General features: G+C 40.2%; 2 protein-coding genes and 3 long non-coding RNA genes across 9 annotated transcripts; 2 read left to right on the top strand and 3 right to left on the bottom strand.

Annotated features, from left to right (window-relative positions):
* Window positions 1-37649: 37649 nt before the first annotated feature.
* Window positions 37650-40129, bottom strand: LOC128793536 (uncharacterized). The gene is made up of 3 exons (XR_008432828.1): window positions 40048-40129; window positions 38006-38105; window positions 37650-37691 (listed from the first exon to the last, which is right to left on the bottom strand). It is a non-coding gene; the product is annotated as an uncharacterized LOC128793536 (long non-coding RNA).
* Window positions 38531-70716, top strand: SIAH1 (siah E3 ubiquitin protein ligase 1). 5 transcript variants are annotated; one of them, XM_053952807.1, is made up of 2 exons: window positions 38531-38954; window positions 67334-70716. In XM_053952807.1, the coding sequence occupies exon 2, from the start codon at window positions 67336-67338 to the stop codon at window positions 68182-68184; it is 849 nt and encodes a 282-aa protein (XP_053808782.1). In that variant the 5' UTR covers window positions 38531-38954; window positions 67334-67335; the 3' UTR covers window positions 68185-70716. The 5 variants fall into 5 exon arrangements, with proteins under 5 accessions (XP_053808782.1, XP_053808781.1, XP_053808779.1 ...); XM_053952806.1 differs by lacking the exon at window positions 38531-38954 and adding an exon at window positions 49843-49925; XM_053952804.1 differs by lacking the exon at window positions 38531-38954 and adding an exon at window positions 50130-50308.
* A 1217-nt stretch (window positions 70717-71933) lies between these two features.
* On the bottom strand, window positions 71934-109624 carry LONP2 (lon peptidase 2, peroxisomal). The gene is made up of 15 exons (XM_053952644.1): window positions 109354-109624; window positions 108250-108484; window positions 107430-107561; window positions 106202-106324; window positions 105244-105404; window positions 104946-105040; window positions 103447-103705; window positions 97718-97859; window positions 91780-91930; window positions 91122-91248; window positions 89964-90097; window positions 81426-81559; window positions 76389-76596; window positions 75129-75319; window positions 71934-73415 (listed from the first exon to the last, which is right to left on the bottom strand). The coding sequence occupies exons 1-15, from the start codon at window positions 109584-109586 to the stop codon at window positions 73194-73196; spliced, it is 2547 nt and encodes an 848-aa protein (XP_053808619.1). The 5' UTR covers window positions 109587-109624; the 3' UTR covers window positions 71934-73193.
* A 427-nt stretch (window positions 109625-110051) lies between these two features.
* On the top strand, window positions 110052-116678 carry LOC128793837 (uncharacterized). Its single transcript, XR_008432901.1, has 2 exons — window positions 110052-110234; window positions 115930-116678. It is a non-coding gene; the product is annotated as an uncharacterized LOC128793837 (long non-coding RNA).
* On the bottom strand, window positions 111263-117808 carry LOC128793836 (uncharacterized). The gene is made up of 3 exons (XR_008432900.1): window positions 117622-117808; window positions 115755-115790; window positions 111263-111427 (listed from the first exon to the last, which is right to left on the bottom strand). It is a non-coding gene; the product is annotated as an uncharacterized LOC128793836 (long non-coding RNA).
* Window positions 117809-123852: the final 6044 nt, after the last annotated feature.

The following is a 123852-nucleotide window of genomic DNA, read 5'->3' as shown; positions in this document are numbered from 1 at the left end:
CTACAATGGTTTTTAAATCGGGAATTATCTTGACTATCAGTATTCTCTCAGAATAATTTTAATATCTTTAACAGTTGCACTGATGCCTTGTCTGTTCTAAGTGTGAATGGTGTGACATTAACAGAATGCGACACTGTCTGTATAGAAATGGCTTTTTTGTGCAGAGCTACAGCTGTAGTCAGCTCCACCCCTTTAGATCTGTTCTGGGATCTATCCCAGAAGTAAGGGGGGAAAAAGGAAAATAATTTATTGAAGCTGACCAATAGGACCACTTTCTAAAGCAGAGCAAAGTTAAGATTGTCTGTATCTCTGTACACACTTAAGGCTGTTACTCCTTCCTTTTAACCAGTCTCTGGTGCCAAATGTTCACATGAGTAAATTCAAATTAGACTGTAAAGAAAAGTAGGCTCCAGAGCCTACATTCAACTTCTGATGTACTGAGCCTTACTCTAAAGCATTAGTGGCTTTCTCTCCAGTTCCATGGGGTCTGAAATCACTCTTTGTTAATATGCAAAAGAGCTGAAATATGCTTGAGGAACTGGGGGTTTTGAAAGACTTCTTTGCATGGCCCTTTCACATTTTGTGAAGTCAGAAACAGAAGGCAGTCTTGCTCTTCCCTGAACACAAGCAACCTGAAAGAGAATTGCAGCAAGAACAAAAAAAGTTTTAGGAACAGTAGTTACAGCTTTTCAAAACTACAGGTGATGATGAAGGGAGGCCTTTAATGTTTCTACATCCAAACAGACAAATCTAAATTATTCTTTATTCTGTATGAGTGGGAGATTTGCTATTCAGGTGGGCAGAGTCCTTCTGACCAGCACGTGTTTGCCAAGAACTAGTTCTTACCTGTGAAGTGTTACATAATCTCTGAGTTCTAACCCCATAAAAACTTAATGCCGATTCTTAAAGCCTCTTTCACTGACTACAGTTGGTATAATTTTAATAAATAGTAAGAGAATAAATCACCAGCTCCCTCACGCTGCCTGGGGGGCCTGTCTACGTGTGTGAACGTGCTCCTTGAAGAACTTGTCTTCTTTTCATTAGGTGTATCCCTGATTGCATATGTTGTTTCCACTTTTTAGGTGCTAGTATGGGGATATAAATATATTGTAATCTTTATTTCATAGAGAATTGCTTCATGGAGTTGGAAGGGAACCACAAGGATCATCCAGTCCAACTCCTGGCCTCCCACACTTCAGCAATCCCACCCCATGCCTGAGAGCCTTGTCCAAACACTTCTCGAGTTCTGTCAGGCTTGGGGCTGTGCCCACTTCCCTGGGGAGGCTGTTCAGTGCCCAACCACCCTCTGCGTGAAGAGCTTTTCCTGATCTAACCTAAATCCCCCCACTCAGCTTCAAGCCTCAAGTCCTGTCACGAGAGCAAAGAGATTGGTACTCTTTCTCCTTTCTCTATTTCTTTCTCCAAAGTCTGTTTCTGAAACATGTCTTGTGCTAATCAACCTTTGGTTGTAGCAAAAACACAACTAGAAGCAGTGTTTGGAGTGGAAAATACCAGGGACTTTCCCTTACGTGTGAGTGACCTGGCATTTCCCTCTCCCTCCCTTTAAAGGGGTAAAGTCCTGAGACTGATTCCTGGTGTGAGGCCAAGTGCAGGATTTCTATGACAAATGCAACAGTTTACTGTCAAAAGGAGTGTTTTCTCTGACGTCTTAAGAGCATGTAATGTAAACAATTTCATTGCGGTTGTCAACAAGCAAAGTTCAGATGAGTCCCAGTAGTCGGTGCTAGTGCTGCTGTTTTCCTTCCTGTTTTAGTGCCTTATTGGGGTAGCTCGTGTTTTGGATGAGCATTCTGAACCAGAGAGAGAGTGCCTGTGAAAGTTCCATGACAAACAGTGACTCACAGTGTCTTTCTAATACTGGCAGTGTTTCCTTCTGTTTAGCAAGCATGCAGGCTGGGTTTGATATGAATGCCTTTCCTGCTCGAATTTTGTGTAGCCGCATTAAATGCTATTTTTAGATCTGGGGCTGGTTTATGTTCTGAATGGCTCTGTTTTATTGGAAAGGAGTAGCTCTGCTATAATTCAGGTATAAGACCTGTTATTTTCACAAATACAGTTTAGAATAATGATGACTTTGCAGATTCCAAGACCCAGTCTGCTGTCTGGTATTTGGAGGAGTCTGGTTATATAAGCAGGTGTTTTCTCTGATGTGTTCAGTTTCTCTTTTTTATCAGAGAATGGAAATCCAAATGCCTTACAAGAGTGTAACTCATGGTGTTCAGACTATTCCTAGCCTTCCTGACTGCTACTGTTTGTGTTCAATTTTGTACACAAATCTACCAGTTCTGTATATGTTGGTATACAACTCTGTGCATACAGTGGAAATACTGCAGTGCTCAAGTAGATGGTGTAGACGATGACTTTTAAAAAACATGGATTTTAGATTTGTACTTTTTTTACCTGTGTATTGTATGCATTTGTGTTTAGAATGTGGTTCCATTGTACTGTTCAAACTCTGCTGAGCTGCATATGACAATCCCAAGTTATTGCTGTCTGCCTTGTGGCTCACTAAGTTCTGTCAGATTGCATTATATCATTTTAAATGGCTAATTCGAAGGAAGAACTTTTTAAGAACATACTGAGTTTGAATGCACTGGGTCCCCTTTTCAGTCTCCACTTGAGTATTTTTAACTGTTTCAGGAATGATATTTTAAGAGAATACCTCTATATACCTAAGAGAAATAAAATATTACATATTTTTAATTAAACATAAATAACAGTCCAAAGACATCAGAATTCTGAAATATATCAATTGAGTTTTATTTTATTATCATTTTTCACTAACTACAGGAATAATTGTGATTGAAATTCAAGGTCAAGTATAATTTTTCTCCCTGGTGGTGATATTCAAAGTATTGAGTCTTAGTATTGATAATTTTAAGATAAAGCTTTGCTGAGCAAAATATTAAGTCTATTCATCAAAAATAAAAGGCTGGCTTGCGTGTGTTTTATACAGAAGCACACGCACCCTCGCCCTCCTCAGTGAGCAGGCGGCCGCGGCGCTCGCTGCCGGGCTCTGGCTGTCCGGCCGGGGACAGGAGGTGGCGCCGCCGGCAGAGCCGGACCCTGCCCCGCGGCGCCGCCGCGCTCGGATTTTGGGGTCCCGCTGTGCTCTTGGTGTCCTTGCTGCTGCGGGTAGGCTCCGTTTGCCTCTCGGCTCAGGGACCGTGCTCTGCTTTGCTGATAGGTCGTGTTTGTTAGGCACATGAAATTGGTGGTAATATGTTTACCTTTGATATGAGTTCCTTGAATTCAGAAGTGCGGCCAGAAGTCTGCTGTTTGAACAATTCTGATTGCCAGGAGTTTAAGATATCGGCGCGTGAGAAATTATATTCTTAAATTTAAATATGTATAAAAATTTCGAGATTCAGAAGTATTACATAAAAAATCAGAGACGGCATCGTGAGGGCAGAGCTGGCTGCCGAGCCCTTGGTGAGGGCAAAGCAGGATCCAGAGGCAGGAGCCGCCCTTGCACTGGGGCAGTGACCTGGAGCACGCAGCACTGAGGCACACTGAAACCCCTGGCAGCGTGACTCCTGTCTGCGAGGAGCATCCCTGCAACCTGAACCCAAACAGACCCAGCTCAACGGGCTCTTTGGCAGACAAGGAAATTTGGAATATCTAAAACGCAGAGTGTGAATGTCTGGGATTATTTTGTGTGAGGAGAAGGAGGAGGGACATTGTGGTTTATAAATACTTTGTGTGGGAGATCTTCACAGCAGAGGGCCTTGAATTAAAAGAGGCACACCAGAGTCTTTTGCCAGATTTACTGGCAGAACACCAAGACTATGGATAAGGGCATTCTTGACATTCTGAAGTGAAGGGGCATTAAAATAGTAATATTTGGCATTCATTGGGAATAAATTAATGTTTTCTGCCACAGTTGTAGCTATCCACTGATTCTCTATATTAGGAAAACAGAACTTGCCATATTTTAACTTTAAACCAAATTTTTATTCTTTTGGCGTGTGTGCCTATCAGCTGCTCACACCTAATCTAAAGAGAAATTTCCTGGGCTGAATATAACTTATTGTGAAACAGCTTCCCAATGTCCAAATTTGTTTCCCTTCCAGACTTGAGCCAGAAACAGACTTTTGAGTAAATGAATAAGAAGATAGCACTAGAAATGAAACAGTTTAAGACAATGCTAGGGTGATAATTAAATTAATTTGCAGAGTCTCTATCAACTCAGTGTGTGCCCATGATTATTTTTTTGTATAAAACCCTTCAATGCATTGATTTTGACTAAAAAATTATTTAGGGCTCTGATTCATAAGCAGTAGATGTAGTGGCCTAAAATGGTGTTGGGGTGATTGCAGGAGATTGACTGCAGCTGCCCTTGCTGGATGCTGTGGGCTGGCTTCTCTGTTGTCACAGCTGGCACAGTGGTTTCAACTCTTGTCAGTCATGAGTCTGAGCCCTCTGTTCTCTGCTGTTAACAAAAATGCAGAGAAGATAAAGATATAGTAGCTAGATTGTTATCCTTTGTTTTACAGCATCCATCAAAGCCCTACTTTGTAAATGGAAATCAAATTAAGCTTTCCAATATTACAGCAGCTATGAGTCTTCCAAATGATGATGGATTGAAATAATTCATGCAAAAGCCCAGGATATCTCATCTATCCCATCTGGTGGATTTAGTCTCAGGGCCTTTCAGGGACATTATTCAAATGCTTCTGGTAGGAGGTGAATGTAATTGCTGCATGAGAAGCTATTGGGGAAGGGAGGTTATGTTTTCTTTTAATATAATATTTAATTATATACAAATAATAAAGCAGCTTAAATAAGTTTGTCATGTTTCTGTAAAAATATCATAACCCTTTCTTTCTTTCCTCACTGATGGGCTCTTGCTTGTCTTTTATTTGTCTCATAATGCACCAATGGTGAGTGATGCATTGTGAAAAGGATTTAATGGGACTGTGCCTTAAATGGAAGTATCTGATCAGTGTTTAGTCAGTGCTGGAGGGGCAGAGACAGAAATAGTCTGCTTCTTTTTTCCCCCAACTAAGGTATATGTGACACCTTCTTAGGACTGCTGTTCAGCTGTGGTGGTTATGGATTAAATACTAGTGCTACATGCATATATTCTCTTTCTCCTATAAAATAAGGGGTAGGTGTACATGGAAAAAGTTTCATTAGCATATCTCCTACTGCTGTAAACATACAGAAACACCGGCAAGAGGAACTCAGCTAAATTAAAGAAGGCAGGCCAGCGGGCAAGGAGGAGCCTTGTTTAGTTTCAAACAGAGGCTGTTTGCTGTTGTGACACAATAAAGTCAATAGTCCTACACCCTGATATGAAAGTGGAGCTTTTTCTAAGTATGAAAAATTGAAGTTATGAACATTGGTTTCCAGTTTCTTGCTGGGTGAAACAAGCACAAAATCTGTCCATTAGAATCTTGTTTCAGGCTATCTCATGGTCAGTGAATGCAGGAGGGCTGATCAGATATCAATGTGCAGAAGGGTGGGGAATATGATGAGAAACATTCAGAGCCTCTGAAACACACTGGGTGGGTGTAGGGAGTAAGTTCTATACCATGAGTAAAAATCTGACAGTCTATTTGAAAACTGTGTTTATATTTCAGAAAAGACTCTCTTTGTGAGTTATAACAACTTATTAAAGTGCCACAGGCAGTGTTACTGTCTCACTCTGCACAGACTGCAGTTGTGGAAAGGGCTGGGTATTGAGTCATATCCTACTGTAAAGTAAAAGTTCAACAGGCATAAAATTTTACACTTTCTAACTTTTGATCTGAATTAAGAGCCTGTCTGAGATTTCTGTGTTCTACTAAGTGATTTGACACTCTAGGCTACTGAACAGTCTTGGAAACAGGTGTACATATTCTGTTATGTGTATCTTGGAAGAAATAAGGTATTATGAATATATATGTGTGTGTGTGTGTATAGGGCACACTCTGTGGTGGCTGCAGCCTTCTCTGTGTTCCCTTTCAACCAGGTTGCCCCCTGAAGCTCTCAGCAAACACCATATTGAAGACATCTGTGACAGCCCACTCCCCCTGGACTCCCAAAGCAAGGCTCTGCAGACAAGGTAATTTAGCTCCCAGATGAAGAGAATAGATACTGGAATGATGGGTAACTGATATTATGGAAACACCTGACAGAGCCATGTGAATTAAGGGTCTTCTATGCCACATGACCTGCAAATCCACAGCAAAAGAGAGTCATGTTCTGGGGGTTTTTCTTGTTTTAACAGGGCAGGTTTCGTTCAAGAAGGTACTCAGAACTCATGGCACTTAGGGGCCTAAGGATACAGAAAAGAATTCTGTGGCATTTTCAGAAATGCATAGGTACATAAATACTTCTGAAGGACCACAGCACTTAGGTGAAGTGTGACTTTAGCACTTAAGCACTTTTATTTTTGAAAAGCCCATATTTTGTCTTCATAGAGTATCACTAAAATGTGATATCCCCAGAAAGGAAATCAGATGTAGATTTGCAGTGGGAGGTAAATGTATTTTAGATCCCATGCCATTAGCACCATCTGGAGCACTGTGTCATATGCCACAAGAAATGCACAACTGCAGCCACGTGGCTGTGCAGCATTTCCATGTAACCTGCCCCAAAAGTGGCTACAGTTTGTTGCAAGATCCATGGAACTCTGAGGCGGGGGGAAAACACCAGTGTAAATGTGGACTTGCTGAGCTGGATGCAGCTCCAGTTCTGATCATTGCTTCCACAAAGCTGGAAAGAGTCTCAGGAGAGAGGCTCAAAGCTAGAGGTATAAACATGAAGCAGCTGCATGGGAATGAGCAGTTGGAATTTTGGAGTATGTGGGAAAGGCTGCACTGGTTTCATCACAATTTTTGGTGCAGGCAGAGATTGTGTTTACAGGGTCCATCCTGTGTTTGGTGCTTAAACAAATGAGCACCTGAGAAAGTTGTGAGTCCTGAGATACTGAGCATCAGGACCAGTAGTTGTCACTTGCTGGCATTAAAGGCAGTGAGTTCAGGATCTTGGTGTAGAGACCAACCTTGAAATGCTTTCACAGGAACTTCAGTGTGCATCAAAGTGTCTGGTTTTGTCCAAAACCTGGCACAGGATGTTACTTTTTTAAAGCAGAAAGAGCATTTTCATCTGAAGTATGCCAGAGCCATTCTGAATGTCTTTGGCACGTTAATATATAGATGCTTTGATCTCACATTAATGTGAAGTTAGAATCCTCTTGGCCTGAAAGGAAGCTTGTCAAGAAGCTCCATCTCTCTCTTCCTCAAGAGTTTTTCTTTTGCTAGTTCATAGTTCATCCTCCACCATAACTCATGCACGTGCTGTTCAATACAAAATTTAGCATAAATGTAATAATAATAATAATAATAATAAATGTAAATGTTGCTTCCTTGAAGCATTGGTACACAAGCATATTTTTTGGGAGATTTTTTGAATTTCTGGTTTTGTTTTTTATTTATTTTTAATATGTCATAGAATGGTTAGGGTTGGAAGGGCCACAAAGATGATCCATTCCCAACCCCTTGCCATGGATGGGAACCCCTTCCATTAGAATAAGCTGTTGTGGGTTTAGAATACAAAACCAGCAAGCAACAGAAAGCTTGCATAAAAGTGAGGGAATGTGGGAATACAGCTTGAGAGGAGGACTGAGAGCACTGCTCAGCTCGTGACAGAAGTGGATGTGTTAGCCACAGTAGCCATAAGCCTTGGCAAAGGAAAGCAGGGCCCTGAAGGAGGCATGCAGAAGTTAACAGTGTGCTTGGTACGATGTGCTTAGCGTGCAGAAACTAAGCAGGACCCTCCATGCCTGCACGGTTCTGTAGGAGGCTTTGATTAAGCAGTGTAACTTAGTTACATAAATGTTATGGTTGTGCTATTTTTAGCTACAGCTGAAAAGGTACATAAACTGAGCTGTGTGTATCAATAAATGGCTTCATGCATGCAAAAATCACGGAGACCCGGCCACAGGGGAACAGCCATGGTGACTCGGTGTGACTGACAGTGCTGCTAATCTGCCTGGCCTGGCAGTGGGAGGTAAGCTTCTTACAAGTGTTTGTCTCCTCAGGAATTCCCCTCTGCTTAACCAGTGATAAAGAGATGATGGTCCATTTAACCATAAAGGCTTCTCTACCAGCTGCCTCTGTATTTATTGGCACAGATTCTATAACACGAGAATAATTTATAGTACAATGCCATATCTGATTACAGAAGTGTTTTGTGATATTTTCTGTTTCTTGTGAATTGTTTAATATGAGGCAGCCATGCAGAAATGCTTGGATGTGTGAAGTTAGTGAGGCATTTAATTAAGTTGCAAGAGCCAATGCACTCACAAATGGAATATTGAAACATACCACTTATTTCATTCATGGAACAAAATTGCTTGTGGATCTGAAGATGAAAAGACTTGTAGGCAGGCATGTTTCTCTGAATTCTAGAGGTATCATAACTGGTCTACAGCTTGGATTTAATTTGTAAATGTCCTAATGTAGGGGTTTGTGTTTTAACTAGTTTAATAAAGCAAATCTTTCTAGCAAATCCACTCTTGACTTTGCTTCACCTAGACCAAAAAAAGATGTAAATCTCTTCCTTTCTCTTTGCAATGAAAGTATGTTATACTTAAAAAAAAAAAAAAAAAGTTTTGTGTGAGCTTACTTTTTGGGTGGGCACATCTTATTTTTTGGTGCCAGGTGCATTTTGGAGGGGGTAGGTTTGGGGTTTTTTTTGGAGGGGGGTGTTATCATAGTGGAGGGTTTCTTTGAGAGAGAAGAGGACTCTCAGTTATTCCTATTGCCTACAAAAGTGGCATGTGTGGGGTTTGAGTTCACCCAAACTGGGTTAATCTGGGACTCTCATAAAGGGCATATGGTCTTGCAGGGAGCATATGGTCTGGAAGAAGTCATTCATTGTAGTGCCCCAGAACCTTCCCAGCTGGCTTCTCCATGGGGTAAACTGAAGTGTTCACTGGGGAAAACTGCACATTACCTGGGGATCAGATTTCATTATTTGAGCAGGATGCACGGTTCCCATTGAAATCTATTTACTGGAACGGTTTTCCCTCAAAAAATAGCTCAGGAATTAAAGAAAAATCTTGGCACAGAGAATATCTTTGGAAATAATCCATATAACAGTGAAATTGCTACTTAGGAAGCTTATAGCCTCATGAATTTCATTAACAATGTCTATTAAATACTCTAAAATTATGCTTGAGTATCATAGACCATCTTTCCAGTTCCACAGATGTTATTCAGCTGACCTTAACAGGATTACATGCTTGTTTGGTTTTCTAAAATTTGGAGAACATTGTCTCCATGGCTGAACTTTTTCCACTAAATGTATTATTGAAGAGGCTGATGATGTTTGCTGTGATTCTGTACATTAGTTCTGTTTGGCCCATTGTTTGCCTACTCAATGGCAAACATAAGGTTTTGAATTAGAAAATAGAATAGAAATTCATTTATAGAATCAAAGCAATCTAAAAATCCATGTTTTTTCAGAGCTTGTAAAGTTCTGAGCATAAAAACAAATTATTTTGAAATTTTTTTGTCCCCATCTACAGTAACTTACATCTCTTAACTTCCAATGCTTATGCAGAGTCTCTGAATAGTGATGTACCTTTGTAAACAAAATGCAGTGTGGCCTTAGAGATCCTTCTGTATTGGTAGTTTTTTTAGCTGAATATATGCAAATTAGGATTCAAGATTCCTCATAAACGCAGTAACTGTGAAAATCTGCTGTTATTGAATCAAAAATAAGGCTCCAAGCTTGTGTGGCAGACCCCAAGATAATTTTCCAGAACACCCTTTCAATAAGAGGTGTAGAAGAAAAGGAATTCCTCATGTGTAGATATGAGAATTTTTATATGGAAATTCTTGCTTCCATGAATATGAATATTAGCATGGGGCTTTTTCATTTTCTTTGGCTTTTTCAGTACTCATGTTCCTTATATGCTTTGCAGTGAATGCTTTTGTGAATTCTAAGCATGTTTAATAAAAGATTTTAAATTTCTTTTATTGTCCCTGCTGTTACATTTGGTTAACAACTAGTGCAAGATAGGGCCCAGTTTTGCTTACTAAGGCAATATAATCTCAGATCAATTAGAGTCAGAAAGGACCTCAGGACATTACCTAGTCCAGGCTCTTACTGAAAGCAGGGTCAGCTACAAGATCAGCTTGCTCAGAGCCTTACTCTGCTGGGTCTTTAAAATCTCCAAGAACTGAGACGAGGCCCCTTGTTCCACTGCCTAGCTGTGCTCATGACCCAAAGATGTCTGTCCTCAAATCAATCTGCCTCTCTCTTGATTCAATTTGTCTTTTATCTTTCATCCCTGCACCACATGTTGCTGTGAGGAGCCTGCTCCTGTCTCCTTGACCAGCTCCCTGTAGGTGCTGGGGAACTGCTGCCCAGTCTCCCCAAAAGCCTTGCTGCTCCCAGCTGTCAGGGCTCTTTGCTCTGACTTTAACAAGTGCCAGGTCCAGGGAGGACAATCCCTTCCCTGGATCTGCAGCCTGGTCCTGCCAGCACAGCTGGGGGTGCTGGAGGACAGTCCCTTCCCTGGATCTGCACAGCTCAGGAGGACAATCCCTTCCCTGGATCTGCACAGCTCAGGAGGACAATCCCTTCCCTGGATCTGCACAGCTCGGGGTGCTGGAGGACAATCCCTTCCCTGGATCTGCACAGCTCGGGGTGCTGGGGCCATCCTGGCTGCTGGAGCACACTGTGGGTTTCTGTTCAGCTTGTTGGGAATCAGGATCCAGCTCCTTCCCAGCACAGCTGCTCACAGCCAGACACTCCACATTTTGTGTTCTTCCACAGAGTTGTTCCATCTCAAATGTAGGATCCTGCTCTTGCCCTTGTTGAATTAGGACCCTGTACTTGTTGTTGAATTTCAGAAGCTTTGTGCTGACTCAAGCCACCAGCCTGTCTTAAGTTCCTCTGGATGCATCCAAGTCTCTTAACTGGTTTCACTCAGTTTAAGCACAGCAACCAAGCTGCAAATTTGCCAAGGGGGAAGTCAAGCTGAATTTTTTTAAGCTAAGCTTATAATAAATTTGAAAACACTGAAGAGCATTCTCGTTATGATTTTGGTCTATGGAAGTGCATGTTTGGATATGATTGTGGAAATGCTTTCTAAACTCTTTAAGGAAGTTAAAGTTAGTGCAGCAAAACTTGGGTTGAGAAGTGTGACGTGTTTCTGGGCAGGAATAATTAAACCACAGCGGGTTTTGGTAGGATCATCTTTGCATGTTGCTTTAATGGGTGTACATTAGTTGGTACACAGAATTGCAGACACAAAACATCTCTCATATATTTTGTGGAAAGGAAATAATCTTCCTCTGCAGCATTTCAATTTCATTTGGCATTTTCAGAACAGCCAGGACGTGTAAAATGGGGAGATCACACACATAGAAAACCTGCATGTCAGTGTAAGAGCCTCAACATTCCAGTCTTTTGGCAACAGAAAATCCTGCCAAGGAAAACTAGCTAGATACCTAAGCAGAGCAAGTCAACAGGAAATAGCCCATGAAAAGGTTTCCAGCAGAAAGCCATTGGGGTTTCTCAGCAGAGTGAGTATAAATTTCACAGATTATATGCTTGTTTAGTCATCAAGGTAAACCTGGGGAAGACAAGATCTCTTAGCACTAACGCAATTAGCAAATGGTATGGAATTGATCAATGTTCTGTGTATTACCATTTTCCTTTTAACTCTGACTTTTTTAGATGTTCTTTGCCTGTTGAAGTGCACTACATTTGTTAATTAACTCCATCTGCTGAAAGTCTGGTCTGGCAGTTTAATACTATAATGAGTTGCTTTATTAAAATTTGTGCTTGAATGTGCTACTGTTTGTCAAAACAAAGAGAATTTAAGGTGAATATATCTTGGAAATATCCTTATTGTGCAGGTGATGTCAACAAATTTTAACCTATTTTATCTATAGTTCTCCACATTTTAGATTTATAGGAAATGGTATGCCATGCATTCATTATGCAAAACATTAAATTTAACAGAATAATCTTGATCACACCAGCCCTTCTGTGTAGATCATGTTAAGAAATTTAAATAATCCCACTAAAAGCGTGAATGGGCTTGAATTTTGCAGCTTTGAAATTGAATTGTTAATATTGAATCCCAAGCAAATTTCTGACTTATTTTTAACTCTGGCTTCTTCATTACATGTACTTAATTGTAAATCAGAAATACATTTTTAAATACTAAATGTTTACTATTCAAGGAATTCCCGTGCCTGCTCCTGCAGAAGCCATGAGCATTCTACCATGTTCATAATTAGTCTCATGCTGTTGTGTAGTTAATAAATAGAATTATATTGCACTTCAATACAATTTATAGCCAAGCAAGATTGTATAGCCTGACATGTGGATGACAGGCAATTGTAGTTCACCTAATAATCTGAATGGTTGTCCTAGGGTTCAGCTTTTTGCATCCTGGGAGATTAAATGCTGCAGATAGAGAATTAGGAGAGAGGATGCCAGGATGACCCATCTAATGATTAGTAAGTGGCTGGGTGAGGGATCCTTCTGTCACCCATGCTGATAAAAAAATGTGTATCAAAACCAGTGGAACCTCACTGGTAGGAAATACTGACTTTTCTTGCATCCATTTCTGGTTTTCAGCAGAACTGAAAAGCACTTTTTCTAATGTGTAGATATCTGTGCTTAGAATTTGTCACCTATCAAAATTTTATTTGACAAAAGTGAGGTTTGTTAACCTTCGTCCTGCTGTGTCACTGTTCTGCCATAAGCTTTCCAAAATATTTTTATAGCTGAAGAGAAGCTGTCTTTCCAAACATTTTCAGATGTTGAGTGTTGTTTCTACTTGATATTCTTGTGTAGAAATATGCAGAAATCCATTGTAAAGACCTGCTGAAGTAATCCAATTATTAATGTGGCTATTGCAGACCCTTTGTATTGCAAAGCTGCACAAAGAGCTGGGCTGTGCTAGTTGCAATGACCCTCAGGTCTTCCTGTGATTTGCTGCTTTTCAGGATGGCTTCTGTCTTAACCATACATTTTTGTGTCCTTCCTTCTTCCTTCCTACATCTCTTGTAATGCAGTCAGTGTTATGAATATTCAATATGACCACCAAACCACGTATTTAACATCATTATTGGAACTTGCTATCCTATGAAGTTATTGGCAGTAAAGATTTTGCACAACTCTTTAGATTGCCTACATGAGTATAAAAGGCATGATCCAAGAATGGATCACCTGGTAACCTGCAGGTGTTGGGATTTATGTTTAAAATCTATTGTCAGCCTGCTTTTAGTCCTTTTATTAGTATTTAATAGTATTGTCCCTATTCCAAACAGAATATGTTATATACATGTATCTCACATATATATGTAACATATATTTGTATATACAATAAATGAAATGCTCTTCTACACACAGGGTAAAATACAGTTGCCTTAACCACTAGTATTGTCCCCTATGAATTACACAAATTTATTTGTCATGGTGTAATCTTTATAACTGAATAGAAATCTGACACTGTCAGGGTGTGAAGACTAGCAGCACTGGCAACAAAATAAGTAGTAGTTGGTGACAAGCACACAATGTTCTCTCACAAATCTACATGCTATCTGCTCTTAGGAGTTTATAACTATGATTAATCTACCTAATTCAAATTGCTCCTTAATCACTGACAGAGTTCATTAAAAACATACTTAAGCTTAAAAAAAAACTGTATCTGCAATAATTTATTAATCCCTATTTAATAATAAATAACTAAACCTTGGGGGGTTGACCTGGACTGTAACCATTAAGAAAATCCTGCCTGTAAGTAGATGCATTTGTAACTTCTTTTGTTTCACTGGAAGTGCCTGAATGGAAAATAAACTCAGCCTATGTGGTTGAGCTTGTGGAGATAATTACGTTCAAAGTCATACTGCAGATTAAAAATAAGATCCACAGGTTCCTTATGTCTGATGTAGCCTGACTGTATCTGTATGCACCTGCCCTAATGTGCTTTTGTTTCCTGGGAATACAATCCTTTTTATCAAAAACATGAGTAATTTATATGTTACACTAGGACAATCTCTATTGGCTTCTTTAAGGTCATGCAGAGAATACATCTGTGTATCCTTTGCTTCAGAAGATGTGTGTCTCTTCTCAAAAGTATAATCCACAGCATTAGCTACCACAATGGATTGTAAATATGCAATTTATCCAGACCACTCTAGCTCATTGAAAATTCTGGCTATAAATATATTTCTGGTAACTGAATATTCAGATACCTACCTAATGGAATTTTCAGAAGTGCCTAACTGGCTCCTTCTTATTGATGTCAAAGGAAAACAAATGCTTTTGGAGCACTACCCTTCTGCCAGAAGTTTTTATTATTAATTGAAAACAGCTCAGGTTATATATTATGAGCACATTTCAGTTTGGTTTCCTGAAGTGTCTCCATAATGTCCAGGCAATATTTATTTGGCTTGACAGAGTTAAAAGGGATTGCACAACCTGAGTCTTTTACTGTTTTAACGGATGCTTAGCAAAGGGTGTGTTGTTTGGCACAAGTTCAAACAGGCAATAATTAGAAAACAATGTGAGGGCCAAGGTGATGGCTGAAAAGGCCTTACTTTGGTAAGCTCCATCATGCATTACTTAATTTTGTCATTGTTTAATGGGACTTTTAGAACACTATGGGAACACATATGGTCAAAACGCTCTTTTAGGGGGATTTTAACATCTCAGAACAAAGCAGCTGGATTTTAAGCAACTGGGAAGAAATTAGAGTAGTCAACTTAATAAAATTGCAAAGTAAAGGGAATTCTTTGTGTGCCCAAGGTAAGATCACAATGCTCTGACTAATGATAATTAATTTAATAGGAAAATTAATTGTGAAGGGGAAAAAGTTACTTACCCAGAGCTGGTTTGCATTGTAGATAGTCAGAAATGACAGTTCCTACAGTTGGCTTGTGCCTTGTATATAACATGTAATATTGCTCCTTCTAATTCATCATTAATCTCATCATTTTTATATTTGCATTTGGTTATCTAGTTGTTTATAATAAAAACCATATTGAGCTATGACCAGGATAATTGAAGGAATCTTTAAGATATCTATGATGGGCTGCTCAATCATTTTTGTTGTGCAATCTGATTGAAGGGAGAAGGGGGGATTTGTGCTAATTGTGGACTTAATCAGTTTTAATGTTATACATCTAAGGAAGCCTAGAAACCAAAAACATAAAGGTTTTTTTTTTAGTTTTTCCTGTTAGTGCACAGGTCTTTGATTGCTGAGTTCTATATTACAAACTGCAACATTGCTTTGCTTTTTACAGTTACAGAGACTTAGAAGTACTTGGGTAGGGTCTTTTGGATGGTGGCTGATTTTGTCATGTCAAATGTGACATGTAATTGTGTCAGAATGCTGAGTAAATTTTTCTTTTGGATTACTGCAGCTGCTTTCTTTAGATATGGGTATGATTTTTTGCTTTAGGCTTTTTATAAAAGAATTGTAGCTCAGGTCTTTTCTGAGTTGTTTTAGCTCTGCTGAATGATTTGAAGGAAGATTATTGACAAAACTGTGTTTCTTAAGAATAGCCTCAACCTGAAGTCTGAGTGAAACCTCCAATCCTTTCCAAGCTGAATCATACTGAAAGGACAAACAAAAAAGAAATAAGGAAGAGGGGGAAGTGCTCAGAAACTACGATATTCATATGTGTCCTTTGCATGGTTTTGGCTATGGAAAATGTAATCCCCTGACCAGACTTGCCCAATGGGCTCTCAAGACTTAGACTTTGGATCTTTCCTTCTCCTTTTACCTTTTACTATAAGGAAAAGCAACAGTGCAGCATCCTGCATGTTAAATCAGTGCACAGACCAGTAAAGATGAGAGCAATACATGTGCAGAAGGCTCTGGGAGTGCAGCCCTGACAAATGAGGAAGAAAAATATTAATACTCAAGGCAAAGCAGGTTTACATGGGAAATGAAAGTTGTGCTGTTTTTTCAGCTCTATTACTCTGTGTAGACCTGGCAAAAGTTTGGCATGCCCTGTAACAGGACTGAGCTACAATCTAGAGAGAATACAATAGTACAGCAGAAACATCGTAAATAAATGTGTAAGGTGTCTCTTGATCTCTAGGGGAGCATGACACTTTTTCATGTCTGTATAGATCAGCCCTATTTTTTTTTTTTTTCTAGTGGCTTCAGTTGTTAAGAGTGAGATCAGTAGGTTTTGTCCCACATTTGAGGAATTTAAATATTGGTTGAAATATTTGGTTTTCTTTTGTGCATTCCATTGTGGAGCATCTTGTTTTGCTTTTGCCTCTCCCACTTCCTTTCAGAATTGTACCAGCAGCCTACAGGCTTGTTCAGCATTTCAAAGGGGCAATATGATTCCCAGACCAGAATGGTGTCAACAGGAGACAGTCTGCCCAGTGTCAGGTTTTTTGTAAGTTGTTCCTTTGTTTACGCTGAGAAATGAGAAGGGGGAAAAAAATCAAATTGTGCACAATTGGCTCCAGTAAATGCCAAGAGACAGTAAATGCCTTGTTTATTGCCTGGGGAAGGCTGGTAACTTGCTGACTTTCCATCGAGGCTCCTCCGTAAAGATCTCCCTTGGAGCTGGTTATGCAATTGATGGGGCAGGGTTTTGGCTTCTGGAGCAGCAGGCTTGCATAACATGGCTTACAATCCAGCACTCCCTTCCCAGCCTGAAAGGATCTTTTTCATAAGACATTTTCTACAACAAAAAAAAACTTCTTCCACATTTCTACACAATTACTGAAATAATGGTACTCTGACTCTTAAAAAAAAAATTCTACAAGAGATTTTTTGTCTTGATCTCTTTGTATATAGGCACTTTTAAAAAAATAATGAATCATTTATAAGTTCTTTTTTTTTTCATACCATGAAGGCTACTTTGTATTTTATTAGCAGAATTCTTGTTGATACAACACTGAAGAAATTGAATTATGCCAACTAAGCACTTCTTGGAGCCCTTCACACAAATAGGCTGGTTTCTGAGAGCTTAATGTTGCTTACATGACCTATATTTGAAATCATAGGTGACCAAACCTGCAACTAAAAGGCTTTGTCTGTATAGCTGGGAGAAGGAGGCCTGCATAGCATGACATTAATGCCACAGAGATGCTGTCTGTGGAGATGGCTGCAGTGGTTACTTAAGGACAATGGGAATTGGGATGTCTTGTTCTTTATTGCAGCCTAGGGGCACGCATTCTTCTTCCTCTAACAAGAAACTTCCATCTATTATTCTTCTTCTTCCTTCATAACATACACTGCCCATCTCCAGATGCTTGATTGCTTGTGTGCATGTTTCTGTCCTCACAGAAATGTATGGATCTCCCTGTCAGCCTGGTGAGAATTCCAGGGCAGCTGATGGGTGGTTGTGTTTTGCAGCCTAGGTCCTCCCTGCTTCATGGCCTGTCTGGGCAACTTTATATGTCAGTATGAGGACCCATGCAGCATAAACTGACCTAAATATTTATATTACTACTTTGCCTTGCAGTTTCTAGGACTAAAAGCAGAAATGTAGGAAAAAATGTGTAAAGGAAGTCTTTGGGAATTGGAAGTGGGAAATCTAATGTTCTTTCCCTCCTGTCACTGAACTGCCCCACTGAATCCTCATGCCCAGCAAGAGAAATGTTCTCAGCTTGTTACAAACATGGAAGTTCTCAGGGTACTCCAGTTATGAACCGGTGACTTGGAAAGAGCTGAAGTTACATATGCTTCTCACATCATTGTCAGCTGTAATTGCAGATGACTGGTCTTTCTGAAAATAACTTTGGGGATGAAGATGTGGTACTGCTATTTCAGACAACAGCAATCAGAATGACTTATGTGACATCCCATGAAATCTGTTATTAAGATGTCTGTAGCAGTCATTACTTGCTTTCCTTCCATGAAAGCAGATATGAAAGATGAAACTAAGAAAGGTGTTTATTTAAATATTACTAGTTTAAATTTTTGGACGAAACTACTAAGGATTCTAAATCTGGTTGCTGAAGTCCTTATTCACCAAAGGAGCAGTATGGACAGCAGAACTGAAAGCTCTTTGTAACTGTTGCACAAATATGAGTTGTCGTATGTTTATGCATTTTTAACCCACTGTCCTCAGGAGCTGGACTCTGCCAGCAATATTAACAGGGAAGGGTTTTTACTGAAAAGTGTTCACTACAGGAAAATTGTTTCTCAACTCTCCATTGTTCCTCTGCTGCTACTACCATTGTCACCATTATTCTGCTGTTTCATCACACAAATGAATTTCTTTCCCAATATCTGGATTGTCCCCAATGAGGTGGTAATCAGAGGGGCTGCTGGTTTTGTCTAGTGGATTCTCTGACACCCAAGGAGATGATTATTGGATCAATCACAGTACCAGAATATTTTCATTTACATCTCTTGGATTCACTAAGCCTGGTCAGCTTAGAAGTGCATGGCAGGAAAACTATCTTTCAGTGTCCACTTCTTTCAGCTCCCTAAGGGGCTGACAAAAATAACACTAAACCTCCAGCAGGAATTGTTCAGATTCATATTTTGAAAAGTCAGTTTAGTTGTAGCAAAAAACCTCTGAGATGTGGCATGGGCAAATTGAAGTAAATTCTCAGATTATTTTGAATTTTATTATTGAAATGCATTTGTAATATCAGCTGCATATAAATCAGGAAGTATGTTTATAGGTTATTCATGACAGTTTAATCTTTTATGAGGGACTGCACATTTATAATTTGGGGCTACCTAAAAGGCAAAATATGAGTCCTTGCTCACAATCTGGCTGCTGTCCACTAAGCAGCCCTAGAGTTTCATCTGTGAGAAACTGGAACCAATCAAACATTTTGTTTATGCAATCTATGTTGTTTAATGAGCTACTAACTCTGGAGTTATTTGATCTTTGACAGTTTAGGGGTGGGGATGGGAGGTAAAGTTGCATTCTCACTGGCAAAATACACATTAATTTTAGAGGTTTTACCTGAGAGAAATGTGAGGTCAAGACTATTGCATAGCAACACATTCACTAAATTGTGTATGATTGCTAGTTTAGTTCTTACGGTAAAAACAAGTAAAGTTACATGAATTCAATTTTAAATTCAGCCTTTCATGTTCTGAAAGAGTCTAGAAAAGCTAATCATGACACCAAAACCTATATCTGAAACTGTGAAATATCAAGCAAGTTTCCATGGACAAGACTTACTGAACAAGAGAACTTTCAGTTTTATTCCTTTAAAAGCCTTCAGCTCTGTTTGTCTGGCTCTTTAGGCACAAAATGAAAAAAATTCCACTCATCTCTCCTTGAAACTGTTCCACTGAGCTCAGGAGCAAGGCCAGAGAGGAACAGAATGTATGCAGCTCTAGAATTACAGTTATGAATTACTCTTACAGTTGTGAATTAAACTAGAAACATGTTATTGATATTACAATATTTATCTGCTATACTAGCAACTTTTATGGGCACCAATATTAATGACTGCAAAACAGGATTTTTTTTTCCTTAGCTATGGGGTAAAACTCTTTCTGTAGACTCAGTAAATATATCTGTGAGAGTAATATTAATCTAGAACAGCTACAGCCATGCAATGAGCTGCTCACATCATGTCCCTGAGTGTTTACTGCCCAGCTGTCAGCGTGCCCTGTCTGTAGATTTGTGCTAGTGCAGCCCCCTGAGCATACACACCTCCTCCTTTGCTACCTAAGATGTATTACTGCTCTATAAATCAGTCAAAAGCATAAACTATGTTTATTAAAAAATCACTTTACATTTGTCATGGTATGTAGTGGATGCTTTGAATGAAGGTTATATGAAACAAACAAAATTTGTCTTATCGGGTTATCTAATTATGTAGCAATCTGGGATAATTCATTGCAAGCAGAAAAGCAACATAATGGGGAAAGTTTTCTGTTTATTGGAAAAAAATCAAATTAGCAGCTTCAGAAATAGCCCTGAGTCAGACAGCTAGCTCTATTATTATGTTACTTAGAAGCTAATGTATTATGAACAAGTGCCAAATATTTCTGTGTAATGCAGAAGAGATTAAATGGAAGCTTCTATTTTTGAGATCTGCTTTGTAGCATACATGTAATCAACAGAAAGTCCTAGATAACAAGTAGTACACAGATAGCCCTGCTAATTATGAATAATTATGTAAATGGCTATAATCTCAGAATAGTACTTATCTGAGAGATTAATACATACCAATCAACAGAAAAGTTTTGAAAATTAGTTTACCAAAAGTCAGCTATAAGTTTATTTTTAAATGGTGATGTGGGAGCGTAACTCAGCTATGTAGTTTTGTTTAAAGTCACATTCCTAGCCCGAGGAAGGAGAAAACTCCCTGAGAGGGCTGCACTGCACAAGTACATCAGGTTTTGAATCTGCTCAGCTAAATTGCACAGTACTTGGTTGTCAGAGATGACAAAAGTTGTGTTTCTGAATACACTTCTGTGCAACTCTTGGCCAGCTCAGTCTGGTTTTATACTTTCTGTATTATTTCTTTGCTGGAAAGGTCACTGTGAAAGGTTGCAGAGTCGGATATGGTAAGAGTAGTTTCTCCAGTTAATACATTGCAGAGGCAGCTCCAAAACAATTGTTCATGCAAATATTCTAATTTCTGAGACAAATGCCAAAAGTGATTTCAAAGATCTCTCTGTTCTAGGAAAGTTCAGATGGCACTGTGCACAGCATTGTCAGTACAGGGGTTCAAACTGATCTACTTTATTTTGAAACAGGATTTAGGATGCAGTTCTTAGTGTTTAGAAATGTTTAGGACTCAACAAAAGTGTCTAGAGTGAGTTGCAGAGGAATGGGCTTATTTTAAAAATTCTCATCCAGAACAAGTAGATGGCCTAGTTTTGAGTGAGAAAAAGCTGCAGCCAGTGTTGACTCACTCAAAACTGACCTCCTGTCTTTCTAATTCTGTCCTTTTGGAGCCAGGGCAGAGAAGACATCAGGGAAGTTACACTTTTAGCACGGATTTACAGGCTCTGAATATATTTGTGCTCTCTGAATAGTTAGTCATTGTTTAGCTTTGAGTGTGTAAAAACGCTGCTGAATTTGCAGGTGATGGTTTAAGCTTTCATGGGCAGCAGTTGTCACTAACTTGCACAGTTTCAAGTGCCCAGTGAAGGCTCCAAAGACCTCTCCCAACACAGTGTGGCACTTCAGCTGCACGTGGCTCTGTGTGAGGAACAGGATCCTGCCCTGCAAGGCTCTCTAATAAAAGTCAGAAGGGGCTGTGGCCACCAGAGGAAGCAATAATTAAGGCCCTGGGAGAAGCAGGGATGCACTTCACAGCTCCCCAGCAGAGCAGCAAGCGTGGTAGCATATTGCTGATTTGAAGAGAGCCCCAAAGGCAATTACTGCTGCCTCATTAAAAGGATTAAAAACACCTTCTCTTAAGACTTAGAACCTTTTCTATGTTGGCTCTGCAAGCTTTCTAAAAGTGTTTGGACAAAGAATCAAGTAGTGTTTTGGTTTAGCTTTTGTAAGAGTACTATTTTAAAAGGCCCTACTTCTAAATCAGAAAAAACCTTGTCTTTTCAATAGGTATTGTTGTCAATTCTGAAGTAAAATATGCAGAGACACCTTGTTCCTATTGGCTTTAAATGTTTGCATACTATTAAAAAAAATACTTGTAAGCTGAAGCAAGTTCAATTAGAAAGTCTTTGAAAGAATCTTTTTGCAAGATGTATTAAATTTACTTGGAATTTTTCCCCTTATGCTACCAAACAAGTTGTTCTTCACGGGTTAAATTCTACAACTTTCACTTGGGCAAACTCAGTTTTGGTTTTAATGATGAAGTAGCTTCAGTTTAGCTCCAGTTTTGAAATTCAAAATACAACATATTAAATAATGTGGTAGTATCAAATACAAGATGATAATTATGCTATTGTTAAACATTTTGATTTTGATAGCTTAAAGTTCTGGAGTTTTTTCTTCTACCACATAATCTTGTGTTAGGTATTAGTTTTCCCTCAATATGCATTTACACCATTTCCTCATTTGAGTAATCACTACCTTATTTGAATGAAGCTTTAAAATTGCATAATTCTGTCTCTATGAAATTTTGTAAAAGCCAATATTCATTTTAATTTGACTCTCAAATTCTTACCAGGTGGTTGGATAAAGTTTATATTTATGAACAGTCTGTTCATGAGTAGGAAATCCTCATGTGATCACTATGGGGATGAGTTTTTTGGGGTGTTTCAGGAGCGTGCCAGCATTTATCCACAGCAGCCTCCTGGGAGCTAAATAGTGTGTGATAGGGACAGACCATGCCTTCAAGGAGCCTAGCACAAAATTAATGCTGTGAGAAGTGGTAACAGGCAGAAGAGGAGGTTCTGAGGAAAGTCTGAAGTCTTTCCTCACTAAAAAAATGATGCTCAGAAATTGTTATAGCCATTTCAAGTGCTTAGTTTAGGGTGTTATTTAGTGGCCCAAGTTTAGGGGGATTTTTTTGTTTCCTCTCTGAAAGGAGAGGATGTAGAGTGTATGTTTTACTTGATCTATTCTCACACTGATTGAGTCTGTTTTTGTTCTTAAGGCTTTATATAAAAGACCAAAAATAAGGATGCACATTCTGAAAATAATGCTTTTTCTGTACCTACCTGCTTCTCCTTTGTTTGGGGCACCAGGTTCCATCTCCTGTGTCTCCCAGGAAGGCCCTGTGCCTATCCCCCAGCACATCTGCAAGAGGGTGTGCTGGTCCTTTTTGCACACTGATAGTATCTGACATGGAACTGGCTCAGGGAAATCCTCCAGGGGATTCCCAACGGGTGACATGCTCCCTTTGCTGCCCAGTTATCTTCACACAGTGGCTGAGCCTTATCACTGCTGTCACTGAGCAGCCACTGCCTGCCAGGCCAGGAAGGACCTCTGGGAGAGCTCTGCAGATACCTTCCAGTGGTTTGATTAGAGACGTGCTCTTTGTTCAGCACTCACTCTGTAGGGGTATTTGCATCTCAACTTGTTTCCTCCTCTTTTTAACACACTTTGTTATTTTAAGTTCAAACTGGCTGTGACATTGCTTCCTCCCTGGTGGCAGCTCTGCTCTTTACCAACAGGAAGTTTGCCTCTTGTGTGGTTGTTATTCACCAGCATGATTTCCTTCTCAAGAGGACTGTGCACACTAAACATGTTCTCTAGATGTGTCTTCTGTCATCAGTCCTGTGCCTGAATTGTTCTTTATCATGTTTTATGTAACTGATGGGGCTTTTCAGATTGTTTCTGAGCCAAGTTCAGAACTCCACATATTGTGGAAGCCACGCTTAGTGAAATACGCCTTTCTCCACTGGTAATGCTTGGCTAAATAGTGTTGCTGTTACATGGATTAAATTTACATAACATCTTGTCTTCCAAGGTTTTTTCATTCATTTGGTGACAAGGCACAGTAGTTAATAGATCAAACCACAGCTACACTGAGGATGGAATTTCAATCTCTGAAATGCTAAGACAACAGCTGGCCTCCCACGGGACAATGTAGATCACAAAGTCCTGGATAAAGTTTTTTTCATTTAAGTGGTTCTGGCTTAGAAACATGCTTCCAGGGCTGATTAAACCCAGGCACTGAACATCTTTGGGAACTTCTGCAAATTATCTTAATGGAAAAACTCTTCTTACTGTTGGAATTACATCTGGATACCAGCTTCAGCCCGAGGAAACCCAGACAGCATCAAATAACTATTTTAAGGGGAAAAAAATTACATTTTTGAAGTGAAGGTGTCTCAAACACTTGATTTGTCAAGACAGACACGTAGCAAAGATTTTTATGGAATATGCTTTGGACTTTTCTAATTCTGACATAGAAAATATTCAGACATTGTCATGGTAGATGAAAGCAAAGCAAATATGCTCAGAGGGCCTAAGATAATTACAGCTGGTTGGTTGTTTCAGGATCTGACCCAGCAAAGATTGCAAACCATTCAGGAAATCAGAACTTTGGGGTTTACAGCCAAATCAATCTGATCTTCTTAATTTTTATCTGAGCCTAAAGATCTTGGTGGTAAAGCTGATTTTCTGGCGGTATCAGCATTTTCATATTTAATTTGCCTGCAAGTGTGTGCCCAAATCTGGCATCTTTTTTTTTTAACATAAATTCTTTGCTTTTCCCCCCTAGTTTCTGTGTGCTAATGAAAACACTGCTAGATGGTCTAACCTCCAGATATTTTTCCTTAGTGACAGCTGGAAAATATGCTCTCCAAGAAGTACTAGGCATAACAATAACCCAAAAGAGCTCCAGCTAAAAGGAATGTAGAAGTTTACAGCTACAAGCATGTTTTCAAGTACAATCTAAGTAGGAGGCTACCAACTGTTGCTTTTTTTGTGAAGTAAATTTCCATGGCAGGAGGAAGATGTCTGAGTGGACTGAAAATGTCCTAAAATATGTAAAAGAAAATACAGGCGACAGGGGGAAACAAAATAGACTGGTTTTTGGTCTGTCCAAACAAACTAAGGCAAACCAGGCCACAGATTCAGGGGCTGGCCCTTGGTCATTCTTGCTGGTTAATTGTTGTGGCCTGAGCCCAGAGTGAAGGGATGGCTGGAAATTCCTTTTTTCCTACTTGGACAAATCAAGAACCTCTGAAGTGGTCAGGATTTTTGTTTAATGTCTGTTCCTTAAAGATTAATTTAAAATTACTGGGTCATTTACTGTTCTTGTTTTCTTTACAGGCTGCAAATTTCTTATCTAGACTGAAAAGCTAACATAAGCTCTCTTCTCTTGCCTCCCTCAGCATTAAAGGTACCAAGAATTAATGGTCAGGATAAGATATTTTGGTCTAAAAAGATTAAGCTCTTTTTCCTACTAAAGCACCTGCATAAATTCAGACAAATCCAGAATCAACAGATGATATAAATGTTATATGATGTGCCTCAGCAAAAGCACAGATGTCAGATCATAGGTGAATACTTTAATTATAATTACTTTTTGTCTGTCATATAGATGAGTGCCATTACCAGCAAAGTCAGAAATTGTCTGCTTTGCCCTTTTTTACTATTTATTACATATTTTCAGCTCAGTTGTGAGTAGCTGTAAAAAATTTTCGTGTGAAAATGCAGAAATGTGTGTGCTACAGTCCTGTTACTTTTATTTTGTAGCACTTGCAGACCTTAAGTATAGTCAGTACCCTATTTCTTTGCAATTCTCAGTCTATTATCTAAGTTCCAAAGTGAAACGTTTCAAAGATGCTATAAATTATTCTCTGGAACTAAATATGAATGAAAATTATCTAAACACCAAGGTTTGGCATGGCTGCCTCGTGCTTTGAGCATCCTTTCTTTAATTGCTTTACAATGTGAAGCTATTGGGGAAAAAATGATAGGACAGATCCTGTTACTTTATTTAAAAGATATGGCATTTGAAACCAGATTTGATAATTTGGAAGCAAGCAATAGCTGCAATTTTAAAGGAGTGGTATTATCTGTCCCTGACTACAGTTTTGCAACAGGTCTAAAATCACTAGAAGCTTCCATGGAAGTACACTGGGGACTTGAGTGCATAACCCCCTTAAACTAATGGGCTAGGGTCCTCAAGGGAGGAGAGGGGCCTGGAGGGAGGGAACTGTAATCCAGTTTTTATAGATTTGTCACTGCAGTTCTCTCTGTAGTGTCATAATACCCTCCTGGAAGCCACTGCTTTGCTGTCAGTCAGTGAGTGGCACAAATCTGCCTTCAAAATAAAACGTGTGTGCTTACTACAACAAACGTGGGCCTAAATCTTGTTCTCCAAATGGAATAAAGGTGGAATATTTTGAGCTACACCATCCATCAGTGTAGAGCAGGGAAGAATCCTCTCTGTGACATTTCCATATGTTAGTACAACTCTGGACATTTTTGTACTGACATGCTCCGTATCTCGTTTCAGTAACTGATATGAAATTCAAGTAGAAGGGAAGGGAGCAGCCATATGTGTGTCTATGGGCCAGCAGGTTTGTCAGCCTCTTACCCTGGGGAGTTCTGAGGGAAGTCCCTGGTAGCAAACCCAAAAGCAAGACTAGAAACTCTCCCTCTTTCATCATTGCCTGTTTTAGTGTGCTCAAGTGCTGTTGCAAAGGAGATCGAGGAATTTGGATTCCTCACGTACTTTTAGGTTGCAAAATTAATTTGATACCTTCTCCTGCCTTTGACACCAGATAGGGTCTGAAAAGGGCTTCACCATCTGTGTTTGTGTTGGCTTGGTCTTTGCATGTCTGGTGGGTTAGTCTCACAAGTATTTCTCTGTGGATTGAACTTAGGAGCCTTAGCTGATGCATTTTTGCATCTTCTATTGTCTCTTCACATGGCAAATACACTGAAAGCCTTTACAATATCCCAGATATTTCCATCTCTTGTTTTGGGGAAGTCTAAAAGAGGATGGTAAAACTCTCCAGTCTATCTGATGTTGCTGAGCATTCTTTGAACTTAGTAGTAACTCCACACAGCATTTATGGATAGACAAAAATGCTCCAGAACCATCTGTGCCTTACGTAGAATTTCAGCTTTTCTATCTATATATGCATTTTGACAGATATGTAACATAAACTGTTTTACTGGTTACAAAACTACTTTCTCTTGAAGTCTCTGCGACATGCTTCTATTCTATTCTATGATAAAGCCAGATTTAACCACTTTTATTTGGTAAATATGCCTGGTAAATCAGGAGGCAGGAAATTCATTGCATACAAAATGGTTGCAACAGCTGAGACAGAGAAGGGAGATGAGTTTTGTCAGAGAGAAGTTTTGAGGAAGAAAGAAATTTGTGCTTGGAATCTTAGTAATGAAGTAGTTTTCCTCACTAAACACCCAGTGGCACTTCAGGATAAGACTTCTGCCTAGGGGAGGAATGGGCATTCTCATCCTTTAAGGATAGGAACCAGGCCTGTGTTTGGACCAGGGCAGATACAAGTTGGTAAGTGCATTTAAGAAATGGAAATAAAAAATAATAACTATTTAATATACATTTTTAATCACCAAAATACTTTCTAGTACTAGAATGGACAATAAGTTTACTTTGTGCATGTTGCAAGTTCCTAATAAAGTAAATCAAGAAGGAAGCTGAAACCTGGGTGGGAATCTCACACTACCTTGCTGTATGCTTGAATTTCTTGAAAATTAATAGAGTTTCTTGACCTGCTGCTGAGTTCTCACAGGTCAACTTCACACCAATTTCTGTGAAATCTAGAATTTAGATTTGGATGTGTACAAGCTGCAGACACAAGTAAACTCTGTTTAGACAACATCTAGTAATTTTCCCAAGAAATGTCAAGATGAAATGTCTTTCCAGGAATTTCCTGGTAAATAGTAGCCTCTCTATGAATTTAAGCTTCAAGAGCTGGTACCCTGTTGAATAGGGCTATATTGTTACGGGGACAAAATGGTGGGCAACTGAAGCAGCTTTAAAATGTAAATGTAGCTTTTCTTTTATGTCTTGATCTCTCAAAGATATCAGATTTATGTGTTGCAAAACTAAAACTACAACAACTGAGTTACATTTATGGGGGGGGAAAGGAAAAACAAAATTGGAACCATATGTTCTGAACTAAGTTATTACTGCTTTCACAAATGATTTGTTGTACAGCTTTTTCAGAATTATCCCAGATAAGTATTCTGTTGATGACAAGTTGGAATTAAATTAGGATAATACACCCTGCATTATTAAAAAAAAAAAGTAAAATAAACAAAAGTATCTTTCTGGCTAAAGGTTAGTTGTCACCTTAAAGAATTTTTGGTTTAGGTTATTAAAGCACTCAATAATGATTGGCTGCCCTTGGGAGACATTTGTAATATTTTATTCCATGTAAACATATGGATTCAATTTAGTCAAAGGACATTGTGAGTGAAAGCTGGCCTCTCTCCAATGCACTGCAATAGGTGTCTGGAGGTTTGAATACTTCGTTTGCATTACTCTTATGAGATAAAAATTACCATCAATCCAACTAATTGAGATTCAGTAAGTGCCCCTTAATACTAAGAATCATAAGAAAAATTGAAAATTAAATTCAAGTTCACGTGCAGAATGCTGCTGCAGTATAATAATCATAGAATTTGCAAGAATTTTGCTGTACAAAACCTTTTTAGGAATCACTTTGCACAGATATGGCAGTAAAATAATTTCTAATTCGCATAAGTGGAAGTTTTCACTCTAAATTGATTTTTGGGTTTTGTCATTTGATATCATAACAGAAATATGTTAAGCTGCTTTGCTATCCTTTCACAAACGTCTGATTAATTTTCTTCGAGAGTAAATGAATTTGGACCTTTATGACCAAGCCAAGGAAGTACCAAGCATCTCCTTTTGAGGTACCAAATACCACACCAAATGTCAACACTGCCATGAATCCATGAAGAAAAACATCCCTTGATAACCATAATATTTATGGTTTGGCTATGAGCATCAGTAACCATGAAAGACATCAATATTGTTGATTAGTTAGTGAACAAATTTAATTCCTGAGATATAGCTGTAACTTCAAAGTGATGGGCCTTCTTGATTGAATTTAAGTTTCATGGTCAAGTCATATTTATTTTGCAATTTAGAACACCCTGGGAGGCTGTTCCCATGTCCAAAAAAGCCTTTGGGCTAGCAAGGAGCTGGGTGGGGAGAGCTTGAACTGAGCACATGCACTCCAGCCTGCATTCACCTTCTCTGGCTTTCAGCATACATTTTCTATCCTGATTCCTTGCAATTTTGCAGTACTTGGTGTTAAGGAAATCAAATAATTGCATTCCAATTTGTAAAATTACCACATGCCAATATCTTACAGGTTATAAAGATTAACTCAGTAAATTTTCCACTTGTGGAAGGCATTACCTCAGGTTTGATTAAGCAATGTTACATCTTTGTAAGGTGTGCAGTGCCTACTGGGCAGCTGCTTCGGCTTGGGACACCAATCCTGCATGCTCTCACCTACTTCCCCTGGGTTTTGGAACTGCATTTTTGGCATGCATCAGTTGTCAGAACATAAATATCCATTATCATTGTGATGATTCAAGATATTTCACTTCTGCTCTGGCTTCCCATTCATAAGGCACAGATATTCTATATGTTCTCTGTTAGATCGAAATAAATTTTTAAAATAATTCGAAGCAGTATATGTTTCACAATCTTTCTAAATAAATAAATGCTATAGGTGTGGTCCTAAGACCCTGTCTCAGAGGGCCAGAGGGATCCTTCAGAGCCAGCTGGTGGATCAGGCCAGCCTCTGACATACTGGCTCAGATGTGCTCTCTGACTTTCACTGCTAAATCCCAACATTAGGGGGAATTGTAGAATATTTGCTAACTGGAAGAAAGAGAAAATATAAAAATACTCAGAAATCAAGCAGTAAGTATTAATTCAAAGGGCTCCATATTGGGGTTTTTACAATATCTTTAAAAAGTTTATGGTATAGCAATATGGATGTGCAGAAGATAGATACAGTACCCACTCCACGTACATCAGCTGTCTGAATATCCCTTGCCATGGATCTTACGAGGAGTTTTCCTTGAGATTTTGTTTACAAAAATGATCAGTCCAGATTTTTGAAGCATAGAAATACATTCACTTCTTGACTGTCCCTCTGCAATTTTCCATGGCTTGATAGAAAACACAGCCATCAAAGCAAGTGGAAAGGTTGTTCTTGGCCTCCTTCCCAGTTTGCAGTAGGTGAAGGCCCATGAAACTTTGGTATCCAGATCCTTGGGGGGGGATGTGGGTGCATACATGGACTATATAAACCATAATAAATCACTTATTTTAAACATAGTTGGTCCTTTTTCTTGGCATCTAAATGAGTGAGATTGTGCTGTATTTATTTTGTCTCTTCCTAAATGTTGTATTGAAAAGGAACAGATTCTTCCCTGCCCATTTCCTCCTATGAATTCATTTCAGTATTTTTATTTCTAAGCCTTTTTCAGGTTATTCAGAGGTATAATGGGCTAAGTTTCCAAAGTAGTGAAACCATTTTTTCACTGATTTTCCAATTATATGGTATAGAAGCTCCATCTATCATATTGATCAGCATCCATAGCAAAAGCCTGGAGTATTACATGTGCCACTAACATTTATTCCCCAAAGTTAAGGGTAGAAAATAAGAATGCAAACAAGGACTAAATATAAGCTAAAGGAAACAACACCAACTGCTATAATAGTGAAATTTGAATGTGACAGCTGCCTGGCAATACCATGGCAGAAAACTCTACAACATAATTGGTGACAAAGAAAATCAGGAGTGCTGGTTCTACTTGAACCACTGCACAAAATGGTGGAAATTACAGCCTTTCTGATGTTTCCTTAAGTACAAATGGAAAAAGAACAAACACTCAGAGATTTTTTGCAAGTCAAGTCATTTCCAGCTATAGTCTTGCTTCCCTGTATTTTGTAAAGGTACTTGAATTCCTCAGTTCAGGGGATTGCCCGAGTCATGCAAGTATTGTTATGGAAAGACAACACTTCTGTTTACACTGCTTTGACTTTCAACAAAGGTCAGTTGCTTCCACCAAGCTGTAACTTTTCATACAAGGAGTTTGCAGGAGTTCTGTGAGTCTTGTCACTGTAAACCTATAGCCTTGGTGCTCTGCCAGGGGCTGGGAATCTTGTGTGAGCTTAACTCTGTGCAGAACCTTGCAAAAATCAAATATAAAGAATTTTGTTGCCTGCAGACAGACCGAGGAGCTCACTGGATTAGTTCTCACTTCCTTCTCACTACACAAGCCACTGTCATTTTCAGGTCTTATGGAACTTCCTGATTGCAGCACTCCCTCCCTGACAGTGAATAAAACAGTATTTAGCACACGATGTCTGAATAGCTCAGTGTCTAATTTTAAATATGTTTTTCACTGCCATTTTTGTGTCTCTGTTTTTTCAGTAGCTTAAATGGGGTCAAAGTCTTTGTGGCTTTTGTACAAAGAAGGCTAATATATCTGAGTAATCTAGTCATCAATTTGATACGGGATTTAGGAGACATCTTCAGTCCCCATTTTGTTGCCAGGTGTCCACTGGTTAAAAAAAAAAAGAACAACAAAACAAAGAAAGCAAAAAAAACCTGTTTGAAAGCTCTATTTCTGGCTGAGTGCACATTTTAGCAGGCTCCTGATTTATTTATTGTGTTTGACCTGGCTGGCTGCTGGAGCTATGGAGATACTCCGAGTGCTGTAGGAAATCAACTGGAGAAAATGTCAGGCATTCTGCTTGTCTCAGACAGATGCAGGTGCAGGATTACAGAGGGATCTGTGCAGTGTTTTCTTGGGATGGAGCTGTGTTTGCTCCAGCCACTTGCTCACGTGAGGCTGGTGCAGCCTCTCCCCTCTGTTGGCACCTGCCTCTTTGGAGCTGTGCTTTTCCTGGTTTGCCGGGAGCAGGAGAAAGTTTGGTTCATTTGTCTTTTGTCAATATTAACCCAGAGAAGGCTGATCTTTGCACCAACTTTCTTTTTGAAGCACAGAATCCTCGATTATCTTCTATCCTCTTATGTATTTTTGAGGTGATGTAATCCCTATGCTGTTATTTTTCTATAAATGAGTAGCACTTTGAAAGAATCATTGTTTCTAAAAGTGGGTTAAGGTATCACTTTAAGATCTTTGCAAGATCTCTCCGTTTGGAGGTTTAAATTTAGAACCCTGTGCTGTCATTGAAAAAAAAAAGAAGTTGCTTTTCATCTGCTTTCCCTCTGGCTCCCAGGAGTCAGTCTCGATGTAGCAGACACTTCATTGCTATTTCCTTTTCAAATCTAGGACAGCGAAGCTGTGACACTTTTCAAAGTCCCAATGTCCTTGTTAATATTTCTTTGTGCTGCGAGTGAAGGTAAAGCTTATGCAGGAAGTGTCCTATTTTCCAGTTCCTAATTCCAGCAGAAAAACTTTAGAAAACAGAAGTTTGACAGCTTCTGGTATTGCTATATATTAAATCATGTATATTGTAGTGTGTAAAAACTTTGAGCAATATGGAGCAGATGAAATGCAAAAGTATGACAGTTTATGATCCACTTGTAAAATATTTTATGGCTACTTTTGAAAGAGTTTCAACCTTCACAATCTTTTAACTGAGATGCAACTGTCTGGTACTTCTGAATGGCTCTCGAGCACCAGAGAGATATTTTCACATTGGAATTAATTCAGCAAAAGACTACTAAGATAACCAAGGAATTTACACAAAGGGAGGCTGAGAAAATTTGGTTATTTGAGCCTGAAGGAGAGAAAGTGAAGGGGAAACCTTATTGTTCTCGTCTTCTGTTTAATAGGAAAGTGCAGAGGGTGACTCTTCCCAGGGGTGCAGAGCTGTAGGATGAGAGACAAAGCATGTAAACTTGATCACAGTAAATTTCAGTTACACAGGAAATGTTCTCATTGTGAGGGTGCTCAAACACTGGAACAGATGACCAGAGAAGTCATGGGATCTTCGTCCTTGGAAAACTGGACAGGATAAAGCCCAGTTCCTCCAGATCTAATTGCACCTGCTTTGAAAAGGGGATTGGACCCAAGTTGTTTTCTTTCTATGACTGAGCAAACATTTGGTGCTGGTTTTGTCACAAGGCAGCATGTCTTTTATATAAAAGCTTAAATATTTTTAGAGTTGCTGTGAAAATGGGGAGCTCTAGATGCACCAGCTCTGGTCACAGTTTCTTGTCCTCTCCCTTCTCTGTACTCACGCAGCATTAACAGAAATTGGACAAATAACACAGGAACAACCAACAGGCTAATACCATAATGCCTTTGCAAAGGGTTTGACCTGGCCAGCAGAGCATGTAAAAACCCTATTTGTGTGTGACTTTTGGTCCATGGTGAGGAACAGTAGGGTCATCAGTGACAGTGTTTTGAATTCAGCAGAGGAAAGCTCCAATGAGGTTTGAGTTTTTAACCACCAATTATAGGAATGTGTGCCTCACACAGAAATTCCTACTTTCAGCTGTTTTGTATTACCCCATAAAAATTGCTCAGAAATATAAATATGCACATACACACTTATTTTGCTAAATTTAATCTCAACAATGTTTTAAATTGTTGCTGCAGCAGAGGCTTAATTAAAAAAATGAAAGTGAATACAAAGGAAATGAAATTCAACATTCTGATCCCTGTGCTCCTAGTTTTATCCACTCACCAGTCAAAATCAGTTATTTCCTCTACTGCTGTGAGAAGCAAAGCTGGGATGCCGATGGTCCTTCCCCACTGACTGCATTATGTTTTCAACTCATGCTAGAGGGGAAAAAATTCTGCAAGAGTCTAAACCATTATAGCTTTTGCTTTCTGAAATGAAAGATTAATGGCTCCTACTTTCTTCCTATAAAGCACTCCTTTTAAATCTTCCATGGTATAGGAATTTTCTTCACTTTTTCTACCACTTGGCAGTAGGCAAAGTTTTGTACAGTATCTGTAAGACTTCTGGACAATCAGCAAATCCTATTAAAGTTTATTTGAAGAAAACTGAGTGGCTCTTGTAAGAATGATTGATTATGCATAGTGGGGACATTTCTGCTATGGGACAAATACTGTTTTCCTATGTGTTCATTGACCTTGGTGGGACTGCCAGTGTGCTACTGAGTTCCTCAGGAGAAGATATGACTGAGTATTGTGTTATCCATAAGTGCTTTATATATATAAGGCTATATTCTAACACCTGTACTGTGATCATTCTCTTTCCTTATCTATGTAACTTAGGAAGTCAGTATGGGATAGAAACAGAAGGAGGAGGAAAGGGTCATCATTTCCAAGTAAAGCAGGTATTTGGGAGATAGCAGTAGTATTAAAAATGAGAGTACAAGAAACATAGCCCTTTGAAGGGGTAGCATCTACATGGCTGCAGGTTTTTGGTTTTAAAACTAACATCTCTGAGTACTGGCAGTGGGGAAAAAGGGAACTAATCAGGCAGTCTTGGGAGGTTTGTCTTTCTTCAGTAGAATTTCAAAATAGAGATGAACACATCACTGAGTTCCAAATAAACCAAATACCCCTCTATGCAATCCCGGTAAATCAGCAGAATTGCACCATGATCTAGTTACCTCTGCAATTTGGACTACGTGACATTGAGTTCAAGGTGCTCATATATCAGGGGAATAGATATGTCACCCTTGGAAGATATTGGCATGTCAACTAGTTTGCTTCAGGGTCATAAGTTGACGTGGAACTCTATTTGGAAGGCCTTCCTTTGGGAAACTCCCTCCTGAATATGTGAGTTCAAAAGGAAATATTAATATATGTGTATACGAGAGAGGGGAGGACATATTCTGCAGTTCTGCAAAATGAGAAATAAAGGGAGATCTATCAGTTCCTGAGAAAGAACGTATTGGGAAGAACTCTAATGTTATATGCCATTTATTAGGCACCATGTAAATACCCCTTCTTTGAAGCAAACTGCACTGATATTCCCTGGAACAAATGCTGAGGAGAAGGAATGTGGCTGAAATAAAGCATTTTAAAGTTCTGAAGGTAAAATGTACAGAGTAGGATGTGCTCAGACAAGATGGTAAGTGGGATGGACAGAGCTTTTGTTGTGGTTTGGGACAATTTAGCTTAAAGCAGGATGCAGCTTGGGAGTGTGGCCATGCTGACACACAAGTAATCCCGTTGCCCAGGTTCTCTCTGTTCCTACACTGTGTTGCTCCTGAAAGCAAAGTGGAGGAGGAAAGCAGGTGTGGTTCCACCATCATTAAGCAGCCCACTCCTTAGGGTCAACCAAACCGATGGGAGGGACTTCTGCTGTGTGTGACCTTTCCCTGATACATAAACTGGAATTGCAACTTCCTGTGCACACTTACCTCCATCCCTGTGCACACTTCCATCCCTGTGCATCTCTACATTTCTGTCTGTGTCAGTGGGCTTTGACCCACCCATACTCTGCATACTGACCTTTGCACAAGCTGGGTATAAAGAAATTAAAGTATTCAGCTTTTCTGGCCCCTGGCATGGATCAAGATCAGTTTAATGGCTGCAGCAGGCTAAGCTTAGGTTCTCTGAGGGGAATGCAAGGCCAGCAGGGGAGGAATGCTGGAAAATTGAAGCACACTTGGCATATATATTTCAAGAGAAATTAAAGGTGCTCTGGCAACATCTGGAAGTCCTAACATCTCTGAAAAGTAAATTTAAGTAAACTCTAGGCTTTAAGCTTCCTCTGCAGTGGCCTGTAGAAGCACAGTGTGTTAAAGATAGCAGGCATTCTCATCGTTCTCATTTTTATCCTGTGTGTATCACATTATACAGCTGTCTGCAGTTGGTGATACGAGCAGAATATATTGAATACATTTATTTATGAAGCACTTTATGTTAACATGTTTAATCTCATCACTAACTTTTAGCTTATATTGTCTTCATACTTGCTAGAAAGCATTTAATATCCAGATTGATAAATATTGCTCTTCTTAAATCCTGATTCACAATACAATATCTTGATGGCATAATGACTTACATTAGCACCTGATATTTATTCTGCTTCTCTTTACAGTTAAAGGGGTTTGATGAGATCCTGCCCTCTTTCACCTGCTGCTCAAATTGTCACCTTTCTCACCACTGTCCAGTTTCTAGCAAAGTGGTGAGGGTAGGATGTTTTCTTATTGTATTTGTGACAGTAAGTGATCAGATGGCACAAGTGCTTAAATTCCAATCCAGTCCAGAGGCTGGACTTGATTGGTTTCACTGCACATAGAGTGCATGTTTGTTGGTAATTATGTTTTCTTGTCATACCACTGAAATATCCAATCTTACTTTTATTAAGCATAGAAGTATAGCTAATAAAACTTGCAAATTACTATATGGTGTTACAACTCAGCCTTTCTTTCTTTATGGACCTAGCCTTGCCAGGGCTAAATCTTCACTAATGATGTAATCTTTGCTAATGAGGTTTCAAAAATACCTAGCCAAATAGTGCAAGATCTTATATAAATAATAGTGAATAATCTGAGGTAGCTAGCAGTTCATTATGGCATGGCAGGAGCTTGATGGAGTGCTGACAAATGGGTTGCAAAAATGACAGGCAATGTTTCCAGAAAATGTGAAGTGGTGACATTGTTTTCCATTGTGACTTTGACTCAGAAGATTGGAACTTGACTTCTGGCCTTCATATCCAACACTTGCTGGCAGCATATCACTTTGTAAATAAACCTGTTTAGTTCTTTTATTATGGTTAGTTTCCCAGATCATGTCAAAGTACATGGAATACATTTTAAAATTAAATTACCTTTTATCTTGTTTAGTTCTTTTATTATGGTTAGTTTCCCAGATCATGTCAAAGTACATGAAATACATTTTAAAATTAAATTACCTTTTATCTTGAACATTTTAATTGTTTTTATTTCTATATTCTGCATCCTGACATGTAAAATGTAGAAATATGCTTTTGATATTGTTATATTTGGGTTAAACAAGCCCTTGTACTTTCTGTGGGAAACAATGGGAAAGGTTGTCTGTATCATAACACAGCTGAGTATTTCTGCTTTGTATGATGCTGTGAGATTAGGTGTTCCTGCATGGCAGACTTGAATCTATCCAGGCTTACAGTCTGAATCCTTGACACCCCCTGCCCCATTAGGAAAAAAGGCTGGAAAAATACAGGAGACGTACAAGTTGTATTCTGGGGGAAAATCAGAACTATGAGAAGTGATTCAGAGATTTTGATGAGAGATGGGCAGAGCAAGTTCACTTGTAGGCATTTTTTGTACTCTGGGTTGTAATGTAAGCATTGGCAATCTTATGATTTTCTACTACAGAGCAATATATTAATTACAGAATATGAGATGTTCACATATCACTTGACTACTGAAAGAGAAGGATGTTGATTATAACAAATCAATATAGGCAGATAAAGAGGATATATAGGATGTTGATTATAACAAATCAATACAGTCAGATAAATAAAGAGGACAGCAAGGAATACAATGCTCACAAAGTCTTTGTCAGGATAGATGTTACCCCCGTGTTCCTTGAAGGCTTAAGTGAGATGCCTTTTGTTCCTGTACAGGAAAACTCTGACTTATATTTAAAGATTTATGTTATGGTCATCGTGTGTGGGATGAATTTGTTGGTATGACAGACATGTTCTTTTAAACATCACTGAGCTGCTACCCAAGAAGTTACTCATCTGTATCGTGAGCTGTTCCATTGTTCCACAATGGAATCAGAAAGCTCTGGATCTGTTAAAATGGAGAATCTATTCACTAGAGTGGGAAGTTATTACATTTACCATAATCTCATCTTCCTATGTGAGCTATATAAAAACATTCCCTCCATCCCCTATGATTAATTTGCAGATGTGCAGCATATTTTATGTCTCTAATAATGAAATTATTTCAGATTTTACTGTGGATGAAATTAGATTGTGGTCACTAGAAAGGAGACCACATTCAGGTTATATGAAGTCCAAAACCTTATTATTTAATCATCTGTAAGTTCTTCAATTGTGTTTTTAAGGGTATTACTTTCCCATTTAAGTTATCTTCTAGGCAAGAGGTGCAGATGCTTTCACTGCTCTCTGTTCCTCAAGAGATGAACCTAATGCAGATTTGCATCACCTCGAACACAGGTCTTAGACCAGGCACTCCCTCTATTCTGTTCTGTATCATGTCTTGCTTCAGCTTAGAAAGTCCCTTTTGACTGTGTAGATTCTCATACACATTTCTACAAACTGGAACTTGTCATATTAAAGTTTGTCAGGTAAAATGAATACCTGAATGTTGATGATGAATTTCAATTCCTACTGTGATATCCAGATATATGTGTTATTGCTCCTTTCTATTTCTTCACACGTTCTCTTTGTTTCCCTTTTATTTAGTCAGGCTCTTCAGTAAAATGCTGAGGGAAAGAGAAGAAAAATATGATGGATTATGCAGTAATTGAGTGAGTTAATTCATAGCCACTTAAATGCATAGCTTTAAATTATATTATTCCCTTTCTTATCCTTTACTTCATTCCTGTAGAGAATTAGGAGTATGTGCACAGTTAATCAATTAAATTACAGGTAGCAATCTCTTTCCAGCTGAGAAATTTGAAGGCTTGAGCAATTAGTCTGCCTGTTAGGCTCAAATCACTAAAGCTAGGGAGACACTAACACAGGCTTTGTTAGAATTTCTTCTGAAAATTGAAAAGGTTGGAAGTAGTCACCTCACCCATGTTTCTGAAGGAATATAATACAATTCAATTTTTCCTGAGGACTGTCAACAAGTACCAGGGGAGTTCCTTGAAGATCTGAGGCCTGGCAAATTGCACCTGTGTGGAGGTGCAATGGAGGACAAACAGGGTCAGTGTCCAAAAGTACTGAGGAAAATTGTAAAATAGCTTCACACTTTCAGCCCTCCTCTAGCAACAATTGAAACCTATGGGAGATTTTTCATGAATTATAGCTCAGAATGCTGGCAGATATGTACAAAAGAATTACGGCAGCAGTTTCCACTCCCTCCATGAAATTGTAAATAGGATGCAGAATATCCATGCCATTTTTTCTCTACCAATGCTCTACCATGAGAGGGACAAAACTATTAATTTTAAAGGCATTGTATGAATTAGCCTGGGAGATCCAGCTGGCTATAGCTCAGGTCTTCATGCTCAGTCCCCAAATCTTTCTGCTCATCTGGTGTGTAGACAGTAAAGGGCTGTGCTCCCACAGCACAAACAGGGCACAAATCTTTCCTGCCATTCACATAATTCTGATAGCACAGGGATTTGGGGCCTGTAATAAGTTTTATAAGCTTTTATAAGTTGCATACATTCTTCATGCATTTAACTCTGTTTATAGAGAAGCATGAGGCATATGAAGGTCTGCTTCTTCGGAAGAGGGAACTCGGCCTAAGACACTCAGGGAATGGGCAAGGCCTCACAGTTCCTTCATGAGGCCAGAGATGTATCAGAAGAAATATCCTAATCTTTTCCCAAACCAGACAGAGATCTTCCTGATAAAACAGGCCTTGCTTAAGGAAGGTCTTTCAGACATCAAGCATGACAATTACTCCTTTTCAGCAGAGGAATACAACAAAGGCAGCAGATATTCTTCTGTGCCTCTGGATAGAAAGTAACGAAGAGGAAATGGTAGAACCCAGAGGAAACAGAAGCCTTCTCTTGGTAAGAAACAGTGAAGAAGATCCAGTAGTGTTTCTCTGTAAGAGATGTTATATGGCTGATGTGGGCACCTCATGAAAAATGGAGAGTGTGTAAGTGAATCTGTGTGTAAGCCAGTGGTGATGCCAGGGGATTCTTCTATTTGAACTTGTAGCTGTCAAATATGAAATGTTTTCCAAAGCCACACTGACGATTGATTCTGAGCACTGTAATTAATACTGACTTCTCAACGAATACAGAAAGGAAGAAAAAGGAAAAAAAAATTTAAAAAGGCTGTATTTCTAAGATTCTATATCTTGAGCTTGATAGTAAATGAACATGTATGCCCAGAGTAAATGTTCATATATAAACATTCTGATACTTCCCTCTGTTGATGCCTGTCTTGCTGAAATTGGGATTTTCTCCCTAGACAGTGACTTGGAGAACATGATCTCTTTCTGAGATCATCAGCTTCTGCTCTGCATATTGCACCAAGCAAACAAACCATGCTCCTTCTCAGATCCATTCACAGCCCCTCTGTCAATGTGTCAACTCTCAATGGTCCTGAATGGTTAAATCCTTTTTCCAATAACCTCAGCAGAGTAGGATCAATGCCCTTTTAGTTACTTAATTCAAATGTTCATGTTTTTCTTATACCTCTCCTCATGCTTCAAATGAGAGTTTTTGCAAATCTGCAAATCAATTGTTTTCTTTCCAAATACCTGCAAACATTTTGTCCCTCTTATTTTTTTTGTCATACCTACAAATAAAATATGAGTATCAGGATGTCACATACTGTGCTACTTCTTATATTGCTTGCTTTTGTGGTCCTGCCACTTTCTTTTGTCTGTATTCTCTTTTCACTCTCCCATTTTATACAAAAGTATGTGTGGGACAGGAGTGTCCTCCTAACTTTATATTCATAGAACAACTGGCACACTGAAGCCCTGGCTTGTGATTAGGATTCATAGGCATGGTGCATGTAAAAGAAAAAAGTAAAAAAATAAACGAATTACCTATATAATTAGGCTGGTGCAAAACTGGAATTGATACTATTAAGGCTATGTAAAGAGATCCATGATTAAAGACATCAGAAAATCCAATTGCATATTTTTACCTAATACATTTTTGTGTCTTGTAATTTGAAGAAGTGCCCAGTTGCAGTCTGTATAGTAGAAAGAATTAAATTCAGTCTTCCATCACAAAAACAGGGTGATGTGGGCTTAGCATGTACATCTCAGTCAGGGGGTTTGCTTGTAAGTAACTTCTGTGACATCAGAAGGGTGTGTCCATCAGCATTCTAATGTCCTGGTTGTTCAAAAGGGTTACTCCATGAATTGTGGTCATGAGGACTTGGATTTTTCATAGTCCTTTTGTAGGTACTGCAAGGAGTGAAAATCAAACATACCAGTCTTTTTTTTTTTTTTTAATGCACACATGAAGACAAAAATTGCAATTGGGAAGTGCAGTGGTTATTCCAACATCCCCCAGGCCAACACAGAATCTGCTGATGGAAATAGAGACATAGGATATCATGTCCTATTTTGCTTTTCTTGCTAATTGTCTGAATTTGGGCTATCCTGGAATATGGAAGATTGGTAATGTTTTATTAAATATGTGTAAAAGGAGATGTATCAGAGCATTCCCAGGTTATGCTTGTCTAGATGAAACTTGGTTTTTCGACTGCTAAAATAGTGTAATGCATACATTACTCATAGTTTATGTTGTAGATGACATAATCCTTTTGATGTAGGAAATAACATCTGTCAGATCTCCAAAACAGCAAATGATATTTTCTTTAGATTAGCCTCATAACTTGTCTGTATGAGTAATAATGTGTATTACAGCACTTGGTCTAAGCTAGTCTCTGCTGGTGAACCAAAAAAACCCCACCACACAGGAACTAATTTAAAAGGCAGAGAAACAGCATTTCTTTGCCTACTTGCTGAAATTAGTTCGTTGTTTAGTGTTTTAACTGTGTTAAGCCAGATCACATCTTTACATCTTGATGTCACTGCAATGGCAGAGTTCAAAACTCAAGGCAAAAACATGAAAAAATGGGAATGGCTTAGAAAAGGGTCCCAGACCAAGAACTGGTTGCTTTTCCCTCCATCAACACAAGAGATGCAATTGATGACCTCCATGCTTAATTTGTATTGATAATGTGCAGAGATTTACCTCCTTCCTAGGATGCAGTTCTGCCACCATCCTCTTTGGGGTAAGTGGCTTTTGGGGACAGTATTTTAAATATGGTTATGGGCTTGACACACACAAGCTTAGGCTGCTGGGACCAAGTATTTAGTGCTACTGACATAAACAGATACCTCCGCACCACGCTGTTCCTATTTGTGTTGGTTTTTTAGTTTATACTGTATAAAATCATGTTGGAAAAGGTTTTGCATAGTAAGAAGGGTTTTGTCATGGTTTCATTAAGCACCATGTTATAGCAAGGTTACAGAACTAGAAAGCTACAAAGACAAATGAAATTTAAAATGGTTTGTGAGGATTTATGTAAGCATGTACACAGTTCAGAAGGCCTCTGGCACTAATAAACCCCAGTGTCTATCCTCTAACTAGATTAAATTCATTTCCATTAGAATTCAGCAGATGCAGCAGCCAGGGGTTGTTTTTCTTCTCCTTGATGGAAACTCCAGATACCCTTTTGCTTTTCAGTGTCTAATTGGTAGACAGCAATCAGAAAGGTGACAATAAAATTGAGCTTATGGTAAACACCAGGTAAAAAAGGAGGAAAAAGTTGAAGTGGACATGGCTTAAAGTAGTTTCTTAATGGACTTCACAACTAAAAAGAAAAAGGAAGATTTGCAACTGTGAAAAACACTATGCCAAATTCAAAAATTTGAACCTGGATAGTGGAATAAAACAATTTCAAAGAGAGCAGCCATTATAAAAGATACTAAATTGTCACAATGAAATTAGAAAGGAGGTGAGGTGGAAGATTAAGTAGTTGGAATCGAGAACTTAATTCCTGTTTTCAAGAAATATGCTGAAATTTATCTCTGCCTCAAAAAAAACCTCCACAACAAAACTCCAAAACTTTGAATGCAGCCATGTAGGAACTCTACAGTCAACAATGATAAGAAATTTGATAGGGTAAAATAGTTGGATTTTCTGAATGAACTCTAATTCCTTGCTAAAAGCACTTTTACAGCTGCTTTGATGTGCAGCTGCAGAAGATTCTGCTGTGGTTAGTTACCAGGATAGGTCACATTCCAGACTTTCCCATTGTAATACTCTTCTAAGGCCCATTTATTGGAAGCCCATGGATGAAATTTATTGATTGTGAAAATTGTTGTCTGTAATGTGATGACTGAAGGGACATGCTTGTTGAAACTATTGGAGTCACTTTGCTTGAGATTTGTCCCGGAATAGTGTAGTTTAGAATACATACAGAGAGAATTGATTTTATTGCCATTTATTTTATGGCAGTAGATTTCCCTACCACCCATCCAAACTTTCTGAATGTGTAGGATGGCTAACAGTAAGAACAGCTCTGCAGCAAGAAACTCCCATGTCCTGGAGCTTAAGGTCTTCTAAACAAACCAAGGATTTTTTCATTAGCACTCTTTTCAGAATTTTTAAGGAAGCATATGTTACAATAATAAATTAAGAAATAGGAAGATTGAGACTGTGCAGATCTCTGATTAATATGATACAGCTTCAGTGGTATGTTATTCAAAATAAGAAGATGGTGTTTCTGCAGGTTTCCCAGGTACTGTATAGAAGGCTAAGCAGGCAGACAGGGCTGTGGTATTTTATCATGTCTTCAAGTGCCTCCCTGGGGTGGGCCTGCTGCAATCCAATCCTGTCTGCAGGATCCCTGTGGTAACAAATGCACTGTGCAGTGCTTCTCCTTATCCCCACTGGGCCAGCCAGGACAGGGTTTGCTCCATAATTATGAAAAAGGATGTGTGTTTCACTGTGCAGATGTTCAAATGATGTACTTGCTTTCTTCCATTTAGAGAGAAATAAACTTTTTAGCAGTATCACAGTGAACACAGGCACAGCTTGCAAAGGATTTCTGTTTAATATCTTATTGAATGTTGTTACCATGTCACCCAAAAATACTTTGGAAGATGATATCTTTCTGCAGCTGACAAGCTATAAATTTTCTCTGAGGCAGCTCTGCAAATGTGTGATCTTCCCAAGAGCTTTTCATTTTAAGCAAATGTGCAAAATAATCAAAAGATGTATGGATTTATTTATAACTACCTAAGAGATTTTACATTCAATTTTAGGCTTACTTTGGTGTAAAGGCCTAATCTTTAATGAATCAAGTCTAATAATTTTACAAAAGCTTTTCACCTTAGCCAGGGAGCTGTCCTCTCCATACAACTAAGAGGAAAAAACCCACCCCCAAACCCCAAACCAGCAAGCAGTAACAGGAATTAAAACCCCAACATTTTCAGTAGGGAAGACTACAGTGACATTATTGATAGTTAGTGTCACCATTCTAATTAGGATGGTGAACCTTTTCTTGTCATATGACATTTTTTTAATTGTTCTGTTGCAAACCAGACTGTTTTATTTTTTCCCTTTTTCTTACAACAATGTTAAAACAGCCCTGTTGAATAAAAAGAAGCCTGTGCCTCAAAATCTTTCATGTGCAGCACCAGCAATCTATAGGGAGGCTGGAAACAGAGGTGCCACAATGGTAAATGATATGACAGTAGGAAGGAAAAAAGATGTGTGCAGTATGAATTAGGCATTTATATCAAAGAACATAATAATGCCTCGAGCTTCCTCTGTACTCAGGTGTGAAAAACAGAATGTTATCTCTTGTAATTTTCCCCCTTCTCTGGTAAATCAGAAGTGTCAGGGATAATGCATGTAATCAGATTTCTTTGAGGCTGACAGCTTCTTCAGTGCTTCGCCCACTCTGATTTTATAATCCTCATTACACTCTGTGGTGTCTGCTTGGACTATCTCCCAGTAAAATTAATAGGAATGTTGAATGACAAAGGATACCTGGCAATAAATATCCTTACTTTGCACTGTTCCCAAAACACCTAATGTAAGGTGTTATATTTATACAATGCATGATTTGATGAGGTATTTCTGGTGATAAGTCTTCATTGACATTGATAATGTTTTTAAAACCTATTTTAAACAGAAATAGGAATGGGAATAAAGTTGACCCTTACTGTACTGTATGATCTTGCTGCATTTGCACCTTGGTGACCATGAGAACTCTGCTGAAAAATTACTAACAACAGGAAAATTCAGAACTCTCCAGTCACCCATCAAGGAAAGCTGAAAGCAAACCTTTCTTCTTTGTCCAGGCTTCCCTACGGTAGTGCTCCCATTCTTACTGATTCATGCAGAAAATGAAAACCAGGAGGCTTTTTGTCCCTGTTTGTATGGATAGAGGAAGAAAAGAGGGGAAAAGAGTGGAAGCATGACCATTTTCTTTGGAGGTGTTCTCAAAATGTTCCTTTTCTGGCAAATGTTTGTGCCTGTGCTCAGTCACGGGCCTGAGTACAGTCAATAAGTAAAGGCTGAACAGGAGAACAATGAAACATTTATGTGTACTGAGAGAGCTGGAACCAGTAGGAGCTGGTAGACGTGGCAGGATCTGAGCAAGGTGTTAATCATGTGCCTTGGGAGACTGGTTGCAAGAACAGAAATGGGGATTAGTGCGTGTTTTCTCATCGGAAAACTTGAAGAGAAGCCTTCAGCCTCTGTCAGAGGCATTTCACAAAAGCAAAAATGGGATTTGCAAGCAAGGAAAGTGATGCCACTTTCTTTTTCTGTCTAATATGTTCAATGCATATTTCATAAATGGGCTTATGACAAAGACATACCTAAATCCTATACAGGTCTCTCATTTTAGGAAGGCTCAAAATGTTGGCTCTTTGCCCGAAGAATGACCAACAATATAATGAAACAATCTTTATGAATTTAGAGAAAAACTACCTTTAATGTGCTTGGTATGGGACTATATCTCAGCAAATTAACTTATTTGTGCCAGCTACAGCTGTTTCCATACATTGTTTGCTGTTTGCTTCTGTATTAAATTAAAGATGTATTGAGTCTGATGGAGGACTTTTTTTTTAAATAATGTTTAGGCTTAACTGGCACCTGATTATTTGCATATAGAGATCATCTGTTGAAGTAATTCACATCTGGTAATAGCCTGAGATTTAAAACAAAACAACAAAAAATATCCTCCAAAAAAAACAACCTGTTTAATGGATGACTTCTTACTTTCTATTGTTCCTAATTACATACGACTAGCCAGTATTGTTGTTCTTCATGTCGTGGTGCAAGACTAATTTCTTCCATCCAGCCATAACCTCCTAAGAAGCTTACCAAAAGAAAATCCTCAAAAAACCTTTGTTCAGTCTTACAGACATGGAGATTTCAAAAGTAGAAAAGTTATGATATATGTTTTTCTCTATTTTAAAATATTTTTTATCCTATAGTTGTTTTTATGAATTGACATGTAGTTATGAACCAATTTCTACACAGTATCATGTGACCACAGAATTTCTCCAATGCTATTTAGTGCTATATGATATACATCTCATTTTTCACTCAGAAGAATTTAAATGAAGCCTGCATATTTACATAGTAAGACCTGGATGATTCAGGAGAATTTTATTGGTTTTAAAAGCTTTTAAATTTAGTCATCTGGAATCTAAAATAGGTCAGGGCTGATCAGAATTTTATTTTTTTTCTAATGACTAGTTATACATATTTGCAAAATAACTTGATGGTCCTCAGCCTCTCCTTGGATTCATACTGATCCTCAGCAGGGCTGGCTCTTTCTGTGGCTAAGAGTGTACTCCTGCTGCCTTGAAAATCAGAGCTTGTTTTAAAACATGATTTAGATTAATTATGTCAGCCATACTGGCACACAGTCACTTCCCTCCTAAAACTGGAAGGTAATAATTGCCTAGAAATAAGCTGATCACAAATGTTTCTGTGGAGCTTGATGACCTCAGCTGCTACATCAGGACCAACAAATCCAACAAGTCTAACATAACATGAGCTTCCAAATGAAACATTTATTATTTAAAATACTAAGATTGGGATTCTATTTACCTTCTGAAACTTTAGGTCTCCTCAAAGTTTTGTTTGCTCCCTTACTTTAAGGGAAACCAAATTTGAGGGAATTGCTTGAATACTGCAGATATTAGAGGCAGCCTTGCAGGAAAAAATCCCTTCCATTACATGAGTATTTATCAATAAAATTAATGGTGACAACAATCCTGTGCAGGCCCAAATCTGTGCAGGTCAAGAGTGGGATATCACAGGTGTTTCAGAAATGTTCATTACCTTCTTACCAACTAGGTTTAGTTCAACAGTTTATACCAGATAGTATTCAAGGTATTCAAAGTTGCTTTTTTGTGGAGTTCTTCTTAGCTCAGAATTTTAGTGCTATGCAAAATGTGCAGTTCAAGCACACATATGAAACAGCTATCAATGTTTCTCTGTAAAAATAAGTTTCTTTTTTAATTAACTGCTTTAAGTAGTCATGCTATTCTTTCACTTTCTTGTTGCCAGAAGGTCCCTAAATAAACTGGGAATACTGATGTTTAGCAGGCAGGGCAGTGAAGAATATAAATTAACACTTCCAAACTCATCCCACTGCAGAATTAAGAGATCAGTAGAGATCTTAGATGTCCTTTTGTAATATGTGTAATCACTAATTTTTAATTAGTGTACTGTTACCTTCGGGTACTTCAATTAGACAAGCCTCAAAAATAAGTGTGTTTTGCTGGACACTCTGTACTCAGTTTTCTTAATGGCTCCAATGTTCTTATTTTGATATATAATAAAAAAGTAGTTAGAATAGGACACTGGGTAAAAATGAATTCATTACTTTTAGAGACTTTGAAAAGCTGTAAGTAGAAAATCACTTAAGCATGTGTATTTTTCGTCGCTTCAGTGTTGTTACAGACAAGCTTAGAAATGAGTTTTTGTTTGGGTGCTTTGCTTAGGGTGAAGGCATTTAGCTCCCAGGACTGCTACTCTGACTGATCAGAAACAGTGTTTCTGCCTAAGAAATCAAATCCAGACAAACATTTGAGTAGCCAATTTATCCTCTGATAATCATGTTTCATCTCAAGAGAAAGCTGCTATGTGTTGCTCTTACTTTCTTCATTCATGAAGCAAAAATGGGTTTTACAGAAACATAAAGTAATCAGCAATGACTTTTCACATAAAAATTCATGTATCCTATAATACTGTGTGAACTTAGGAAAATGCTACAGTAACTCATATAAGTAGTGTGAACAAGTTTATCCCTTTTACTAAATGGATGTCAAATAATAGGGCTTTTAAGAATGAGGTCACCGTCTAAAATTTAAAGGAGAGAAATGGTATTTTATTACATAAAATGAAATAAAGACTTACAGACATTATTGTCAAATAAGAAAACACAGTAAGGCCATTCAACTGTGGAACATATCCCTATAACTTCAAGGGCAGTGGTATTATACACTTCCACACTGACAGTAGGTACATTTCTAGTAAACAATGCACACAAAAGTAATGTCAATAAATTAGTAAAACTTGATGTTAAAACTACTGACTTCAGTTTGAAATTACTATATTAACAGATACTGCTAATTTAATGGCTCCCCCATAGAGTCAGCCTTTATTACTCAGCATTTAGAAGGGCCTCAGATGGAGTGCTGTGCCCAGTTGCCAGAACTATGGTCAAAAATAATGAAAGAAGTAGTTACAGCGTATGCAGAGAGCAAAACCAAGAGTGATCAGAGGCCTTGCAGTGGTCATCTATGGATGTAAAGGAATTGATGTAATGTACTGAAAAGGAACGTATTCTAAAACAGGAAAGTGAAAAAAAAAAGTTTCAGTGTTCACAGAAGTGTTTCAAGAACGAGCTGAAATTATAATGGGAGATTTAGATTATATATCACAGGGAGAACCAAGTAATGGTAAGGGCAGGCAAACATCAGGAGAGGTTTAAACATTTCTGCTGTGGGAGGACTTTTATGAGCTGCTTAAACAAACACCTGGTAGGAACAACAAAGGCATGGCTGATCCTACCTTGCAGCAGGAGCATGGAGTAGATGGTGCATCTTTGAGCCCTTTTAGCCCTCGTTTCCTACAGTGATGAAGGCTGTGCCACCTTGCCATGGGGTCTGTTCCAGCCTTCCCTCACTGCTAACTCTGACCCTGTGCTAATGACGGCCCGGTTCCAGGGAGGAATGAGTCTCAAAGACTCTGAAGCTCCTGTAGCTTCCTTGCAAAATGTGGGGGGAAAACTGAGATAAGTGGTGGTGCAGCTGATGACTCTGGTGTGCTGGAAGGGCTGGAAGCTGTGGGCTGGGTGAGGGAGCAGTGCTACGAGCACTGCAGCTGCCTTGGGTGTTCCCTCTGGAGCACCTGCAGCCACAGGCACGCGTGAGCTCTGGTGCCACGGGGGTTGAGGCAGGTGGGCAAGCTGGAGGCATTGCAGGAACATGGGAATCAATTGGGATGTTCCTGTGGCAAGCTCAGAGAAGAAAATCCCATTAGAAATGGGGTTTAATTGCTTTCACTGCTCAAGAAACTAGTTTCACTCAGGGAAAAGCAAGTGTTTGTATGCTGTCGTTTCATAGTGAACAACCAGAAATGCATCGATCTGATACAGGACTTGTCTTTTTTTAGCAAAAGTGTGTCTTTCCAGGATCAAAGTGTTAACCACAGAGATATTTTGTACAAAACCATACAGATTACCGGAACTGATAAGCATTGTGGTTCTCATCTCTAAAAATACAAACTGCTATTATTCTATCTGCTTTTTTCCTTGTTCTCTATAGGATGGTACCTTTTTTTTGAAGCTTCCACTGGTGAATAGACCTCCATATGTTTAAAAATACATCAGATGATTCGCCGTACTCTGTACGAAAATTGAAGGTGGGGAAAAATCTTTAATATTGAAAATATGTTGCTTCAGGATTGTATCCTTTCTGTCCAGGACAAAAATAATATTTTACTTAATCATATCTCTTTAAGTATTCAATAAGTCAGCCCAACTCTGAGTTGGCAGTCATTGCTATGTGTATCACCCCTCATGAATACTTAAAGCAAAAGGCTTAATAACCACTGCATAGCTACAAGGTGTGCAGGGAGAAATTATGTGCAAAGAACTTAAAATTCTTGTAGTTGGCCATCCTTTGACAATAAATAATTTATATTGTCTATACTTGGGAGGATTCTTAAAGAGTGCATTTGGTACATATTGCACTGCGTCACTACAGTGATGTATTTCTGAGAATCTGCCTTAAAATTAATCACAAAATTCTCTGAATAGGAGCAGACTTGGCAGATTCAGCATAGGAAATGTTATACAAAAAGAAGTGCTTTACTGGTCATCAAAAGGAATGAGGACGATATTGAGAACCATCTGGATAATCAGTTAAACTGGCCAAGAAAATGCTTCAGTCATTCAGAAAATGGAAATAGGATAGCAAATACATATTTTAAAATATTTTACTGAAAATAAAATAAACAGTGTCTCTCCTCTGGCAAACCTCTGAATAGCTTCAGTAAATGGGCATGGTCCTAATCCAACAAAGCATATGTAAGCACAATGGTAAATACATTTATTTCATCCAGCTTTCGTGTTGAAAGTTACATTTGTATTTAGGGCATTGCTGGATGGGGACCTAACCTGAATTATGCAAAGTCTTTGAACAGAGACTGGAGGAGGGGTTTCTTTTTAGCGTTAAAACCACCAGAATGCCCCCGTGCCGGACGTTCCCGGCCTCTCTGCGAGAGGCCACTTTGCGGGCTCTTTCCTTTTTTAAAACACAATCCCGAGCCCGTGTGACAGTGCCCGCGTGGCCCCGGCGGCGCGGAGCCTGCGCATGCCGCGGTGCCCGACCCTCGCTGCCAGCGCAGGGGCGCTCCCGCCGCCCGGGCACCGCGGGGCCGCCACGACCGCGGGGCCGCGGCGGCGCCCGGGGCTGGCGGGCTGAGAGGGGCCCGTGCGGGCTGAGAGGGGCCCGTGCGGCGGCGCAGGTGAGAGGCGCCTGTGCCGGGCCGGGGCGCGGGAGCGGGGCCGGGGGCGCGGAGGGCAGCGCGGCCTTTGTTCCCGGCCGGGCGCGGGGCAGAGCGCGGCCCGCGGGTGCGCGTGCGCGGGAGGTGGGGGGGCGCTGGCGGGAGCGCGCCCGTGGAGCGCGCGCGCGCGCGGAGGCGGCGGCAGGATCGCTCGGGCGCAGCCGGCGCGTGCCCGCGGCGCAGGGAGCGAGCGAGCGAGCGAGGGAGGCAGGGAGCGCGCGGTGGGCTCGGGCCGCGCACGGAGCGTCTCGGCCGGAGCGGCGCAGCGCAGTCGGCCCGCACGGAGCCGCCATCGGGGGAGCCAAGGCCGCCTCAGCGGGTCCCGCCCTGCCCGGCGCCCACAGGTGAGCGCCGTGGGGAGAGCGAGGGGCAGCGGGAGCGGCTGGCCCCGCGCGGCCCTCGGCCCCCAGCCCGGGCCCCGCCGCCGCCGCCCGCGAGAGGCCCCGGCGCGGCCGCGGGGCGGCCTCGGGACGAGGCCCCGGCGCGGCCTAAGCGCGGCCCGGGCGGGCGGTGTTGTGTGGCGGCCGCGGCTCGGGGGAGCGGGGCGCGGCGGGGCCTGCGGGGAACGGCGGCCCCCAGCCCTTCCGCCGGGCCATTGTGTGCAGGCGGAGGCGGCGGCCCGGGTCGGGCCTGCGCCGCCCGGCCCGGGGCTGCCCCTTTGTGGGCTCGGCCTCAGCCCAGCCGCGCTTTGTGCTCGGGGAGCGCCGCGGGCTCGGCGCGGCCCGGGGAGGCGGCCTGGCCCCTGCGAGCTCCCGGCGGGCCCGGCCGCCGCAGGAACGGGCTGCCGGGGTAAATGTGCCGCTGGGTGCCCCTCGCTGACATTACCGCGAGGGCTGCTAGCTCTTACTTAATCCGGTGAGAGCAAAGAGGGAGGGAGATTTTTGCCCATCCTACGGTTTCCTCCTTAAAGATTAAAAGACTGGGGACCTTCGTGCATTCCCCTTCCCCACGGTTTTAAAAGGACGGGAGACAACGGCGTTTGTAGTGAAAGGCAAAGCATCTCAAGTGTTTCTTCAGGAGAAGAACCGAGTTTCTTTTCCCGTGGTGAGCTGGTGGCACTTTTATTTTATGCTTATATTAATAGAGTATTTCTCCAGTATTCTCCTTGCGCCCTCCTTTTCAACCACTCTGGGTGAATATCGCCTTGTCTCTGTAATGAGCAGTCTACTCATGGTCTAAATAAATAGATAAAGTGATTTAATTTGTTTAACGTGGCACATGGGTGTCTGTTAGGAAGCTCATAGCTAATTGGACTTGGTCATGAAGGACATGGGATATTCCACGCTCGGGACATAGTTTCAGTTGTCTGTTTATCTCCCTTCTAAACTGAGACTAGCACGGTGCATTCCAGAGGGGGAGGGAAAATGGAAGGGACACTTCTTAACCCTGATTTAATCAAGCTTGTCTGCAAAAAGATTTGAGTTATTGGAATACAGGTACAGTAAGATAGAGGTTTTTAGGATAAAGCTTGGGTCTCTGGACTATTAATTCGTTGCAGAAAATTACTTTGAGGAATATACCTGAAGTAAAAATCGAGTGCTAGAAATGAAGTTCATTTGGATGGAAACTAATGTTCTTAAATAGCCCTTGCCCTTTTCACAGCAGTGAAAAATCATAGAGGAAAGCACAAGACCTATCCCTCAGTGATACAATTTTACAAATCTGTTGTGACCCAAAAATTCTGAACCTGATGAAATGACGGGCATTTTTGACCTGAAAGTGCATGTCTAGATGAAGAAGCCTATCTGTTACTGTGCCATATCTGTTGATAAGGTTTTAATGCCATAGACCAATCAGACTGTAGTAGAGGAGTTAGCTCAGAAATTCAGTGGCTCCAGCTAAGTAGGTGTGAACTAAGGAAAGTGAATACTTTAAATAACAAGAGTACTTGTCATAGTTAGGTTTGAGTAGAATTGCTGCTCTTTGCTTAGTGTGAATTGAGAAAGAAATCCTACTCAAATGTCAGACATTTGCCTCTAATGTGGAAAAGGGGAGCACGAGCATGTTCATGTGAGAAGCAACCCTTTGGTCTGAAAATTCAAAGAAATAAAGTAGGACAGTTTTATGAACTATGGTCTTCAGATAAAACATTCTGGAAGACTGCATGCAACTGCTGTTAGAAATACAGTGTTCTTAATTTTGAGTTAGAATCACTTTGCTTAATTTTTCTTCTGTAGTAGTGCTTTTAGTCTTGTAACTGTCAGCTTTAAAAGCTAGACTGAGTTTTGCCAAATGAATTATTAGTGTCTTTTTTGAAACTTTAATGATTGTCTTATTTTCAGGAGCTAAACTGAAGCAGAATAGTCAAGGTAAATGAGTGATATTTGAAATTCTTGACACATATAAAGAACTTGGTTCTGCAGTTGTAGTGCATGTAGGCAGTCTGCAGAAGGCCAGAGTGTGCACTGTGTTTGCAGCTGCTGGCCGTGGTTACCTGGATTCCTGCTCGGTGCTGTTGGTGCTACCTGCTGCGGAAAGCAGCCGCACTGAAGTGAGGATGCTGGCAGGCTCTAGTTCATCTCAGCCATCACGTGGTGCCTGAAGCTCAGGATCTCAGCTCCAGAGTTTACAGTCTTAAATGTCATGAACATTGGAGATGCAGATTTTTTTACTGGATTTTTTGCTTTTCTGTTGTTTTGCTTTTTGAAGGGAAACCAGCATTAAAGAAAAATGAAAACTAGATGTAATTAAAAAAATAGTAAGAGGTTTTTGGGGTTTTTTGTGTTTTTTTTTTTACTTTGACAAAATACGCAACAGAGATAAACTGTTGCCTTAATAAAATGTTTTCATTAATAAGAATGTTTCATTAGTAAAAAAAAAAAAATATTGTAAACGGGGTTACTCTTTTTGAAAGTGTACGTACTGTTCCTTTCCTGAATGTTCAGTGGCATGATAAAAATGTAATGTGTGTTTTCTGTGTACAGTATCACACTGTGGGCTAGAAATTCGGAGATATGCATAAATACTGTGTTGTTACCATGAGCTGTTACTTCAGGTTTACCTGAGGTTTTGCTGTTAGCACTTAAATGCATGTAAGCAAAAATCTTCCTAATTCAGTGACCTGGGGTTGTTTGATATGCCAGGGTACGTTCAGCTGTTAACTTTACAATGGAGTAAAGGAAGACAAAAGCCAGCATTAATGCCCCATTTCATAGTCTTTAAGTTTTGTGCCACTAGAGACAGACATTCTAGTTCTGACCCAAACTGCATACCATGTTTCTGTAATGGCCAGGACAACTGTTATAAATATATGCCTGTTCGAGTGAGTGTATAAAACAATGATTCTTTGTGTTATCATAGGAATAATGAGAGATTTGGTTACTAATTCCACAATACTTTAATCAGATAAAGTGCTAGATAATTACAGCTAACCAAATGGTCCACTTCTGAATTTAACTTGTTTTTCTTTATAGTAGCTGACTATGAAAAGTGAGGTCTGTGTTTTTGGAAAGGAAGTAAAATGTTACTTAAATGATAAAATCTGTATTTTTCCTCTTGCACCTGGAAAAATTAATTATAAAATTATAATTGATGTATTCCAGGGCAATTGATATAAGAAGAGCAGTAAATTGCTCTATAGACAGTTGCTGACCTTTTCCCTTTCTTGGTCTGCCTTATCCAGAAACACATTTTTATCTCTTCTTATAGCAATTGATGACCTTGCTGGACATGAAGAAAAACAAGGAGAGTGTAGTGATAACTTGGCTGCTTAAAAAATTACTCATCCACTCCTTAAAAGTGAAAGAGAAGTTCTTTGAAGTGTGGTTTGTGTGGCTGGGGTGGTTTAACCCCAGCTGGCAGATCAGTACCACACAGCCTCTGTCTCTCACTTCCCTACCTGCGGGATCAAGGAGAGAATTGCAAGAGTAAAAGAAAAAAAAAAACTCTTGGATTGAGATAAAGACAGTGTAATAGGTAAAGGAAGAGCTGCACACACAAGCAAAGCAAATCAAGGAATTCTTTCACCACTTCCCATGAGCAAGGCAGGTGTTCAGCCATTCCCAGCAGAGCAGGGCTCCATCATGCTCGGTGATTACTTTTACTTGGGGAGACAAATGCCATTGCTCCAGACATCCCCCCCTTCCTTTTCTTCCCCCCAGCTTTATATTCTGAGCATGATGCCAGATGGTCTGGAGCATCCCTCTGGTCAGCTGGGGTCACCTGTCCTGGCTGTGTCCCCTCCCAAGGTGGTGTGCAGCCCCAACCTCCCCACTGCTGGGGTGGTGTGAGAAGCAGGAAAGGCCTTGACTGTGTGCAAGCTCTGCTCAGCAATAGCAAAACCATCTGTATTTATCAGCACTGCTTCCAGCACAAACCCAAAACACAGCCCTGTCCCAGCCACTGCAAAGAAAATGAATTCTACTCAAAGCAAAATCAGCACAAAGTGGCATGAAGTCTTTAAATATTCTAAGGTTCTTTTCTAGAATTCTTGCATATAGTACTGAACAGAGCAAAAAGTAAATTAGTCTTTGAAGAAAGACCACAGTCACTTTTCAAGGGTTTTATTTTTTTTTTTAATGCTGTCAAGGAGGAGCATTTAAAATGCCACACTTGTAAGAGTTACTTTCAAATCCATGTTCAGATGAAGTATGTTGAAGGAAAATTATTCTTAAAATTTTGCTAATGTATGGATTTTGCAAAGGTTTTAACTGGAGTAGGAGTATTTTAAAGCAATTTGGTGTTAAACTGAAGGAAAGAAAGCTTGAAAATAAATTGCATAAAAATTTCTAGAATTGGTGTCTAGCTTAGAAATGTGCATGTGTTAAAAGGCTTATCTTTGTTGTTTCTGTTTGTTCCGTGTTACAGATCTTTCATGAGGGAAAGTTATATGTCTTATATATTTTACAAGGGGAAGACAACTGCAATACAAGGCATCTGCTTTGTAAATCCTGGCACAAGTTGCTTCATGCTGAAGTGTGATGTAGGTATTAGTTTGAAGTGGGTTTAAAAGGGTTTTTTATCCTATGATTTTTTCGAAAGTCAGCGTTATTCCTAAAAAATGTGATTATTTGTTGTTAACACCTCAGTGTTAGGAAGGAGAATTAACAGAAGATGTAGCACTGCACAGGCTGTGGCACGTGCAGGGTACAGTTCCTGTGGGGCTGCCAGCATTAACTTGCAGTGTTGCTTCTCCCATGGGAATGTGAAACGGAGCAGTTGCAGTCCCAAGTTCAGTTGAGAAGTGAACCTGTGAGGAGAGGGTAACTCTTCCCTGGTGCCCTTCCCAGGGCAGCTGGCATCATGGGACCATGAATTCAGCCCTGCTTCAGGAGGTGCCACCCTCTGTCACTGCGGGTGCGCTCGGGTCCCTGTCAGGGCAGGCTTAGAGCTAAGAAAGGATGGCTGGGCCCTCCATTGCCACTTGCGTTTGGTGCTTCCTGGGGTGCCAGGGGAGGTGCTCAGGAAGTGCTCAGGTGCTTGTGCAAGACTGGTCTTGTTGAATACATCACCTGAAAGAGAAAGAAAAGCAGTGGGTAAAAAGAAGGCAGCACAACCACTCCGTTTGGTGGCAGCCTGCTTTTTTTTGTTTGTTGTGGAAATGGTGGAATTACACTCCAGCATCCTCTGTGTGTGTGCCTGGTGTCATGGAGCCTGTATCTGGTGGGTCATTCTTTGTGCTATAGATAAAACATTTTCTTGTAGTGCTGTGTGAAAGCTCTTAAGAAATACTGTAACTGAGCAGTTTTCTTAGAAGTGCTATTAAAATATTTAAGAACCTTTAAAACATGGCGTGTTGCTAGTTTAAAAGGCAGTGATTGTAACTCCCTTCTGTAAAAAATGGACTCTTGGTATTTTTTTTCTTTTGAAAACGCATTATCTTTTTTTTTTTTTTTTTTTTTACCAACAGGGGTCTGCTACAGTTTTATATTTTAATCTTCTTAGATTACCTAATGTTGTTTTGGAAATCATGTGGTTAAACATGGTTTGATCTGCACTTTTGTGTTGATACTTGTATGATCCCACTTTAAGGTGTAAAAGAGAAACTTCTTATGTTTAAAGCTGATCACTTTTGCCTATATTTGAGCAGTAAGTCTTGCTCCTTTGTCTCACAAGGTGCATGTGCAATTGTCTTCTTGTAAAAGTTGTAAAAATGCTCTGCTCAACGAATATTTTGGTTTCTAAATGACTGTTTATTTTGAAATATATATGCACTTGTATTTATATAAAAGTCTTTAGAGTCACAAAACTGCTTTCATTCACAGGAATTTCCCCCCTTTTTGTGCACAAAGGCATCAGCACAGTTGGGAGTTAATTTGTACAGGGTTCATCTCTCCATGGTCGATATCTGTGTGATTGCACAAGTGCCCTAAGGATGTAATTTGGAGACTGGTTGCACAGGTGTGACTAGGGAATCATTTGGCTGGCAGATGTTGATGGTGTACTATGAAATTTTAGTGTGGCTTTGTGCTGGGTCAAGTCTAATTATTTAGAAAGGAAATTTTACAGATAAAAAATAGGCATTCCATAATAGAAGCTAAGATGGACATTCTTCTAAAACAGCACCTGTAAACCAGTAATTTCACAAGCACTTTTGCACATATTAAAAACAGCAGCTAACCTAAACAGTTTTGTTTAAAAATCATGTGTTCTGCTTAAACAAAAGTTGTTGTTCCTTGTACAGACATAATTCTTCCATGGATGTAAAGGTGCTCATCTACTTACGGAGTTGAGTGTAGGGAAAAAGAGGATTTCATTGAAAGCTGTTCTATAATGTGCATATGGGGAAGTAGATGTAAGGTTGCCTATGAAACTTTAAATTTTTTATTTCCCATTTTTTGAATGCTTGATCCTCCAACCTATTCTGTTTTTGTAATACTCGTGTAAAAGAAAAAGGCTAAAAAGTACTGAATTTTACAGCTGTGCTTTAGACAGCGATTCATGGCTAAGAGTTGATGTTAGAGATTCAGCACTGCAACAGACTCAAGTTTTGATTTTGAATATATAACAGAAGAAAGGACAGTTTTTTGCAGAGAAAGACAGTGATAGGTCTTGAATTTAGGAAGTGTAGATAAAGAGAACACGAAGTAGTAGAAAAATATGTCTACTCCTGTCATTTCCAAACAATTTTTAATATTTTGTGTTTTAGCTTCTGGTGCAGACTCAGGCCTGACTTCAGAGTGATTATGACAGAATTTTAATTTTGTATGCCATGAAGCAATTCCCAAGCAATACAAATAAGTGAAATAGTGCATACATTTTACTTGGCATTTGAGATGTACCTGATCAGAATTTAATGGCAATAAAAGAACATGTAATTCTCTTGCCCAAGAGGTTTTTTTTTCTTCTGAATTTAAATAACTTGCTTGACAATCTGGGTACTTGGAGCTTCACAAAAGAGGCTGAGGCAATTTTTTTTTGATAATTCAAGGATCCCTCTAAAGAAAGGTTACTTTTCATAAAATCAGGAGGGCCTTCAGATTAGATACAATAGAGGTAGTGAGAAGGGTGTTGCCAATGTTTCCATAATTTGCGTCTTTGATGTACAAAATAGTGGAATGAGTAGAGGGCAGTTATCCATATGTGAGCAGGAGTTTGAAAGTAAACAGTGATTGAAGTCTGAAGATTGCAGGCTACAAAAACTGAGATGTTAAATAATTTAACAGTGTCTTTTAGTGTGTAATGATATTCAGTTATTACTAACCTGAAGTAAATTTGAATAGGGTCTAACAGGGTTAACTTGGTGTCCTTACCAAGTAATTTCATTCCTTTTTGCATTAATGGGTCAGACTCACAGCTACTTGTGGTAGTTTAAAACCTGTAAAAGGCAGGGAAGTACTTGCCTCTGGTGACTCAGAAGCTCGTGACAAAACAGGAACTAACCCCGGTCTCCCTTGCCACAGACTTGTGCTCTGCACCACTAATCTCGGGTTTGGTTGGCTTTTTTTTTAAAGGTTTCAAGGAATGCTCAGTCTTTGCATGCAACATGGTGGGCTGTGACGTCAGCAGCCCCACCCATCTCTGGTCTGTGCTCAGGTTGGACACTTTCTGGGAGGCTGCTCTTACTTGGGAGTTAAAGCTGCATTTTAAACCTGAGGGTTTGATGACAAGCTGTAGAACTGTTGCTCTCCGCAGCAGTGTAACCAGGCTTGGCTGCAGAGTTGTCAGTAGCAGAGTTTGAGAATTTGATTAACATTTTAATAATGATTTTTAAAATACTAATTATTGTGGCAATTGACTTTTCATGCAACAATATTGCAAGAAACAGTTGATTCAGAATTGATGAGTGGGGAAAAGCTAACTCAGTGAAATAAAACAGAATTGGTTCTAATGGAGGCACATGGGCTTCAAAGATTATGTTCCAGAAACACAAGGTCTGCAGAAAATGGGAGTTTAAAGAAATGGAGTACTGAAAAGTGTGGAACCATCAGAAATGCAAAAGTCCCACTGTAGTTTTGTACTTCTTTTACAAAGGTCTTGCATAGTCTAAGTTCAGTGCTTTCTGTTTTCTGCCTGCAGTATATCAGCAAAATACAAAAACCTGTGGCCCACCTTAGGTAGGCACAGCTTTCCTTTTGAATTAGTATGCATAGTAGGAAAATTATAGTTCCAGAATTTGGAAATGTCCGTTTTAAAAATAGATTTGATCCTTTACTTTTAAATGTTGTGTGTTCTCCACAAGGAGAATTCCTTGTGGTGTGTGTCTGTGATAAAATAAATGCATTATCTTTATTGGACATTTTTCTGAAAGTTCTTGCTTTTGCAGATTAATTTTAAAAAATCCGGATTTGTAAAAACTGTCAGTCAGATAAACTAGAGATTCTGTAGTTTAGTACCTGAGGTTCTAAAAAATTAATAATTTCTGAGGTGTTAAAAGTTAGGCCACTAGAGTATGTTCTGTGATGCTGGATGTATTTATGTAGGATCCATACCTTACATACCTTGTGGCACCAAGGTCTGTACTGTGCAATAAGTATCTTGATTATCCAAGCCCTCTCCTACATATTTGCCTTCTGAGTCTAGATTGCCATACTTTACACAAGCTCCACTGTCATCAGGGCTGCATACAGGAATACAGAACAAGTGAAGGATCCCAAGAAGAAGTGATGAAATGGAAGTATGTACAAACCTAAGGAATTAACAAGACGGAGGCATCTTTATAAAAGTAGTCAATGTATGTCATCCTGTCCTGACTTCCTCTGGAGGGGCTTTCTGTGTCACGGGTCAGTCTCCTGTAGGGCAGTCTTTATTTGTAGATCTCTTTGATTAGGTCTAGTTATTTTGATGGTCTGCTCCCTACTACTGTTAAGTTATGCAGGAAGAATATTGAGCATAAAATAGGTCTTGAATTTGAATTGGAATAGTTATCACAGAAAGACTTGTTAAGTGAAGACACATCAAAGTACAGGTACTTCTTTTAGCTGAGCCTTACTGAATTAAGGTAGGTGCTTCCATGCCACACCCTCCTCCTTGTGTCTGCCACAGACACAGGAATGGTGATGCAATATTGCATGGCAATTACAGCATGCACTGAAGAGTACAGGGTTTGCAAAATCAGACTGAGGAAAGAAACAGCCCCCAAATTGTCACACGTGGTAGGATTTGCTGTTCATGTTTATAGAGGGGGTTGTTTTTTTTTTTATCTTCTTTCCTTTTTAAAAAAATTCTTAATAGAGTATAATTGTATACAGAGCCCATCTATGATGCCTTGTAAAACAATTGAGTGCTTCCTGTTTAGAGACTTCTGAATGGCAGTATGTGTTAGAGCATGAAAAATACCTTGTTTTCCTCTTTTCTGCTGCTCTTACTAGTTCACTCTGTAGCTGATCCTTCTGTGTGCCTGACTTACTTTTTATTGCAGCATTGTATGTCCAGAACTTTTAAAAAGGTAGCTGTCTCCCTGTGTTTATAGGTATTGCTGGGCTGAACTGTTGAAGGATGATTCTGATACAGCTCAATTCAGTGTGTTCTGTGCACAGTGAACAGAAACTAGATACTACTAAAAATAAAATAAAAATCTTTCCCCTGTTACTTAGTTTGCATAGAGTTATGTGTATTTTCATATGATATTTTCTTAGATTCTATGGTTTCTGCCACCTTAATTTCGAGACCGCTGCGCAGAGCACAGCAGGCTGCAAACAGGCATGCTCCGTTGGGATTCTCAGAGGGCTCCTGGGACACAGGTGTGCCAGGTTGGGTCCATCCCATGGTTTATGGTGCTGTAGGGTCTGTGTGGGGACAGCTCTGGGTGTCCTGTGGCAAGGAGGGCTGTGGCCATTGGCTGCCTGCTGATCCTGGCACTGGGGATACAGAGCTGGGGAAGGAAGGAACAGAAGGCTCTTGTCAGCCAGCACCACCAGGTGCAGTGCAGGAGTGTGCAGAATACAGCCCGGAGCAGTGTTTTTCTGCTAGGTGGGATTTGGCAGTGTCACAGCAAGGCAAGTTATTTGCTTGTTTTTAAAAAGGAAGAGTATGGTCAAGTCCAATGTGGAAGTGGTCCATGATCTTTTCAATGCAAGTGTTTGGTTTTGAATTGTATTTCAAGAGTGGTTTTTCCCTGTATTTTTGTTTAGCTCTATATAGTTTCACTAGCTAGTTTGTTGCTTAACTCCCTTTTATTACATTAGATTACCAAATATCAATAATTTTTATTTTGTTGCTTATACCAATTTATTTAATGTATTACTACATTTTTCTTTTTTTCACGGTGGCATTGGATTAGTTGTTTTTAATATAGCTTAAATTTTCAGGAATTTCTTTGATATTTCTTGTAGCTTTTGCTTTCTGTCCTCCTTCCTCTCCTTCCAAGCTCAAAAAAGAGAAGAGATAAACATCCTGTTTTGCTTTATGATTTGTAGGCGGTCTGAATTTACAAGGAAACATACTTTTTAATTTAATTCTGTATGTAAGGTGTGAAAGCTGGCATGCTCTCCACCTGTAGACTACAGAGTGAGTGGTCCAAACTCAGGTTTTGGCTATTGATCAGACACTTTTAGTTTTCCTTCGGAATTAAATTTGGGGCTTTATCAGTTTTTTTGCAGAGCTTTGTTCTTCAGCTTGTCTTCCTTCCCAAGGTTGGAGTACCATAGCAGTGTGGGCTGCAGTATTCTGTGCAAAGGTGGATGTTGAAGCTCTGTTTGACTGGAGAACAGGTGATTCACTTGTTGTTACTGATGAAGTTCTTTGTTGCATTTAAAATGGAACACTTCAGTCATAGTAGTTGGTTACTAATGTGATTTTGATATGGTCATTGTATGTCTTTTACAGGATACTGTTCCTTCCTAATCTTAACTTTATAAAGTTGTTGGAAAGAAAATCTTTAGCAGCTAGGGAAAAACCTCTCCTGGGCTGATGCTGAATATTCCAGCATATCTCCACAGGAGAAACAGTGAGTGACAGTGATGAGACAGAAGTCAAACAGCGCTGACCAAAGTCAGGTTTTTGCGTTGAGTTAGAAATAGGTCGCTCTGATTTGGTGGGTGTAACAATGCTGTTGGTGTTTCCATGGCCGTGTTTGTGTCTGCGTCTACCACGTGGGGTGTGCTGACCTTGGAGAAGGTCTGCACGGGCACTGCCGTGGCTCCATTGGGGATTGTGAGGGTGTCAGGGGCTGGGGGCTCACTGCAGTGCTGGCCACGAAGACAATTCCATGGTTGTATAAATCTGTTGGGATTTCCCTTCCTGGTGGTTGGAAAATGGATTTGGTAGGGAATGTCTTGAGGTGCAAGAAAAAAGCTGCCTGCAGTTTCAGGCAAACTGGGTCACTGAAGGTAGTGAGAAATGGTCTAATTGTGTATGAAAAAGAGATGAACTGGACAGATGGCATTTTGGCAAAGGAAATCATCAAGAGTCTTGACTCAGTTTTGTGTGTTTATTTTGGTCTCATTTTATAATATTCTGTTATGTTGGATTGATCTAGCTTTTGCTTGTTATGCAGGAAAAGAGAAGCCCTGAGCTGTCTTGAAATAACAAATAGCATAGTTAAGGGCACCAAAGAAAAGAGTGTCTGGAAGGGTTGAAAAAAATCCTAATTCATTAGTCAAAACCAGACTGGATAGAGACTAAATTGTATTATATAGTTGATTAATAATTTATGTCATGAACTGTCTTCTAAAAATTCTGAAGTAGGCCAGCAGGTCCAGAGGCTGTGTCTGAGCAGGGGTGCACATGTCTGTCCAGGCCTGCATTTGATCCTAACCACGCCAGCCCCTTGGGATCCAACATCTCCCGAGAGCTGGGAAGGAGAAACTGACAGACTGCAAAAGGCAAAACCTTGGGCCCTAAAATAGCTTTGAAATTAAATAAAATTAAAAATACTAGTTTCTTAAAAAATATTGGCAAGCTTTTCTCTGATATGTTTTATGTTTAATGACTTTCATTTAGCTTTTGGGTCTTAATACTTTGGCTTGTGTCACATCTTGAAAAAAGTAAGTTGTCAGTGTTTTTCACAACTTCATTCTATTCTCTCTTAATAATACTGTGTGTAAAAAAGTCTTATTCTCAAATATGATTATACTGTTGAAAAAGATGAAAGATTTTCTATTACTTTGTTGGTGGCTGTAATGCATTAAGATGGAAGTTAAGATGCATTTTAAATGGAAGTTCCTGAACTCAGTTTTGAAATGTTATGGAAAAAAAATACATTGTTGCATCACATACAGGCAATTGTGATAAATAAATTTTTTTCTGTCCTCTTATTACTCTTATATGAGACTTTTTCCCTTCCAACCATTAAGCACAAAATGTGATTTTTAGAATGTGTCTGGAGCAAACACCTTGGTAAGGTGAGAAGCTGGAAGAGTATCAGTGTAGTCCTATGTACCATTGATAATTCCCTGGCACATGAGGCACACGATCTTTTTCAACTTCTTCAAACTCCTTTCTGTGTGTCTGCGCGTCAGCAGAGCTTTTTAAGCAGTGTTTTGGTTGTGCCTTCCCTTTCCTACAGGATTTTGGTTCTGTGTCCGGGTCCCAAAGGCTTTGTCCCCGGGGCACTGTGCAGCCAGCAAAGCAGGCGGGCAGCAGCAGCTGTATCGTGGCCAGGGGCCGGTGGGTGTGCTCTGGGGACACTGCCACACGAGGCGGAGCCTGGGGCGTGTTTCACACACCTCACAACACGCTATTAGTTTCTCAAAAGCGGTTTCTAAGCAGTTTTTCTTCAGCTTTTCTGTTCTGCTTGTAACTTTTTGACTCTCACCTGGTGGGATGCTATTACAGGTTTGCGGGTGAGACTGAAGGAAGCCTTGTATTGAGTGGCTAGTGTTTTTTTACAGCAGTTGGGCATTATTTTCAGGTATTACAGTGCTGATACAAGTCTTCTTGGAAAGTACTTGGATTTCAAATAGTAGGAAAGCATTTTTAAAGATAATTATCTTTACTCAGATTTCATAGCCTTACTTTTTATGTGACCACAACAGTTTATCTCAGTGTGTTTGTTCTGTTGCCTCCACTGAAACTTGTACTTCCATGATCTTACCATCATTACATCAGCATTCCATAATGTCTAAGCTTTTCTGAGCAAAGTGTGTGCATCACGAAAGCACATTGACTTGGCTTCCAAGTGCTTTACTCTTTTACCTGTTCTAATTTTTTTAATAGTCCAAGTAGATAATCAAATACGCCACATTGTTTTAATTCTGTTGGTCATCTCTTTTCCTTGAGCTTATGCTTTTGCTTAATTGAACAATATTTATACAAATGGAGAAAATTCCTGTTGAATAGGACTTTACAGATCCACAGTGAAAAATGCTCATCTGAGGAATATCCTTGAAATAGGAGGAAGTGATTTTCATGTCTTAGAAGAGTTTTGAATGGAAGCTATAGCTTTTTCAAAGCAGTTATTTCGGGGAAGCAGAGGGCTTTCTCCGTGCGCACGTGTGAGGCACGCCCGGGCCGCGGGCGCGCGGGGGGAGCTGCGTGTGCGGAGCGGGCGGGCGGCCCTGGGGACGCGTGGGGCGGCTGGGCCGGGCGGGAGGGGCCGGCTCCCGGTCCCGTGGTGGGGCGGGACAGGCTCCGGTCCCGTGGTGGGGCGGGGCCGGCTCCCGGTTCCGCGGGAAGGGCGGGGCCGAGCCGCGTCCTCCCCCGGAGGCGGAGGGCGGGGCGGGGCCGTCCCGCGCCGGCAGTGCCGGGGGAAGCTGGGGAACCATTTTGGGGCGCGGGGCCGGAGCGCGGCCGCACATGGGGGCGGTGGGCCCCGCCCGGGGCGGTGACATCCGGGCGTCGCGGGGGCTTTCGCCGCGGTCAGTGCCCGGCCCGCGGCCCGAGCCCGCCTGTGCTGCGCGGACACGCCATGAGCTCCTCCGCGCCCCATGACGGGCAGATCTGCCTCCAGCGGGCCGTATTCCTGGAAGGGCGTCTGGTCTGCGTGCTTGCCGGGGAGTAAAACCTGCAAGGGGAAAGGTAGCGCCGTTTAAATTGCCTTATGCGCAGTATTTAAAGCTGGGCTTGTAGGAGCTGTTAAATTGTGTCCCGCGGGAGGCCTCGGTAGCCTGTGCATGTCACCTTTCCCAGAACAGTGTCGAGAATCCTTTTAGCAACAGGTCGGTGCGTTCTAGATGTTATCAAGAGCAGCTTTCCTTGATTTAGAGCTAGGAAATCTTAAGATGCATTCTCCCCTTTTCACTCTTACTGTTGGGTAATTTTTTTTTTTTTGTAATATGTACAGTGTTTTTGATAATTGGAGTTAAAGGACCTAATACTCTTGAAAATGACACCTTAGTGTTCCTTAGTTTGTCGCTGTTGCTTAGAGACTTGTTCCTAATGTGTGCAAATAAAGATAATGAAATAGCAAATATTGCACCTAAGTGTTTTTACCTGTAGTAAGGAGTTTGTAACTAAAAATACCTTTAAACTTTAACTCCAGTTCTGTAGTTGTTTTTCCTTGGTTTGTAATTGTATGGTTTTCATAGTTTGGTGGGTTAAATGTATTCCACTGTTAAAACTTTTGCTTGTGATTAACTTGTAACTTTTGAGATAGCCATAAAAGATGTATTATTCATCTTTGTGTTAACAAGAGTGATGAAAATGTAGGCTTTGGGCAGGTTTAGGCTTGGTAAATTACAGTTTGTAGCCTTATCCAGTGTCTTTCTTGCATGCTAATCTCAGTGGTCTGGTTCAGAGATTCCTCCTCGTTTCCAGTCGCTGCTCCTTTCCACTCCCTGCTCCTGTGAGTGTTGTGGAAGGTGTGTGTGAAGGCTGCTCACACAGGAGCACTGGTAACACAGTTCTGTTCTCTTCCGCACCTTAGAAAGCTCAAGTGGGAAGTGCATCTGTGCCCAAGCTCTTTTGCAAAGTTTGTAGGTTGCTTCATTTAACTGTTGCATGGGCTCAGCGAGGTGTAATTAAAAACAGCAGAGCTCACCCAGCTTGTCAGGCTGCCCAGGGAACTGGTCTGACGCAGTGGTTTTCACCAGCGTTATCGGCAGGTTATGGAGGATCCCTGGATCAGGACGTACAGGGTCAGGCAAGAGGAAGCACACACAGACTTTTCTGAAATGTTTGTGTTTGCAGTATTTGAAGGGAAACACTTCCAGAATTTTACATATGAACATGCTTGTTATTTCTAGGCTAATCCCGGGCGAACAGGTGTGATCAGCATTGGTTCTCCTGTGTCCAGTGGTTTGTTCTGGAGCACGGAACTGCAGGGTGCCCCCCACCTGCAGCTGCTGGGACACAGAGCAGTGCAGCTGGCAGAGGCCTTGCTGCTCCAGTCCCCTCGCTGGTGCAGCATCGCTTCCCCAGGACACATGCTTGATTTGTCACAGACATCCTGAACTTCTCATCTAAGCTGGAATGCCTCATAGTGGGAAGATACAGCCAAAAGACACAAACATTCTTGTCATAGCTCTACAGGATCACTTATGGCCCAGCGCTGAAAACTGCAGCATGGGTGTTTATCCCAAGGTATTTCTAGACCACCAAGACTGAGATGGAGGAAGAGAGTTTGATGGATTAGGAAGATACTGTCAGTGGGACTCATGAGACTCATAAAATCAGTGTCTGAGAATTGTATCTTAGACACTTGTACTTTTCTAGCTCTGGGGAGAGGTACTTCTGTAGAGGAATTTGAACTTGTCTGTCTCTCGTTACTTTTTAAATGTCAAGGACTAAGTAATTTTGCAAGTAGGAATCTCTTAGTTCCTCTGCTTTGTGCCCTGAACAGTGCATGTCTTGCAAAAGCATGCACAGTATGTTGCTCTGAGCTGTCTGGTCCAAGTATGAGTAAGTTTGTGGGTGAAATGATGCTAAATATGGGAAGCTTGCCTATTGCCTAATATTCCCATGTCAAATAGCAAGGAGATTAAAGATGAGGTTTATTTTGAGAGCTTTATACGTACGTGACAGATCCAGAGCTGGTTGTACTCGCAGAGAGGCACTTAGGGTGGCTGAGAATTGTACTGTGTAACAGAAGCCAATTTTGGATAGCATTTTATTTAACTGCCCTTTACCTACAAAGGGTATGGTTTATTTTTTCAAAACTGTGTTTATTTTTTTCAGATAGTGCTAGTAATGTCTTTTCTACAAGAAGGAGGAGAGTTAGGAGTGCAGGAAAACATAATATGTTAAGAAATATAGTTGGTACTTGTTCCACATCTGTGGAATGCTCGAGCAAGCTGTTTGGTCAGACATCTGTCACCTTTGTCTGGGGACATTAGAGAGGACAGAAGTTCAGTGGCAGCTCCACTGAACATAGAACTTCATCAAGAGGGACTGAAAATGTCTGAGTATTTACATGGTACAATGAATACTCAGATTTAACAAGTGAAGTTTGAATTTTTAGTCTTAGGAAATTAAATAAAGTAATTGCTCACAAATAGTTTTGTTAAAGAATGTGAAGCAGTGGCTGTGCTTTACAAGCCGTGGACCTCAGTAGCAGAGTAGTGAAAATGAAGAGTCACTGTCCTATCCTGTGAAAAAAGCAGGGTAGTAATTGTCTGAGCTGTGTTTTTCAGCTTCTTTTTAAAAAATTACACTGTAAGCATGATTACTGAGAAGGTCACATCCAGAAGATAGTACTTTTCATTAAAAATGCCTTGTTTATCATACACAGCAGCTTAGAATTGTTCCATACACAGAGTTGGTACACACAAGTGATCTGGGTGAAGCATTTCATAAATGTAATATTAAAACAAACCAACAATAATAAACATCTTTATTTTTAGCATGTTTTTACTCCCCTCCCTTGCAGCTTCCAGTAGGTAAATGCCTCTTTAGAACAATGAGCTGAACTTTTTCACTTGTTCAGTTTCCATGTCATGGGCACATCTGTACCAATCTACACATACCACATATGCCGTTTGTATTACACTGGGGGGTTGTTGCTTTCGTTTGTATCTTACTGTCTCTTGAAGCTTTGTGAGTCAAGAAGTGCTGTATGCAGCGGCAGTGAAGTGTGGTTAGATCTGAATTGTCTGTTCTCTGTTCTGTTGCAGAAATGAGCCGTCAGACCGCTACAGCACTACCCACAGGTACCTCCAAGTGCACGCCATCGCAGAGGGTGCCCGCGCTGACGGGCACCACAGCTTCCAACAATGACTTGGCCAGTCTCTTTGAGTGTCCCGTGTGCTTTGACTATGTGCTGCCACCCATCCTGCAGTGTCAGAGTGGCCATCTGGTCTGTAGCAACTGTCGCCCCAAACTCACGTGCTGCCCCACTTGCCGAGGCCCGCTGGGCTCCATCCGTAACCTGGCTATGGAGAAAGTTGCCAATTCCGTACTATTCCCGTGTAAATACGCCTCTTCCGGCTGCGAGATAACTTTGCCACACACAGAAAAAGCAGACCATGAGGAGCTGTGTGAGTTTAGGCCTTACTCTTGTCCCTGTCCCGGTGCTTCATGTAAATGGCAAGGCTCTCTGGATGCTGTCATGCCGCACCTGATGCATCAGCATAAGTCAATTACAACGCTGCAGGGAGAAGATATAGTGTTCCTGGCCACGGACATTAATCTTCCTGGTGCTGTTGACTGGGTTATGATGCAGTCTTGTTTTGGCTTTCATTTCATGCTAGTGTTGGAGAAACAGGAAAAGTATGATGGTCACCAGCAGTTCTTTGCAATTGTACAGCTGATAGGAACACGCAAGCAAGCAGAAAACTTTGCTTATCGACTCGAGCTAAACGGGCATAGGCGGCGATTGACTTGGGAAGCAACTCCTCGATCCATTCATGAGGGAATTGCAACAGCCATTATGAATAGTGACTGCCTAGTCTTTGACACCAGCATTGCACAGCTCTTTGCAGAAAATGGCAATTTAGGCATCAACGTAACTATATCCATGTGTTGAAATGGCAATCAAACCTCTTCAGGCCAGTGTTTAAAACCGTTGCATTTAATTTAGCAGAAATAGGGTAACCATCTTTGACTGTCAGACAAATTATTTGGTAGATGGAGGGTAGACATAAATGAAGGTAAATAAAAGGAAAGGCTGTTAAATTACAGGAAGCAGTTGCATGTAGTAACTAATATATTTAAAATAAGTCAACAGTAAACCACTGAAAATATATATACACCCAAAATGGGCATCTTTTGTATTAAGAATTGATTCTACAGGAAACGTTGTAAAATAATTCTAAAAACTTGTTTGTAGATTGATTGTACTGTTGAAAAGGATACTGTTTCGTGTTTTTGTTTGTGTTTTTTTCCTCCCCCTTTGACTGACAAGCCATGTTGAGCGGTCTGGTCTCTGGCCGCTGCTTCCCCTCCTCCTCCCCACCCCCCCTTTGTAAGTCACTACATAGTATTGCTGCTGTTTGTGTATATTTTTTGTGTATTTGCTAATTTTTATTAACTTCTAGTTTTTCATTAAATAAATATGACTTTCTTTTCTGTAATTCAGGTTTTTCTCTTTTTTGTATCTTTTTAAGATTAATTACAGGTGTCATCTTTTGATATGCATAATTGCTATGGTAAAACTTATATTTCTGTATGTTTGGTAAATTTTGTCTCTTTCCAGTAGTCAATTCATTGGTGATACTGTTCTTAATTGAGCTATTTGTGAATGTACTGAACTCGAAAGGAGTGCTTATGTTCAAAGATGTGTCAGGAAAGACAGCTCCTTTAAAAACAGGTCTAGATGTTGTTGTACTTTGAGTTATCTTCTAACAATAATGAAACAATTATTAAGAACTTTCCAAATTTAAAAAAAATAGTAATTCACATTTCAAATTTAGAGATGCTTAGAAAAATTGATTGCATCCTTGTATTTGTTGGTTTGCAGTACAAAGAAAGTGTTGTATTACACAATATTTGTAATTATAAAAGCAGACCATTTGTCTCAAAAAAAAAGGCAGTCAGAGTGAGATGTTTTCAGTCTTTTTATATTTGTCATTAAAAGATTACCTGGCAAATGAAAAAAAAAAACACAGCCAACTTCTGCTTTTTGCTTTAGCTCAAAGTTTGACACATTGATGCTCTTGCTCAGTTTCTTGTCTTCATGTCTTTTGGTTGTTACTAAAGCAACTGTCTGGAGCTGACTTTTGTATCTCATTTTGGTGACATGATCCACATGACAATGCAGATAAATCTCTTCCAGGTGTGACTGACCAGCCCTAAAGGCTTTGGAAGGATACTGGGCTTTATGCAGACTGCCTGTATGTGCAAACCTGAACCACGAATGTAAATGGGATTTGTGTTACAAAACAGACACAGACAAGAGCAGGGAAAAGCTGCTCCACCTCGAGCAGGAAGGAAATCTTTGTCAAACCGAGTGGTAGCAGATGTGTCGGGGAGCTGGTCTGGCTGTTGACTACTTTTGTAACACATTAAAATACAGTTTATTTACTGTGCACTGTCTTAACTTTCTTATCACAAGTTGATCTGTTAAGACAAGTCTTGTTCTTACTATTTTTGATGCATGATGAGGTAAGTAGTTCTACAGGTAAGGAACATAAAATCCACTGGGTTGGATTAATAAAATACTGCAGAAATAGTTGGCTTCATGTAGTAAAGTTTCACTCTGAAAATTTGATACTTAAGACTGTTTGAACTGTGCACAGATGTAATTTAAAAGATGTACTGGTACCTTGTGACAGTAGATAAATGCTTCCAAAACTCCTGCAATCTAGCATTTTTTCTTTTTGAATATACAGCTAACTGTTTGCAGTTTTCTAAATTCAGTAATTATTCTCACCTAATTAAGCTTGTCTGCATTTACCTCCAGTTTGTCTTTAACAGAGAGTTGGCTAAATACTCTTTTTAGAGGAGCCCACATCTCCCTTGCCTCCCTGGTGCCTGCCTGGCTGAGCTGAGCCATTCCAGCTCTGGCTGTGCTAAGGGAATGTGGTGGAGAACGTGTGTGGCCCCTCTGGCCCTGCCCTGAGAGGCCGGGGCTGTGCAGGGCTGGTCACTGCTGCTGTGTTTGGGAGGGTTCACCTGGGGCTGTGTCCCCTGAGCCCGTGTGCTGAGCTGCAGTGATTTCATTGAGGTACAGTGGGCTGAAGGTCAGGGCTGTGCTCTGGAAGGGGCCTTCAGGAATGGCCTTTGCAGTGAGCTTTAGAAGCTGCCTGCTGTACTCAGACAGGTTTGTTCATGTTTCACAGAGGACAAGAGCTATAGCATAACTACTGTATGCTGACTTACTGTAATGTAAATTAGTATTGCTCCATTTGGTGTTAAATAATTGTATAAAACCTTTAATATCCATCATCAGATGGAATTACGAAATTACCCTTAGGCCCAGATCCTCAACAGTATTAAAAGCCTAAAGAGTGGGAGGATCTGGTAAGTCAACTACACTGTTAAATATGAAAAAAGAAACCATACTAGAAGTCTGTACAGTTTACTACCTTATCTAAAATAAATGGTGTATTAAAGCCTGGCATTGTCTTAACATTACCTGTTTATTTTAGAAAGTGCTGTTTTACTTTGCTGTATTGGGAGGAGTATTGAAATTTGTCTCTAAAAGATGAAATGCAGTAGATCATGCATTTGTCTGCTAGCACTACCTCCATGGTTTTTCATTGCCCTTTAAAAAAAAAAGCCTTAAAATGTTTGACAAACATGGATGTAAATATTTTGATTCTGTTGTGACAGTTCCTGCTAGTTCTTGTTTGCAGTAGTGGTTTAAAATTAAAGCAGGTGAATGGTTTTGTATTTCTGCCTGTCCTGTTGTTTTATCCAGAATCTTTTCCAAGCTGCTGTGACTAAAGCAGGAATTGTTCTAGTGGGGTAGTTACTCTCTGTAGCAGTTTATAGTGTGGATAAGAGGAAAGGAATTACCACTGCTTTTACTTTTCATAAGCTTCAGCTATTTTGGGGTATTTTTCTGAGGGACACAAGTTGAATCTCTGCTCCATCTAACAGTTCCTAAGCAGATACTCCAGGGGTGTTGCCATCCCTTCAGAAGTTCTGCACTGCCCTGGCTCACTGCTGCAGGGGATAATTGTGCTCAGTGGAAGCAAAACAAAAGGCACCAAAGTGTGGCTGTAGTGTCTGCTCTAATGGGTAATGCTTATGTTTGTTCAGAAAAAATCTCAACTCAGTAACAGAACCTCCTCAGCTCTGGCAGCAGGGACAGGAAAAGCTGGCATTAAATGCCTGGCATTATCTTCAGAGTGCCATTAAACCCCTCACCTTCAGGTGGACTCCATGGGGACAAGACTTAGGAATTGGAGTGATGTGTCAGACAGAAAGTCATCCTTTAACTTTTCTGGGGAGCAGCTCCCTGGTTTGCCAGGCTGGAAATTTTTTCTTAGTAGTCCTTAATTCTCTTCTAAAAAAAAAATGCAGATTTGTTTTGTCCATGTGTAAACAGACTGTGCTGGAATTCTAAGCATGTCAGTGCTCTCATAGTGCAGAGCAGTGCAGGATTGTTTCTCCATCTGTTTGGTAAAGGATTTTTCCCTCCTGGTTTGATCAAAAGCAAAGCAGCAGCACAGAGTTACCAGGCCGGGGTTTTACACAGGGGGAAGTTTCTTTGCACTTCTTCCCTGCACATTTCTCACGAGGCAGAACACGTTCTGAGACTGGGGCTGTTGTCTGTAGTCTTGGAACATAGCTGTGAATGACTAAGTACAGCTCTTAATGACACAGAAGCAGGTTTTATTTTTATCATTTTATTAGATTATGTCTTGTCCAAGTTGTAAAATCTTTTGTAAAATAGGTGTTGAAATTCCCACTGAATTGATTACAATCAGTGCTGTTATATTCCAGGTAAATCAGCTCTGTTATCTACAAAAATGAAAGCAAAGCAAACTCTTCTGATTTTTAGGCAGCTTCTAGAACAGGCTGTTGTGACTGGTACAGTTTGTTTTTCATAAGCACTTTGGGGTTTGTTTCAGAACCAGTGAACAAGAGAAGGATGTAACAACACCCAGGATTTGCCTGTGGGGCTGACCCTGGAGTGTAAACAATGCCGAGGGCCCAGATGACACACGGAAGTGCAGTTCTCACTGAGGTTCAAGGGGAGAGAAGAGACAAAGCTGTCAAAGGATAGGGAGGCTGCCAGACTTCTTGAACCTTACATTATTCACACTGAATAAAGATTCAGAAGTTTCTTGGCATTGTTCAAATTTCCATAGATGAACCTCCAAGCATCAGCATCCCAGAACCCAGTGGGTTTATAGTGGGTAGGAATGAAGGACATGTACTCTGCCCCTCCAAAATATTACTGTTTTTTTCATGTACACTCCACCCCCCCCCCCAGCTGCTGTAGGGACAGCTGTGCAGATGGGAACTGATGTGTTCTCTCCCTTCCTACACAACAATTCCTACATTTCAGTTCTGGCATTGCTTCCTGCATTTGAAAAATAGAGCAAACTAGAACCAAGTGCTGAAAGAACTTCCTAACTTCATTTTTTAGGCCATAGTGCTTCTCTTAGATGCCTTAAGCATATTTTTTTTAGATTTCAAAAACCTTATTTTCCCCAGATACTGCTACTCCACAGCATATGATCATTCATTATTATTACAGATATTTTGTAAATAAGTAGATTTGCACTAAATCAGTTTGCTTTTTGTAACAACCCCACCTATGAGCCTCTCCTGTGCACTTTATTCCCTCTTTAAGGATGTGACCAGCTGCTGCCATGTACATACCTAGGTGCCAGACAGGCTAAGGAATTCTCATACTCAAATCCATCAGGAAATGAGATTCAAGATTCTTTGCTGATAAAAAGCAGCAAATGTCCCTAAAGTGCAGTTTCAGGTTGGTAACTGCAGCAGCATCTTCCTTTTGATGGCACTGACACCCCCATTCAAACCCATTTAGCTCATAGTTGTACCTGATACCTAAATGTAGCTGAAAGAGATCAAGAACTATGGAACTGGAGAGAGAAGTAACCTCAGCCTGTCTGCCTAAAGTTTGCTATTCAAGTGCTCCAGCCTGGCCTTGACTGCAAAGCCGCCGTCGAAGGCTGCGTTCAGCACCTCGTCCAGGCAGGCGGCCAGCACGAAGGTCAGGTCCTGCCGCACGTGCGCCGCAATCTCCTCCAGATCCTTCTCATTCCTCTGAGGAATGATAATTCTCTTCAGTCCAGCTCGGTGTGCTGCCAGCACTTTGTCTTTAATTCCCCCAACCTAAGAAGGAGAAGAAATACAAGCGTAAAAAAAATGAACTAATCTAATAAAATAATCATTGTAACATCACATCAGGAGTTAAATTTTGATGAAAGGTTCTGCCTCCCTCAGTAATTAAGGAAAGCAATTAAAAGTGCAGTCAGAGTTGTAGCTCATAATGTGCTTAATGAGGGAAATAGTTAATATGCTACAGGTATTCTTTCTGTAACAGCAAATAACAAGAGAAAAATAAATTTAGGAGTGCAGGTACAAGAGAATCAATAGTGGAAAAGTCATTGCTTTTCAGGAATTTAACCAAAGTGGCCTTTGCTCTGTTTTTTTTATATCATGTGCTGAAATCCTGCACCTGCATTAGAACAGAAGATTTTTTTTAGATAAAGGCAGTGTTAGATTTAGGAGGAAAAGAGTCCTAAGGAAGCAGTGTCCCATGAAAAATAACTTGAGCTGTACAATAGAATATGCACAGCAAAGCAAACCTGTGGTCCAGGAGTGGAGAGGCACTGCTCCACTGAGCCTCCTCGTTGAGTTGCTAATGAGATGTAAATGGGGGTTATATTAGCTTTTCTTACAGCTGTAGCTTTTTCCCCCAAACTCCTTTCTATTCCTAAAGACCATCTTAGAGCACAAACTTGTAATTTTACAATGCTTTAGAGGAGAGGAAGGGCCTGTATTACAGTACAAAGGGCAAACCCCAGGGCTGCTGTGACACGGGGCAGGAGCGAACTGTGATCCTCACATGACCCACGGGTCTGGGCAGTGCTGCACACTCAGCAGCAAGGGCAGCCCCTGGCACAGCCCTGGCAATTCAGTCACTGATAACAGCAAGATTACAGACTACCTTGGGGAAGGAGGAAAATGTGGTTTAATATTTACAGGTACCTTATCTGTGCACACAGATTTAGCAGCAGGCAGAGTCAAGACAGGCTGGCTGCAGGGCTAAGCTGGCTCCCACCAGAGTCACTGCAGGGTGCTCCAGAACCCTGGACAATGGCCTGTCCTGTCAGTCTCTGCCCCCCAGAGCCTCCCAGGCCACTGCCTGCCATGGCACCTCTGGTTCTGTCTCCCCTGCAGGAAACAAAATCCTGTCCCTGATTTCCAGCTTCATCCTCCTCCTGTCCATCATTTGGTATGAGATGATAACTCCCATATTGGCTTCAGCACCGACACTTTAATCTAAACTCTGTTCGTTTGAAGGCCTTCTTTGCCTTCATGCTTTGACAAAGCTTTATGGAAACCCCATTTGGCTGAGCTACATACAAGGACCAACATTTAAGAGAAACCTAAAAGTAGATCCATGGATTCAGGAGTAACCTGTATGCAGTTACTGTGAGAGCTTTAGGACACAACTTTTCAAAAACAGCAGAAGTAGTTCTGTACCAACAGTCTGAGGAAGCACATTTAGAAACTGCAGTACAGACTCAAAGCCATCTTGCATTTTAAGACTTTGAGGTTTCCTTTCTAAGTAGACATTTTAATGTATTTTCCCAAAAAGCCACATCAAAGCTGGCTTTAGTTTGAAAGGCAAAGCAGAGGAGTGGAGCAGTCCTGCAGCAGACTGGGCTCTTCCAACTGTACCAGCAGAGACTGCATTGCTGCTAAGGAATGATCCAGCAATGCTCTGGATCCACTCTTTTCTAAGTGGCTATAAACAGATTTTATATCCAAAATAGGGAGACTTAATACAACTTAGCTCTTTTCTCCAGTGATGCTTACTGGAAGAACAAGGCCTCTTAGTGTAATTTCTCCTGTCATGGCTACATCTGAGCACACCAGCCGCCCACTGAAGAGTGAAGCAAGGCACGTTACTATGGTAACACCAGCAGATGGTCCATCTTTTGTGACAGCTCCAGCTGGGAAGTGCAGATGGATGTCAGTGTTGTCAAGGAGATCAAAACTTCCAGAAGCTTAAGGAAAAAAAGAATGGTTTGAATGTTAAAAATCTAAACCCATTTTGTTCCTGGTCTTTATTCTAAAAGCCCACCAAGAACTAAAAACCTTGGCACTATTTACTAACAGTAGGCTGAAAAAAACAACACAATATTGCAGAGGCCCTAGGACAAAACAACAAAGAGAAATCCCAATGAGCTTTCCTACATCCAGATTCCTAGAAAAAACTGTAACATGATAACCAATAAGCTTGGTATTTGCATGCATTGGGAAATGGAGAGTAGGGATTAATGTGGAAATCAAGGAATTTCCACATAGAATTTTTATGTCCCAAACCATTAACGTCAATGTTAGAGAACACTCCACAGAAACTCACAATTAAAATAAAGTGGAACTCTTATTTATGTCCTTTCACCTGTAATGGAGTACATGCAGTGTAAACCACAGACGTAAACATGTACACAGGTAATGCCTGCAGCATTTCACACATTAATTACATTTTGGTTTTTACCCTATCTAAACTTCCACAAATAGTGACAGGTACTGGTCAATTATTTGCCTAAACAGCAGATGATCAATCTAGAAAGCACATTTCTACAAGTCCTGGGAGGTTCAGACAAGAAAACAGTTACAACATTCTTGTCCAGAGCCCTATTGCACTGCAGTTCCACAGCTGCCATACAAACCCAACATTCTCACAATACTAAAACTACAAAAACCTTTTAACAGAACCTGTCTGAGAAAAGCTATGGACTTCCATATCTGTCTCCATCATGAAAATACTGCTGGAAAGCTTGAGTGTAAAAATGAGTCAGAGGCAGTGTCTGCCACAACCAAGGAGAAGCACCTTGGCACTGAGGCTGCCCACAACCTTCCAGACTAGGGCAGGGAGACACAACTCATGTTCTGCCAGGCCACAACCACCTTGGCTTGGCAGCAACTGGGAAAGAACTAAACAAAGGCACTCTGGAGCTGATCACATCTTCAGGGTAGCACTGATGGCCGAAACCCTTTCTCTGTTACATGTCCACAGTGAGGAACTGCCAGGGTTCCTCAGCAGTTCCCTGCAATTCCCTGCTGCCCCACCGTTGGTGAGCTGGTATCTCTTGGCGTTGCTGCGCAGCCAGCTGATGGCCAGGTGAGCCGACTCCTTCATGACGTCCCCCAGCTGCCCGGTCAGCGTGAGCTGGCCCTCCCCATCCATCCTGCTGGCTTCCACAAACATGATCTCCCCTCCCAGCGGTGTCCAGGCCAGGCCTATGGCCACCCCGGGCTGGTTGAGGCGCTCAGACACCTGAAGGGAAACACAGGAAGTGGATTAGGAAACGGCCATTAAAAAATTGCAAAAACAATTCAATAGTTGGCTTTGAAACAACTGTACCCATCAAAACACTAAAGTTAAGCCAAGTGTCTGATCTCTTATATTTTAATTTATTATTTAATGCAGCAGTAGTTCTGGATATGTGTAAACACTAATTACACAACAGGAGCTGTATGTGGCAGCTTAGCTTAAGGCCATGGCAAACATCTAGGCGTGTCATTCCTGAAACCTTCCCCGCCCCCAAAAACACCATAAGAATCTTTCTCCTCAAAGGACTTCAAGTATTCAGTCTATCCTGACTGAACTTTTATGTGACTTAACCCAACTGCTGGAGTGTGTTTGCCCTGACTGTTACTCCTGTGACAAAGCCAGTTTTGCTCCCCAGTGTTCCCTCAAAGCCTTTTTAAAGGTGGTGGCACTACCTGAGCTGTGGCCAGCCAAGCCCTTGATGTTCTTCCCTGCAGACATTTACAAACACTTTGGAACAGCAGAACCATGAATGTGTTCCCAGGCCAAGCAGAGGGGACACCAGACAGAGTCCCTTTAGGAGTTACAAGCAGCCAAGCAATCAGCAGCTGCACTGTCAGCCAAAGCCAAGGAAGCCACACAGCCCCTCCTGGCTCTCCTGGGGCTCTCCCTTACCTGTGTACTGGCATCAGCATCCTGCCATTTGCTTTCATTAGCATGATTTAGCTAAGAAGGCTCTTTCATTTTCTAGCATTTAAGAGAATTGTACAGAACTGTGTGTTTCATTTTTATGGTATCAAAATACCTCATCCTTGCTAACATCAGTTTCTATATCTGTTCCCTGTGTGTAATTAGTTACAGTGATTTACTCTGATTATTTTAGTAACTGCTTAGTAGCTCAGGTTAACAAAGTCAGTTCATCCTGGTCACACTGAAGTCCAACAATGCTGGAACTTTGCACTGGAGACAATGCTATTTTGGCAAACCATCCTGGTTTCAAACATTACAGGTAAGATGAACAAAATTAACTGTCCGCACCCTCTCCCAGCCCAAAGCAGCCATCAACAAGGCTTGTGATTGATTTGGGGGTTTTCTTTCAGTTTTTTAGACTGTACTCTGGATCAACTGAAAACAGTTTAGAGACTGAGAGCTCAGGGACAGAACACAGCAAATGGGACAACAAATCAAAACCCAAATGGTTCTACAGACTCAGCACAGGCTCCCTCTATCCTCAGACTAGGCACGTACCTCCTCCCACCTTCACAAGTCAGTTCAGATTTGGTAAGAGAAACTGGCTGTGTAGTAGGTGTTGTCACCTTTGGACCACTGTTCCTGTCATTACGTGGTGCCTCCAAAGCCAAGCAACCTCTCCTGCTGTCCTGGAGAGAGACTGGGCCAATGTGCTGCAACCTCCTCAGCTGAGCCTTCACTGAGCCTGCTGACAGGCACACGTGGCAAATGCCCTGGCAGCTCTGAGATCTGAAGAAAAGCCCCTTGGAAATCCCCAAACAGCCAGAGCCACAGAGCCCCCAACACTCAGAGGAAAGCACACTGGGCTACATGAGACACCCACAAAGTGTTACAGAGAGCCCCACAAGACTGAATCGCTCCTGGCACCTCTGAATAATTTCTTCTCACCAAAAGTCAGATAAATTTAAATTTGAATAAATCCTAACACTTTCTAACAACCTCAATTAAAAATAACCATTCAAATCAGCTGATGGCAGGTGATGTCTGTCAGATGATGAAGATGCTACTGACCAATGGAGTCTTGGGGTTTGAAAACTTTTGTAGATGGGACCAAAACAGCTGTGATTTAGCTGTACCCTGAGTAAATGAACATACTGTCAGATGCATTTTAGCTGCCTGGATACTGCAAAATTTAACACTTAACATTCATCACAGTCATTTATTTTTGAGTATTTCAGGTTATCATCTGCAGTTTTGGAGCTACACCAAGTCGGTGTAATGGACAAGAAGCTGGTAAGTCCCTGATTCACAATGGGAAGATGAGAATCAGTTCAGTCACTTGCTCGCCCTTAGCACGTTTGTTTTCCTTCTACAGGTTCTCCCAGCCTGACTGTACCAACTTTTTTTCTTCTCTTCTGATTCATTCCTTGGCAAATCACTGCTGGCAAAGCACATTAACAGAGGCTTCCCTCTGAGGGAGGAGGATTTCCCAGAAATATCACCACAAGACTGATAGTTCTTAGATAAAAATGCCAATCTAAACCTGTACTTTGGACAGGTTTTGCTTCTGAAAGACACCCTGATTTTTTTCACTGAATAGAATTGCGCATGTCCCATGAAACAGAGCTGTTCTTTTATGGGATCTGCACTTTCATTTCCTAGAACAGGCCATTTCCCTGACCTGCAGCTTCTGTCCCTTCAGCTTCACTTAAGTTATGAGGATATAAACCAATCCTGATGGCCCTTCCCGTGGTGCCAACAACTTTTGTTACTCGAATAGAATTAGGGGTTGAAAGAAAAAAAAAGCTAAAAAATCCCCGAAACACCAACTGAAATCCAAGCCAAAAATACAAATAGTTTGTTACAAACCCACTGGATATGTTAGAAACCCCTTCCCCCCAAAAGTGTGCTGTGCTGAAACATTTCATTAAATCTTCTGCACTTTAAACTGTTGAGATTATTCTTTCAAAGCATCACTATGTCATTTATTCCAACATTTGTTCTGTAGGGAGACACGTAAGATTATTTATTAGTGATAAATGAATTAATCCAGCAAGTAGGAGCTGAATATTCTGTCACGTCTTCCTGCTGGAAGAGCTGTGCAGACAGTAACCAAGCAGTACCCTGGAAAGGTAAAAGATGAATCCCTGGGTCAGCAATTCCCTGAAGGACAACAGATCAATTAAGTCATGTCAGGTTTCAGTTCCATTTGCTCTGCCTCATGCAGGTACTGACACAGTGGCTGCCTCCATCGTGCCTTTGTTTCAGCTGCTGATAAATGACAAAATGCAGGCCCAGGGGGAAGCTCTCAAGCCAGACCCAGAGAGGAGACTCAGCCTGTGACTACAGAGCAGAACCCACAGCAGCCAAGCTCAGAGCAGAAACTCTGCTCCTCCAAAGAACCCTGGGGGGACTTGAGAAAATTCTAAGGAATAACACATTAGTTGGGAAAATCCCTTAAAATAGGAGTTATGTTGTTATCTGAGCATTTTACGTGGAAAAAAACCAAAGTGTGTACTGAAAAATATTCACTCCATCAACACAGCAAATAGTACATGAAAAGAAATCCTGGGCTGCTTGAGGAACTGAACTGTGTGGATTCATCTCTACTTCTATTTATGCAGTAAATTTGCCTTCTAAATATGGAAATGTTAAAAAAACCTTTTGAAACTGAAGTCACGAGCGTCAATCAGTCTTATTTCAGTTTAGAGGCCAGCAGATCCATTAAATGCTTATCTGCAAATTTATGGCATCTGTTGTAGACCCCTCAACAAATAAACAAAAAACCCACAAAAGATAAACCCCAGCTAGCACTCCTGTATTTGTACACTTCAAATTAAGAACCACACTTTAATTACTTAATCCTACAGAAAAAAGACAAAATAGCAGAAATTACTTTCCAACACAGCCACACTACCAAATTTAAATGAATAATCAACTCCAGAAATAAAACTGACACCAGATAGAACACCTAAGAAAAGTCCCATATTAGCACTGAATTCTTACATTTGTGTGATCTTCCTGTTGGGTACAGAGGCTTCTGAGAGTTGGAAAGAACAAATGTAAGTTGCTGACAATTCAGTCATTTGGCTAAAGAGTAAATTCTCCTAATTTCTGAAAGTAAAAAAATAGATCACCAAAGAACCCATGTGAATGCCCTCAGCCCAGAGTCCCCAGGCACTGGCCTGCTGGTCATTTATCTTCCTTGCCTCTCATTCTCCCCCTGTTCCCATCACCATCCTCTGTCATAATCAATGGCACTGTGTCCTTTCAGTTTGTTTCCTCATTTCTTCTGTCTCTCCCTTAAGAATCTCTTCCATGATAAAATCTTCATATCCAAAAGCCTCAGTTCAGGTCTAAAAACTGATTCATTCCTTAACAATCATTCATTTTCTCCTGCTATCCCAATCACCCTGCCCTCTTTTTGCTCTTCAAGTCCCACTGGAAGTGTAGTCCTCTGATTTAGGAGAAAATAATTGTAAGAGGAAAGTTCTCAGCAACAGAGAACAACTGCACTATCACGGGTGAAATGACAATCCCAAACTAACAAACTACTTTAAGTGATGGCATTTCCATAGAACAGAGCAAAATACAGATGGGGGAAAGCAAAAAAATCTGAAATATGCCTATTAAGGAGAGCTGGAGGTGCCTGACTGATCATAAAACATTTTAATAGCTAAGAGTCACATTAACCTAAAGAATGTCTGAGAACTTCTGGTGCAAACTGAAGTGGTTTTAATACCCAAAAATGCTGCCTGGCTTTAAGGAGGTATGAGGAACAGTCCTTAGCACAGCTGCTGCAGAGACAGGATTCCTGGGTTCTACTTTTGGCTTCTTTCCCAAGACCACCAAACATCCCCCAAACAAAAGCAAAATTGTTTCAAACTGAAAAAAACACCACCACATTCTTCAGCACTGCTGCAGGAACCTTTGCTAACAGAAAAGTCAGGGCATTATGTCATTTATGTACCTTGAATTAAAAGAAAAGAAAAACTTCTTTAGGTGAAAACACACATTGTGGAACATAAAGAAACCCAGTGCTGCTATTAATATATTTTGAAGCTGTGAACATTGTATAGACTCAGGCAATAGCAATAATCATATCAGCCAGAAACAGCATCAAACAGAAACAAATGAGATGTTACCTCCATGTCATACATGGGGGGTCCCAGGATATCTTTCAGAGCATGGAAATCAATTAAAATTGGCATTTCAGGTGGCAGAGCCAGGTCAGCTGCGTCATTGATGGATTCTGGTTTGGCATCTTCTGTGACGTGTTCTTTGCAATCAAAGGGAAGAAAATCTAATTTAGGATTTGTAATGGTCTTTCCTAGACAGAGGAATTTTTTAAACATCATGACAGAGAAAAATAAAACATGCAACAAAATGCTCAGTAAGTTCAGGAAAATCTGCTAAAACCAACTCACAAAAATCTTGTCAAATTAAAGATAATATGGCATGAAATGTAAATGTAATTATTAAGCCTCAATATGTTCTAACTGTTCATCAAAAATAAAATTAAATCTAGAGCACTGACAGAGATGTAACTCATCAGCTTAAGTGCATTTCAAACGAATTCAAGTAGCAAAACACATTAGGCTCATTTAAGACTTCACATTTTTCACCAGATTTGTGCAAAAAAACAGTGTTTCACAGAATCAGAATAGTTTGGGCTATAAAGGACCTTAAAGCTGATCTTGCTTTAAGGTCTTGCAGGGACACCTTCCACCATCCCAGGTTGCTCCAGGTCACGTCCAACCTGGCCTTGGACACTTTCAAGGGATGGGGCAGCCACAGCTTCTCTGGGAGCCTGTGCCAGGGCCTGCCCACCCTCCCAGGGAAGGATTTATTCCTGCAGGAGGAATCATGGGCAGTGTGGTGTAATAGAGAATGTGCAGCTGAACAGGGCAATCCTGACAGTGCAGCAACTCCTGTTCTTTTCCTGAGTGTTTACAACTATGCCCCAGCACAGAGCACCTCCAGGGCAGCTCTTGCAGCACAGGCTCTGATGTGACACTTCTCATGTTGATCTTTGTCTTCTATGACTTTTATGGCTTTGCTCAATCATAGAAGGGCTTGGGTTGGAAGGGACCCTCAAAGATCACCAGCCCAACTCCCCACCACACACAGGAACACATTCCACCTACTCAGGCTGCTTAACTCACAAAACTGACATCTCCTGTCTGTTCAACAGGCAGCTCAGAACACAACACCTACAGGCCTTGTTCAGTGGAAAAATCTCAATTTCAGTGTAACAACCTGTGGCTTTTGTCTTGAAATACTACACACAAAAAGGGCTCTGTTCCTTTCTTTGTTGAAGGAGATATTGCTAAGGTGCCATGCTCAGTAACTAGTAGCAGCAAAAAATTCCACCAAGGTCCAATTACCAGACATTTTCAGAAACACCTACAGGCATGATATACTGTTCAGGAGGGGCTATAAACCCCCAGCAGCCTGACACTTTTGAATGCAATATACTCAAGTGTCACCTAGGAGGGACCACACAATTAAAGCAACAGTTATGGGTTCAGAAGGGGGCTCTTCCCTTCCTTCACTCACAGCATGAGTGGATTTCTTACCTGTACAGTGGCTTCTTTAGCAGAATTGCCTTCAAATTTCTGTTTTCTCTTTTTATACAGAAGTGAACTGTAATGGGAACCATGTCAATGTCAAAGTCTCACACCCAGCCGGCAGAGGAGCTGTTTGCATGACTGAGCTCAAGAACTGGCAGTCCCTGGCAGGGACTGACACTGCACGGGTACCCAGGGACAATGCAAGCAGGGAATCATTTCCCCACAGAATCTGATCCAGGTGCAAGAGGCTCATCAGCATTTCTCAAGAGCCCAAAGCAGTGTTTTAGTGAAACATCTATCAGAGAAATGAAGAATGCTTTGACAATCCAGCTGTTCCTCAGGCTCTGTGGCTCTCTCAGGGCAGTGCCTCCCTGCCCTGGGGCTGTCCTCCTGCGCACACAGAGTGAAGACTTTTCTTCCCACCCCAAACCCCAGCCTAACACACATCTGAGGTCGGCATTACACAGCAATGTACACTGAGTTTCAGGACTGCACCATCTTTTGGATCCAAATATGGGTTGTTTACTTTGAATTCTTTCTAATTTTAGTTTGAAAAGGAGCTTTCTGGTTCTTCCTCTGCACATCAATGCATGCAAAGTAGCTGAAGATCCAAGAGTTCAAACGAGTACAGAAAAACACAAATCACTGATCTAATCTATTTACCATAATGTGAAGAGGTGGTCAGTGGTGCAAAAGCAATTCTCAGAATGGGTGATTGAGGATGTCTCCTTTCACAAGATACAAACTATCCTGTTATTAATCCTGATACATAAAGACCTTTTTACAGATAATTTTGTGACTGTGCAATTCTTACTAATGCCTTGACAGAGCATCAAGGAAAACATTCCACATCACTATTAACACGACAGCAGCAACTCAGCTTTCATTCAGGACTCCAATCTAATAGTTCTTATCCAACAGCCACTAATCTTTCCATTGTACAACTCACTGCTCCATGGCTAAATCCCATTCCTTTACTGCAAACACTGCCTTAGTCAGATGCCTCCTTTTGTTCCAGCATGTCTCTCTGCTTTTGTTCAATTACTATTTTTGTACAAAATTCAAAGACATAAATACTGGCAAGTCTAGGAAACATGACCCTGCATGCTATTCTTGCAATTCAGACTGCAATTTCAACACTATTTGATAATCTGAGATGCAATCCAGATTTCAAAACAAAATTGAGTTTAAAACCAGCTGCTTTTGTTCTATACCAAGATTTCACTGCCTAACAAACACAAATGTATTTATTTCACCTAGCTCTGTATACAGTAGAAAAGACAAACTCCTCAAACAAATCAGGGAATTTGATGCCACCTGCCCCATTAAAAAGAATCAGAAACTCTTTTCTTTGAGTTTATCTGATCTAATGAGTAAATCCCATTTTAGGATCCATAACAATAACAAACTCCAGACTTTTTCTAAAAATGTTAAACTAAATTCTGGCATTATCTCATTTTCTGTAAAAGCATACAGTGATGTCCTAAAATGTAATTACAAACTCTAACTTTTTCTTTGAAAGAAAAAACCATCTTCGTTTATCATCTTTAAACGGGTGCTGACTATGAGGAATCTATACAGACACAAGTAATTAAGATTTCCACTAACAATGACAAATGCATGTTCCCTACCTACCCCAGACTAACAGCCATAAACCACAGTACAAGCTAAATGGCATATTTATCTAAAACAAGACACTTAAATTCAGGTTTCCAGGAACAGAACGTCTCATTAGGACAGCAGCTTAATCATCTTACAGTTTGAGACAAGTTGGCAAAATAAACTAAAAGGTCAAAAAGTGCCCTCAGCAGAGCTCCAAACTGCACTAGAGGAACCACCTGCTGCTCTGCTATTACATGTCTGCTTACACAAAAGCAGCATGGTATTCAGTTGTTTTAACGCTTAAAAACTGAAATACTAAAAATAAACAACACATAGCCCTCCCCAAGTAACCAAAAATAAGTTCAAAAAACAACCAACCAAAAAAAGATTGTTTGTAAAATTTTCCAAGCAGAATCTGCAGCTACTCAAAGATCACAATGTTCTTCAGGAATCTGTCTTTGCAAGTTTCCAAAATAAAGCAAAGTCTCACATGTAAATAATGGATTTGTAAGTAAATGGACGCCTGAGAAAACATACTGACAACGAACTATTACATGTAATTAAAGGTTTAATCTTATAGACATTTCATGGCACAAAGATTTAAAAAAATAAGACTGCTACATTCTACAAATGTAATGAAAATGAGAGAATACAAAAGTCTAAAACTTCCTCAACATGTAGCAATTTCTCATCTCCTCATAGAACAGATTTAAATTAAGCACTAGGAACACAAGTCTTAAACCCAAAGATTTCCAGCCATACTTACCGACCAAGATAGAAAAATAGAAGCCTACCATTTTAAAGTAGTTTTTAACATGACACATACTGATTTACTGAATTCCTACAAAGACATACAAAAAAGAGCATCAGCATGATGGACAAGGTTTCAAGTCTATAGGCAATTAAAGGGATAATAACATTCTTTCCTTCTCATCTGACTGAGCAGCAGATGCTTCAGCACACAACAGACAGACTCAGAATTCTTTTAGCCCCTCCAAACTAAAACTCCCCCAAAACTGCATTTAGGTAGAGAAGGATGGGATTGCTTTTGCTGACAACAGTTCACATTCAAAGCCAGCCAAAACATGAAACTGCACCCTAAAAGCAACATTCCACTGTCAAATCTTATGCACCAAACTTTTAGTTAGTGTTTCTTTAGGAAGGGAACAATTTCCTGGGACCCTAATCCTGTTTGGATGCACTTACATGTTTAAATTTAATGCTATGCGCATTTCTCCCCACAGCATCAGAAAAGTTCTCTTTCCACAAAATAATTACATTCCATCATTTGTGACCTCAACAACAATGTGTACTTGAAGCACTTGAATGTGAGGTGTACATGCAGGAATATTTAGATAAATTAACATGGAAAAAATAACGCTTTAAAAATTAATTTGTATTCGAGCCAAACTTCTCAGAACATTTATGCCTTTTTGACCTCCTACAGAGAAGTCATTGCAAGTAATTTTCAGAAATTTCAGAAAAAGGCCCACACTGCAGCCTGCAGAGCTGGGAACCTCTCTAACATCAGCAGAGCTCAGACCTGAGTACCTGCAGTCACACCACCCTGGGGCTGATGCTCAGCAGATTTCATGTGTCAGTTCACATTGACCACTTTGGTCAAACTTGCATTTAATTTAAAACCAAGTGTTTCATCCACAAGGAGCGTAACAAGCTGATCTGTATTGCTGGGTTATGGAAATATTTAAGTATGTTCAAAGCCTTGGTTTCAACATAAATACAATCCTCATTTCATCACTTTCAGTTATGAAATATTACCTGTCCTAAATCTCCCTTCAGGTCTGAATTAGATTAACTGTTTTTTGCTCTGGGTTCCAACTGCTGTATCATGATATGATGCCTTAGTGCTCAGTTGCTGCATTGTATTCTCAAGGCAGTTGTACTAGAACAGGAAGGAGAGTTTCACATATTTTTGTGACTCCTAGAATTTCTAGTAGTGTCAGAAGACTCGAGGAGTGTCTCATAAATCTTAGATAGTGTTTCAGTGAAATATCAGATAGCATTGCTGTACACAGGGACTACTCTCCAGAGAGCTCTGAAAAATGCTGAAGTTCCCTCTGCAAACTCAACAACTGACACAAACCAACATTCCTGCACTCACCAAATTCTCCAGAAAGCTCAGGAATCAGAGAGCAAGGAAGGCACTACAAGCTGCCCATGCATTTCAGTGGAGCATTTCTGGGAAGTGCCGAACCCAGGCTGAGAGAGTCTCCAGCTCTGCTAGGGCAGTGCCCTCCCTTCCCAGAGCCTACTGCCAGAACAGTGGTAAAAGCCTCATCTTTACAAAGCCCTGAAAACAGGTGCTCTCCCTGAAGCTGATAATCTGATTTAATCAATGTGATGGTGGAAAGCCTGTGATTCTACCACCTAGTGTCCTTAACTCTTACTACAACCCACCAGCCAGAGGCACTCAGCTGAATAAACACAACAGGCACCATGGCAGGATTTGGCTATGCCCTGGATCAGGTATAAATTATGTTTTAGCAAGCAAGGCAGTCTGCCCTCTCCTAGTCACAACTCAAGGCATACCAATGCACTAAATGCAGAGTACCAGTCTCACATCAGCAACACACAAATGCAGGAAGCAAAAATGACTTCTAGATATTTTTATAGAGATAAGGAAAAAAAATTCAATAAATAATTCTAAATGAAACTATTAAGGGATGAGAACTTGATTAACTAATCTTCCAGAGTCATTCATGATAAGAAATAAAAATTCATCATCATGATGCACAATTGTCCACTAATCAACAGGAGAAAAAATGCCAAAGAAATCACTTTAGACTACAAGTCCCATTATTTGCATCAACTTGCAAGTATTTGGAGATATCTACAAGCTTTGTTTTGAACACTTAGTTGTTTCCAACAGACAGAATGAAAATAAGTCTTTTTTAAAAGAGTCCTACTCTTATACATTCCCAGCAAATGACACCCTGTAAAAACACAGCAGGCTGTAAGCACAGTATTAGTACAAAATCAAACCCACTTTGCAGTCTGCACCATTCTGCACAAGTCTTTATAACAGCAAAGTTTCACTGTAGAGACACCTGTCCCTCAGACTCCTTTATTAATACAGCTTTTTCTTATGGACAGTTTTCACTTCAGAAGTACAAAGGCAACTCTTCACAGCTCATTTCTTTCTTAACTCCAAACTGGGTCAACCAAAAATGCCAGCATTTTGCTCCCTTTTGAGGCACTTGGGCTGCTATTTTCACTTAGCTTTGGTAAGTTGCAAGTCCAGAACTAATTTTAACAGTGTATAATTTTAACAGTGTAAATACCTCAGTTGCAAGCACAGTGCTAATTTTAACATGGTAAATAACTCCCTCACTGGATTGAGATGTCTAATACAGTTCCTTTTTGTTACTTGCCTTAATAATAAAGTGTTTCTTCTTACAGTACCATGAGTTGTGCTCTGAACCTACCTCTTCTCTATTCTACCAGAATGCTTGAAGAGCAGAACATCTTTTTTTATTCAGCAGCTGCATCAGACCTCTGAAACACGTTTTAGACACAGCTACCTACTTCAAAAATATGACTTGTCAAAATTACCATCCAGAAGGTGCAGTAGCCAGGACACCTGATACTGCCTGCTGCTGGTGAGCTGGGCCAGCATAGCCCAAAGGCTCAGCAGTCCAACCACGAAGAGAGCACAGAAGCATCAACAAGTCAGTGTTTGACTTCACAAAGTCCATCAGAACTCAGAAGGTGGAGAACACACACATAATAAGAAAAGGAAAGCATTGATAAATGTGTTAAAACCTCTGCCTTTTAATGTAGATGGGATGATTTAAATTGCAGGATCGTTCATGGATTCAGTCACTGCTACTGTGAGAGCTCACTGCCTTTAAGCCAAACATTCAGAGAAAACCAAGCTGAACCTGCTTAAGCAAACGCTGCCAAATTCAATATTCTTATATTACAGTGATCCTCAACAAGGTGAAAGAGTATTTAATTTTCAGAAGGGAAATACTGAGCTAGGGAAAAAAGGCAAGGTAAAGCTAAAAGACTGTCAAGAAACAGATTCTCAGAAATAAATTATGTAACTTTTTACTGTGGGTAAAACCCTTCTTCAAACACCCTTCCAATTATTACCACTGCTTGTAAAAATATCCCTTATATTTCCTTCCCTAGGATTTACTCTCTGAAAGGGGTGGGCACTGTTAAGACTTGTTTGCTGCCTGGTTTTAAAGGAACAGGTAATGAGTCTCCTCATTTGTCCTCCTCCAGTCCAGACCAGACCTATTCCAGCCGTACAAATGTTAGGTTTTTTCCACATCAACTACATTGTGGAATCTTTCAGAACATCAAACCTACAGGGCCCTGTTTTGTATTTTAAGTCTGTAAGTATCCTGGAGCAAAAGCAAGCAGCCACACTGCAGTTTTCAGTTTCCAGGATCCTCTGACACCCAGGTGTTCTCTGCCAGACTGGCAGAATTGCTTGTCACCTGAACTCATTGCAGTCTTCAACAAACAAGCTAATGGAACACACAACACCCTGCTGGATAGATTTTATTAGACTAAGGGCTATCCACATTTTAGAAGTTCAACCTGAGGTTTGGAGTTTGTCCTTTCACATTTCTAATCAGACACCGAGGGCTCCTGCAGACATCCAGTGCTGCAATGAGCACTGTGGAGCTCCAACAGGAAATAGCTGAGTACAGCAACACTCTCCATCAGTACCTGGCTGGAACAAAAGCATCTACACCCTCCATTGTATCTTTCACCAAACACAGTGTGGATGTTCATTTTTGTTAGAGAACACTCATGGGGGGATGAAAAAGGGAGCAACTGCCTGTTGTGCACTGCACATGAACTGGATCACGAGCCTGACTTCATCCTTCCCTCTCCTATTTCCAGACTAGAAATAGACCTGCCTTTACTGGTGAAGCAGTTACCTGGGTATTTTTGCTGTTTGAGAGTTTTGTGTTTAGCTTTCTTTCAGTCTGTTTGATGACTGGAAATGATAAAACACTGTCTGTACACATGGGAAACAAGAGCAGACTAACCGAGGCTGTGGTGTTACCAAAGCTCCAAGAGACTTTGAGTAAGCATGGTCTTAAAAGGCACATAAAACAATTCTAATTTCAGAGCCCTCCAAGCAGACAATTTTTTTAGTGTACAACAAAGTAACCAGATTGAGTTCTGGGCTAGTAGGAACTACAGCCATGCTTAGAGAAGAAGTGAAAGATTTGCATAAAAAAACCTAGGAAGACACACACGAATCATAACTGCATCCTTAAGACATAAAACAGATGCACTGAACTTGTCAATTACCAACTCAGAAGGCTGAAACAATTCAAGTTATGTCCTAAGTCATAATTCAGCACTAAAACTGTATCTAATAATAATGTCACACTATCTGCCAAGCTTTTGAAAACAAGAGTCCTTAAAGAAGAATTAAACAGGAGAAAAAGTTGCTACATTAGCTTCCTAGTGACTAGATTAGAAGTTCTCTTTTTAACAAAACATGCCAAAGATACACACCTTCTCCTTCCACCACCTCAGCCCGATCTGGCTTTGCTTCTTTGTGCTGCCCTTCTGCCACTTTCACAGCCACTGCTCTGCAAATGGCTCCCAGCTTCCGATCCAGGGCTCGCACTCCTGCCTCCCTCGTGTACCTGTGAGAAACAACAGCTGTGCTGGGCTTTGCAAGACAGAGTTATTTCAATGGAAACACACTCCTTACTAAACACACAGCCACAGAAAATCACATGGGAAATGTACCAAAACCTTGGACTACTCTAGTACATAGGGAAAAAAAAATTGGTTTTATCAAAATAATTGTGGTTGCTGATAAAATTGTAGATAAATTACTGAGTGGGAAGACATGACTAACAGCTGGTGCCAAACCTTCATGAAATGCTAAGCAATGTCCAACAGCACTGAGCTCTTCTTGGATGCATAAAAATTAGAAAGAAGAACTATTTTAAAACTTAAAAAGATATAGTTCACTGGAAGCTGAGGAACTGCCTGTAAAATAATATTTTGTTTTAGTCTATGAACTAAAAAGAAGCACCAGGCAGTAACACTACACAAAACAGCCAAAATACTGGTCATAAAATACTTACTTCACTGAATCCCACTTTTTCCATTGGAAATGAGCTAGTTTCAAGTTCAAAAGATGCTTTGATCAAGACATTTGCTGTCATGTCTAACAAAAACCCCACTTCTAATGAATAGAAGCTATTTTAAAACCCTGTATTTTAATTTTTAAACCTAATTCAAAATCTAAACAAATGTACTCATCAAGTCACAAGGAAAAAGAGGAAGTGTAATTTCCATTTTTTGTATGAAAATGATAGAAATATAACTTGGTTCTTTAAACTGCATGTTGTCTGCTGCCAAGGCCATGGCTTCACACAGTGCAGCCACACCAGCCTCAGGTGCTCCTGGTTATTCACAGGGCCTTGGCAATTGTGTCAGCACAACTGACTGTGAGCCACACCTGGAGACCAAGAGCAAGGAATTCTCTACAGAAAGGATGTTTCCCAGAGAAGATAAGAGCTAGGGAAAGAGCAATTCCATAAGCTACCAACTGTTGAACTGCTGAAGCTATTAAGGACAATACATATTAAGTATTACCACTTCATAAACTGATTTATAAAAGAAGGTATTTAAATTGAAAGCAGTGAACAGATTTACCTGGTAATTATGCCCAAAGTGGTTACTTGGGGAATCTGTATTTGCTGTGGAGTCAGACCATGTAGTTCAAGCTGTTTAGGAATCAAGTGTCTATGTGCAATTTCAATTTTTTCTTCTTGTGTGTATCCTTCAAAAAAAAAAAAGGCACATATTTATTAATGATCTTTTTGTTTAGACACTACAATATAATCAAATCCCTTATCTTTTACAATTCTACCTGACTGAATGTAAGAAAAAATCTCCCCCAGCCATAATTTACAAGGCTGTTGGTATGATCCTTTGTGGCTATTCATAACTTCATGCAAACAAGAAGAGAATTTTAGTGTTTCAAAGATCACTTTCTCCACTGGAATTTCAAAAAGATGCATCAGCCAACTGACCATTAGAATACAGACAAATCAGTGAAGGAAAATATCATTACAGAATGTATCCATGTATCACCACAGACCTGGAACTGAATTTACCTGAGTGCAATTCTAAATACTGTTCTTGTGACAGAGGCCACAGCAGAGGCATCCTGCCTTGTCCATTTAATGACCCCAGCCATGCACTCCAGACTCCTGGCAGGGTTTCCTTTTTACCTTTCATTTCAGCAAGAACACCCCAAACTTGTTTAAGGATCTGCAATAGCCATGTAATGAAGGCACTGCAGGGTTACCTGGCACCTGGATAACCTCCATTCTGTCCAGCAGGGCAGGTGGGATTGTAGCTGTAGTGTTGGCTGTAGCTATGAAAAGCACTTGGGACAGGTCAAAGGCTACGTTTAGGTAGTGATCGGTGAAACTGTGATTTTGTTCTGGATCCAAGACCTCAACAAGAATGAACACAAAAGTCACACAATTGTTCAATCAGAAGTAAACAAAATAAGCATATTTTTATTATATTTCATTTGGATCTATCAAATCTGACTTTACAATAATAAAATACATTATGGGTATCACTAAATCCTGGCCTTGCTGGGAGTACTCTGACTACATGTCACATCACATGTACAGTTCAAAAAGTCACTTTCCCATGAGTTGTTCCTTACCCTTTTCTAGAGGTGCTGCAGCATTTCTCCAGCCATTAAATACCTTCCCTAAGCTGCATCTCCATGACCTTTCACACATGGTAGAGTGGCCCTTCAAGGACTCACAGCAACCTTGGAAAAACAGCCCATGTGGTCCCACGGAACAAGGAGAATTCTCCCAAGTAATCCCTGACTCCAATCCTCCCCTGCTGCTGGCAGCTTGTCTTACTTGAAGCTTACTTCTTACTCTCAACACCAGCCTGTGAGATCTCTTTTGTGAGACCAAGGGGAAGAACACAATCCCAGCCTTACCTGCTGTCACAAAATCACCTGCCCCACTCTTTCTGCTTTGTCCAGCCTTTATTACTAAAGGAGGAATACAAATTCTTATTGTCCATGACATCCCAGGCAAGCTCTGACCCTTGGCGAGCCCTGGCCTTCCCAACACAATCATTTTTCTTTTTGTTTCAAAAAGGAGACAAACTGAACAAGCACTGCAGAACAAAAACACACAGTCTGACCAACCTCAAAAATTTACTGAACAAGTAGAACTAGGGCTTCAAGAACTGTGTTGTCTTCCTATTGCTTTTAGTACAACTTATGTGGGCAAATGCAACACTTGCCTAGATTTAAGATTAGGTGACAAATATTCAATACATATGTGGAACATGAGGGTCCTGAGATGCTGCCTTGTAGATTTTTTTAATAGTGCCACAAATGGGAAGTTCATTGTACACAGCAATGTACTCCTGGCTTCTATATCACCTGTGAAGCACCTTTGCTTCACATCCCCTTGAAGCACAGCCACACTCTTCCTTCCCAAATGATGAATGATCAGTGCTACACACCCACACGAATAATTCTCATGTCACAAATAATGGGACCCATGCATCTCCTGAGAAACAGCACTCCACTGTCAAAATAACTTATCTGCCTACACCCAAATGAATGCACACAACCTGAATTATAGCCAAGAACAGTGCTGATAATTAAAAATCAACAACTGAATTTCAAGATTTCTTCGATAGTTATAAAAGAAACAACTCTGAATTTTCATTACTCTTAAATTCTCCGCAGGCTTTGAAAAGTGAAAAAAAATATTTTGAAAAAATTTATGATCAGAACAAACTTTAAAAATTATTCTACTACAGAATGCCAGAATCACAGCTGACTTTCCCAAAAAACAGAATAAATTTGGATTTTATTTTGAAGTGCTACACAGATTTAAGAGCAGTTACACATCCCCCTTAATAGTGAAATCTTAAAACACACTGAAGCATATGCTTCAATTCTGAACCTAGGGCTGGAACTCAATGAATACCATTGTGCACTGGCTCTAAGCTATTCAAAAGCTTTTCTCACCCTCTTCAGCAAAAAGCTGCTGTCATTTACTCCCTTCTTTACAAAAAAAGGCAAAGTATCCTGACAAGCCAAGTCCACTGATGCATAATTCAGAGATGTGCCTTACCTCAGCCAGCCCCCATCCAGCCCTAAACTACAGGGAGACACAACAGCAGGCAGGGAATGCACAGCAGCTACAAACTGACTTCAAAACAAGCAGGTCTTTACCAAATATTAGCTTCCCACTTAAAGTCTACCCGTGCAATTTTTTCTGAACTGTTTTAAACAGCTAATCCTAATTCAACTTACTCATTTTTTTATATACTGATATTTCCACAGAATTCTAGTCTATCAGCTGAAGTGTTTGCAAGTAATTCCAAAGCTGCTGAAAAACAATGTATTCTGACAGACCAAACTGGCATTTTGACACATTTATTTATATGCATGTTTCTTTCTCCTTCTAGTCTGCAACTAGAAATCCTTATGAACCCTGCTAAGTGCCAAGCTGGTGATTAAAGTGTTATTTACAAAGATATACAAAATATTGCTGCTGTACTCAAATGCAAAAAATACTATTCAATAAAGATAAAGGAAACTGTAATCCAAACCAACTTGGATTATATCTAAAAATGTGAATTATCTGAGATTTTTTTACAAGGGCTGGAGAGCCTCTGGACTCATAATTCTTTGTCATGGTAACTGTTTTTTAGAATAAGATACAAACCAATGTCTTGCCTATGTATTTCAAACAGACTGTCCAAAGCAAATAGAACTGTTCTTCAGTTAGGTATCTCTGCTGAAGTTCAAGTTCAAAAGTTTTCCAAGATATTCAACTAATACAGAAATATGAAGTACAAAAGGAACATTCAGTGCACAAAATATCTTGGCTAATTTATGACAGATAGCTGACATGCATACAAAGGCTTCTCTGTAACAGCTCTTTATTACCACAAAATCCAGAATAAGTTCCATGAACATTTAATTGCCTGGCTACGCTCCTGGTCTAATTTCCCTGCATACAAATAGTCACTATCAGGCACTTGGATCCATTTCTGTTTTCTTCTCTTTTTAACAGAGGTCATCTAAATTTAGACTAAAGTATTCCTTTGTTAATGAACAGTAACTGGAAATAGGAAGACATTCTGTTTTGCTGAAGCAACAGCTCTGCAGAAGCATTAGAACTAAACACATATCCAGCAATTAGAAAGCACCAAGCTTTGCTCCCAAGCTCACAGGGATGGCAATTTTCTTCCTGAATATGCCCCGTTGTGGACAGCAAGAATTTAACACACCTACACATTAAGGAATAAAGGATGTGCTTTTCATACTTAATGATGGCACTGCCAGACAAGCAGCAGTGTGAACAGCAAATGCAGCAGTTAGGTGACCACTGACTACTGTCTGCTCTCCAGCATAACAGCCACCTTTGCTCGCTCCAGATGGACTTTCCAACCACATAAACCACGAGAAGCAGATGAAAATGTAGCAATTATGTCCAGCCATGAGCTGTCCATTAGAAGAGGTAAACCTGCTTCAGGATGTTTAGCCAGCAGTAGATAGATATAAAGATCTCGCAGGGGAGCAGCCCAGCCATGGTTAATAGAGCAATTATTTCTCCAGATGCAACTAATGGGCAATTCGCAGGGCTTACATAAACCCTGCAGCCCAGGCAGGCAGTGGGAAGTGAACCTTATGAGGCTCAGCTGCAAAAATCCATGACAGGAGCAGAGTATCCCTGAGAATGTGGTTTTAAAAGATGGAAAAACAGACACATCTCAAAGCAGCAACGAAGTACCCAGAATTCAAACACGACCGATTAAACAAGTATTAATTAAATTTGTTTGTCTTCACAAACAACACAATAGAAAACCACAATTGCTCTCAACTGAAGGGCAGGGAATGAAAAAAAAAATTATAAAACCCAGCAAAGTTGATTAAAATTGCCAATATTAATATACAGATCTAGATTAATGATTGGAACACTCTTTCCAAGAAATCCCAAAACATTGTGTCTGCATAGCAAACAACAGCCAGCTAAACAGAAAAATTTGATTTTCAGGTATGTTTATCCATCCATTGACTTAGTTCAAGTATTTAAAAGACAAATGACAGAAGAGGTATCAGCAAACTCAGAAACAGAGAGCATTACACTTTCGGCAAAGTGTAAATAAAATCCCCCAGAGGAATACTACAAGGAATAATGTATTTATTACACTTCCCTGCTTGTTTTCTTTGCACTTTGAGGCCCTTCATGCACCCTGAAAAAGTGTACTACACACTTGAGAAATGCACAGGTAAAGGACCTGTAACTGTCATTTTTGAAAGCTAAAGAAGCGAAGCCATGCTATTTTCTAGCACATTTAAATTATTACTAGTTCATGTTAACAGGCAAAGATCAAAACAGAGCTCTCAAACCACAGCCTGCTCATACACCCATTTTCAAAGAAATCGTTGGCCTTGTCAAAACAGTAATTTTCCACTATCTAGCAGGAAGAAAATAATGACGTTTTTAGGAAGTCAATTGACACTTCATTTGCAGAATGTCATACAGCATCCAGATGAGCTCATGACACCTTAATTTAAGTAGCATTTTTCATATTTAAATCACTGCATTAAGCACTGTCAGTCAAGAGAGTCATTAGACTGACTCTGTAGGCAAATACTCTCAGAACCACTTTCACCCCCACCTGCTAAAGCTACCACACCTCAGGTCTGACAACCGAGATGCTTCTAGGATTATGCCCTAAGTCACTTCTGTGAATGCGAGTCAGGCTAGCTCAAAAACTGTGGGTATTTTTTACTAATGCTTCTCCTTTTGACTGAAACAGGTACAGAACCATGCCAGAAGCAGTGCAGCTGCAACAGTGGGAACATGGCAGTCCCTAGGGCCAGAGACAACACAAAAAAGAAGGCAGAGTGTAGAACTACAGCAGTACAAGGAATCTCTAAGCATGCACAATACTAAAACCATCACGTGCATTAGTGCTGCATCTGCAGCCTCAACAATTCAGCCTGGCCTAGCCCTGCTGGGCCAGCACCTCTCTCATTCTCCCATTTGCCATCCATGCTGGTACAGGACAATGGACTCAGCCTTCTTTCTGCCCAGGGAAGGGCAACGCCTTGTCTCTTCCCCACACCTGAGGACATGCTCCTTCCTCTCTCCAGGAAACTGCTAGAATAAAAGCACTGAATATGTACAAACCAGTGGAAAAAGGAATTGTAATGGGATATCACGTCACACTGCAGAAAATGGGTACTGGGATGTTCTGACAACTCCTTACTGCTGTCTGCTACATGATACATGAAGCTTGCAAGGCACAGGTCTCAATTCATCTTCCTCACGATCACTCCAGTTCTGGCTTCCTGAAAGCCCAACTAACCTAATTAATAACATCTCAACACTTGATGTGATTTACAAAATATTCCAACAGTATCTCATTCACCAAAGTCATCAACTGTATGTCCAGAATGTTATTTGTGTCTTTAAGCAAATCAACTTTAACAACTCTAAAACTTTTGTGATAAAATAACTGTAACACGTGCTTCAAAATTAGATTAATTCATATCTGAGTCCCAGAAGTTCAGAAAAATTGCACTCATGGAAAACCTGACTCTCATGGAAAGCTAACACTCATCACACAATAATCAGCCACTCATCACACCATAATCAGTCAAGGAGTGGGAATCTGTGACTTACATGAAAAAATCTAAGTTCAGAAACTTAATTACAACACTAATTAAAGAAATGCTCCTAAAAGAACATGAAGCTAGTCCATATTATGCACTGGGTAAACTGCTTAGCTCCAGTACAAGCTGGTACCATCAGGAGCTTCAAAAATACATTAAAGTTATTCCAAGAAAGAAAGGGAAACTTGAAGAAGTCTATTTACTGTCTAGATCCTCTACAGTTCTTTCTCAGCTAACAACATTTGATCATTAAAAATCAGTATCGTGAAGTGCCCCAAATAAGTGACGTTTAGGGCTTGAACACTATTTAAATACAGAAAACACCCCAAAATCTATCCTTCTGTTCAAGTACAGCTCACTGAGATTTCTATGTTACTTAGCTTATGCTTATGTAACAGCATCTGCATTGTGCCCAAGGAACTGACAGGAACTCAGCAGCTGATCTCTGAATAACAGAGCTGGCACTCCCAGGCCTTCTTTTGTCCAGTGAATCTTCCAAGTTCAGTTTAATTCTTTCAAAATTCAAATTAAACAATGCTTGCAGTTTAACACCTCTTACCTCAAGCAAGGCTGCTGCAGGATCCCCCTGCAAGCTCTTTGCCAGCTTATCCACCTCATCCAAGAGGAAAACAGGATTGTTCACCCCCACAGTCTTCAGCCCATTGATGATCCTGCCAGGCATGCTGCCCACATAGGTGCGCCTGGAAAGGAAAGGAGATGGGGAAAGAGTGTGGTGACATGGGGAGCAGGAGGAGTGACATCAAGAATATCATAAATAAAACTCCATGCAAAATAGAAGAACAAGGAGCACTGCAACAATTCTTGCTTTTTTTGCAAAAATCTGTGAAATACTTGATAAAAATATGGAATATACATGGAGCTAATACAAGCAATTGTAGCAGCAGATGAAAATTTGAGTTCCATGGTAAACTAGCTGGTCTGCAAAGATAGTAATTTGCATTAAAGTGTATCCAAACTTTACAACTTGTGGACATCTTAACATGTTCCAGTACCATCCTCATACAGTAAGAACAAGAAGAAGCAGATTTGGGAACCTCATTGATAAAACATTTTCATAATTCCAATGCTGGGATTTTGTCATCACAATATAGTTCACACAGCATGTTACAAAAGAGAGCAAAATTCCAATTATGCTGAACTGCCAATGTCCCCTTGACAGCACGGTTTAATAAACACCCACCAAAAAGAACTGTATTTACTGTCATTTCAATATAAAATGAAAAGCTGAACACTGCAATGAAAAAATTACAAGTTTGAATTTATTTAGCAAATCAGTAAAGTATTTTTTCCACATCACACACAGAGCACAACTACATTTTACAGATGCATATAACACTTGTTTGCTGCAATTATCACACTTGTTTCTGCTTGTGCCATAACTACTCAAAATACTGTAATTAAAAGCATGAAATTCTAAGAAGAAAGAGATACATTAAGTGCTGAATTACAGTATCTAGCTCATGACCCTCACAAAGCCGACAACCAGAACAGGCCTGCTTTGCCATATGATCTGGTTTATTACTGTCCAAAATAAACAGCATGACATTCACAAAGATGAAATCAAAAAAACTACGGGACTAATTTAAAAAAATACTAGAGATGACTTTAAATATATAAAGAGCCCTGAAAAAAACCAACAAAAACAGAACCCAAACCACACAGCAATGATGTCAGTTCTATGTAACATTTAACCACTGATGAAACAAATTGCAGTAAATAAAATTTAATTTTAATTTAATTCTAGATCTGAGAAAAAATAAAAGGTTTTAAGAGCTTCTAAATAGCCAGCAATGCAAGAGAAATTCAGTTTGCCTGTTACCACCTTCCTGAAGCAGCTGCTAAAGACTGAAGCAGCCAGCAGGCAACAGTTCCTCACTTCAGTGCTTTTGTGTTGTCTTAATGTGCAGCAAGGGAGCGGATTGCTCTCACGGAGGGTGTGCTGTGGAACGTTCATTACAGATCAGGGCTCTGCATGGGGAGCTATTACACAGCCAGCCTGCCTCCTCCTCCTCCATCTGCACACCCACAGCCCTGCCAAGACAGGGAAAGCATTCTATAGAGTGCAATCAGAAAATGAGGAGACTGAATCAGAGCTGGAGTTCACAGAAGTGAATCACTTACCAGTGTAAATAAATGTGTCAGTGTAGCAGTTTGGGTATTTCTTTGGTTCTGGGAGATTTGGATTTTTTCAGTTATGGGGTTGGATTTTTTTCTTTTTGTGGTTTTGGGTCTTGTTTGGTGGTGGTAGTTTTGTTCTTCTCTGGGCTGTTTTCACCACAAGGTGATCACTGCACTAGAGAATAATTTTTTATGCTTCAGAGACAATGGAGCCCAACTGTTTCAGTATTTTGCTAATGGTACTAGTAGGGTAACATAATTAGGTAAGCATCAAACATTCTTTGTTCTTGCTTGCTACATTATTCTCAAGTGCATGCTTTAAAACATTACACTTTTTAATGCATGTTTGTGTTTTAGGACCAGTTTTACTTGGTCCTTTTGAATCCTAGTAAGATTTGAGCTATCCAGGTTCCATTGAGTTTTAAGAAAGAGGCTGGTTTATAAACTAAATGAAGGCAAACAGATGCAATTGGCTAAATCTGTAGTACCTCTTCATTTATTAGAGATGGACCAATACCTATTTTATTATACTAATAATCAAATGCCTGAGATGTCCAAAGTTATTAGGGGAACACATCTCAACAAAAGAATCCTTGGTAAGGTGGGCCCTGCAGGTATTTACATATAAAACCAGCCAGAATATATTAAAATTACAAGCAGATATGGCCATTTATCTGTCTGGTTGTTAATCTTTGCCTTGTAAGATGTGAAACTAAATGCTGAAGTTTAGGAACACTATCACTGAATGTGATGTTGATTTCATTATTTTTGTTAGGGTTGGAAGGAGGTTAAACAATATCCTACATTGCTCTGCTCATTTTTTGATGCAGTTTCTTTCCCTGCATTAAACCCAGAGGACAGTCAGCTTTCCCCACTCAAAACAGAAAGCACAGAGCAGGTTTCCTACTCACCTCACTTGGGTAGCAACACTTAAAAAACCCAACCCCTTGAGAGCTCCAGGTCTGCAACTTAGAAATCTCTTTATAAAGTTTTAGATCAGTGAAAAAGTACCTTTAAACAAAACCTTAGAGTGGTATAGTATGTCATCAGGCACTCTGTATCCTAAAAAATGCAAGAAAAACAGCATGGAAATCCAACCTTCTTGGTTCTCCCAAAGTAAACTGGGAAAGCCTAGGAAATAGAACCCTAAAAGTAGTGGTAGTATTATTGAAAGAAAGAAACAGGACTCACTTTCTTCACAGTGATCTCAAGACAAATAGTTTCAAATAAATTCTAACTGCAGGACTAGAAAGGTTAACACCACTGTTTCTGAATGTCCTTGCACAAGGTCACAGCCTTTTTGGTATTTTTGGGTTTTTTTGTTGTGAAAGGCCAGAGATTGCATCCACTCAAGGGCTTTACAAATCCACCTCTGCTTTGTACTTGTCGAACAAAGCTCATTCCTCTCATGGGTGAAGCTGTTTGAAGCTGGCTTTTTCTGGTGCAACAAGGCCTGTGCAGGGAAGTTCTGCCAGCACAGCTGTCCTGCTGAGGAATCCCACCTCTCCTCAAACAGGTGCACCTAAACAAGACTTCAGCAAAGGCCTAAGCCAGAAGTGAACTGTCCAAGCTTTTCAAACTGCAAAGCAGTGGTAGTATAGGAAGGAGTGCTTCACATGAAAGTGAGAAAGAAGAGCTTCACACTTACCTCACCAGCACCACTATAAATGAATGCCACAATTACATCTTTCCTTTTCAGAAATAGAAAAACACACAACAGAGAAGATCATACATTTCCTGTGTGATACAAAACATCAATACCCAGGAGATTTTAAAAGAGCTTCTTGGAAAAAAGTTCTAAGTCATCCTTCAGAGTGGTTTGTGGGTTTTGTTTTTTTTTTTTTAATACAAGTAAACAATAAATGTAAACCAACATACTTGAACATATGGTATAAATGAGTGATAAATGCAGACAACAGCTGAAGGATGTCTGATCAAGGAGCTCTGGTTTTGTACCAAGAGGTTGATTTCGTTTTGGGAAGGCAGAACAATACTTGTTTCTCTTCACTCTATCAGTGAAGGATTCCCAAGCTCCAGGTGCAGGCACATGATCCCCAGTGAAACGGCCCAACCTGGGCAGTTCCAATGCCCACGTTTACACATCAGGTGGGACAGCACAGTTACTGAGACACCACGGCCCACCCTGCTGCTCTCCAAGAGCTCTGCCTGCTGAATCTCTCGGTCTGCACCTTTCACCAAAGTGGCCCAAGGGAATGCTATTTCAGGCACTGTTTGCTTGCCAGTCAAGCTGAAACAGTTCCTTTTCAGTGTTCTAGTACATTTTTCTACATGTTCAGTACATCAGTAAGCACATACAGTACTGTTCTCCTGCAATGTTAATGGAATTCTTAACTTAAGCCCCAAAGCCTAATAAGGAGCTTTTAGGAGAAAAACAATGTCTTCCAAGGTGTAATATTAGAAAATCAGCCTGCTCCACAGTGAAACCCAGAAAACAACAGTCTGTGTCTCCTCCACTTCCAGATCACCTCTCTCTGACTGCCACCAGACTGCCAACATGGATTCACCTGACTGGGAGCAATTTGAAGGATTTATTCACACAGGAGGACATTACAGAGCTCTACAGAAAAGCTGTAGTTCTAACCAGATTAAATCTTATTCTGAGAAGGAAGAAAACAAAATAAAGCAGAATTTAAAATCCAGTATGCAACAGGTGGGTTTGATTTTAATTATAAAAAACTGGAAAAAGCAGTTGGCTACAAAGGACTCCTAGTACCAACGCTCTAAAGTTCATTTTTAAAATATACACTTGCTTGTTGAACAGTAACCACACAATATTCTTGCTAATTCTAGATTACATTTCCCTTTGCTGGTGAAAAATAAAATCTCTTAGCAAATATTTCCCATCGGCTAATTTCATACACTTTTTAATATGAAATTTATAACAGTTAGCCTCTAACATGAATTAATAACTTAATAATGCCCTTAGAAATGTGTGACAGCCACAAACAGCTGAATTAAAAAGCTTTTTAGAGGCTCTCTCGTATGACTCTCCCTCTCTTTACTCTTTATGATGTCTAAGCACAAGATAGGAAGTTTGACTTTTGTTTATAATGTCAAGCTCAAGATGTGGTTTCCCTGTTACAAGGGACTGAGTCCTGCTCTGCTCTGGAAAAGTTACTTTCCATAAAGCTGAGTATTCCACAGCCTCTAGTGGCTTCACTTCGAATAGCACATGGTATCGAGTCACATTTTAAGTTGTTTTTAGGACATTCTATTTTAGGCATATCCTACTGAGAGTAGCTGCATAGCCACTGGGCAAAATTAACTGTTAGATGGTATCAAAAAAATAACTGATAGCTTTAATTCACTGTATTCACCTACTGCTGTAAGGAGAAATTTTATTCAATAACATGACTTAAAAAAGAAAACCTGACTAAAATTCATTATTCCAGATTTCCTACACTGCATGCAATAAGCATAAGATATGTGTAATGGAAACAAAAATGCTGCACTGATGCTTGGCAGTTACCTATCTCTACTGCCCACTCATTATGATTCCAGGTGCATTGAGGAATGGACTAATACAAATTTAAAAGACTGAGTAATAGATACATAGAGCCCAACATCAAAAACAGTCCTAGGGACTGCCATCCAAAAATCTCCTTCGAAACCTGCCAGCTTAGGTGTTCTTGCATAAATCTCCTTTTGAAATAGGAAAACAGTGCACAAACAAGTCCATTGCTGTCCTCTAGCAACTTTCATGTATCACTCCAAGTTTCCTCTTGTCTTTCAGCAGCAAACATGGTTATGAAGGAAAGTATTGCTACCCTAGGTTATACTGGATAATTAAATCTTTACACCTCTCATAAAAAGCAGAAAAATCAAGACTTTGCATTAAACTTTCTACAGAATTTTACTTCAAAGTGCTAGAATAACTGAAGATGAAATCCATTCCCTATGAAAATAAAGGGCAGCAGCAGAAGGAAAGAATAAAGGCTGTACCACAACACAAAACATCCGTTCCCATTAAAATTCTTCCGAAGCAGCAGCACTGAATACCAAGGAAAATCAATAAATACCTACCATTGTTTCATAGAAGTAAAATTTCTCTATATTGGCTGAACAGTGAAAATAATCAATACATTCTGCAAAGAAAAAACTGCAATTATGAAAAGAAGAAGTAATTACCTGTGGCCTCGAATATCAGACTGATCACAGACGCCTCCTAAAGCAATTCTGTGGAATTCTCTACCCAAAGTTTTTGCAATTGATCTTCCAACACTGGTTTTACCAACTCCTGGGGGCCCCACAAAACAAAGAATGGGTCCCTTGAGGTTGTTTTTAAGCTGTCGCACAGCCAAGTACTCCAAAACTCTCTTCTTCAACTTCTCCATGGCATAATGGTCATTGTCCAACACAATGCGAGCTGCACGGATTTCCAGGCGATCTGGCATCGACAACAGCACAGAGATCAGCACAAAATGAAATAACTTAAAATGTGAACAACTGATCCTACAGTAGAAACAGATACCTTCATCAGGGCAATCCCCCAACTCACATATATGTCAGACAATGTTTTTCTAGAACAAAGGTATAAAAAGTTTTCCTTAATTTCTTTCTTTAATAAAGAAATTTGACCATAGCTAGACAGATTATACTACTGAAAATGACACAGTACTGATAATGACACCCAAGGCTAAAATAATTATAATGATTTTCCATTTCTGTATTCATGTGTGTTTTTATTTACTGCAGCTACAGAGTTCAAAGTAGCAATCACATGGGTCACACTCCCAAACTTTGCTTAAAGTAAAAACACCAAACTTCACATGACACAGCGCAATTTTAAAATACCAAAGAGCAACTACCACCAAAAAACCATTCTGTTAGGACATGACTGTCAACAAACATGTCACTCATCTGGGTATTCTTGGAATAATACTGCAAAGTACATGTAGGCAGATCTTTTTACAATGTAACGATTAAAGAAAGTATTTACAAGATTTGTAAACATCCAGGGCTCTATTTCAAACCAGCAACAATTCATCACTACAAACAGCACCAGAAGGGTAGAGATGGACATGCAGGTGTGCCAAGTCCACCTTGTGCAAAGTAATTTGCCCACTTCACCTGCTTGTGCTGGTCAGTAGGAGATGTCTGTCGGTCCTGTTTGGTTTCCTACTCTTCCCTCACTCTCCATTTTTGCACATCATATCTGTATTAACAGTATCGCTCTCTATTCGCAACTTCAAAAACTATGGTATAAAATTAACTACAACTGTGCTTTTTTATACTTTTGTTTCTTACCATATTTGATTGAGATAAACCAGAATCTTCTTCAGAAAGACCAGTATTACAGAAATCTCCAAAAGGGCTTTTTGTCTGACATATAAAAAATAATTAGATGCTCATTTCTTTGATAAATACTGGCACAATTTGTAATTAGTAACACCTTCATTTTTAATGGAACTGCTCTTAACAATTTTTAAATCCACATTCTTAGATACACAACTGAGCTACGCAGTCTATTCAGTGTACAGCTCTCAGTGAAGTCTAATGGTTTACCTGCCTTACAGTAACTTAACAACAATGTTTTTACAAGACAGAACTAATTCACAGTATTTACATGATAATTACTTGTCCTAAAATGTTTCTGCATGAGAATCACCACTAAGAGAAGGGTTTACCTTTTGTACTCTTGTTCCATGGCAATTCTACCATCAGTTCCAAGTAATTTCTTGTCAAAGCATATTCTGGCATTGACTGAGGCATCTTCTTTAATCTGGAAATACAAGTACAGAATTCAAAAGGCCAACCAGAAATTAAATGCAAAGGAAGACTCTATTGCACCACAAGGCAGCAATTGCTGCCTGATGCCTAAAATCATTTCAAAAACACAACCAACATGAACATACATCAAACAGGAAAAGGTCTGCGAGATTTGTTCTAAATTTTAAAAGAAACCACCATTTAAAAGCCTCCTACCTTTTTATTTCTTTAAGACAAACTTTAAGAGCTTGTTCTGACATACTGGATGTTCTAATCTTTTTTTCTAGCATGACAACATCATCATGATCTTCTTCTTCTTCCTCATCTTCTGTAATACTTCCATGACTTATTCTTCTATTAGGACGAATAGCTACAACCTGTGCAATGGAAACAGAGCCACAGAATTGCACCAGGTCTTGGTTTTTAAATAAGCTGTGTACTTCGGCTTTGAATGAAAATCATGGCAAAAACAAGTAAGGTGCACAGAAAAATTCAGAACTCCAGAAAGTTTTAACTCCAGAAATTAACTTCAAAAAGTGTTATTGGTGCTACTTTAAAAAGTTACAGCTCTTTATATATTTCCTAAGTAAGTTTATCATATATCCTAAATTCGCAAACAAGAACAAAACTGAAAGGAGCAATTTGTGGTATTTCAAGCACTGCAGCCCATCATATTAAGCAGAAAAATGGGTGAATCTCTCTTATCTTTTTCATTTCTCAATGACTTCCCAGTTACTAAACTATTTAAGTGCAGTAAGATGCAGCAAAAGTGAACAAGCTCCATTTTACAACACCCATTCTTTATCTGCAGTTCAAAAGCTGCCACTCATCTGCAATGCCATCAGTAAGCAAAACACCTTCCACTGCACACACCAGAACTCACTGAGTGCATACCATGCACATGAACTGACTCTTCAGAAGAATGTGAGCATTCATTTAATGCCACAAAGTGCTCAGACTAAAATAAAAATTAAATTAAAAAAACATTAAAATAAAGCCTAGACAGTTTTAAACAAGTATTTTATCTTTTGTGTATCTACACAGCCAAAGTTGCCACCTATGGCTTCACATTAAAAATGCACAGATTAAAATCATGCATTCATGAACCTCTTTAAAAAGTGCATCTCAGTACTTTTTTAGAATGTTTAAGTATTCCAAATGTAAAGCTCCATACCCTTTTATCATCATCCTGTTTGGACTTTCTTGTTTTCTGAAGCAGCTTCAGGCCTTCAATCTGTCTAACAAGCAATGGTATGGTCATCTTGAACCGTTCTTCCAGCCTAACAGCATCTAAAATCTAAGAGCAAGAAGCTGTAAGCAGACACCAACTTTACACGAATGAATCCTCACTCTGGGGAGAATTGCATGGACGTACTGCAAACATCTATCAATGTTCTATTTTAAAATTACTGAGCCTCAGGAAAGAGAGATGGCCCTGTTAAAAAAGTTACAGCATCATCTCTTTGGGTAACCCAGGGAAAAAAAAATCACTTTGTGCCTTAAGATTTTCATTCAGAAATTTTTTTGTTTATTTTGTCTTTTTAATACTTTGCACACAATTCCATTTTCATATTAAATGAAGTTAATGTATGGAAATAGGTAGAATTCTGCTCCTCTGTATTTCCACAGCTTCTACTAGCTGCTCTTTTCTTTAGAAATTCCAATAATGAAAAAGTGATACGTTAATAACTAATGTACCTTCCTCCAGCAGGACATTCAGCTATAGTACACACCTTCCCTTCAAATTACTGCATTGATTTCTATTTGTGGTGCTTTGAAAGAACCTAACACACTCTCAGTTCCAGGTGCAGCATAAGCAGTTAGAGAAGAAAAGGAACAACTTCCAAAACATGGCAAGCAAATACAGAAATCAGACGAATAAGCACCAAGCCATAAAGATCATTTTTGCAGATTTACTTTGACATATGATAGAAATTTAACCACTGTCTCAGTGTTTAAAGAAACCCAGACTTCAAGATGTTTTAAAAAATATTTAATTCTAATACTAAAAATAATTTAATTCTGAACTTACTAGTATTAAGATATGTATAATGATTACTCAGCTGGGATAAGTTAGCAAAGTTTCAACACAATCTGAAGGAAGATTTATCATTTCTACTATGGGAAGTCCATGCTCTACTTATTGTTTAATAAAACAAACAATTCCCAAGATTTCCCAACTAGATCTATTTACCTTAGGCAAGCTCTGCCATATGCATATATAAACACTTTAAACAACACCATCAAACCATTTTGCAAGCATTCATGCTCAGCTGTAACACAAATCCCTGCTGGCATAATGTTATCTCTGTACAGTTACAATTCCAAAATTACCTAAAAGTGACTGACTCTAAAAGATAGCAACACCTAACTAGCACTAAAACCGCTGAAGAAGGCGATACCTGCAGCTTCTCTTGGTTGGTTGTTCGGATGATAGAGGTCAGGATATCTGGCAGAGCTTCTCTGGGCAGATTGTCCAGGAGACGCCGGAGCTTTGCGACTGCAGGCACTGACATATCCAGCATCTCAACCAGCTACAACACACAAGGAACAACGCTAACGGCCGCTGTGCTCCTTTTGGAATGATCTCAGTGCCCCTCTGACCTAAACACGATTGTGCCTTTCAGTGTGAAGCGTGTCCAGGTAGTTTGTCAAAAAGCTACTGGAATAAGTTCACCAAAAGTTCACAGATGAGGCACTAACTCAGCATAGAGCACCAAGACTTTGAGCTTTCTGCTTGTTTCAGAAGTTCAAAAGTATCACTATTGTTTGCAGCCTTTTTTTCAATATATCTCCTATTCCCCCCACACCCCCAGATGAAAAACTTCCTCATGACTCTTTTTCAATACATCCTTTAAATTTAAATTAAAAGCCTAAATTCATTAGGCTTCTATCATATATATTTCCTTATATATCTGTAAAAATTAATCAAATCTTTTACTAGAATATATTTATAGTATTCCTACATATGAAGCACCAACTTATCATAGCACCAACACAAGCAGTTGCACAAGATTCAGCTGCAATGAGCAGTTCAAACATCCTGGAACTTGGCATAGAAATCTCAAGCTATAACAGTAACATTTATTTTGTAGCAGAAATACTGAAACTCTACTAGTTCCTGAAAAATACAGAACTGGAGAAACAGAAGAGCAGATAGAAAACAAGTACAGCCTAAGTATACCCACAGGTTATGTGACACACAAGAATAAAACAAATTACCTGTACTGCATACTTGTAGAATTGTTCTGACAGCTCTCCAAGCTCCTCCTCAGATTTATGGCCATTGGTGAACTGCTCAAGCCGATCTAACTGCTGCACTTCAGCAACGGGATAGGGCTTCTCCTTCAGCAGCTGCAGGACCTGGAATCGGCAGAGGCCCGTCACCAGCAACGTGTAATGGGGCTTGGGCCAGTTGCTACCAACCACCTGAACTGCCAAGGCAGCAGTGCCAATCCTAAAAACAGATCAAATCCTTGTATTATCTGTCACCTTCCACAGAACATTTTGTGTGCTCCTTATCAGAAGCAACCAAACTATAGGCTGCAAGACCCTGATGGGTCATAGTTCCTACTGTGAAATGAAATCAAAATATCCAATTCCCTTTGTAACACAGACTACAAAACCAAACACTAGAACCTGAACACAAATGCATTAAGTGAAAAACAAAGTAAAGTAGTATAATATCAGTCACGCAATTTAGAAACATATGTAATTTCTTCATAATAATGGATCTGGATGTGGACAGGCACACTGACATTTCTGCTTAAGCGATATGCACTAGGAAATAGGAGTAATGATGGTTCTTCACTGAAATTCCCAGCCTTAACTGAATCAATGTTTCAGATCACCGTACCTATTGAAGCAGATTTACAACGGAAGTTATTTTCTTGCAACATCTTACTAAGTCCACTGATACGATAAAGTCCGGAGAGTAAGGATTACATCATGTTGCTTTCACCAGAGAGAAATACGATTTGTTTTCACTTTATGTGAACTAAGTCAATATCCGTGTTACTTATCAGGTGAAAAAGCCTATGGTTAACAGCTGCGACAGCCTTAGAGCAGCGTTCTTTCGTCTTATTCTGCTCGTTCACCTCAGCCTCTTTTCAAACTTCCCCTCCGGCCGGCCCGTCCCCGGCACCTCGCCCGGCGGGTCGCTTGTGCGACCAGGCTTCTGGGAGGGCAGGGGCGTTTTCCGGGGGCGGCGGAGCCGGGTGGCCCCGCGGGGTGACCCCGCGGCGAGCCCCGGCCGGGGAGGCCGGGCCGGGCTCCGGGGAGCCCGCAGGCCGCGAGGGCGGCAGGGAGAGCCGGGCCGCGCCGCACCTGTGCAGGTTGGGCAGGTCGTCGCAGTCGGAGGTGGGGTCGCTGGTGTTGGGGATGACGCCGATGATGGTGCTCCGCAGCGAGGTGCCCTTCAGCAGCCGGCTGCGCACCAGCTGCATGTTGCGCGGCGAGTCCACGCTGGTGCGCATGGTGGAGCCGGGCAGTAGCACGCTCTCGTGCGTGAGCAGCAGCGGCAGCCGCGTGGGGATCTGGATAGCGCTGCCCGCCGCCATGGCTGCTCGCCACCCTCACCCTGCCCCGCGCCCCTCACGCCGGCCCCGCCGCCATGGCAGCCCGCCCCCCCACGCGCCGCGGCCCCGCCCCCTACGGGCGCCGACAGGGACCGGCCGCGAGTACCCCGCCCGCTGCGCCCCCTGGCGGCGGCGGCCGCGCTGCCCCCGGCCCGGGCCCGGCCTCGAATCGGCCCCGCCGCTCCCGAGGCGCTCCCGCCGCTCCCGAGGCGCTCCCGCCGCTCCTACTGCCGCTCTCGGGGCCTCTCGGGTCCGGTCTCCTTGCAAACACCGAGCCGAGCCGGTTCCCCTTCAGTGCCCCCGAGGCCGCCGGGCCGCCGGCAGGTGTCAGGCTGGCACTGGCAATGGGTGTGGGCTGTGCGCTCTGAACGAGTGCTAAGGGCTCCGACATTGGAGAGGCAGCGTGTGACAAATCGACTGTGAAATGGGACCTTTACGAGGTGAAAATCCCTTTTTTATTGGTTTTTACACAAATCTGTTCTCCCGCATCCGTGATCCGAGTCGAAGGGCTCAGCATCCTGTTTCAGAGTCACAGAATCGTTGGGGTTGGAAGGAGCTCTGGAGATCAGCCAGTCCCACCGCCCGCCAAGGCAGGGCCACCTGGCGCAGGTGACACAGGAACGCGCCCAGGTGGGTTTGAAATGTCTCCAGAGGGGGACACCCCCCGCCCTCCCTGGGCAGCTGTTCCAGGGCTCTGCCGCCCTCACGGGAAGCAGCTGTTCCTCCTGTGCGGGAGGCGCAGGTGAGCGCGGGTGTCCTTCACGTGCTCCGGGGAGCCCCAAAGCGGAGGCAGGAGTGCAGGACCCGACATCTCCCTGCGGGAGGGCAGGGAGGAGCAAAGCCCCTCTGGTGCTCCTCGTTCCCAGCCCATTCCCAGCCTGGCTGCCTGCGGAGGCCTCGCTCACACCCGGGAATTCCATTGCCATAGTGATGTTAGCAGCCCTGGAGGCACCGGCCAGGCCACAGTGAGCACCAGCACCAGGCACCAGCCTGGGACAGTGAGCCAAAACAGCCCAGGTGAAAGGGCTCCAAGCACTGAGGCCCTATGGAGAGTTCAGATGAAAATGTGGGGTTTAGAAACTTTCCTTTTAAATTTTTTTCCCCATTGGTAAATGAGGTGCAATATCAGAATTGCATAATGCAGTGAAGTATGTTAGCCAATCTCTTGTTAATCACCGATTTGCATGATTCCTGTTGAACAAAGGTAATCCTGTACAGAGGGGAAATCACAGTAGCAGCAAACTGACAATTTGAAATGCAAAAAGATAGCTGCAGTAAAAACCTTGCTTAATCATGGACTTTATTAAAACCTTCATCTGTTGGTGTACTGGAAAATGTAAGGTAATAGGATATATGGAAACACCAACAATATATTTAAATGCAAGAAGTTATTACAGCTGAGAAAAATATCTTCTACAGCTACCACTTGAGGTACCTTAGAAAGAACCTGGAATTTAATATACTATTCAACATGACATTTAGAAAACATTAATATAAAAGGGCACATAAGACATGTGGAAAGTGTTTTGTGAATTTCCCAGTGTTAAATATAATTACTCTGTAAACATATGTTCAACACTTACAAATGTTTAAGCATCTCTAACTATATTTGTTTGGAATGTGAACACAAAAACACAAACTAAACCTAAAGGTTAAATATTTGCTCATCATGTTTATTGAGTAATTTTCTCAGTTCGAGTATTTTGATTAAAAAGAATCTACAAATGGCATCATGTTTATTCTGCAGACTACCATTTTCTACTTCCTTCAGAGATGACTGGTATCTGTGGTCATTAACAATAGTTTCTTAATTAATTCTGGAGCTGTAACAAAAAAATCTCAATTATTATAATTAATTTTAAATTCCTTTCAGTTTCTCCTGAACAACTCTTAATACCCAGGGCTGTGTTTTACTGTGTGTACTAAGCAATATACAGGGTCACATCCTGATTATGATGTTGAGATAGCAGTGGATCCCCCAAATTGTATTTTGCTTAAATACAAACAGATCACATTTGAGCAACAACCTTTCAGAATGTTTTTCTAGACCAGCTGAATATTTCTTGACACCTGGAGAAGCAGTGTAGCAGTAAGTATTAAGATATGCCTCCAACTCGGGGAATGTAAGATGAAAAGGGACAATGGCCACATGGTCTGACCTCCTCTAACTCTCACCAGCAACTTCTGCATCATGTCCATGGTTTTTGACTTCCACTGTATCTCAGAGGCATTCAACCTTGGTTATGAGTGACTGCAAGAGAGCACCTACCTCTTGCACAGCCTCTATGGCTGTGCTGTTCAGTAGTTGATTACCGGGTCAAAATTTGCACCTTGCAAATTTTACTTGTACTCTTGGCTTCCGGAGACTGGCTTCTGTTGTATCCAACAGACTGAAGAGTTGCCTACTATAATAAAAATCATTCCTCAGTGACCAGTGCTCCATGAGTGAGTCAGGCCTTAATTTTGAGCTTCTCTTTCTCATTTTTTAAATAAGTCTCATCCTCCTTAAAATGTGGGTAGCCTCTAACTCCAGTACTCATCTTGCAAATGTCACATAAAGGGGGTAATGGTAATAGTCTCTTTGTGTTTGCATTCAATATTCCCTTCCTGTGAAATCGAGTGTGAAGGTTGTTTGGCTAGAGCCCCACTGCACACAGCTCAGGTAGTCCTGCTTTGGTCTGGGTGCAGCACAAGCCTGGCTGAAGGAGATGGGTGTCAGTGCAATGGTTTTAAAGACAGGGACCACTCTACCAGATGGTGTAGTGCACCTGTGCTCCCCAGTTCATAAATCTCTGTCCTGCAGAGTCCCCTGCTTCCCCTTTCTGAAGCTGGACTGACACAAAAGCTGGACCCCACAGAATTTCCATTGATAGAACAGCTGGGCACTGTTTTAGGTCCCAGTTAAGCATGTAAGTAGTGGTATTTGTTTCCTGTGCTTCAGAGCCTGACAGAATAGCCATGCTCTTCCTGAGCTCCTTGGGAGACCATACTAACCTATTTCTTTAAAAAGGATTGCAATTCACAGATATCTGTATTTTATGCCTGTAAAATTCATATGCATTTTCCTCTCCCCCACCTCTGCATTATTTCTTCTGTTTACAAAAATGTGAGAGCTCAGTATTTCCAAAAAACAAGACCAAGCTACCTCACAATGAAGACTTGAGGTTAATGTGTTTGAGATTAAAGCTCAGTATTTTTCTCCTATGATGTGCACTCTTCTCTTCTGCCCCCTAACTGGCACTCTTTAAAGCTCTCAAGCCCTCTGCAGCTATTTTATAAAACAAGATTCTCAGTCTGTCATCAGACTTTCCCTTTCTCATACTGCTTCTATTTTGTACTCACAGATTGTTTGATGCAGTGATGTTCTTCAGGAACTATTTCTCTCCAGTCTCAACTGCTATGTCTATAAATCAAAAAGTTTTCCCATTTTCTTTTCTAATTCCCTCTCTACTGTGTGAAAACTTCAGAGCCTCTCTTAACAATTACATAATGTGGCTCTAAATCCAGCAAAACAATTTTTCTTAAAGATGCTGTGACAAGATGCTTTGAATTGTCTCAAGGTCTGTTTCTATGCATCAGTTAATATGAGATATTCAATAAAGACTATACAAGCTGGTACAATATGAAGAATTAACTGTCAGGATTTTGAAATGCATGTTATGATAAAACATGCATGTTGTGTCTTCTGAGGTGAGAGATTATATGGATGCATGGTCTGTGCACAGATGGACTTCATAACTTGTCTGTTCATTAGATTATTTTCCTCAATATTATTTCCTCCAATCCAGATGCTTCCTACTATCTTGGCCTGAATCACAAATACCTCAAAAAATCTTTAAAATACCATAATTAGGAAAGAGGCTTATGTAAAGCTATTGAAAGGATATAATAATATAACTGAGCTGTATTTTAAAGTGCATTTATTTTAATGTCCAACTTTTCTACTCAGTGTAAGGTTGAAGTGGAAATTATAAAATCTGATTTAATTTGAAATTTTTAAAACTGATTTTTTAAATCAGTTTTTTAAATGTAGTATTTGTTATTATTTGTATCCTCAATCATTCCTCCTTCACACAAAAGAATTTGGTTTTTTTCAGATCCTGATTGATTAAAAAGCTCCCAGTTGGTTATGGTTGGTTATGTAAGAGCAGCACATGGAGCACACACCAGGAGCTGCTGGCAGCACATTCCTGACTAACAGAGCGAGAGACCTTTCAGACATCTCTGAAGCTCTGTGTAGGGTTCTTTATGGCAACTGTAAAATGTGTTTTAGGAGTTAGTGCTAACAGACCTCACCAGAGCAGCTGAACTTAGAGGCTTAATCTTTTATTCAAAAGTATGAGTGAACTCCAAGAAAGGGACAGGAGGAGGTTCACAGGAAGAGGAATTCAAAATTACTGTTAAATTTTGAAATTTGAGCTAGAATAGCATGGGGCAGAGAGAGTTCTCGCCTGCCTTGCCTAACTAGACATGATTTTCACACAGATCTACCCATACCATGAAAAAATAAGGATTCAGAGGAACTTCTAAAGGACAGAAAATATCCATGGGAAATTAAAGAAATTCCATCAGTAGAGCTGTGCTGATGAGGGTACAGCTGAAGGAATTGAAAAGGAATTTCACTTACACTTAGTTTTGCTGCACACAATACCATACTACCTGGAATATATTTATTTTTTTCTCTTTAATCTGCATACTGCCAAATCAGCCTTTTTAGAGAACTGCTAGTAAGAGATAAAAATATGTTTCCTTAGTACAATGCAACTGAATGAAAGAGCTGAAAAGGCTACATTTGAGGCTCAGATATATTTGGTAAAGTTTCATAAGCCTAACCCTCCTTTTTTTTTAACCTCATAAAGTGGAAAAAAATTTGCCACCAAAGAAGAGAACTGTGGAAAATAGTGTAGTTATTGCCACAGCTTATTGAAGTAAATACTTTTCCAAGTCAAACTCAATCATATTTGTAGTCAATATTTTAGTGAAGCAACAGTTTGAAGGAGCTGCAGAATCACATTTTTATGTCCCTCTTACCCAAGGGACATACCCATTTTCTTTCCCATTGTTCAAATGAAATTTGCTGACTGACACCTAAAAATGCATGCAAATGTTCTGAAGTAATTTTAGGGTTTGACCTCACAGAAAGTTCACACAGACTGTGGGATGGAGCCCAGAATTATTCAATAGACATAAGCACAGTAAAGTTTGGGAATGAACAGGAGTTTTGCTTTTTCTCCTTAGCAACAGGATAGACTGCCTGGTCTGAATTTAGTTACTCTTCTGTGTTTCCAACAGTTTGAGAGGATATTAACTGCACACTGTAGGTCAATCAATTTGAGAATGTTTTCCTACCTGATCCCTTTGAAATCTGCAGGATAATAATTCTCTACATGAACCATGACCTACTGTGCTTTCAGTTATTCAACCACATTTTATCAACATTATTCAATTGTTCAGAGGCAAACCCTTTAAAAATTAAAGTTAATGGAAGCAATTACCTATCTCTGAATTAGCAAAATAATCCTTCTCATTCTTTGCTGTTGTACCTGCACTCTGCCATTTGGCAGGGGCTGTGCTACACAGTCCCCAACCCTTCAATGCCAGTTTGACCACGATACAAACTGAAGGGAGTCATTAGCCAAAATGCTATCCATCATTTCATCTTCAAAAATATTATAACTATTGTTCCAGCCACTGCATTGATTTAAAGCCACTGAGTAATCATAACTGTGTACTCCCTGAGGATGTTCCAGGAAATTATATACTAGAACCAATTTCCTCTCTTAATATAGTTGTGGAAATTCAGGTCAGGTAGCCACTGACCTCATTGTCTGAAATTCTGAAATCTCCACAGCACAAACATATAATGTTTATGTGGCAAAAACACTGCTGCTTTGTCCTGATTCTTCTAATGTACATAAATTAAGTTAAACCAATCATATTTTTCATAGAAATTATTGTATTAGCTAAGCACAACAGCATCCACAGTTCTACATTTTTTTCCCTGTTGGCCCTCTTGTAGAATATTATGATAGAGAAAATACAAAACATGACAGATAAAGGTACATTTGTTTTTACCTGTTGCCTCTTTGTAAAACTTTCATGTGTACAAACTTATTTTCAGTACATATTATAAAAACTAAAAATACTTACCAGTTCCAAAAATCCTGGGAGTCTTGCCAAAAACTGCTGTAAATAAAAATACAGATAAAAGAAAGACGGGAATCTTAGACTTTATAAAGTCTATAATAAATAGCTGAGAATGTTTTGTGATTTACAAATATGAGATTTACTAAGTCACTGTGCATAATTTTCTTAAACTGGACAGATATTGCGGTTTCATGATGAAGCATGAAGCACACTTCAGAACTGGCCTCAGTAAAGAGACTTTCATTTAATTAGCAGTTTCTCTGGTACCATCTGAGACAGCAAGACATGTCACCAAAATGACTTCTGTCTCTAATTCAGTCATTTATTTTGGGATCATTTCTTCAGGATAGGAAGAAGAAAACACAATCCTGTATGCATGTCAAAATGGACTAGAAATTAAGAGATGAAAAAACAACCCTGATTTTCCTACACCTCTGCATAAATCTTGACATTTTACTCCACTTCGTTCTCCTCACAGTCATTTACTTTTATGGCCTCTTTTGCCCGAGAGATAAACAATCTCTGCTGATTTATCTAGTCACCTCTGCAAAGCATTAATATTGATAGAGTGAAAACATGTCAAGCAAGTTCCTTTCCACATAAGGAATTTTCCCCTGAAGAAGAGGAGCAATAGAAATGCTGGGCTTTTCGTGTTCATTTATAAGCTGTTTAGGAAGGGAGGAGCACACTTTCTGTCAATGGTACTGGAGAAAGCCCAGCAGGTTCGATTCTGGCATGGAAATCTTACTGGCAGCAGTGGCTTTGTTCTTCTCCATCCAGCCCAGAGCAGATGAAATGGCTGTGCCATGCACATTCCAGAGGAATGCAAGAGGCACAGCACTGAGAACTCTCACCCAGCACAGCCTGCTCTGCAGCTGCCACTCATAACCAAGACTCTGTTGCTAAATAAAAATGTCTAATAATGGACTGCTGGTTAGCTTTTTAAAATTTAGACACAGATTAATATCTCTTTTTGCTACCAACCTCTTGTTTGTTGGTTTGGGGTTTTTTTACAAAATGTTTAGAATTTATATTTTCCACATAGAAACAGATAAAAAGCCTGACTGTTTTACTGCAAATGCAGGAAGTATTCTCTTTAGTCTCATCTGTTCCAACATAAATATTTGTAAGTAATACCTGTACTAGATTAATAAATATAGTTGTAATATGAATCAAAATGTCCAACAGTAGGTGGCACCTGTATTATGTGCAGTAAGCATTTCACCTGTATTATGTGTGTAAGCATTTCACCATCTTTCTTTCTCATTTAATCCCACAATGGGTTTAAAAACATTTACAGCACAATTGGTGAAACACAAATGCTTGGCATAATTTAAGGGGATAATTATTTTTAATTCCAAATTGCTACATGTAGGAAGAACAGAAGAAACAGCAAGCAAGCTTTTCAGGAAAGATTAGGCTATACAAAATTATCCAGCGAAACATGGTGCCAGGAGATACATTACAAATGCATAATTTAAAAATTAACCAAATTTACATGTTTTGATTCATTTTTGCCTTGTGTTTGGTTTGATCAGCTATTTCAAATAGGTAGCTGTACTAGGCTGACAATTATAATCTCAGCCTCTACAATTTCAAGTAGAATAGAATCTTCACATGGGAACAAAAACGAGGCCACAAATAAAAACTAATAAAATCAGGTCCTATAAACATGAATAGAGGAAAAAAAAAAAAAAAGAAAGAAAGAAAGAAAGATAGCAGTCTTATCCTATTTCTTCTAGGAAATATTTTATTTGGGAAATTGAGGTCTGAGGGTGGAATAGTCAAATATCTTTTGGTATCAGAAAGTCTCAGATCTGCTTCACCAAAGAAACCCTCACATTTATTTATTGCATAGTCAGTATTCTACCTGTTGCATCCAGGGCTTTGTTCAAATGTCTATTGTCTGGTCTATTCCATGAAAAAGAAATGCTTTCAGACATGCTGGATTTCTAGGTTGCAGGAGCACTTGATCGCCTAAAACTTGGAAGAAAAAGACAAGAGGCAGGATTTCTTGTCAAACACTATGATTCTAATGCTAGAACTATGTGAGTTCTTTATATTTTTCTTCAGAATGGTGATTTAGTGAAAATAATCTGACAGGTTTGTTGAATATTTGAAGTTAAATATGTGAAAATTATAACACTTCAAAATAAACAGCATAAATAGAGAAAAAGTAAACAGTACAGGCATTAATAATCTGACTTTTCCCCATCCTACTATAATTTACATATTCTAATGTAAATTAATGTCAGTTTGGCAATAAAAATACCAACTCCAGTGCCACAGGTGGGATGAAATTCCAAGAGTAGAAAGTATAATCAGGTGGGGGTTTTTCCCTTCCCAGTGATGATTAGGTTAAAATATAACATTCCTTATGTTCTAAACTATTCCAAAACCAAGTTCCAGGGCCAGCAGCCTTTGAACTGCGGAGGAAGCTCAGCTTTGAGCAGAATAATTCTCAGGTCTTGTGCTATAATCATCGTTCTCCAAACCAAAAATTTGCTGCAGAAATGTTATCAGTGGTTTCAATATAGCTCAACAGATCTCTTTCAAGGAGAAAGAATGATGTGACTTAAACATGAATATAGCTGTCTGAAATACGTAATTGGCTGCTGGACCATTACCATAACAATTATAAATGGCACAACATTAACTAGAAGGAAATGTCTAGATATGTGCTCTCAGAGTCACCAACACTAGACCTCCTTCAATAAATATTTAATATTTTAATTTTAATTATGATTTACTATTTGATTTAATATTTAATTAACATAATTAATATTTATGAAGACTGGAAAGAGCTGTATTGTGCCTTGCTCAAATATGCAGGTGATCTAAAACTGTGGAGGAAAAGATTATAGCACTTGATGCAACTGAATTATGGTGACAGGGAAGCACTAGGAACCAGTTATGGAACAGTGGGATTTCTGCAGTGTTTGTAAATATAGGTGTGTGTACATCTAGATCATTACAAACTCCCTGTTTGTGTTCATATATACACACCTACATACCTGTATGCATGCACAATTTAACTGTTAAAATACAGCTTTGGCACAAGTTGACCCTAATTACAGTTTAAAGATTCTTGAGCAGAGAATTCTGCCTAAACAAATGAGGTAATGAAGCAAAATAAAAAGGCTGGGGGCTTAATTCCAATGCATTAATGGGAAAAAAATCTCACTGATTCCAGTTAGAATCTACACAATCCAGACACTGAAGGGATGTTTTTAGGCATAGTGAGGGTGGAGCAAAACACTGAAAGGTTAAGAGAGACAGGAAATAAGGACATTCTAACTGAGCAGCAAGACAAAAAAGATCTTTTTTTTTTTGTCCAGTAAGTATTGAGTAACAAAATATTAACTGGAAGAAACAAAAAGCAGACTTTTCAGAAGTTTCAGGCTTCAGGCAGAGGCCTGATGAGTCCCTAGAACAAAATCAGACTAAAATATAAATAATATTAGTTTATCTTCAACCTAGACCTCAGAAAACTAAAACAACCTAACCACGGGGAGTGAATACACATGTATGTATGTACACATATACTGCAAAATGGGCATACAGAGATTTAGGGTACAACTGCACAAATAGTTTAGAGGAAAACAACTGCAAGCAGTAAAATCTGCAGAGAAGACAAAGCACGTAGAGCAGGCAGGAAAGATGTCCAGGAAAACCAAATTCATCCTGCCAAAAAAGCAGAAAGTGTCTCATCAAACCAAAGTGATCCTGCAGAATAAGGAATATGTATAGCCAGAATTCTAAGACAACGAAGTGAAAAGAACTATGACAAGATGCTGTGGGAAAAATAAAGCACTAAGTGTCGCAGTGTGCTGTGGTATCGTGCTGGGCCGCGACAGCAGGGGCGCGACCTTCCCCCCGTGAGCTCTGCTATTCCCAGATATCGCTTGGTCCGGCACAGGAACAGATAACAACAACACAGGACACGGGGTAAAACTGGATGGATTTATTAGCTCCACGACCTGGGACCCCAAGACAAAGCGCAGGGGCGTCTGCAGAGGTTTTTATAGGGGGAGTGGTATAGGGCACCTCCACCTATAGGGGAGGAATCGAGGGCAGGACTAACATTCATAACCTATCAGGGAGAGCAGGGGAGGGGGATAATACAAAGCAACGAATGGGGTATCAAATACTACAAGACAGACAAGGAACACTCTGGAAAAAGGGGTAGGGTTAGGGAAGATTGACAGCTTGGGAGGAAGAAAATTAGGGAAGGGCTTGGGGAGATGGGTAACTCAGAAGGGGAGGAGATTAGGGAGGAGAATAGTGGGCAAACACAAACTTAAAGCAACAGTCACACCACAGCAGCTAAGGACAGATGAACAACTGCAGGGGGCAAAAAAATATCCTCCTTCATTTCCAGCTTTTCTTGCTGAGGAGCTTTCACCTCTGATTTCTGCAAGTGAGACCACCAAGGACGATCAGTGCTGACTATATGGGACTAGGCCATGGGCTTTCTTCCACTGGTATTTTATGGGAAACTTATGGGAAACGTTGGGCATGTGTTGATAACGACTGACAGCAATTAAGAACTATCCACTGCTCATGGTATTCTATTATTACTGGATATCAATGTAATAAATTGTTGCTTTGAAATTGGCCTTATTTATTGGCTATCTATAAACATTCCCTTTACCATGGCCTCTAATCCCCTGATATATGCAAAGATGCAATGTATATACACACATATGCATATATTCTATTGGAAAATTTTCTGTATTTATCTCCAAAGATAACATTTTGTCATGACTGGAAAAAATCCCAGGGAGTTTGTCACCAGGTTTAAATAGGTATTTAAAAGTTTTTAAAGCTACTTATAAAGTTTTTTCAGTTTTTGCTCCAAAGAATAATCTGAACAAGGACAAGAAACTCTGGAAATGGAATATGAACAGAATGACTAATTCAGCACCATGTAAGGCAGATGGACAAGACTCTGTTCTTCAGAAATATGAACCTAGTTTAAAAATGATGACTCCTACCCTCACCGTAGTAAACAAAGTTGCATCTGTAACTGAAAAATTAAATGCAGAAACAAACAGATGAAATGTCATTAGTTACAATATTATGAAAGTGTCTTATCTTGTTTTTATTAAGTGGGTCAGTGTGTTGCCAAGATAATGTTTAGCCCCAACCTGAGCTGAGTTAAACTCACAGAATATGACATTTCTGCCTTGTTGAAAGGTAACAGGAGCAGATGTCCTAATGCTCCGTGCATGCCCTGTAGCAGGATGAGGAGGACACAGGTTATATGTAGCAAATGCCAGTTTTGTTCAAAAAGAGGAGTTTCTGCTGGCTCAGAAACAGCAGGCACTGGAAGGAAGCATCCATGTGGAAGGAAGGGCCCCTTTCATAGCCCCTGAATGTGACCTTAATTTACCATCAGTGATGTCTTCAAGTTGTTTTTCAGGCTCCTAAAAAAATGTCTTAATCCCTGTCTGGAAGTGTCAAAATACATTTATATGCTTCAGAACACATTCATTTCGACAGTTAACATTTCTAAGGTCAGTCTGACAACCATAAAAGGAACTTGGTGAATACTTAATATCTTGTTTTCCCATGAGCTGGCTGTTAATCCATTGGATGAATATCATCTGCTACATATTATTGTCATTCATCCTTAATGATGAAAGGATATAATCATAGCTGTTAGTTGCAAGAGTTTTGTGCTGTCTCCATTGTTTAACTTACTCTCCAAAAATAAAAAAATAGTTAGGAAGTATATAATACATTCAACATATAAAGGATAAGAAGAAGCTATGCATTACATTGTACAGAAAAACAGAGAAAAAGACATAAAAGTGAAAAAGGTTTGCTTCAATCCTCCCCAAACATTATACAAGATGATTTAGTCTCTACCCATAATGAAAAAATGCTATGAAAAATTCTTATCCAAATTCATCAATTTGCATGTCTCGCCAGCCAAATCAGCATATGGTCCTAACCAAAATCCAGCAGAAGCTGCAAATGTTTTTTGTGCAACCTGAATCTGATCCAAAAGCCCTGCTCATGACTGGCATGAATACCTAGGAATACTGTAATATTTATTTATAACCTTAAATTCATGTTCATTGCACTCTGGGGTCAGATGCTCAGAATTTTATAGTAACAAGTCCTAAGCTGTTTCTGGTGCTAGAAGCAGACATTCATTTCAATATTAACACTCTGTGACTTCAAGACTTGGGAAAAAACCAAATTATTTCATCTACTGTCTTGGTTTAATTTAAGAGCCAGACACTCCAAAATAGGTTAGCTCCCGTTTCGGTTTTATCCACTTTTTTTCATCAATAAGGAGAGACAAATGTGAGTAGATATAAGTGAAAAATAACAGTTAAATTAAAAAAAAAAAAAAAAAGAAAAGAAAACGAAACAGCAACAGGCAAAAAATAACTGATAATCATTAGCTACAAAGTTGCTGAAAGCTGCCAGACTGCCCAGGATCAAGGAGGAACAAATATGGCGGCAAACCCCCTCCCAAGCTGGCGCCCGCGTGTGGGGAGGCAGTGGGAAAGTGGCGGAGAAACCCCACTGGGCTCAACCTTTCCCCAGAACAGAAAACCGGGAAGGCAGGAGCCTGCGGAGCAGCTCTGGCAGCAGGTGGGAGTCTCTGGCACTGCCTGGGAGCTGCGGCCCCTCGCTGTGAGCCTCTCGGCATCCCCCGGAGCCATGGCGGTGTCTGTGTGGGGTCAGGAGGGCTCGCTGCCCTCTCCTGCCACGCGCTGACTCCATCGCTGCCGTGCGGCCGTTCCCGAGCCGTTGGGGTGAGGGGGATGAAACGGTCTCCCCGAGCTCCAAAAGTGCCCAGCCAGCTCTGGCCCCGTACTGCCCACAGGCCTCGTGAACTTCACCCTGACACTCCTTGGCTTGGGGAACGCAGCTTCTCGGCTTGCTGCTGCTGCCATTTAAAACGTGCCCAAAGCAAGCCCCGCTGCGGGAGGAGCCAGAGAAACGTGTGCCTCACGCTGCCATGGCTCTGCCGCCACGAGGGAGAGGCGGGAGGGCGCAGCCTCGGGGCCTCCAAGAGCGTATCAATTCCTTCCGTAAGATGTGGCTGTGGGAAAATGTGCTCTGTATGTCACTTCTAAAGACGTCTTCCGATAAAGCAGCTGCCAGTGCAAGAAATAAATTTTATTTCTTAATTTGTTTCCTATAAAAATATCTTACACCATTTGGGTATTGGACAAAATTCCATCAAGTATGTCACTTCTGAAACAAGGGAAATTTATTTACAGATTCTATCATCTTTAAAAAGTACAGCTTGCAAACATTGAACCAAAACAAAGGTTTAATTGAGTAAAGTACTATGGACATTACAAAGAACAAGACTTAGTGGATATCAAAGCACATTTACTGAGCATTACATTTGCTACTTTAATAGCTCTAAGTTCTACATCCCATTTATGAACAATTTTACTAATATTCTTATATTAGTAAGATATTCTTTACAATATTCTTTACAATATTCTTATATTCTATACTTAAAATGAAAACTTCTTAAACATCTAAAATACAATCTGGATTTGGAAAGGTAAAATACACAGTCTAACAATGAATACTACTCTATTCCCCTGGCTGCAGCCCTGTGCACATTTAGTGAGCATTACATTTGCTACTTTAATAGATCTACATCCTATTTATGAACAATTTTACTAATATTTCTATTCTCTATACATAAAATGAAAACTTCCTAAACATTTAAAATACAATCTGGTTTTGGAAAGGTAAAATATATAATCTAACAATGAATACTACTCTATTCCCTAGATTCAACACTGTGAATATTTAGTTAGCATTACATTTGCTGCTTTAATAGCACTACTTCCTATTTATGAACAATTTCATTAATATTCTTATACTCTATACTTAAAATGAAAAATTCTTAAGCATCTAAAATACAATCTGGTTTTGGGAAGGTAAAAACATACAGCCTGAGAATGAATACTACAGTGTATTCATCCAGTGTAATACATCCAGTATATTCCCTGGATGCAACTCTGTCCCAAAGTTTCTTGTGGGAAGGGCACACATTCCTTCACTTGCATACAGCAATGATTATAAAAAGGGAAATTTCTTAGTGAGCAACAGT

This window comes from Vidua chalybeata, chromosome 11 (genome assembly GCF_026979565.1).
Source record: "Vidua chalybeata isolate OUT-0048 chromosome 11, bVidCha1 merged haplotype, whole genome shotgun sequence".
NCBI classification, from domain to species: Eukaryota; Metazoa; Chordata; class Aves; order Passeriformes; family Viduidae; genus Vidua; species Vidua chalybeata.
The sequence above is the reverse complement of the archived record's forward strand: the minus strand, read 5'-3'. Positions and strand labels throughout refer to the sequence as shown.

Excerpts from the sequence above, each read along its gene's own strand:
- SIAH1 (XM_053952803.1), top strand. The coding sequence starts at position 64,211 with ATGACGGGCAGATCTGCCTCCAGCGGGCCGTATTCCTGGAAGGGCGTC. Across the intron at positions 64,302-67,333 it reads TAAAACCTGCAAGGGGAAAG|AAATGAGCCGTCAGACCGCT; the intron begins GTAGCGCCGTTT and ends GTTCTGTTGCAG.
- LONP2 (XM_053952644.1), bottom strand. The coding sequence starts at position 109,586 with ATGGCGGCGGGCAGCGCTATCCAGATCCCCACGCGGCTGCCGCTGCTG. Across the intron at positions 97,860-103,446 it reads TCTGATATTCGAGGCCACAG|GCGCACCTATGTGGGCAGCA; the intron begins GTAATTACTTCT and ends TTTCCTTTCCAG. Across the intron at positions 81,560-89,963 it reads TGAGGTGGTGGAAGGAGAAG|AACACGTCACAGAAGATGCC; the intron begins GTGTGTATCTTT and ends TTGATTGCAAAG.